General features: G+C 34.3%; 14 protein-coding genes and 2 long non-coding RNA genes across 21 annotated transcripts in view; 3 read left to right on the plus strand and 13 right to left on the minus strand.

Moving 5' to 3' along the window:
* The window catches only part of LOC108226074 (probable galacturonosyltransferase-like 4), a 1,564-nt gene extending 1,134 nt beyond the window's left edge, over positions 1–430 (plus strand). The window contains exon 1 of the mRNA XM_017401031.2: positions 1–430. This exon is cut by the window's left edge and continues 1,134 nt beyond it. Coding sequence (XP_017256520.1) covers positions 1–281 — 281 coding nt within the window. The 3' untranslated portion in view covers positions 282–430.
* A 1,515-nt stretch (positions 431–1,945) lies between these two features.
* On the plus strand, positions 1,946–2,894 carry LOC108226537 (peptide methionine sulfoxide reductase B5). The gene is made up of 3 exons (XM_017401511.2): positions 1,946–2,126; positions 2,222–2,378; positions 2,482–2,894. The coding sequence occupies exons 1-3, from the start codon at positions 1,978–1,980 to the stop codon at positions 2,638–2,640; spliced, it is 465 nt and encodes a 154-aa protein (XP_017257000.1). The 5' UTR covers positions 1,946–1,977; the 3' UTR covers positions 2,641–2,894.
* Positions 2,895–3,329: 435 nt separating this feature from the next.
* On the minus strand, positions 3,330–9,167 carry LOC135147811 (uncharacterized). The gene is made up of 2 exons (XR_010285634.1): positions 9,030–9,167; positions 3,330–5,043 (listed from the first exon to the last, which is right to left on the minus strand). It is a non-coding gene; the product is annotated as an uncharacterized LOC135147811 (long non-coding RNA).
* On the plus strand, positions 4,136–9,605 carry LOC108225802 (receptor-like cytosolic serine/threonine-protein kinase RBK2). Of its 3 annotated transcripts, none has more exons than XM_064081421.1 (10): positions 4,138–4,277; positions 4,953–5,028; positions 6,177–6,283; positions 6,391–6,843; positions 7,026–7,277; positions 7,370–7,524; positions 7,803–7,882; positions 8,011–8,146; positions 8,269–8,418; positions 8,966–9,605. In XM_064081421.1, the coding sequence occupies exons 3-10, from the start codon at positions 6,193–6,195 to the stop codon at positions 9,098–9,100; spliced, it is 1,452 nt and encodes a 483-aa protein (XP_063937491.1). In that variant the 5' UTR covers positions 4,138–4,277; positions 4,953–5,028; positions 6,177–6,192; the 3' UTR covers positions 9,101–9,605. The 3 variants fall into 3 exon arrangements, with proteins under 3 accessions (XP_017256255.1, XP_063937491.1, XP_063937490.1); XM_064081420.1 differs by having other exon boundaries at positions 4,953–6,032; positions 8,966–9,535; XM_017400766.2 differs by lacking the exon at positions 4,953–5,028 and having other exon boundaries at positions 4,136–4,277; positions 8,966–9,535.
* A 2,281-nt stretch (positions 9,606–11,886) lies between these two features.
* Positions 11,887–15,538, minus strand: LOC108225821 (sugar transporter ERD6-like 16). Of its 2 annotated transcripts, none has more exons than XM_017400777.2 (17): positions 15,199–15,538; positions 14,928–14,990; positions 14,755–14,844; positions 14,507–14,566; positions 14,321–14,386; positions 14,164–14,229; positions 14,005–14,080; positions 13,833–13,897; positions 13,654–13,746; positions 13,481–13,561; positions 13,301–13,385; positions 13,169–13,212; positions 12,909–13,031; positions 12,724–12,777; positions 12,548–12,607; positions 12,316–12,430; positions 11,887–12,226 (listed from the first exon to the last, which is right to left on the minus strand). In XM_017400777.2, the coding sequence occupies exons 1-17, from the start codon at positions 15,364–15,366 to the stop codon at positions 12,102–12,104; spliced, it is 1,434 nt and encodes a 477-aa protein (XP_017256266.1). In that variant the 5' UTR covers positions 15,367–15,538; the 3' UTR covers positions 11,887–12,101. The 2 variants fall into 2 exon arrangements, with proteins under 2 accessions (XP_017256266.1, XP_017256270.1); XM_017400781.2 differs by having other exon boundaries at positions 14,928–15,082; positions 15,199–15,534.
* Positions 15,539–21,025: 5,487 nt separating this feature from the next.
* Positions 21,026–24,615, minus strand: LOC108225793 (sugar transporter ERD6-like 16). Its single transcript, XM_017400754.2, has 17 exons — positions 24,324–24,615; positions 24,035–24,097; positions 23,860–23,949; positions 23,655–23,714; positions 23,468–23,533; positions 23,321–23,386; positions 23,135–23,210; positions 22,988–23,052; positions 22,809–22,901; positions 22,626–22,706; positions 22,445–22,529; positions 22,312–22,355; positions 22,030–22,152; positions 21,870–21,923; positions 21,695–21,754; positions 21,437–21,551; positions 21,026–21,346 (listed from the first exon to the last, which is right to left on the minus strand). The coding sequence occupies exons 1-17, from the start codon at positions 24,519–24,521 to the stop codon at positions 21,231–21,233; spliced, it is 1,455 nt and encodes a 484-aa protein (XP_017256243.1). The 5' UTR covers positions 24,522–24,615; the 3' UTR covers positions 21,026–21,230.
* A 19,819-nt stretch (positions 24,616–44,434) lies between these two features.
* Positions 44,435–48,076, minus strand: LOC108226627 (NADH dehydrogenase [ubiquinone] 1 alpha subcomplex subunit 8-B). Its single transcript, XM_017401623.2, has 3 exons — positions 47,954–48,076; positions 47,635–47,830; positions 44,435–44,763 (listed from the first exon to the last, which is right to left on the minus strand). The coding sequence occupies exons 2-3, from the start codon at positions 47,820–47,822 to the stop codon at positions 44,634–44,636; spliced, it is 318 nt and encodes a 105-aa protein (XP_017257112.1). The 5' UTR covers positions 47,823–47,830; positions 47,954–48,076; the 3' UTR covers positions 44,435–44,633.
* A 1,555-nt stretch (positions 48,077–49,631) lies between these two features.
* LOC108221599 (peroxidase 24-like) lies at positions 49,632–52,208 on the minus strand. The gene is made up of 4 exons (XM_017395470.2): positions 51,937–52,208; positions 50,646–50,843; positions 50,375–50,540; positions 49,632–50,261 (listed from the first exon to the last, which is right to left on the minus strand). Exons 1-4 carry the CDS (start codon positions 52,150–52,152, stop codon positions 49,858–49,860), a joined length of 984 nt encoding a protein of 327 aa, XP_017250959.2. The 5' UTR covers positions 52,153–52,208; the 3' UTR covers positions 49,632–49,857.
* Positions 52,209–53,890: 1,682 nt separating this feature from the next.
* Positions 53,891–55,648, minus strand: LOC108221610 (peroxidase 24-like). Its single transcript, XM_017395480.2, has 4 exons — positions 55,375–55,648; positions 54,959–55,156; positions 54,688–54,853; positions 53,891–54,572 (listed from the first exon to the last, which is right to left on the minus strand). The coding sequence occupies exons 1-4, from the start codon at positions 55,588–55,590 to the stop codon at positions 54,169–54,171; spliced, it is 984 nt and encodes a 327-aa protein (XP_017250969.1). The 5' UTR covers positions 55,591–55,648; the 3' UTR covers positions 53,891–54,168.
* A 3,105-nt stretch (positions 55,649–58,753) lies between these two features.
* On the minus strand, positions 58,754–60,519 carry LOC108226140 (peroxidase 24-like). Its single transcript, XM_017401087.2, has 4 exons — positions 60,245–60,519; positions 59,799–59,996; positions 59,528–59,693; positions 58,754–59,412 (listed from the first exon to the last, which is right to left on the minus strand). Exons 1-4 carry the CDS (start codon positions 60,458–60,460, stop codon positions 59,009–59,011), a joined length of 984 nt encoding a protein of 327 aa, XP_017256576.1. The 5' UTR covers positions 60,461–60,519; the 3' UTR covers positions 58,754–59,008.
* Positions 60,520–63,116: 2,597 nt separating this feature from the next.
* Positions 63,117–64,693, minus strand: LOC108226132 (peroxidase 24-like). The gene is made up of 4 exons (XM_017401081.2): positions 64,379–64,693; positions 64,100–64,291; positions 63,847–64,012; positions 63,117–63,750 (listed from the first exon to the last, which is right to left on the minus strand). The coding sequence occupies exons 1-4, from the start codon at positions 64,583–64,585 to the stop codon at positions 63,344–63,346; spliced, it is 972 nt and encodes a 323-aa protein (XP_017256570.1). The 5' UTR covers positions 64,586–64,693; the 3' UTR covers positions 63,117–63,343.
* A 10,856-nt stretch (positions 64,694–75,549) lies between these two features.
* On the minus strand, positions 75,550–75,960 carry LOC108221629 (uncharacterized). The gene has a single exon (XM_017395496.1). It carries the CDS (start codon positions 75,958–75,960, stop codon positions 75,550–75,552), a length of 411 nt encoding a protein of 136 aa, XP_017250985.1.
* Positions 75,961–81,055: 5,095 nt separating this feature from the next.
* On the minus strand, positions 81,056–84,397 carry LOC108226548 (superoxide dismutase [Cu-Zn]). Of its 2 annotated transcripts, none has more exons than XM_017401518.2 (8): positions 84,259–84,397; positions 83,366–83,447; positions 83,150–83,251; positions 82,922–83,017; positions 82,600–82,631; positions 82,443–82,518; positions 81,611–81,664; positions 81,056–81,364 (listed from the first exon to the last, which is right to left on the minus strand). In XM_017401518.2, exons 2-8 carry the CDS (start codon positions 83,439–83,441, stop codon positions 81,342–81,344), a joined length of 459 nt encoding a protein of 152 aa, XP_017257007.1. In that variant the 5' UTR covers positions 83,442–83,447; positions 84,259–84,397; the 3' UTR covers positions 81,056–81,341. The 2 variants fall into 2 exon arrangements, with proteins under 2 accessions (XP_017257007.1, XP_017257017.1); XM_017401528.2 differs by having other exon boundaries at positions 84,221–84,328.
* Positions 84,398–87,455: 3,058 nt separating this feature from the next.
* LOC135147821 (uncharacterized) lies at positions 87,456–88,901 on the minus strand. Its single transcript, XR_010285643.1, has 3 exons — positions 88,762–88,901; positions 88,254–88,327; positions 87,456–87,592 (listed from the first exon to the last, which is right to left on the minus strand). It is a non-coding gene; the product is annotated as an uncharacterized LOC135147821 (long non-coding RNA).
* A 41-nt stretch (positions 88,902–88,942) lies between these two features.
* LOC108226572 (acyl carrier protein 1, chloroplastic) lies at positions 88,943–90,657 on the minus strand. The gene is made up of 4 exons (XM_017401547.2): positions 90,459–90,657; positions 89,900–89,998; positions 89,428–89,550; positions 88,943–89,310 (listed from the first exon to the last, which is right to left on the minus strand). The coding sequence occupies exons 1-4, from the start codon at positions 90,519–90,521 to the stop codon at positions 89,179–89,181; spliced, it is 417 nt and encodes a 138-aa protein (XP_017257036.1). The 5' UTR covers positions 90,522–90,657; the 3' UTR covers positions 88,943–89,178.
* Positions 90,658–91,215: 558 nt separating this feature from the next.
* Positions 91,216–97,626, minus strand: LOC108225772 (sodium/hydrogen exchanger 1). 2 transcript variants are annotated; one of them, XM_017400730.2, is made up of 15 exons: positions 97,347–97,626; positions 96,505–96,765; positions 96,272–96,390; positions 95,343–95,440; positions 94,746–94,805; positions 94,610–94,656; positions 94,336–94,530; positions 94,160–94,206; positions 93,952–94,018; positions 93,763–93,863; positions 93,534–93,635; positions 93,299–93,437; positions 93,147–93,209; positions 92,858–92,941; positions 91,216–92,246 (listed from the first exon to the last, which is right to left on the minus strand). In XM_017400730.2, exons 2-15 carry the CDS (start codon positions 96,682–96,684, stop codon positions 91,905–91,907), a joined length of 1,644 nt encoding a protein of 547 aa, XP_017256219.1. In that variant the 5' UTR covers positions 96,685–96,765; positions 97,347–97,626; the 3' UTR covers positions 91,216–91,904. The 2 variants fall into 2 exon arrangements, with proteins under 2 accessions (XP_017256219.1, XP_063937518.1); XM_064081448.1 differs by having other exon boundaries at positions 91,753–92,246; positions 97,383–97,523.
* Between the last annotated feature and the right edge of the window lie 9,005 nt (positions 97,627–106,631).

Raw genomic sequence — 106,631 nt, forward strand, 5'->3', positions numbered from 1 at the left:
AGAAGAGGAGAATTTATCAGCTAGGGTCTTTGCCACCAATTTTACTTGCTCTGGCTGGTGATATCAAAGCTGTTGATCATAGATGGAACCAACATGGCTTAGGTGGTGACAACTATGAAGGGAAATGCAGGTCACTTCATCCGGGGCCTATTAGCTTGTTGCATTGGAGTGGCAAGGGGAAACCATGGCTAAGGCTGGATTCTCAGAGACCATGTACCATTGATCATCTATGGGCGCCGTATGATCTGTATCGTTCTTCCAGAGTTGCTTTGGAAGAGTAAGATATGTATTAGGCACAAGCAAGTTGAATCTTTTTTCTTAGGTAGGATCATACGTAGTTAAAGTTTTGTTTAGGAAATGGGAATGGTTAGGTTTTATGTGTACAATTCATAGGATTTTGATGTAAAACTATTGCATTAGTTGAATGTTAAATTTTATACATTAGTCAAGATTAGATGAGACTTGTGTGAATGGAATCCATTGAAGTTCATCTAACACAAACATAAACTATGCCACCTGAGGGGCTTTCTAACATGGAATTAGCAATGAACACCCTTCTCTAGTCCACTTTGAGACAGGCAAATCAGTGAATATACGTCCTGTTTGGAGGTGCTTTGGTAAGCATGGAAATAAATACAAGTTTCCCACAAAAAAATATCAGAGCAAGTCCGAGTGATGTATACGAGAGATGTATTATATAATGTTCTATGTTAAAATTTGAGGATACTGGATAAAAATGTTTATCCAAAATGGTCCCGAAGATGTTTCCCACAACATTTTTGGACCTTATTTTCAAGACATCTCTTTTTACCGTATCTTATATTTTATGATGAATTATTAACTATTACACATATTCTCTTTCTCTCTCGACTATATTGTCCTTTAATAATGAAGAACACTTTTATTAATAAAACACTATTAAATATATAGCGGGGATAAAGGCACATGGTTGAAATTTGAAATTAGTTAAATTTGTTATGTACATCATTTTTATTTATACAACCATGAAAACTCTTAACTAAAAAATGAGTTTGACACACCAAAAATAATAAGTATAGTTATAGACAACAGAAGAGTATAGGAGTATGATTGGAGTGTGATATTTTCACGAGATTATCTTTAATTTTTATTTTTGGTATGTTAGCTCATTTTTTAACTAAAGATTTTTTATGATTGGAGTTGCTCTAAGAAATCATTTTAATTTTTTTGACACTTAAAGAAATCATTTTAATTTTTTTGACACTTAAAGAGGTGTATTCGATTGAGATCCTAAAGGATTTTTTTGCATTCATATGAGGATATTCAGTTATATTGTTTTTTTTTTTTTGCAAGGCAATTAGGATTGTTTAAATCCATTAAAATCTTGGGATATCATTTGGGATTTATACTACAAAATTTGGTGATGTTCAATTAGGATTATAAATTATACTTAAAAAACCGATAGTATTCAATTGAGATTGTTTAAAATCCATTAAAATTTGATATATTCAAATGTTGATGGATTTTTTTGAATTTCATAAAATTATGGATTTTGTAGGATTAATCATTATATTTTAAGGTTTTGAAATCTATCAAAATCAATGAGATTTTAAAGTATTGTGTTTAAATCTTAAATAATCTATATCAATTCTGCATATTTTATTAAAAATCCATACAAAATCAAAATCACACACAATCCATAATATTACTAAACTAAAAATCATATATTAAAATTCCAGTCAAATACCCTTGTTTAATGAAATAAAACATAGTGTCCGTTTCATGCGTCAAAACCGAAATTTATGCACGTTACCAAATATAACATACAAATAAAAAACGGGCCCAGATTTTTTTCCCTTATCCTTAAAAAAAAGAATAGAATTCGGGTAAGAAAAATAAGATGTAACTGAAAAAGAAGTCCGAATGTAACACAAAATTGGGGTCATGTTCATCAGAGCTTTCAAATTCGAGTCCAGGTGCATCTGCCTCTTGATATATATGAACATTTCATCTCTGACCATTTCTCTGTGTTATTTGTATACTCTTGCTATGGCGACAAATGGGTTGTCAGTTCACAAATCCGAGGAAGAATGGCGAGCCATTCTCTCCCCAGAACAATTCCATATCCTACGGGACAAGGGAACCGAGTCAGTCTCATATTTTACACATGTTCTTTGTCTTGTCATAATATCGCGATTATTTTTGATGCAGAACAATTGTGCTAACCTGTTTGTATTCACAGGCCTCGCGGCACTGGCCACTATGACAAGTTTTATGATGAGGGGGTGTACAATTGTGCTGGTTGCGGAACACCTCTTTACAAATCTGGAACCAAGTTCAGCTCTGGCTGTGGCTGGCCTGCTTTCTTTGAAGGCCTCCCTGGAGCCATTAACCGCACTGTAAGCGTCTTCGTGTTTTGTTTCGTTAAGATTATTATTTTGTTTTATATGCCGAGAGCTTTGTGGAATTGAACAGTAACATAAAATTTGACAAAATCTGCAGCCGGATGCGGATGGAAGGAGGACTGAGATAACATGTGCAGCTTGTGGAGGACACCTGGGACACGTCTTCAAAGGCGAGGGATTCAAGACCCCAACTGATGAACGTCATTGTGTTAACAGTGTGTCCATCAAGTTTGTCCCTGAGAAAAGTGATTTATAAGTTTGATGTTTTAGATAGTGAATGTGGCCATTAATAAAGTGTGTACCGTTGAGGTTTTAGTTATTTGAACTGTAATCTCCGGACAAGTCTGTTTCCCATTCACATCTTCCTGCTTTATTTGGAATATTTGTTATCGTTACATGAACTTGATACCCATATGCTTTGTTCTGAATATCTTAAATGGCTCATTCTTGCCAAAATGTAACATGGGATGATTACAATTATCTCACAGAAGATCACCATTTTGGTTTTTTTACCATAGTTCTGCATACATTGTGTCTAGATCATTTAAGCTCTGGTTTATTATATGTAAGAGGGACGAAGATGACACCATTGATGATGCTTAAAGATCATCCTGCAGAATGCAGAGCGGATCAAAGTCACCCGATCCATGTATCTCCATACATCCAAGGCGGCTTTCATCCTTGAAAATGTGCACATCCAGAAACTCCTGATCACCATTCTTGTTTTAGCTTTATTCCACAGTGATAAAAAACAATTATGTTAAGGGTGAATGATTTCAGAACGAATGGAATGAAAAATGAACTATCTATGAAATTTTATTCCTTCCTTCATTCGATTTCTTATATTACGTGTTAAAGATCACATCTGGAATTCTCTATTGTCTCCTGCCTCTAATTTCTTCTCAAATCTTATTATTTCATTCCGTTTCATTTTCCTCAACCAAACACAATAGAAAGAGTATAAATGGCAGAAAAGAATGATATATTTAACCCCAAGCTCTTATGGTGCATGTAAAATTCATATCATATACAATGATAATTGATAGTACAAACTACACTTCTCACAGCATGTTGCCACAATATAACATAGATATTAATTCTTGTATTATGTGTGTGTGTGTGATTTTACAATGTTAGTAGAATATTAACAAGACAACATTTTCAGATACATATTTTCTCCCCACATTTATCAAAAAATTAAATATGGAAAGTTGTTTTAAATATATCTGAAAATATTAGTCGTTTTTATGATTCTACTTTGTTATTTCAATTTGAGTCCAATCGGAGCAATCGCCGCAAATCTTTCGTCGCCGAATCATCAACTAACTTCTGACCTCCACCGCCTTTTTTGAAAAACGACGGCACCGGTAAAGCTCTTGGCGACGGCGACATCGTCACCGCCGATCCGGCATATACGTCTGGTAACCCGACCCGAACCTGCTTCGTTACAGTTTCCGGATCTGGACCTAACCTTCCGGTTCCGTACACCGCCATTTCACCGCCGTTATCCTCATTCGCCGCCGTGATCGATACCAGCGATTCACCGCGCCGTAAAATTCTCACCTTTTCGGCGACGAGAAGGTTTTTATTGTTGTTACCGATCTGATTTTGTTTGTACGTCAAATCTCCGGCGCTCGCCGATCGTTTCGAGAAACTAATTGGCTCTGATGATCGCTTTTTCTCCGGCGAGCGTCTCAATTGTACCGGAGACCTCTTCCTTTGCTCCGGTGAGTTTCTCAATTGTACCGGCGATCTCTTCCTCTGCTCCGAGTTTCTCAATTGCACCGGACGATCCGACCTAATCACCGGCCTATTAACCTTCGGAATACCGCTCTTAAATCCATTAAAACTGGTGTTCCGGCGATGAAACGCCGGCGGAGGGACTCCGATCCGGTGAGTCAAACAATCCTGAGGTCTCAACACTTGCGTGCCCATAGTTCAATTACCAAAAACTAATTTTTAAACAAAACAACGACAACCTATACGTACAGATAATTGTATGTATAGAAGATGAAGAAGAAAGAGGGAAGAGAAAATGTATTCAATTGCCTGTTATTTCCTCTTCCTCTCTCTTCTGGAAAAAGAGGGATGAATCTCTCTACTTTCCTAAATTTATATAAGGAAACTGAAAAAAGATTGAAGATTAAAATGGAAATCTCGAGATTTAAACTGTGCTAATATGTTTTAATGGCTTGTGGTAGAGCTGGTTGTAAATGATAAGGAATTAGAGGAGAGGGTATATTTATACATAAATAGCACATAAACCAAACTCATAACAACCAATCAAAATTGGAAGATTAATTCTTAGGTTCATTTTTAAATCTCGATTTTTAAGACTTAGATTAGTTAATTAGTTTGTATTAAGTGGAAGAGTTTTGTATAGAAGGGTGGACATCTGACTAAAAATTTATACTACTATATTTCTTATTTCTTAATTTGAATATCATATGTAAGAAAAGAAAAACAGGGAGTGAAAAAATAGGAAAGGGTGGCAACCGTTGTTTCAAACTCTTTCTTCCCCTGAACTTTATCATTCAATAATCAACATTATCTCCCTCTGTTTGGTAGCTGAGGAATCTGATTCTGCATGCTTGTTGCATCTCTTCCAAACAACCAAAGGGAGATCCGTTGGTCTTGAATCTATGTATGACTATCGAACCTGTCAACATTAATCCTGATTAGTATTTTTTCGCAATTATGGTTTTATTTGTGAACATCATGATCTCTCTGACATCTATGTTTAATTTGCTTCTGGCATTGTTTAGCCTTTGCTGCATGCATTTTAATTTCTTGTTTCTGCTATAAAAAATCCATTTTTCCAGATTTTTGCCTGTTGAAAAACACAAGCATTGCATACATATTAAGCCCCTGTCTTTTAACAACCCATGTTCAGTTTTAGGAAGGAAAGATATATAATTTGTCCTATTTTGTAGGTTAGTATACATAACTTGCAGAGAGTGCCCTGCATTACAATGAAAGCTCAATCCAGTTAATTTCGAGTCTTCATATTTAGTTTATTCATTTCCATCACAAACTTGTCATGAGAATCTGAAGTCTCACGCATTTCTCATTATTGATCATGTTTACAATTTCATATAATTTCTTCTCCCTTGACACTTTCTAACCAAATGAAGCTTCTAAGCTTTTGGGAGACTTTAGGTGTAGTTCGACTTTGTTTTCTGTGTTCAGGAAACAACACCATCATGTTTTCTGTTTTCCGTTTTTAAACACTGTTTTCTAGTTCTATATTTTCAGAAAATTGTTTTTCTAAAAGGACTAAACACCACATCAGATTTATATGTTTTTTAGAAAATAAAATAGTTTTTTCGTTATGAAGCCAAACGACCACTTAATTGCTTTGCATGATTTACTCAATATTGCCTCAGATTGGCTCCTAGTGATCCACCCTTAATTTCAAAAATAAGTTTCTAGTGAGAGGCTCATTCTCTCATTAACGCATAAGCATGATTTGTATTCACTCCGTGTCCTAAGAGCTCGAGGCTTTAAGTGAGTTGGTAACTTAACTATACCTAGCAATCATGAGGTTTCATGTGGAAAAAAAAATAGTAACCATCTTGCCCCACCATTTTTTGGAAACCACATGCTGCAGGAAGAGAAGATGTCCACTCGTCTCTGAATTCTTTCTGTGTATGTAGATACTAATTTCATCTCCATATGTACAAACTATACAAGATGTGTTATGTGTATGTGTAGAAGATTATATTTGTTAATTTTTACTACTGTAATTAGTTTTGACCAGTTAAAATGACGAAACTTGCTATATCTTGCCAGTGATAGTCCTTGTAATATGGGTGAAGGAGTCCTTACAGATGGGGACATTATTGTGGTTGGAAACAAAATCATATTTTCCGCATCATCCATCTCACTTTCTCCTGAAGGTAAAATCTTTCTTCCACAAACTGTGAATATTTTTCCAGTTTAGTAATATATTCTCAATTTTTTGTCCCGTCGAAGAACTTATGTATCTTATATTACATTTATTCAGAATTAGGTATTAAGGAGGATGAGGAGGATAGCATAGGTGAATCGCCTGAAATTGAATCAGAAGATGCAACAGAATCCTCCAATGACAGCACTCCGACCCATCATAAACATGGTTCCCAGTTGCGAGGTCTACACTTTCTTACTAGATTAAAAAAAGGACCAGTCAAGGGTATACATCACCTCCAAAATAATATTCATAAACCCAATATACATAAACCTAATATACACAAACCTAACATACATAAACCTAATATGCACAACATACATAAACCCAATATTCCTAAACCAAGTATACCTAGCATCAAGAAGCTCTCCAAAAAGAAAAGCAGACATTTGAGGAACAGTGTGCCTGAATTACCTTCCACAATGGACTCTGAGTTTTACTGTTTTGAGTCTTCCTGGTTGAATTTTTCGCTTTCTGATATCAAGAATGCGACCAATGATTTTAATCGTGGTTAGTGTACCTTGCAGGCATCAAACTATTATGCAATTCAGTTTTGTTTTTGTCATAATAATAGTATAATACACTGACATACTTTATAGCTGATATACTTGATGGATACCAGTCTTGCAGAGGAAAATTATCTTAATATAAAGTAATAAACTTTATTTAATTTTTAATTTGTTTATATTCAGATAATTTAATTGGAGAGGGAGGTTATTCTGAAGTTTTCAAAGGAGTTCTGGAAGATGGGACACTTGTAGCTATAAAAAGGCTGATCAGGGGATCAGTCGAAGAGATGACTACAGATTTTTTGTCCGAGCTTGGGATTTTAGTCCATGTTGATCATCCTAATATTTCCAATGTTATTGGTTACGGAGTTGAGGGTGGAATGCACCTTGTTCTTCCTCTATCGCCTCATGGGAGCTTAGCCTCACTATTGACTGGTCTGTTCCCTGGTCCAGTTCTGTAAATTTATATTATTCTGAATTTTTATAAACCATGTTATAGGCTTGTTACCTCTTTCTAATGTTATCAGGTGATAAGGAGAAACTAAAGTGGGATTCTAGGTTCAACATCGCTTTAGGCATTGCATCAGGTCTTTCATATCTTCATGAGGGTTGTCAGCGACGAATTATTCATAGAGATATAAAGGCTGCCAATGTTTTGCTCACTGAAGATTTTGAGCCCCAGGTAAGCTCAAAATATGAAAAAGACCAACTTAGAACTAGAGAAGCTCAAAATACTAATAGAAGATTTCTACAACTGCAAGGCAAACTAAAATTACAAGATTTTAGTGATGTGTTGTTATGTTACTAACTCGCCGTCCTCCGTAAAATGAGTGGTTTACACATGCTGTTACAGTTGCCTAAATAAAATTGCTGCAAGATTCCTATATCATACCCAGTTAAGATTTGAAAGTTTTAAACTCACTTTTTATGTCAAACTTTAACTTTTTTAATTGCATGTAGATATCTGATTTTGGGCTAGCGAAGTGGCTCCCAGATGAATGGTCACACATTACCACCTCACAATATGAAGGCACATTTGGGTGAGTAAGAGATACTTAATCTTGTCCTTCCTAAAATATAAGCGATACTTTATCTTATCTTTCCTAAAATATTTAAGAGTTTAGGTAACCCAGGTATTTAATTTGTACTTGACATTCGATTGTGGCAGCTATCTTCCTCCTGAGTTTTTCTTGAATGGGGTAGTAGATGAAAAAACTGATGTTTATGCTTATGGGGTACTTGTTTTGGAGCTTATAACTGGACGCCCTGCACTGGATAAGTCTCAAAAAAGTCTTGTGATGTGGGTATGTTGGATACTTCTATCTGTCTATCTTCAATTACAATACTGCAGAGTTAGTTTATACATGATAAACACCCGAAGTTACATCGAATTTTAAAAAAATAATTGTGTATTAATGTCTTGTAGGCTAAACCTTTCATCACAAATGAAAGTGTTGAAGATCTAGTTGATCCGTTGCTTGGCAGTGTCTATGATAAAGAGCAGTTGAGTAGTCTGATTTCAGTTATTTCAATGTGCATAGAGGAGTCACCAACTGAAAGGCCTCGAATGAGCCAGGTATGTTTTCTGTTTAAAGATATCAATTGATATTAAACTATAAATTTATTATGGACTTTACCTAAAGAGTGTTGTGCAAGGAGAGTTCGAATAATTTAAAGAGAAGGTAGTAGTTGGTTGTTTTTTTTCATTGTAGTTTCTAGCGAAGAGTTCCTAATTAACAAAGACTGCATGGAAACAGTTCTTAGGGATTTTTAGTATCTGCACTCCAATTTTTGCCTTTAAAACAGAATTGGTTCGAGCCTGTATAGCATATAATGATGTTGAGAAAAAGGTGAAATAAAATGAATATCAAGTACTAATGACTCGGGTATTCAACCCTTAGATGCTACTTGTACAAGGTAGCATTGATTTTAAATTGATAGTTTGACATGCTGCATAATATAACCTATAAGAAAAACTCTTTTTCTATTTTTATATTCTGATGTACTGTTGTAGATGTATAACAATCAGAATTTCTTGACTTAGAACTTAGAAGTAGGGGGGATATTAGAACTATGAACGATTGAAGTTCACTGAATATTTTATTTATGATATTGTACTCCAGGTGGTTAAAATCTTGAATGAAGGTAAAGGAGGGCTCAGTAGATGGAAAAAGTTTCAGAAGATACCTGCATTAAGACGAGGAAGTTCAGTGGATGTTTCTGCTGAAGACGATATTGACTCTAGTGTACATGATTAAGTAATGTAAGCTCAACACAACTGGTTGCGTCATAGATCTGGGGTCTGTACTTGGTGAGAACTGCTGCCAAAACTTGATCATAATTTTAGAGGACGAGCTGAAATGGATGGACGGAAAAATGTGAAGTACCAGAAAACTGCAATACTGGCCAGCCCAATCAACAAAAAGTCACTAGTTTTACATGCCCAAGTGCTTTACTGATGAAGACCAGATTACCAATCCTTGCTCATATGTATTTTATATATGAAGGAAGGTGGTACCATGAGCAAATTGTATAATACTTCTATGGAAAACGAGAGTAACTCCATCTTTTTCCTAGGAAGCAGAAATATGGATGTGGCTATGATGGAAATTGGTCTCAATCCTTTTCTTTGCCTGCTTAGTTCTCAGCCTCCGGATAGACAAAGGCTTGATACAGCTTTGTTCTTTCGGGTCTATGACTTCTCTGGTCTTTTTTTAGATATTTTTGAAACAATCAGTGAGTGGAGCAGTTGTTTTCTTTTAATCTCTTTCCTGGATTAAAAAAATCGGGAATCAGACGTAATCAGTTAATATACCGATTTCACTTAATCATAAATCAGGGATTAATTAATCGAACCGAAGTCAGATGTATTTTAATATTAAAATATTATTTAATGTTTAGTTATTATTATATTAGTTATTTATTAACAAATATATATTTACTATATCATAACTAACATAATTGTTCATACTATAAAACTCTGTTCTAAAAGTCGCTGATTAATCACGATTAATCACCGATTAATCCCTGTTCCGTAGCTCGTCGAACTGATTAAATCTCCGATCAATTCAATTAATCCCCGATTAATCCTTGTTCCGTGACTTCATCGATTAAGTCCGATTCCCGCTTTTCACAACACTGCAGTATAAAGTAATATAGTATTTTATGACAACAAAATTAATATAGTATTTTAATAAATTATTAAATATATTTTGATTAAGAAAAATTTATAACGATTGATCGAATTTCAAAATTAAATTGATTGGTTACAAAAAATTATTCGAAACTAATCGATTAGATTGGTAATTTTCAGAACACTGCTTTCTAGTAAAAACAAGAAACATCTCTTCTCCGTAATAAGATGGAGGGAGGTGTAGGCATATGTTCAAATTTATGTAATCAGAACATCACCAGATAAAAAAAAACAGTTTATAATAATTAAGGTCATTAAAGTGGCTTCGATATATCAAGCTGGTCATCGAATTCAAAACGATTTCAAATCAGTCACTCAAGTCAGTTACACATACGTTAAAATATGAGTTCAAGCAAAAAAACATCTAATATACTTTCACACATTTTTAATATGTTATGTTTCGCTGAAATGAATGATATTCATGATGAGTTGTATTCATACATTTCATTTATTCCTCCATTTTATTAAGAGAAATGTTACATATCCCAAAATTCTCCTCCAAATGCCATCAATACATAAATGACAGCTTTCTTAATAATAATATGATACCCAAGTATATATATATATATATATATATATATATATATATATATATTGAGAAATTTATCTAGAGTATCTAACAGTATTGATACACTCAAATCCAGTAATTAAAGGCCCAGTGACGTGACAAAAACATGTGCAGAAAATATCATAGTGGCTAAAAAAGTAATGTAGAGAAAGTTATCTACTGTAAGTAACAAATACTCCCTCCGTCCCAAAATAGTTGTCACATTTGGTTTTGTGCCGGTCAAATTGACTAAAATTTGACTGAAAAATATATTAATATTTTATCAATTGACAAAATAAAAAAAATATATCAACGGAAATAGCTTTTAATCTATTTTAAGATGTAATTTTCAGTATTTTAAAATAATGAGCGAGTGGCTTATAATTCTTGGTCAAAACTTAGTCAATTTGACCAACAAAAATAGAAATGTGACAACTAAAATTTGACGGAGGGAGTAGTAAACCATTAGCAAGTTAACAAGTCACTAAGTGCTTGTTTGGTTGCATTGGGGAATTAACTTACCTAAGAAAGTTATACTTCCCTTCCACTGAAACATCCTGGGAAGTCCAGCAAACTTGTTTGGTTGAAAGAAAGAGAATTTTGTACTTCCTCCATGATATTGTTTAACTAAATTGAAAATTTATTGCTTAATACATTTTAAATAATTACTGTAACTTTTTATTTATCACAAAAATAAATTGAATAATATTTTCTCTATATTCCTTTTTTTTTTCATTATAATATTGTTCTACGATTTATTTTATATGAAAATTCATATATAAAATTATTAAACTAAAAGAACATATTCAATATTTTTATAGGGTGAAGAAGTATAATTCAACAAAAATATTCTCAGTTAAACATAATAATAATAAAAAATTAAATCTAGTTAACTAACTATTATTATTATTATGCATACACATAATAATTTATTAGGATAAAATAAATAATAATAATAATTTATTAGGATATAATAATAAATATAATAGTTAAAAATTAAGTAATTATAATTATTTAATATATTATTTTATTATTTTGATATAGGTTATGTATTTTTACTTGTATATTACATATAAATAAAATCTAAATTGATCCAGGAAGTGTGACTTACCAAGGGGGAGTGGGTAAGTTACTTCCTGTATAATGTAGGTATTAGAACTTCCAGGTGAATTATATTTCACATGTATTTGGTAAACCAAACAACTGGGTAGGTCATCACTTCCCAGGTACTTTGAATAGCCGGATAAATTCCTGTCAACCAAACGACCTTTAATAGAATAGTTACACTGATGGAAATGCCAGGGTACCAAAGATTAGTAGCATTCGGATTTCTTGTTCACAATTAACAGTTTTCGCTCAGACAGTTGATACATGACAGTTGCTTAAGCCTTAAGGTCTAAAAATCTAGACTCTCTCTAACTATACTTCCGCTACATTACAAAGAAAATAACATGTGAATAGATGCACTCGCTGAGTGAATCTACTTCATTAAGAATTTAGATTATGGAACATATAATTTTCACTTGAGCTGAGAGTTGATTGAAGCCTGAATTTCCTCCAGTGTTTTCCCTTTTGTTTCCGGTACTACCTTGGCCACAAACAGTACTGTAAGAGCACAGGATCCGGAGAAAACAAAAAAAGTACCTGGAAAAATAAGGTATCAGTTAAACACTGTTTTTATGTGTAAAGAGCATCTTTCAACTGATTTATGGGCTTCAAATGACTTCTTTTACCAGGGCAACTCCAGCTCATTAGAAAATTAAAAGTGTATGACACAGCCCAGGCACCAAGCCAGTTAGTAAGCACCGCCAGGCTACCAGCCAGACCCTTTATGTGTAATGGGAATATCTGCAACATATCAAAAATATCCGGAAACTTAAAAAACAAAGAACTTCCTAATATTTGCAACTGAAATAGATCTAGGAATCCTTATCAAAGTGGATGTTAGATATAAGATGATTTTACCTCTGACATTATCACCCAAGGGACTGGTCCCAATCCGATTGAATATGATGCTATGTAAGTCTGATAATGTTAACAGATGAGTTCAAAATAAATACTGTTGTAGACATGAATTCCTGAACAGAAACTGAATGTAACAAAACAAAATAAACTGAGCCCTGTAAGATTTATGACTATACCAGAACACCAGAGACTGCTAGAATAGGTACCCACTGAAGCAACAATTGTTGACCCTATTCACCACGATTGAAAAAGAAAAATCAAAGTCAAAAAGGATTCAATCACGCAGAAGCACAAAACGTGAAAAACACTCTAATCATACGTGAGTAATAAACAGTTTAAAGTTGTCGTTCCTTTAATATACCTCCAGAAGGAAAGCAGTTCCAGTTAGCAAACAACCAAGGAATGTCCCTGTTGCCGATACCAAAAGAAGTGGTCTTCTTCCAGATTTGTCCATTAGTACTGCTCCGATTATAGTTACCGGAACCTGTGAACGATTTTCGTGTGATGAAGCAAGAAGATTGGATTAAGAACATAGACTCTCCTTTAGCCACATCGAACTATATAACCTCTGATTCTATTCACTTAATCTTATAACTACAAAAACTTGCTACTGCTATGAACCTGAATTAATGCATACGCTAAAGTTCCAACATTGCCAGTAATACCTGCATGTAACAAATTTATCTCTATTAGAAGGGATCCAGATTATATAAGCGCGTGACGTTTCAGAAAACATTTAGAACTCGTCCTCACCAGCTGCTACAAAGGTCTGACTAGCATAAAAACTTATTCCATTTATTCCTCCAATTTGCTGAAATAGCATCAACCCAACAGCAATCTGAACAACATTAACATTTAGGACGTTGTACAAAATACATAACCTTCATCGTCTGAACAAACATTTGAACTGAAATACTAAAAACGATTACTTACTATCACAGAACGTATGTATTTGGCCTCAAGCAGGTCAGTCAATTTAGCTTTAGAGAGTTTTCTCAAGCTTTGAACACTAATCTATTCATTTATAAGAATATATCAGGATCAGTTAGCTCATAAGCAAGTGCACCCACCGATGGGAATATGTATTTAAAGATCAATGAAATTACTTGAATTTCATCAGCTTCAGCAGTAATTTCAGCATTTTTGCCACGAAGTCTACGCAGTGAGACCTCAGATTCTTTCTCCAGCCCAACTTTTGCCTGTCAATATTTTTAGTTAAAGCTCAGTAGGTTTTCATATATGAAATAATGATATGAAATTTTGTTGCATGTTTTGCAATCCTCACCAGCCATCTAGGGGATTCCGGAATAAAGAATAAACCCACGAGCAGGGCAAAGCAAGGCGCAACCCCTGCATAAAAAAATTAACAAACTAGTTTTCATCTGTTGACCATGAGAGCAATTTTTGTTATTTTGGCTAAATCATGAGAGAGAAAATTTTGTGTTAGTATATTTTACCTGTTAGAGCTAGGTTTCGCCATGTTATAATAGTTCCTATCACAAACGCAATTGATGAGCCAGTACAAATCATGAGCTGCAGGCATATTTGATGTCAGTTTTGAAACTCATGTAAACAAGCAAACTACTGGAAATCAGAAACCATCTATCTGACAAGACCTGATTGAGCGTAGTGAGCCCCCCACGGAGATTTGAAGGAGCTATTTCTGCTATGTAAACTGGCACCTGAAGAAAACCAATTGGTCATAGTTAACAATTTAATGAATACTAAAGTTTGAAATCAGAAACTCAGATTTCTGAATAACAATATAATTACCACATAAGAAATGATCCCTATGCCGTATCCTGTCAAAAATCTACCAATATCAAGTGACAGAGCTCCCTATACAAGAACAAAAGAAATATTTAGAAGCTGAATTCTCTCAAGCCTGATTGTTTTTCATCATAGAAGATATGAATCTATGGAACATATTTAATTGAAAGCCAAACAACACCAACATACCACAGATAAGTAGATAGCAAGCCATCCTGCAATGCAGAAAGCAGCTGACATTCTCATAGCCTAAATTAATCATCAAACAGCAGAAAATCATTACTCAATCAACACTAATATGAGCAGAGATAACACATTACTTCAAAAAAAAATATTGAACTGATATGAAATTAACACTAATAAGAACACAGGACTGCAAACCCAAAATGGTCACCCCTACATAAAGCCAGGCCAGTAAATTCACAAATTTCACATACCCCTTTTCGCCCTATGAAGTCCGCAATTCTGCCACTCGTGAATGCAGCAATCATAGCTCCAATTGTTACCAATGATCCAAACATAGAATACTACAAATTGATAACATTAAAAAATTAACAACATCAACAATAGAACAAACATTAAAAAAATCGAGTAACAAAACTTTAGCAACCTGGGCCAGTGTTAAATTTAAATCTTCCCTAATACCAGATTGAGTTGGAGCCGAGTATCCCACCTGCAAAATAATTAGCTTAAGCTAAACAAACCCTCCTATCCTTTTTCCTATATCATATAGTATTTTCTATTGGGATTGTAATTAGGACCTTCCTGATAAGAAAATAAGAAGAAAAAGAAAAAAAAAATGAAATCGTCAAAAATCTTTCTCAGAAAAATAAAACCAAACAGACATCATCAAAATAAAACAAGACACAAAGATCACTTACACATGATCCAAACTCAAAAGATCCACAGACAGCAACGAATGTACTAAACAAAACCACCCCAAGTGATCCACTACTTCCCTCTCTCCACTCAAGAAATGGCTGCTCCAAATCTCCCACCCCTTTGTTATAATCACCATTTTCAATATCTTTAACATGCTCAATTGCCATTTTTCTCACTGTATAATTATATGTGATGTGCTCAACGAGGCATAAGGAGGGAATGAGTGAAATTTAGAGTAGGGATGCTAGAAAATGGTGTATTGAGGAGTATATATAGGCATGCAGAGAGGTCTAGATGGTGGTAGATATTTTGGTATTGGACCAATCATAGAAAAAATGGGGGGAGATATTTTCTTTATTTGTTTGGAATGGAATGAATGGGCCAAAAGGACCGTGTAAATGGTTTTAGAAATATCTGTAATAAATGATTATGGTAAGATGATTACGTTAGGGGAAATTGATAAGACACAACAGCTGGAACCAACGGTTATCAGATTGTTATCGATTGTCAAATTTGAGGTTCTTGTGGTTTTATGTTCCATCGTAGTATTTCCGGGAACAAGTGACTCAGAAGTGACTCAGACCATTTCCGATAAATTTTTCAAATGAAATTTTAAATTTAGAAAAATATGAAAATTTAGTACTCTTTTTTTTTTTTGATAAAAAGGAATCAATTCATTAATTAAAAGCCATACGGCATCTACAAATATAATCGAAATTGGACAGACGCCGAATAATATCGCTGTTGAATCCTTTCTTCTTGAAGAGGCAACTAAGCGATTTGAAGATGATTTGAATATACACACTTGTTTCCATCTGATTGGTTTTCACCTGAATGTTCTGAACAATCGACCATAGATGTGATCCCATAATAACCTTCAAACCTGAATCAAACCCATGAAAATCATGCCGATCTATAACCTCGGTCATGAAAAACATAAAAACACACCAAAACAAAACAAACCAACTCTCACAAGAAGGAGAGACTAACAAAGCCCAAATAAATTGGGAACTTATTGAATAGAAAATAAGATTTCAAAATAAGAAAGTAGAAGAAAAGAAATCGGGGCTTTCCACCGCTGGAAACCGATAGAAGCCCCTTCAAAAATATGTGATGGAGGCTAGGGTTTTGAGAGAGAGTGGGAGAAAAAGAACGGAGAGATATTTCTTCTATTTCTGTACCATTTAAAAAAATTCAGAGAAAATTTAGTACTCTAATAGACTTTAGTAGTTTTTTTTTAAAATTTAAGAATCTTCTATTTCTTTTCTCTTTTTTAATAATATCTAGGTACTCCAAAATTTTTATTACTGAAAGAATTTCACTTTCCTTTCCGACAATTCAATTCTCTATCTAATATTTTTCTTTCAATAATAATAAAATATAAATAGAGAGTAAATATAAAAAAATAAATTGGAATTGTCACGATATTCAATATATTAACTTGTTAGGAGTCATATATTATATTATTTTTTTAAAAATGATTTAGGAGCCCATTGGAGATGTTGGTGGAGCATAGCCAACCATATTTATCTAAAAATAGTTAATACATATTATAAACAAAAATTTTGTTAAAATTACGTCGATAATTATGTTATATATCCGGTACAAACTCTTATGGTACAAACATACAAACATGTGATTATGATAATAATATTTACGGATTAGCAGTTTTTAGCAATCACTAAAATATACTCGTGGTTAAACTATAATGATTCCGTTCAAAAATTTTTGTGATCAATATATTATTATTAAATCAATGTTCATGATCAAATACTGCATTTAATATTAGTTATTTAATTTGATTGTAGGTAATTAATGAATGCATTAAATGCGATAATTATATGTATTAAAATTTAATATTAACTTCTAATCAAATTGCTTGTTATATTAGTTAATATCATACTTTCAATATTCTACAATAGTATCTTTTTTTTTTTGAAAAAAAGAAATTAATTCAATAATGGAAAGCCATACGGCATCTATAAGAACAATCGAGTCGAACAAACATAAAACAGATCATATCGCTGTTTAATCTAGTCTTTATAAAGACACAATCATGCGATTTGTTGAAATTGATATATACATATATAGCCTTCATCAAAACTTCATCAAAACCCGTTTGAGCTATCGATCGTAACTGCAATCCCATATAAATCTTCACCTCTGAATCAATCCCTTGAAAATCTGGCAGATCTAACGTCCTGGACATTGAATCACACCAAAACACACCAAAAAACACACTAAGCTCTCACAAAGAGAGAATAAACAAAACCCAAATAAATTGGGAACAAAACTCACCCAAAAAAAGATTTTATCAAACAAAGATACAATCTTGAAAGATAGAAATCCTTACTCGGGGAGGAGTATTATTGAAAAACAAGAGCAAAACAAAGAAAATAATTGATTTGGGGCTTTCCACCGGTGAAAACCGAGGGAAGCCCCTCACGACGGCTAGGAAAAAGGAAGAAGCTTGAGAGGTTTTTTATTAGGGTTTGGAGGAGAGGCTATCTAGGAGCACTAAACTTTTTATCGTGTAATATTCTACAATAGTATCTGTATAATTATTAAATAATATTACTGTATAATATTTAACATACTATAACAGTATTTGTATTTTCCTAAAAAATATTGTATTATAAATCATTTTCTGTTACATTAATATATGTTCCATAACAATATGACATAGTAATTTGTATTTAAGATATTTATACATATATTCTACAGTAGTACAAGCCTACAATATGGTTGAATTATATAATTTTAGAAAGTTTCAAAAAAATCATGGTATTAAATTTAATAATATTATTGTATCTATATCTATATATATACTTCTTAAAGCATGAGTTTTAAGGCCGATATAGTAGTTTAGTATGCTCTTGGATCAACCCTTTAAGCTTCCAGTTCAACCCGGTTTCTTTCCTCTACAAATTAACACTATCATTTTAAATTTCAGATCTTTATGTAACCCAACCTGGAATAAGTTGGATCTCCAGCATCTTCCAACCATATCAGAGTTTTAAAAGATATCGACATATTATAGAAAACTTTTTTCAAATTCAAACATTATAGTTAATTATAACAAATCCATGCTTAATTATCTCAATCAACCTCTTCCACCTCCATTATGCTCACTGCTATTTTTTTTATTTGAAATTCTTATAATTTATTTGCATCTGTAATTATTTGATCATTTTTTTCTCTCTCGATTTGCAAAATGTTTGGTAGTAACATTTGTTTTATATTGCAATGATAACGGTGGTCGTGTTTTTTTAGCATGGAGACGAATTCAACGTCGTCAACAGGTTTTGCAGTCCTTTGTATGGTATGTTATGTTGCGGTATCGAAATCCTTGATTATAATAATAAAATTTTCTTTCTACAGGTGCCAACAGGAAGGGACGTGGTCCGAGTGTTGAGACAATTTTCAAGAATCAATAGAAAGTACATGCACCAGGTATTTGATGGTTTTTTCAGCGACATCCACGGTTTGGTATGTTCGAAACTTTGTACCAAAACATATTGATAGATATGCTTTGTATTTTCCGGTTGTTATAGTGTGAATGGAGACTGATAGTGTTCGTGTTAATGACTCTAATAATGGAGGGAATAGAGAGAATGTGATCGTCCAAATGTTACATCTGTTAACTCTATCTTAAGACGCCTGCCGCATAGTATATTGTGGAGATTTACGCGCACACCCTTTGATTGTGGAAGGAAACCAAATTGCTAAAAAAAAAGGTAGTGTTCTTACTGATTCTATCAAGAATGAACACAAATCCATTTTTAACGCCTTTGATCACAACATTAGTTTAAAAAGCCTGGTCTTCAAACTAAAAGAGCGGTATCTGCTGTTCTTTGTTCTTTGTGACATTTTTTTGAATCTTATGGTTTCTACTGGTTCCAACCGCGTCTTATGGCTTTTCAACCGCGTCTCCAATCTCGGACGGATTCTGAAGCAGTTTTATTTTTCTTGGCTCCAATATCGAACGGAGTTTGAAGTTTGTTATTTGAACACTGCAGATATCATGATCAGTACATGACTTTGTATTTAACATATTTGAAAATGTGCTACAGATAAAAGTTGAGAGATCCGTCCTCACGAAATCTATTGATTTCATGTTCGAGGAATTTGAGAAAAGGTTCGAACACTTTTGTGTAAATCAAAAATTTGTGTTGTGATATACAATTTGAGATTATTTTCTGAACATCATTTTTAACTCTCCGTGCTTGGATTTGTGTGTGCAATAAATAATCCATGGGGCTTAACTTTGCAAGGCAATTCGTTTGTTGCCTGAGCCAATACTGGAATTGTATAAATAGGCATTGGGCACTCATATTCCTCATGTTGGCTTGGGCATTTGTTCTCTATGTACTTGCTACTGTTGATGGCTGGCCTGATCTTGAATTTCTGAGCTGTCTTCTTCATATTCAAAGTGCTTTCTTTTGGCCCTTTGTATTGGTCTCCTGGTTCTCCTCTGAGGAAGCTTCTCCTTCAGCTCCTCCTGCTCCTTTTCAACTCTCTCTTGCTCTTCTCTAACCAGTCCATCTTCCTCATGTAGCTTGGAGAATGGATTACTCTGCACTCCTGTATGCCTACAGGGAAGACACACCTGCAAAGACTAACACTCCAATTTGACTCGAGATTGGAAACTAACATCAACGCTATCAAAACAAAATCGCAAGCCAACAAGCACATGACAAATAGAGCACCATAATACTCAATTTGCATGGATCATTGCATCGAAAAGCACTAGATTTGACCTGCAATTCCCACAGCACGTTGTACTGAATGCAATGGAATGGACCAACAAGCATACACTTTCAAAACTGATTTTGATCCCCAAAACAGCAACACCTCCACGAAATTGGTAAACTGCATATATAAAGGCCATCTGCAAAGGGACAGCCTCGCGATCACAAGCAACTGCCCCAGTACAATACTTCAAAACTATCCAGAAAACAGACATAAAGCAGATTAATTATAGTTCTTTTCCGAATAAACTGAGCAGAAACATCAGAGCTAGGTTTGAGACATCTGCAGACTGAATAATGTCTGGATGATTGCCATGATTACAATACCTCTCACCAGCAACAGTACCAGAAGAACCTCCGATACCAACAAGCAACTATAATCCAGAAGAAGTAACATTAACCTCAGTAAGTCAATGCCACAGCATTTCGCAGAAAGTGTTAACAGACCATGATGCCAAGATCGGTGATAGAACCTAATCCTATGAGAATCCAGAATGCCTAGAAAGCAAATTAAATACACTCCAAATTCTGCAAGCAACACTCCAGATATCTTCTACTCGACAAGACACTTTATGCACCCTTCCAGTGCTGTCGAATATACTAGAACAGAGTTCGTGAGGCATAGCAAACAAGCCCCAGCCACAAAGGTAAACTGGAACTACTCTTGAACTTTAAAATAGTAATCAGAGGAAATCAGCAGCAACCTTTCAAAACTGCAATAAGATACAAAGTTTCTAGTCTTTTCACCAGATATACCAAAGCATGTCGCGTATTCAGAAAATAAATTAAAATTTTGACTTTCTATGTTACTTCTTAGGGGAAACAAACAGGTTACTGAAACTTAATAACCTAGAGGCTAGAATATGATGTTAATTAACACAAAATTTTGGTAAAAGATTTAAGAATTTAGGAAAATGTTACCAACATGAATATGTAGAGGAAATAGCTGCATATTAATAAGCCCATGTTTGTGAAGACCAGCAAGCATGATACGCTACCAATGACTGATACCATAGTCTTTTGTCATTCTTGTTCACAAATCATAATTCAATAATTCTTGCTCAGACAATAAACATTAAGTTACTGGCAGATGACATCTTTCGTAAAAAATTATATTGCTCAAGGTAAAAAAATTTAAATATTCTCTCAACAGAACACTACAACAATACTGCTACTATATGCTAACAAACCATGACATTACAAATAATATAACATTAGTCATTGCATTTACTAAATTAAGCTTCGTGGGTTATGGATTCAGATCTTCGATGCCTGCTGAGCTAAGAGTTGATAATAGCCTGAATCTCTTCCAGTGTTTTTCCTTTTGTTTCTGGTACTAACTTGGCCACAAACAGTAACGTAAGAGCAGAAACTCCAGCAAAAACAAAAAATGTACCTAAAAACAATTAGGATTCAATTAAAAACTGTTTATATATGTAAAGAGCATCATAAAACTGACAGACTTCACAGATGCTTTGTTTCTTACCAGGGCAACTCCAGCTCATGAGAAAATTGAAAGTGTATGACACTAACCAGGCACCAAGCCACTTTATCAGCACTGACATGCTACCACCGAGACCCTTTATATGTAGTGGAAATATCTGCAACAAATCGTAAATATCCGAAAACCTAAGGAAAATGGAGAATTTCCTAAAAATTAAATTACAGCTCATGATCATAATCAAAGTGGATGTTAGATAGAATGTCTAGAGTTCAACATATTGTACAACATTTGGGTTATTACCTCAGACATCATCACCCAAGGAACTGCTCCCATTCCGATTGAATATGTCGCTACATAAATCTGATAATGTTATAAGAGGTAACTTAGAGACAAATAGCATCGTATATATAATTGATGAACAGAATGTGAAAGTCACACAGCAGAAAAGATTGAGCTCTACAAGTCATGACTATACCAGTACACCTGAGACTGCTAGTATAGGGACCCATTCAAGCAACATATTTTGACCCTATACACCATGATTACAAAAAAATATCATGAAGCGGAAAGTTGAGAAAGATTATAATCGTGAAGAAGTGATAAACACTACAAAAGTTGTACTTTCCATAAAATACCTCCAGAAGGAAAGCTGTTCCAGTTAGGAAACAACCAAAAAACGTCCCAGTCGCCGATACCAATAGAAGTGGCCTTCTTCCAGATTTGTCTATTAGTACTACTCCGATCATAGTTACTGGCACCTGTTAATAGTTCTTGTACAATGTTAGTTTTTAGCAAAATGATTGGACTCAACCTTTAGCCAAATCATGTCTGTGACATCTTCAAAAGTGCAATTCTTCTCACTTCATCCTGAACCTACAAATTATTAAAAAGATATTAAGGTACTACAGTTCACAAACCTGAATTACTGCATAAGTCAAGGTTCCACTATTGCCAGTAAGGCCTGCATATCACAAAGATTACTTCGATTTACAGGGGTTCACAAATCAAGCCCCTGACATAAAATTTAATAACTTTTAATTCCCTACCCACCAGATTCTACAAAGATATCACTGGCATAAAAACTTATACCATTTATTCCTCCAAATTGTTGGAATATCATCAATCCAACAGCAATCTGAAAAACAATAAAATTTAAGAAACTTGAGCAACGTACATAATCTTCATCATCTGAGAAAACACTTAAAATGAAAGATCAACAACAGTTACTTACTATGACAGAACGAATGTATTCGGCCTCAACCAAGTCAGATATTTTGGCTTTAGAAAGTTTTTTCAACCTTTGAACATTAGCCTGTTTGTTGATAAGAAGAAATCAGGATCAGCTGGCTTTCAAACAATAATATACATGCACTTACAGACAAAAAGATATAGATTGGGAGATCAAGGATAATACTCTAATTTCAGCAGCTTCAGCGGTAATATCAGAATTTTTTCCACGAAGTCTATGCAACGAAACCTCAAATTCTTTCTCTAGTCCTACTTTCGCCTGTCATATATGTTATTTAAGCTCAGTTAGGCTTTCATATATAAAATAAAGAGAAAAATGGTTGTTTCATATGTTGCAATCCTCACCAGCCATCTAGGGGATTCTGGAATAAAGAATAAGCCCACAAGCAGCACAATGCAAGGAACAAGCCCTTCAAGAAAAATCAAGAAATTAGTTTTATCTATTAACGACTGTTTTTATGACAGCAAATATATAAAATCAACATAATATACCGGTTAAAGCTAGGTTTCGCCATGTTATTATAGTTCCCAATATAAATGCTAGAGATGAGCCAATACAAATCATGAGCTGCAACATATACCGTTATAGTAAAACAATGGTTCAGTTGAAGTAATACTCAAATAAACAAGACTTAATACAAAACTCTTTGGAATCAGAAAACTTCTATCTTTTAAGACCTGATTGAGAGTAGTGAGCGCTCCGCGGATATTGGAAGGAGCTATTTCTGCTATGTAAACAGGCACCTGAGAAATCCCATTGTCACCATAAACAATTTGATGGATACAAATTTGAGACCAGAAAATCAGTCTTATTCAAATAATTACCGCATAACAAAAGATCCCTACGCTGTATCCTGTCAGGAATCTCCCAATATCAAGTGGTAAAGCTCCCTGTATAAACAATTACAAAACACTTAAGACTAATTCTTTCAATAAGCCTGGTATTTCGTTTATTTGAATATAAGAATTTTTATTCTACATATAAAAAAAAAGGAAAAGAAAGCAAACATGCCTTGGACAAGTAGATAACCAGCCATCCTGCAGCGCTGAAAGCAGCTGCCATTCTCATAGCCTGTTTTCATCAGCAAAAAGATATTTAAAACTCATAGCCCGTGCACAAGGTTTCCAAATAAGCAGGGTCTAGGAAAGGCGGAATTTTTTTCTTAGAAATGAAATGAGACATAAACCTGGCCAGTAAATTCACAAATTTTACATACCCCTTTTCGCCCTATAAAATCAGTAACAGCACCACATGTAAAGGAAGCAATCGTCGCACCAACGGTTACTAGTGATCCGAACATGGAAAACTACGAAATGATGACAGAAAATAAGCCACACATTCAAATAAACAAAACCAAGCAACAAAATAACATGAGGTATGTAATTCGAAACCTGGGCCAGTGTCAAATCCAAATCTTCTCTAATACCAGATTCAGTAGGTGCAGAGTATCCCACCTGCGCCAAAAAAAAATCCCCCAAAAAAAAAAAAGGGGTTTAAGCTAACCAACCTGGACTATTCCCTAAACCCTTCTCTAAAAAATTCAAAAATTCAAGAAATGTGAAGGGTTTAAGCTACCCAACCTGGACTATTCCATAAACCCTTCTCTTGAAAATTCAAGTATTAACATAATCAAAATCTAATGAAACAATTTATACCACACATTTCAAAGAAACTACTTACACATGAGCCAAACTCGAAAGATCCACAGACAGAAACAAGGGTACTAAACAAAACCACCCAAATAGCTCCACTAGCAGTCTTTTCATCATCAGAATGCACTGCTGTCTTGGCCTCAAGAAATGGCTGTTCTAAATCTTCCAAGCCATTGTTACCATCATTTTCGATATATTTAACCTGCTCAATAGCCTCAATCGCCATATTTCTCACTGTATATATAATATCTATGTTGTACACAGATAATTATATATACAGAGCACGAAATTTAGAAGAGGTTTGGTGAGTGATGCATTGTGGTTTGAGCAATGAATTTATATAGATTGAGAAGGGCATGCACAATAGTCTAGGCGGGGAGATATTTTTTTTTGTAATTTGGACCGGTTTAGTAAAAGGGCTGGGATGGCCCAGATTGTATGGAAGTGGCCTTGCACATTTGTTCTATTTAGTGTTTATTATTATGTAATAATAAATAATAAATGAGAAAAATCTTAGTTATGGTAAGAAACTAAAGTGATGGAATAATACACCGAGGCAAATAAATAATTTTGTATTTTGCCAAGCTGGAATTTTCTCTTCATTCGTTTTCCTTTCAAGAAAATGCCCGAAAAACGTTCTTCTTTTCGTGCTCATCAAGGAGGATAGAGAGTTTCCATTCTCATTTCATTTTCCTTTTTGATATATCTAAGTAATTGTTTTCAACCCGTGCTTTAATATATGTTCTTATGTGTAATAAACGTTAGAACATATAGAAAATACCAGAGATATAATCTGGAGGCTGAGTTTATAACATATATATAACTTAACGTGATTTGTGATTTATAATTTAATGTGATAAGTTTGGAACTTAAATGTTGGTTTAGATTTGTTAATGACTTATGAGTTATTAAAAATATAATAATAATAATAAATAAAAATGGTTTATGCGTAATATATGTCTTAAATGTAATTTTTATAACAAAAAGGTTTACAAAATTTAATTCATCGAAAAAGGTATCTCAAACTAGTTTCTGGTTTTAAATCAGTTTTTGACTTATTTTTAACTGTATGTCAATTTCAGACTTATTACATAAATAAGCATTTTTTTAAAAAATCGAAAATAACTTAAAATCATAGATTTAATTCTAGACAAACAGGCTCTTAGTAGTCCATTCGAGTTTTAGAATAGAAGTTTTTATCAAGTTTTAGTAAATTCAGCACCATCCTCAATGGGATTGGTTATAATGATCGGCTAAGTTGGATTTGTAAGATATTATATAAAATTTGATTTTGTAACATATTTTGTTTCAATGATATTGATTATATCTTAAAAATAGTAAGTCATTATTATTTCAAGTTGTTATAAATAAAATATATTACTTTAATTACTTTAATATGATAATAGATGATGTGGCATTTCCTACAGATCTGTAGCCATTCGACTATGGCCGTCTTGACTAAAATTATTGAAAGGGGAGTGTAGTGTACTAGTGTTGTAGTGTCCGTTTTTTAGGAGATTATATATAATTTTTATTTTTGATATGACAAATCATTTTTTAGTTAAGAACCAGATAGTGTTGAAGTTGTTATAAACTTGGAGTTTCAAAATGATTTAGCAACTCAAGCTGGAGTTATAATTAGAGATCAAAAACTTATTTTTTATGGAAAAGACCTTCTGTTGAGTGGGTGTCAAACCCAAACCCCGCATCATAAGAAGAAAAAAATCTGCAATATAAACCATCAACTAACTCTATTACGATATATGCTCAAACCACTTTAAATGTATAGTTCCTAAGCAATTACAATCATCTGATTCACTGAACCAAAAGAGCTCTCTCATTCTTAATTATGTTTCTTTGGTTGTTTCCGATTGTTCCCGATTCTGATAACTTTATTAATTTGGTTACATTTTATTGAATTCATTACAAATGAAAAATAGAGTTGGATATATGAAGTCCCCACAATTTTGAAATTCATGGAGATCACTCTAAGTTTAAGACCGAGACAAAAAACATAACAAATGCATGAGATTCAAATATTTATACTACGTATTTTATTTTTAAATAATAAAATATTAAATTTGATCTAAATATTAAATATCGTGAACATCAAACTCACCGATTTAGCAGTTAGAATCAATTAGTCAAAATCATCAAATGAATCATTCCGCAAAAGAAAAAGGAAGACTCGCCCTGTTCATAGTACATGGAGAGCAATTCGTTGCAGAACTTACTTTTTTTTAATCGACTAACAGTTTTGTTACAGAACACCACTCAGCCTACGTGATGTCATGAGATAAGATTAGGAGAATAATGAAAGTTTTTCATTTTTATTTGATTCATAAGTTAGAAACCGTCAAAGAAATTTTTTAGGGAAATAGCCCTTAAAATCATAGTTTCTTTTAGTGACTTTTTTTTTAACTTGACTTTACAATCGTTTTTTGTTTCTTAATCAGGTTGTAATTGACAGTTCGAGGGTTTGTCTCGGCTGGGTTTCAGTTATCTATTAAATTTTTTTGCTTTTCGTCAAAAAAAAAAATAAAAAATTACATAGGATCATTTTAATTATTTGGGCCGATTCAGAATTTAGAAAAAAAATTCACTATTTCATTTTTGTAGTTTCAAAAAAATATAATTTAGGCATTGGTATATATAATCAATTCCGGTTTGGAAAAAGACAAAAGAATATTATATAACGTATTATCAAAAAAATACAACAAAAACTTATGATTTCATTTTTAATATGTATATTCGATGGAATGGGAATGTCTAATAAGTATGTTCACGGGAAAGGGAACTTTCACAATTTATTTTGAAAATAACCCAATATAATTATTTGGGCCTAAGGATCCACAATGTGTTAGATCAAAGTAACATTTCATAACACATTGTTTAATTTATTTGGGCTTAAGGATCAAGAATTTATAATATTTTTTTGCTATTTCATTTTTTGGATTTCATAGAAAAATGACATTGGGACCTATAATCATTTCAAGTTTTAAAAGAAAATGTAATAGTAAAAATTATATTATATAATATATTTTCAAAAAAAACACCAAGCACTTATGATTTAGTTTTTAATAAGTATGATCAATAAATGTGTTGTCCAAAAAAAAATTGGACAAAAATTGAATTTTCGTTATGAATATGAACACCTTAATATACAAAATTATCTTAATAATTAGATTATTATATACTTCAATAATATTATTAAATGAAAAAATCATCGATTTCCCATGCGTAGCGGGTATAAAATACTAGTTCTATTAATAAATTTTAGAGTAATTTGCACTTTGCACCACATAAGTTTAAGTGCTTTTTCGATTTGATCTCAAACAAAATTTCTTGTCAATACGCACCCTAATGTTTAAAAAGCGCTTTGATATGCACCCTTTTGAGCATATTCGTCAAGTTGACTGTTAAAGTTAACGGCTGCAGGGGTAAAACAATAATTTTGTAGACTTCCTTCTATTGATTCTTTCCATACAAAGTTACTGTTTTACTCCTCCAACCGTTAATTTTAACAGTCAACTTGACGGAATATGATGAAAAAGGTGCATATTGAAATGCTTTTAAACATTAGGGTGTGTATTGATAATAAATATTGTTTGAGACCAATCTCTCCCTTTCTTTTCTCTCTCTCTCTCCCAGATTCATAACCATCTTTCCCATGCCTTAGCCTTCTTCATCCATCCCTTTTTAATCATTTTTGTGTGTGAGAACACAGTAGAGATCACTATATGTTCAAACTCTCCCGATTCTTATAATGGGATTGCGTCCGTATACTAGCTAGATGTCCAAGAAAGCTTTTGGAGTAAACTCCAATTCAACTGATCAATAAAAAAAACAAAGATGTATACTATTATATTTAATCATAGTGAGCAAAGATCGATTAGTCATCGTTTTGTATGGTGTTCGATTTTATCCATCATTCGCGAAATTCATATACTTTTTGAGACTGCCTCCCTCCGGTTGTCTCCGGCAGATAATCTTTGAAGGATATCTTTAAAGGACGGATCATATTTGAAAATGACTCATTTTGTGTGAACATACTCCACAAAATCAAGGTGTACTCTTTCTAATTCACCATTTTACTTGTTTATGTGATCTGTTGATAATTTAGATATGTGCATCTAATCTTAATATTGTTATTCATAATATAGATCTTGTGCATTTTGATATTGCTTGCATATTATTTAATTCTATGCAACCACAACCAGATATAGGTTTTGATTTAGTGTTAGCATGTTGTATTTTGGAGATGATGGTCGTCTAACGGTGGTCTGCAATAGTGGTTTGCGGCTGTAAAATTTTTGACTAAAATTATGGCATAGTTTATGATTTCAGTTTTGTATAATTGTATTTAATTTTCGGTTTTTAATTGTCTGCATTTAATGTTTTATTGATTTTGGTTGTCACATAAGGAATTCGTATTATGCGATATTTCCTTAAATAGTGATTGACTCATTTTTATATATATTTTAAATTTACATATCAACCTTTTTAGTAATTATTATATTCTCATTATTGATTGATGTTTTACTTAAATTTTATAAGGATTTTATATAAAAATTTTAATTTTCTTAATTAAAATTTCCTTTATCACTTTAAAGTTGATTCGTTTGTATTTATGAAAATTATTTGAATTTTTGAAATTGTCTTGATTATCATTTAATGAGTTCGTACGTTAATTGTGCATCTATTGATGGCTAATTTTGTACCATTTATGGGTGGTCATGATTGATGGCTTATTTTTGGCTTGTAAGAGGCATTTATGTGCCACTTTGTTGGCTGCAATTATGTGCCACTTTGTTGGCTTGTTAATAATTGTTATATTATATTTTCGGTATATTATCTTTTTCATTAGTGTCTCACCAAAGATCCATCTTTGGTTGAGACTTTTCTTAATTTCCTTTTTTACTAGTTGAATGATTATCACATGATGTTAATTTTTATTAGTTTTGGATATATTATCCTTTATTTTTTAATAATATATATATAATCAGTTATATATATATATATAGACTTATATTCTCCTTGTTTCCTTTGTTTATAATTTCAGGATGCTTGGAAGAAGACGGGTTTTTCTTTTCGGACATTAAAGTTTTATTATCTAAATTTCCCCGGTCATCTTGCATGTCCGATGGTTAGATGATAAGCTTTCTTGAATGAAAGAATTATCACGGTGAATTGCCAGATCATTTTTGTTGAGATTCATTCTCATTATCAAAAAAAAAAAAAAAAAAATATTGTTTGAGACCAAATCGAAAAAGCACTTAAACTTATGAGCTACAAAGTGTAAATTACTCTAAATTTTATATCTAATAAATTATAAATATCAAAACAGATATTCAGATAGATAGATTAAAAATTATTCTTCACTTTCAAATAAGTTCTAACTTATTTAAGCTTTTTCTTAAATTAAATCAATCGGTACAAAAGAACTTGAAGTCTTGATCCTAATAGAAATCGGTGAGAGTACAACACCGCCCCGTATAAGCTATATATAACCCCGCGTCATAACATAAGGCAGAAGATCGCTTCTTGATTTTTTCTCTCTAGCCCTCTCTCAAACATGGCACGCTATTCCCATCCCAGTCCCAACATTCTGAAACTAAGAAAATCAAACTTACTTGTTAACGTAACACCGATTCCTTACTATGATCATCGCCTTCCTTGCCCTTCAAGCTGCTCCGCTTCTCCCTTCCACATTACCTTCATCACTCACCTCACACACCGATTCTTGGACCCTCGTCGTCTCTCATTATCATCATCATTCCACTCATCTCCGCGCCTCATTGGAGAGTATCAACAAGTCGTTGGTAGAACCACTATTTGTCAAGATGGCACCCTCTTCTTCAATTCTCAAGAGAAGGCCAACTCTAGGCTCGCTGTCAAGACCGCTCTTCGTTCCTTGAATGTCAAGAAATCTCGACATGACAAGATTTTCAAGCAAGTAATGGCCTTTGGGAGACGGTACAACGACAAAAGGAATGATGGCAGAGGTTTTAAGAAACTGAGAGTGTTTGGGAGGGGATACAAGAATAGAAGCAATGACAAGGAGGTTTTGAAGGGTCTGGTTGTCGCGATCACCATTGAGCAGAGTTTTATCGGTGATAGAGAAGCGGTTAATGAGGTGATGCAGAAGTCGTGGGAGGAAAGTAAGTCTCAAGCTCGCGGAGATGGAGATACATTGTTCCTTGTTAATTGAAAGTTTGATTAACTCTCTAATTTTCTTATTGAGTTAAGTTGCATGTAAATTACAATCTTGATGTCCTAACTCTGTTTTTAATACTTGATACTTAGTGTTATATACGAAATTGTGAGGACTTATTAAATGGGCCGAGCCCACAGAAGAAAGACTATTTGGGTCAGGAAAGTCAAGGTCAGTCCGGTCTCAAAGTAACCCTGTCAAAAGATAGGGCGCGCCCTATCTTTAGGCGCGCCCACTTGCCGAGGAGAGTTTATTTTTATCATCATTCTGAAGGGCAGTGAGAGGTACTTTGTGTTTAGGGGGACGCCCTTGAGCACGAGTAGATCTCATTGTTATGTTACGAAGGCCCTACCTTGTAGTCTAGGGAGTTGTCCTCCTTGGGAGGTAGAGGAAAGAAAAGAAGACACCCTGGAGGGTCCTATCTCTGTAGTCCGGCGGGTTGTCCCTGTCGGGGAGTAGGAGAGTGTCCTTGCATTTGGGGTAAGCCCAAAGGGCTAGGCCTCATCGTATTGGACCCCTTTCGGGAGGAAGATTCTAGAAGGGGAGGCCCAGCCCACGTGGGTCTCTTAGGAGAAAGAACTACGTAACGGCTTGATCCCCTATAAATAGGGGTACGTAGGCAGATTGTAGGCATCGATCATTCTTGAGAGCTATTCCAGTTAGCAATCTAGAACCCTTTGCTTACAATTGCAGCCACCTCCATAACAAACAATCAACCATCTCCTACATTCTCGCCAACAGAAATCTTGATTCACGCCGCGAACCTCATCTTTGTTAACCTACCAGTTTTCTCCGTTAACAAATTGGCGCTAGAAGGAGGGGCTTCGTTCAAGATTTTCCATCGAGGAGAAAGATGTCGAATCACGGCGAGACAACGCCCGGCGGGAACCAACCCCCGGATCCTAGATCGGGGATAGGCGATAACCCTCCCGTCGACAACACGCCGGTCGGGAACGCCTCCCAAGATAGAGCAATCATCATAACAGACGGAGAGTCCGGCGTTATGAGACGCCCCATCTCCGGCTCGCCGCCGGTATTCATAAGCAACGAGGAGCTACTCAAGGAGTTGCACTACTTGAGAAACGAAGCGAGAGAACAGCAAGCGCTCAGAGAGCGAGTCGCTCAACTGGAATCCCTTGTCCCCGGAACACATCGTTCCGGGAAGCAGCCCTTTGAAGAGGAAAGTCAATCAGGCCATCGTGATGATAGAAGGCCTGTGATTGTTCCACGAAACTTATTCGCGTCAGGCGGCCAGACTACCGCCGGAGGAGAGGGCGCTAGGGACGGAGGAAGACCCCCGCAAGATAGACGAGCGACCGCACATCTGGAGGAAGCCAGTCGAGATGTTAACGCTCTGGCGGAAAGATACAGAGGAAGAGTCAGTAGGGCGGATCTTTTGGCCCTGATCAAAGATCTTGAAAGTAGACCTGAATATGCGAGTACCGGGTCAAGAACGGCAGGCACAGGTCGAGAAGGACATAGGAAGGAGATTCCACATGGATCAGGCTCAAGAAGCTATGACAGATCGCAAGAACAAGAACCCCGTGGTTTGGGAGGAAGATCGGAGCAAGACCCGATCGTGCTTGAAGGACGGCAGAGTCAGGGAGGAACGCGCGAGCAGGCGACGTCTCCGGGCAACGGAAAGACTCATCATCAGGTTCTTTTCTTGTCTCCTCTTTGTAAATTATCGTAAAAGTTATATTATATTTTGTTCTGGTAGTAGTAGGATATGTAATAATGAATGGTTAGGCAAATCTTGATCAGACCATTGCCGATCCGCATATTCAAGCCTCATCTCAGGCCAATGCTCATGCCAATCCGCATATTCAAACCTCCTCTCAGGCCAATGCACCCCCATCTGCTCAGACTCACGCTAATCAATCCAATTTTCTCGCCACGGCAAGTGATCTTATGGCTACCGGAACACTTCCATCCATGACTCTGTCGCAGCCAAACGTTCAGACCATTCCAGGCATCGGAGCTATTGATGTCAATAGCCTAAGGAAACTTCTGGCACATTTCGACGGAAGCCAAACGTCTCTTTCAAGCCAAGCCCTATCACCGTTCTCCGCTGAAGTGATAGAGGCTCCGTTGCCAGCCAATTACAGGAACACCACCTCCGATTTAAAGTTTCATGGCAACTCAGATGCTGTAGAGTTTCTTGGAAGGTTCAACGTGGAGATGGGTGTCTACCAGATACCGGATCCTGTCAGGTGTAGACTTCTTGCGGCCACATTCAGAGATAGTGCCTACCAATGGTTCCGGAAATTGGAACCAGCATCCATCACTTCTTGGACAAGCATGCAGACTATGTTCTTGACTCAGTTCCAGGCAACCGTCAAGTACGCTCCACCGGTCACCACTCTGGCAAATATCAAACAAAAGGAAGGAGAGACTCTTCATGCCTACTTCAAACGTTTCAATGCAGAGTCATCCAATGTTCGGGGGGCAACTGATGAGACATTGAAGAGCTTCTTGGTGGCCGGGCTTCGAGTAGGAACTGATTTTTGGAAGCATTTGCAAGGCAATGATCCCAAGTCTCTGGCAGATTTATATGCAAGGGCTGAGGCATACAAAAATGTTGAACAGTCACTGGCTGAGAGTCGAAAGAATGAGAGAAGCCCTGGTAAGGCCCGACAAAAGAGAAGGGACCGGTCTCCGAGTCCAGAACCAAGGGGGAGGCGTCGAAGCCCCAATCGAGTCAACACCATGTATAGAAGGAATTATACACCTCCTCGAGATCATGAAGACAGGGAAGATCGCTGGACACCACTTGCCGCGCCAATCGATCACATCTTTGAAGTTAATCGTGACAAGGGACTCTTCCGCAGGCCAGCTCCACTAAATTCTTGGCAAGCCAAGAATAAGGATAAGTATTGTGAATACCACGAATCAACCGGGCATGATACCCATGAATGTAGACAACTGAAAGAAGAGATTGAGTTGCTAATCAAAGAAGGCCAGCTTAATGAATGGATAGTACGAGAAGCCCGGTCCCGACGAGATATTCGAGCCAAAGACAGAAGGGGGCTTGGCTATACTGGCGATCAAGAGAGGGGAAAGCAAGAAGACATCCAGTTCGTTAAGGAAGGAAGCATTCATGTCATCTTTGGAGGACCACATGTGGCTGGTGAGGGGACCAGGGCTATGGAGAGATATGCAAAGGAAGCCAAAGGTAGGCCCCTTACTAATATACATAATTTGTCATCTAGACCGCCTAAGGTCTTTAGAGGCGAAGCCATTGACATTACCTTTTCAGAAGAAGATGCCAGATGGGTTCACCACCCGCACAACGATGCTCTGGTGATCGCTCTTCGTATTGGTCCAATGAATGTTCATCGTGTGCTTGTTGATAATGGAAGCTCTGTCAACATTCTTTATTATGGCACTTACCAGAAGCTTGGCCTCCCTGATAAGGATATGAAGGTTGAGGATGTCTATATTTATGGGTTTGGTGGGGAGGCTGTAAAGGTAAAAGGAACAATCCGGCTCCCGGTAACTCTAGGAGAAGGAACATGCTCAGTCACTCAGGTTATGGATTTTATGATTGTGGATCACGACTCATCACACAATGCCATTATTGGGCGACCTTTACTAAAAGAAATGAGGGTGGTCACATCAATATATCATTTGTCTATGAAATTCCCAACACCTGGAGGGATTGGAGTTGTGAGGGGGTGCCAATATGACTCCAGAGAGTGTTACCTGCAATCTCTTAAAGGTTTCAAGAAGAGTAGATCACTGAAAGAACCCCTTGTTGCCAACACTGGTGGGGAGATCAATATGACTTACTTCGTCCAATTTCCTGATGAAGGAGATAATCTCGGGCAATCAAAAGGGAAAGAACCAATGGAAGTAGATTCAGATGCCGAGCTTAAGCCCTGTTCTATATGGGAAAAAGGGGAGACATCTGGAACCAAAGAAGAATCTGATCTAGACCCAAGGCTGCCCCTAGAGTTAACCAGGACCGGTCCAGCTGAGGATACTGTTGATATCCAGGTTGGGGAAGCCAGTGAGGCCAAAACATTAAAGATAGGGTCTAAGCTGAAAGGAGAATTGAAGGTAGGCCTTATCCGTTTCTTAAGAAGCAACTTGGATGTTTTTGCTTGGTGTCATGCTGATATGGTAGGGATCGACCCAGAGGTAATGAGTCACCATTTAAACATTGACCCTAACAAGAAAGGGATAAGACAGAAGAGAAGGCCTGTTAGTGGAGAAAGGGCCCAAGCACTAAAGGAAGAGGTTGACCGGTTGTTAGGTGCTAGGTTGATTAAAGAGTCGTTCTACCCTACATGGCTGGCTAACCCGGTTCTTGTCAAGAAGCCGAATGGGAAGTGGAGAACTTGTGTTGATTTCACAGATCTGAACAAAGCATGCCCAAAGGATAGTTTTCCACTCCCAAGGATAGACCAGTTGGTGGACGCCACAGCAGGACACGCTCTGTTAAGTTTCATGGATGCCTATTCAGGATACAATCAGATACCCATGCATGAACCAGATCAAGAGCACACTTCATTTATAACTGACAGAGGATTATATTGCTATATAGGGATGCCATTTGGACTAATCAATGCTGGCGCAACTTACCAACGCCTTGTGAACATGATGTTTAAAGACCAGATCGGTAAGACTATGGAGGTTTATGTAGATGACATGTTGGTCAAGTCCAAGGAGGCGCAAGATCACATTCGGCACTTGTCTGAAATGTTTGACGTACTTAGGAAGTATCGAATGAAGTTGAATCCGCAGAAGTGTGTATTTGGGGTTGAGTCTGGTAAATTCTTGGGGTTCATGGTAAATCATCGAGGAATCGAAGCTAATCCTGCAAAAATCAAGGCATTACTTGATATGAAGTCTCCTCAGAATGTGAGGCAGGTTCAGAGCCTTACGGGAAGGATAGCAGCATTAAATAGATTTGTGTCTAAGTCCTCAGACAGATGCAAGGAGTTCTTTAAGGCTATCAAGGAGGCTGGGAAAACGTTTGTATGGACGGATGAATGTGAAGAGGCCTTCCAAAAAATAAAGGAACAATTGGGAAAGCCACCTCTCTTGGCCAAACCCGTAGAAGGGGAAACATTGATCTTATACCTGGCTGTTTCAAGATACTCGGTCAGCGCCGTTCTTGTAAAGGAGGAGAAGGATGTTCAGTTCCCGGTATATTATGTTAGCAAAAGGCTATTGGATGCTGAGACAAGATACACTAGCATGGAAAAGTTGGTATACTCTTTGATCTTAGCAGCAAGGAAACTTCGTCCATACTTTCAGGCACATAAGATTGAGGTAAGAACTTCATACCCTCTCCGTCAAATTATGCATAAGCCAGAGGCAACGGGAAGATTGATGAAATGGGCAGTAGAGCTAGGACAGTTTGATTTGGAGTATAAGCCTAGGGCTACTGTCAAGGGTCAAGCTCTGGCTGATTTCTTGCTAGAATTTGAAGATGATAACCAAGAATGGGCAATAGTGCCATATAGTCCCAACATTGAGCCTATCGACGGACTTTTGATAGAGGATGATGCATGGTGGAATTTGCATGTTGATGGAGCTGTCAACTCGGATGGAGCTGGTGTAGGGATAGTTCTGGTTAGTCCCGGGGGGTGTCGATTGTTAAGTGCCATCCACTTAGGGTTCCCTGCAACCAATAATGATGCAGAATATGAAGCTTTGATCAATGGTCTAGCCCTAGCAGTAGAAATGAAGGCTAGGAACCTTATTGTGTACAGTGATTCGATGTTGGTAGTCCACCAGGTAAATGGGGGGTTCTTGGCTCGGGGTTGGAGAACGAACTTATACATGATCCATACGCAAGAACTGATAAAGAAGTTCAGAGAGGTACATTTGGAAAAGGTTCCTCGCGAGAAAAATGAAGGTGCTGATGCCTTGGCAAAGGCCAGTTCTAGAAGGGACACCAAGTTATTGGGAACTATCCAATTCTGTGTTCAAGAGAAGCCCAGTGTGTCAGAAGCACAGAAGGTCACCCGGTTTAGAGGAGATCTAATGGAAGTGGAGAAGGAAGTCGTGGACACTTGGATGACTCCTATACTTAAGTTCATCCAGGAGGGTCAACTCCCAGAAAGTATAAAGGAAGCCAGAAGTCTCAGATACAAAGCAGCGAGATTTGTAATATATGATGGTATCTTGTACAAGAGAGGGTTCAACCAGCCGTTGCTGAAGTGCATTGCAGGGGAAGAGTGCAATTATATCTTAAGGGAAGTACATGAAGGAATATGCGGCAATCACTCGGGGGGTAGTTCACTTGCACTGAAGATCCTTAGGCAAGGATACTACTGGCCGACTATGAGGAGTGAGGCAAGCAAGTTCGTGCAAGCTTGTGACAAGTGCCAGCGATTTGCCACATATTCATCTCGTCCTGCAGCAAGTATGACTCCGTTACTCAGCCCATGGCCATTCGCTTTGTGGGGGATAGATCTCATTGGAGAGCTTCCAAAAGCCAAAGGAGGAGTCAGGTATGCAGTAGTGGCAGTAGATTACTTTACAAAATGGGCCGAGGCCGCGCCTCTAGCAACCATTACTGCTAAGAAGATAACAAGTTTTGTATTCAATTCAATCGTGTGTAGATTTGGTATCCCATACAAATTGATATCTGATAATGGGAAACAATTTGATAGCAGAGAATTGAAGAAGTTGTGTGATGACTTGAATATAAGGAGGAACTTTGCAGCTGTGTATCATCCACAGAGCAATGGGCAGACTGAAGCAATCAACAAGATCATCAAACACACGCTGAAGGCCAAGTTGGAAGAGAAGAAAGGTGATTGGCCGGAGGAGCTTCCAATGGTACTATGGTCATACAACACTACGCCAAGGACAACCACTGGGGAGTCGCCGTTCATGTTGACCTATGGTTGTGAAGCAATGGTTCCGGTAGAGGTCGGAGCAGGTTCCTTCAGGAGAGACCACTTCCAGGAAGAGGACAATGTTGTTAACCAGAGGCTACATCTAGATATGTTGGAGGAAGTCAGGAGGGAGTCGCAAGTTAGGTTGGCAGCATACCAACAAAGGACAGCTCGATTCTACAACAGTCGAGTCAAGCCTAGACCATTCAAGGTAGGGGACTTGGTGTTGCGCAGGATGATGCCAGGAATGAAGGTGCCAGGTCATGGAGTGTTTGGGGCAAATTGGGAAGGACCCTACCGCATTCGAGCTGAGATTTTTGGAGGTGCATATTACTTAGAAGACATGCAAGGAGAGCCCATCTCTAAGGCATGGAATGCTGAGCACCTAAAGAAATACTATCAGTAGAAGCAACCTGTAATTGTTGAGAGCAATAGAAGATGGAATGTTTTTGATGATCCCTTGATGAAATGATAATGCTAGTATAGTTTGCTTAATTCTGCCATCTGCAAACATACGGCGCGCCCAATCTTAAGGCGCGCCCCACCATTATTAACTTGGTCCCTTATCATTATCAAGCAAAAGAAATTAAAAGACAAGTCGACAGAAAAATTAATACTTCAAGTATCAGACAAGACCTGGCGCGCCTGATCCTCACAATATTAAGGAAAGACAAGTAGTGAAGAAAAATGTGCAGGAAAAATGATCTAATAAAATAGTCACCTCCTATCAAATAAATTGTTGTTTCAGGGTCACAAAGATGTCCAGATTAGGCGCGCCAGATCATACGGCGCGCCATCTTGTTACTTATAAATACTTTATAGCATAGCAAGAAGGACGCATCAACCCAGATGGCGCGCCCAACAGAATATAACTTGGAAGGAATGAGTAGAAAGTTCAAACATTTGCATAATAATATGATCATAGAAATAAAAAGAAGTCAACATACAACGAGAGGGCGCGCCCTCATATCAAATTCAAGATAATGTATCAAAACTATCAATTGCAAGGTTACAGGGACCTGCACCCAAGTGAACATTCTGACAGATAAATGTTAAATAAACTTAGACCTGATCCAGTGAAGAGTCAAGAATGTTAGGTTGTGACCCGGTCATCTCAGCCGTCTCAACAGTCAAGGGTTCCTGGAGAGTATCGCCACCAGATTGAATTCTAGGGATTTGATTCTCTGGAGATTCTTGGCCCAGTTGGCGCACCTCATCTTGAACATCTAGGCGCGCCTCTTGAGGAGAAGGTTGTTCCAGAAATTTCTTGGCAGAATCAGACGCAGCCTCCAATTCAATCTCCAACCTCCTCTCCTCAATAGCTTGGGCTTGTTCCACTTTGAACTCTTCAATCCATTTTCTGGTGGCAGGAACAAATTTGCCCCAGTCATAGTCAGGGTCTACAGCAAGAAAACCAGTAACATAACTCCTAAATCCTTCCGCATAAGCAAGGCGGTTAGTCTCAGCTTGCTTCTCCCCTAACTCTTCAACCCTCTTCTCCAAAGAGACAACTGTCTCACCAGCACTTGACAGGTCTTGGGCTGTCTTGTTTAGCTCCGTCCTAAGGTTATCTGCATCTGACTTCAGCCTGGAGATATCCTTAATGGCTTTAGTCTTAAACCTTTCCAGCTCAGCCTTATCCTTCTCAGCCTCAGCTAGCACTTGCTTCATCTTAGTATTTTCTTCTCTGGCAGCCTCGAGGCTCGCCCTGAGTTTCTCGGTATCTGATGGGTTGCAGGTCAAATGAAAGAACAATTCTGCGGCGGCGCGCCTACATGCATCGGCCGCCTGATCGCCATTTCTCTGCTGCCAGGTCGCGAACTTGGAAGGCTCAATGTAACCGTCTGCTACTTTAGCAAACCAGTCGCCAGCAGCTGTCACTGGAGCATCAAAAGGGAACCCCTCAGGAGATTCTTGCAGCTTCGATTTTTTTGAGGAATGAACCTCCAACTCTTGATTCCTCCTCTTCTCCTGGATCTTCTTCTTAGGAGAGGGAGGCTTTTTAGCCTGTTGGCTAACAGATACTTTTGGCATCTGTTTTGAACTGGACGCGCCCACATTAGTGGCGCGCCCTCCTTTCACGCCAAATCCCGAGGGGAGCGACATATCTGCAAATAAAACAGAACATGAGAAAAATGACAAATAACAAGGTAAAGTAAGATACAAATATCAGCATGACATGACAATAAGAGGTGTGAACAATAAAAAAGCAGACTAGAAGTATAATTAAAGAAATATAACCGTAGTCAGGCGCGCCATGATTGTCAGATTCGTCAGATTCCTCTTCTTCAATCTCAACCTCCTCAACTGCCTTGGCTTTTCTTTTTATAGGGCGACCCCCATAAAAATCTTGATATGGGCATATGTCTCCCACCACTTCGCTTAAAAATCCATATTCCTTCAGCCGTTCAGTAGTAACCAAGTGATTGATGATTTTAGCCTCATAAGGAAGGTTAATTATATTTTCTGCACGTCTCTTGGCGCGCCCTGATAAAGCAGATTGTTTCCTTTCAACTAAGTAAGAAGAAGGAAAGAAAAACATCTAAGTATGTCATTCTAAGAAAATAAGGATGAAAAAGAGATAGGAAGATATGGCGCGCCAAAGGATAGCTTACTAGGCGAAGTATTGAATTGAGTCCTAATCCGTTCTTCTGGCCAAGCATAGAAAAACGGTTCCTTCCATTTCTTCTCGTTGCTGGTTTTGCCTTCAGACCAACCCGTGGAATTATGAGATCTCCTTACCACTAAATAGAAGTAACCTAGACTAGACGCGCCCAGTCTAAAGAAGTAGCTTAAGTCTTCCATTGTAGGAGCACGTTGATTATGGTCTCGATACAACATATAAAGGGCGATAGCAAGCTTCCAGCTATTGGGAGAGAGTTGGATGGGGGCGATATCGAACCATTCAATAATGGATCTGAAGTAGGGATGTAGTGGAGGACCGATGCCTAACTTAACCAACTTTGGAGTAAGAACCATTCTGGGAATTCTTAACCTGGGATTATAATCAAATATATGGGGTCTCATCCATGGATGAGGGCGCGCCCAAATGCATCCTTTGTCATAATATTTTAAACACCATTTGATTTCGGCATTGGAAGCAGTAGAAGATAAACCTACGCAAGCCAGTTTACCAGCCTTCTTGCGAGCCTTGGCCTTTACGGTTTCTCGGATCTCCTTATCTTCATCCCAATCAAAATCCAATTCATGGTCAGAAATTCTAGGGTGGGCATAAGGATTAGGAGAAGGCTGAGGAGAAGGGGGGCGCGCCTCATCGTTCAACTCCTCATCGTTCAAATCATGGTAAAATGTTTCTGCTTCGGCCTCCGCCTCAATCTCTTCGGAGTCTTCCTCATCTATACTCGCCTCAGGACCACTGCCTTCGACATTATCTTGCTGATCTTCATCCGACTTAGTAACTTGGAAGGTTTTCCGATTAATAGGGACGCGGAGGTCGCGCTCATCTTGATTTAGGAGAACATCTATGTCTATGTGATGAGTTTCTTGGATTTCAGGGGAAGATGCTCCACTTTCAGACATAATTGTAGAAAATTGGGGAAGAAAGGATCGTAATGGAGTAGGAGAAAGTAAATTTGGCGCGCCCAGATTGGCCAGCTGCAAAAGAATAAAAAGAGGAATGATGAAACAACTGGGCGCGCCAAGACCAAAAGAAAAATGAAATAAAGACGGATACTTTAGAAAGCTGCAATGAAATTTCAGGCGAAAACCTAGTACTAATATGAGAATCTATATAAAGGTGTTAACTTAAGAAGAGCGAGGGCGCGCCTAATGGTAGGGCGCGCCCTGTCAGTAAAAAGAGGGTACAAACAACGCTAAGTAGCTGTCATTCTCCAACATACAAAAGGGAAAGTAAGGATTACGCGATATGGTTAGCAGACACGTCAAATCTCTAAATCATAACGCTTTGATATCATAAACACAAAAACACAATAAAGACAAAACAAAACAAGATCAAACATATATACACGCATATACATACAGAGGAAGTGTACGAAGAACAGTGAAGAAAGTGAAGGGTCATGTGCTTAAATACGAAGATTTACTCGGTAAAATGATAAAAAGAAGGCATGTACATGTACCTTGCGACGAGAGGAGTTATGGGATGGCCTTAAAATCACAAATGGAGCAGCAACGCGGATGATAAAGCTTGAAGAACGAGAACGGCGGCGTAAAGGGTTTTTAGAGTAAAAGACGGTGAAAATGAAGAAGTGAAAAGGGAGACCCGTATTTATACCTGGGAGAAAATAATGATTTAAAATAAAGGAAAAATGGCAAGTAGTGGAATACAGCTGTACACAATAAGGGCTTCAACGGTCATCAACATAGGGCGCGCCTAGATAAGTCAAAGACAGTTGTTGAAAGGAGATGAAGATTCCTGAAGATCTCGTCGACATTTTCAATATCACCAAGATCTGGGGGGTAGTTGTTATATACGAAATTGTGAGGACTTATTAAATGGGCCGAGCCCACAGAAGAAAGACTATTTGGGTCAGGAAAGTCAAGGTCAGTCCGGTCTCAAAGTAACCCTGTCAAAAGATAGGGCGCGCCCTATCTTTAGGCGCGCCCACTTGCCGAGGAGAGTTTATTTTTATCATCATTCTGAAGGGCAGTGAGAGGTACTTTGTGTTTAGGGGGACGCCCTTGAGCACGAGTAGATCTCATTGTTATGTTACGAAGGCCCTACCTTGTAGTCTAGGGAGTTGTCCTCCTTGGGAGGTAGAGGAAAGAAAAGAAGACACCCTGGAGGGTCCTATCTCTGTAGTCCGGCGGGTTGTCCCTGTCGGGGAGTAGGAGAGTGTCCTTGCATTTGGGGTAAGCCCAAAGGGCTAGGCCTCATCGTATTGGACCCCTTTCGGGAGGAAGATTCTAGAAGGGGAGGCCCAGCCCACGTGGGTCTCTTAGGAGAAAGAACTACGTAACGGCTTGATCCCCTATAAATAGGGGTACGTAGGCAGATTGTAGGCATCGATCATTCTTGAGAGCTATTCCAGTTAGCAATCTAGAACCCTTTGCTTACAATTGCAGCCACCTCCATAACAAACAATCAACCATCTCCTACATTCTCGCCAACAGAAATCTTGATTCACGCCGCGAACCTCATCTTTGTTAACCTACCAGTTTTCTCCGTTAACACTTAGCTTTCGAACGTGTTTCATTACGTGGTTGCTTACAATCTGACTCCTTAATTAGGCCTCCAATCAAAAATTCGAGCTGTCATTGGTTAGAACGAGACGTCGGAAAAGAATAGAACTAGTGAACTTCAACTAAGAGATTTGATTTAATCTTTCTGGTAACTTGATTGGGGAAGTGCAACGAAAATAACTTTTGAATTCGAGGATATTCTATTCAATTGAACGGAGACATTGTTGATATCTGATAATGGAGTAAATGTTTTTAGATGGATGGTCGGAAGAAAAACGAGGGTGCAGTTTAAGACAATTACTACTGCAGTAGAGGGTTAGTTGATCACTTGATCCTCCAAATTATTATCGTAAAGGATGGAATAGCACCAATCACATTCCTTACTCCCTTGGTCTGTTTACATGTAACATATATATATGATAGTATAAACTGCAAATATAATTATACAAATACTTTTAAAATAATTACATTAATACATCAAATTTTTTATATATAAACCAGTTAGAAAGATAATATTATATGAATAAATCTATTTAATTTTTATCTATAATGAAATGTACAGTACTATGAAAATATTTAACTCACAGGAAGACTCCTATACTTTTTACTTTGGAAAAATCTCTCTTCTCCTAAAATTATTCTACCTAAAATTTTACTATTTAAAAAAAAAAAACATTGGACCGTTTGGTTGAGCTTAAGATAAGTGCTTCTTGCTTAAAGTAAAGAAGTGGAGAAGAAATGAGAAGCAAGTTAAGACTTATAAGTGATTAAAGTGTTTGGAAAATAAGTAGAAGTCGTAAAACAAAAGCTGGCATTCCTATCTTTTTATAAGTGCTTCTTGACTTTTACATTGGGCAAATTTAAAAAAAAAAGTGATTCTTTGTTTAAGTAAAGAAGTGGATTAAAAGTGAGAAGTAAATAAGTTAATAAAGTGTTTGGAAAAGAAGCAGAAGCTCTGAGAGAGAAGCTAGCATTCTCAGCTTTTTAGAAGTACTTCTACTTATTTACACAAACGGGTCAAAAAAAATAAAGATCAGAAGCAGAAGCCGCTTCTGTTAAACAAACAGGGTCGGGTCTGTTTGGGAACCAGAAGCAGAAGTTGCTTCTGACTTCTGCTTTTCTTGACCTGTTTGTGTAAAGAAGTAGAAGCACTTTTAAGAAGCTGAGAATGCTAGCTTCCTTTTCGCACCTTCTACTTCTTTTCTAAACACTTTATTAACTTATTTACTTCTCATTTCTACTCCACTTCTTTAATTTAAGCAAGAAGTCACTTCTTTGAAGCTAATCCAAATGACCAAGTGTTTGTAACTTACAAATACACAAGCTGGGCGCTGGGCTTAAAAGCCCCGCCAAACACCCTCATTATGTTGGACTTACAGTGATAAAAGGTACTTTTAATAATAAATCAAATCCATCATAAACTGTATAATTGATGTGGCTACTGTATATAATTTTGATCCTTTTTTTTTTTAGATAAGCCAGTTCATAGATAAAGAAAGCCACTAGCCAGGAAACATCAAAGGGGGAGAACTGAGCCCTATTACTACTAAAACTAGACATGCAGCGCACTATTTTAGATCTGAAAACACAACTACAACTGCTACTGGGCATCAAACGAGTAACCTAAATGTCCCAATCCAGATTGCCAATGTCATCAGTACCCTGTATATAATTGATGTAGCTAATGTTTTGCAATACAAAAATACAAAAAACTCCATTAGAATTAACAAAATGATGATAGAGATGAGGACCCTAAAGACTAAAGAATGTTAATAATATACAGATGGGACTTCTAAGTATATCAAAGACAAACTTTTTGTTAAGATGCGTGCATTTCTATTGTTTGATTTCGCCAGGTGATATATTCAAATATTAACTTTTTGTCCCGGCATTTAAAACAATATAGACAACAAAAATAAACCTCAACATATCACTTAACAATATGTTGCAATCCAATAAAAAACGTTTGCCACACATTACAAATTATTCAACAAAATATAAAAATTCAAAGCTGTCTTAAACCATATCCGAGCAAATGTATGCAGAGAGATGGAACTGGTACAAATTATTTAATGAGCACATCACAGATGATAGTCCGTGATCATTACAGTGGGCATACTTTCTCAAACTCCTTCTGTTCTTTGCGGCATAACTCAAACTCATCTGTATTGTAGTACATACAACCAGCATAAGAATCCATCTCCTTTGTGCAACTCTGATGTAGATCTTTTAGTCTGCATTACAGAAGTCACAAAATTCAGATCAACTAACTTTTACTGTTTATATATTTTTAAAATGTGGAGCATACATTTGTATTAGATATTAAAATAATAGATACTCCCTCTGTCTCAACCATTTCTTTATTCTTTCCTTTTTGGATGTCCCTTCCAATTTTTTACATTTCAAAACTAACCAAAAACTATAAAATTTTATAATATAAAAATTAACTACATCCACTACTCTCCTCCACTATAATCACTTTATACATCCCACCTTTTACCCACTTTTCTTTCTCTTTCCCACTATTTTAAACATTTTTCTTAATCTCCGCACCCAATTCATTTGTAAACAAATGGGAGGAATGAAGAAAATATAGAAAGAGAAGAAAAAGCAACTAATATGTATATGCACAAGAATTAAAAAAACTAAACCATACACCATAAAAACAATAAGATATTGAATAAATTTGCATCCAACAGCACCACCACGACACAACATTACAAAAAATATATATATATTATAGAAATACTCCACTCATTAACTGAATTATGTAGTAAATAAAGTCCTTTGTTCGTTCAAATTTTTCCATCTTTACCAAAATTACGATATTCAAATTCTATAAAATTGGATTTGTAACTTTTTCATTTTTTTTTCCAAAAATTTTGAAATAGCCCCCCAGGCCCCACCTGTCCTTTCCTAGGTCTGGCCATCCGGCTTTACAATTAATGCATTGTACCATATTCACTATCCCATAAAAGCAAAAGATTACTTCTAGATCCTAACTAGAAGGCAATAAATTTTTCATCAAGGACAAGGAGTTGGTGCTAGTGCAGGTCAAGGACATCAAGGAGATATGGGGTAACTATAAGATATATGATAAAGCTAGAAAGAGCAGGCACGATCGACGTTATACCAGGAGAAGTGAAGGGAGAACTAAATAAGAATAAAAAATGGCTAAATCAAACTCCTATCGAGGTGACACAAAGTTGTATCAATTATCGCAATATAGAGCTACTCCGCAGTCAGCACCATCAAATTATTGGATACTTCTTGAGATTATGTTGCCACGAGAAATAGGATGACAAGAAACCACTTTGGTTTAATGCCAGGAGGTTGATAATTAAAACAATGCACCTCAAATGCCTCATGTAGAAGTGTTGTAAGCTTGGTAAGGACCTGAAAATACTGTTTATAGACCTAAGAAGGCATGATAGTGTACCACCTGAAGTCTTTGAGGAAGCTACAAGGATAGAAGGGTGTCATGTATGTAATTAGAGATATACAGAATATGTATGTACCACCTTTTATAAGAACCCCAATTAATGGAACATAATATCTACCAGAACTATAAGATGAGGCAAACTTGAAAATGGAACAGCGTACGCATTGTGTCTGCTGCAATATATAACTATACCCGTGAATCAAGATAAATTTACTTATAGACTTGCTCCTTTACAAATTTTATGTTCAAAAATTAGCATCATACACATATCTATATAACATCTTGTGTATGTTGAGTATATTGCTAGCAGATTGCTTTCTAGTGGTTTTCAAGTAGATCACTACTGTCTATATAAGAATTTCTTGGCTCTTTCTATTGAAATTATAGGCATAAATCATAATTTAGCCCAAAAGAGAAACTTGAGAAGACCTTTTCTCACTCATCACACAAGTTAAAACACATTTCAGAATATTTGTTTAAAAGAGCATTTGATTTAATCAGCCAATATTTTGCACCCGTCTTCGGCCCTAATATTTCATATATAACAAAGTTATGGTGAAGGAATGCAGAAAACTCTTAGAACATCAAAATTTCATGATGAAGGAACAAGGAAAACACTTAATATAGGCTTTTTGACTTTTTAATCATCTCATTTAAGACTGATGGAAGAGAACTTATAAATGGGCAGATAGACAAAGAGGTAACCGCAAAGAAAATAAAATAGAAGTAACTTATGCAGGAAATTGTATACATGTCCATAGCATGTTGGAGTCACCTGACAGAGTAGCTATTTATCCACTGCATAGTTTTTTTGTATATAGATAGAGTTCCACAGTTAGACAACATACACACAGCAGTAGATTAGCATAGCTCAACCGTTTTTCTCACCTATGTTACTTGTATATAAACACTTGGTTGTAAAATTTGTTCATTCATTCAATACAATACAAACACTTTACATTTTCTCTCATTTTCTCCACATTAGATAGATTGCTTGTGTATAAGTTCAAGTGTTCAACATAGCACCACAAGAATTCTCATGGAATACATGGAAATTGTATACACATATATTGCACTTGCTCTTGTGATATTAGTATGTTAATATTTCAATAATCAAGTAGAGTGATGTTAAAATTTTTCATGTTTTTCAAATGGAATCTAAAAAGGCAAAACCTAACTAAATAATTACCCATGACAGATTCATTCTTGGATTATGGATATTGCCTTGACAAAAAATACTTCAATTGCAGGATAACCAAAGACCGTAAGAAAGAAAGAACAAATGAGATATATGTGCTTCTAAGACACCAACTAAAATTTAAACCGCTGGTCAAAATCATTCATATGTCTAACCTGAAATACGCATACTAGTAAAAAAAAGGGAAAAACAGCATACCACAAACATTAAAACTCCAACCATCCCAAACAAAAGCATCTACAATTCAATACCTAATTAGTAATTATCCCATACTTCAATCACTGAAAATCAACAATAATCAGTGGCAGCAAGTATCATCCCAAATAACATTCATGTATTTAATTTCTCTAAGCATAATCGAATATTATTCTCAAATGCCACGAAAACACTAATCATACATCAATCCACCAGTCTAAACATAATATAACACACAAAAACAAAATGCAGAAAGACATATATACTTACAATCCAAGAACACATCGAGTAACTTGTTGACCTTTATCGAGACACTTCTCGGGATTAGCGTCGCTCTTTTTGCACTTAAGGAACGCTACATTAGCATCACGACACCTACTAGCTATATGTTTTGACGCCGCCATCAAAACAGCCGACGTCGGGATCGGATCTCCGGCAGCGTCCACTGTACTCGCCATAACAATTCCTAATCACAATCATCGATGACAATTTTTCATTAGAATGACGAGAAATTGACTCAATTGCAACGCTTATAAGTTGAATTGGAGCAATTTGCAGTTGAAAAAGTTGAAATATGAAGGAAGTGTACCTTTCTTATGCTCGCTGAGAGTGGATTCAACTTCTAGGGCTCTTTCCGATGGGAAGAAATGCGGGTAATTAACTTGCCTTGCCGAGTTGTTTTTGTTTTCTGTGTTTAGCTGATTTTATAAAAGTATAAAACAAATAAATCTCAAGCTGGATAATATTTAATTTTACTAAGTACAGTGAAAACTCTATAAATTAATAATTTTGGGACCGGAGAAATTTATTAATTTAGAGAGTTATTAATTTATCAATAAATTAATAATTATTAATTTAAAGAATTTTCAACCGATTATCCTGTACGTACTAAACAAAAAAGCATATTGTATATAGATTAATATACCAAACAAAAAGTCAAATTAGTTTATGCCTCTTGGAATTACATTGCAGTGAACTTTGAGACTCAATGTAAATTAGTAACTATCGTGTTCATATGTACTGGAAATCAATAACTTTTGAAGTACTGTACAACAAATGTAAACAAAAAGAATAAATGTGTTCAATATATTTTTAAACAAGTTTGGCATATAAAAATTAAATGAATATGTTAGAGTATTCAAATCATATTTCACAGGATGCCTTCTCCTCTAAAAGGTGTTGTGAAATCTAAATGAAAAACAGACAAATATTGAATCATATTTCAATAGAGTATAATATATATTTTTCAGTTTCTATGAATTATTAATTTATAATTTTCTTGGGACCGAAAATTGCAAAGGGAATTCCTAAAAAATTATTATCTTTATTATTTTATCGAGTTTTTCAATTTTTTACATTGGCCCAAGTCGGTACCGAACAAATTTATTATTTTAAAGAGTTTATTAATTTACCGAATATTAATTTAAAGAGTTTCTACTGTAGTTGGTGACTATTCTTATAAAATTATTTTGTTTCAAAGTATCACAAGTTTGAAGCAAACCCGTTAAAAATAAAATAAATGTCAACTACTTTTTATTACACCTCAGCCGCACAAAGAAGAGTTCGACTGAGTTTATGGCATATAATTTAACGTTATTCATGATTTAACGTGATTTATAGAGTTTAAAATATTTGTTTCAATAATTTTGACTTATTATTGATTTATGAATCATTAAAAATATAATAATGAAAAATAAAAGTCAATTATGAGTAACTTATGACTTAGAAGTAAATTTTATCATAAGGAAAAAATCAAAACAATTTAGTCACCGAAAAAAGTAACACAAACTAACTTTTGGCTTTAAGTTAGTTTCCAACTTATTTTTGACTTTAAGCCGTCTTCTGATTTATTACACAAACAAACATTTTTCAGTTTAAAATCAAATATGACTTAAAGCCCGGACAGGCAAACAGACTCAATCGCTACACATTTTAATTACTTGATGTTCCGTCTGAAATCGTTTCTATATAGTTTTCCATGAATAACGAGATTTTTATAAAATATGATTTCAGAAAATTATGTTTCAAACCTTTTTTAAATAAAATCTTAGCTAATATATTTTTATTTAAGAAAAAATTAAAATAAATTATTGAACTATATTTTATAGAGACACTTGCCGAGCCTCTCCGCCAAACATAAGCAAGCATGCATTCTAATTATTGAACAACAGATACATGCCATTAGCTCCCATTAATCAAATTTCGCAGAATCTATATATATTGCTTTTGAATAGTTTCTTTCGAAGTGAATAAATCTTGAGATCTTTTAAGTTTCCTTTAAGGTAATATGCTTGTGACAATATAATGTCTACGACATTATACTTCTGCTGGGAAACAATGCAATCCCAAGTCACCAAATATGATCTGTGCACAGACAGACTGTCACATGTTTGTTCTGAACATGTTCTGCCAAGAACTTAAATGGCTAAATGAATTATTATTCAAGAACAATTATCAACTACTGCTGAGAAAAAATTCAAATTATCACTTGCATTAGTTAACAACTCGGCAATTCTGCCTCACCTCGCCTTCACCTTCCGCAAGTGTTATTATTTCACTCATTTTTTTCATTGATTGGGCAAACCTGGCAAAGAACACCTTAGGATTCTCTAAATCTTTAGCCATCTGTGCTGACTGTTGGTTGGTGAGTAATGCTGCATCTGACAAAAATACGCCTTTATGTTCGTTTAGGATTTTAAAGTAATGACTGTCGAAAGAACCTGAACTTTCAGGATCCATTTCTACAGGTGTTGCAGGAATTAAAGGATTTGGGCAGATATTTCGCAAGCTTTCTGCGTATTCTGGATCAAGTGAAGGGTCTGTATCGCCGCGCCCTGTGAAATTGTACAGTCTTCTGGATAACAAAGCACATCTCGTCGTTCCAATTGTATGTGCTCCTGAAATGTACGCGACTAATGGCTCAGTATAGTTTTTTGCTCTATGTATCTTAAAGTTGTGCAGTATTATTTGAGTAACTATACTTTGCACAAGTGTATAATGTTGATTCTACCTGAAAGTGTTACAAGGTCCATCATGTCGAGGCCGTGACTTTGAAATTGGCTAAGAAGAGTTGTAAAATTAGAAAATGGCGAGGGCATGTCTGTTGTAGCTTCAGAGGAAAGGGAAACTCTTCCATCTTTCCTACCTGTGAAAACATTCCACATTGGCCTACGAAACTGCATTTTTAGTTCATCAATGTTATCAGGCATATCATATAAAAACATGTAAAATGTGATTGCTCGTGATTTTGAATTAACTGTCACAGGCATCTGATTTCTTACTTGGAAAGAGATGGCATCTCGTGCAGCTAATGCAAGAATATCTGCACATGACACAACTCCAGGGCACTCTTCTTCAAGTTTTGCCTTTATAGCGTCAATTAATTCATAACCAGATAAAGATCTGTTCGGTAATGCAGCCTTCTCATTGTCTTTCTTATTCACGTCAGTTGAATCCAACAGTATTGATCCATCACAACCCTACACATGCATGCAAATACAATTGATCATCATAATTAAATTATGAGCCGCAAATATTAATTGTTGCAGAATATGATCCCCGTGAGCCTGAGTTCTCATGTCATGTTAAATGACCAATTCTCCCAAAACCTCAGGATGTTGGGAGTGTTGAGTGGGTTCAACCCAAGTCCCACATCGGAAACATAAAGAAGATTTATCTTGAATATAAGCAGCCAAAGAACTCCATTAGTATGAGGCCTTTTGGGAGGAGCCCGAAAGCAAATCCGTGCGGGCTTGGCCACGGCCCAGAGCGGACAATATCATACTAATGCGGAGTTAATGGGTGTTGCGCGGCCCAACAAGTGGTATCAGAGCGAGGTTAAGAAGTTGATCCCGGGTTGCGGGCTGTAGTTGTGTGATGTGTGGGAGGCTCTCCAGCGAGGTTAAGAAGTTGATCCCGGGTTGCGGGCTGTAGTTGTGTGATGTGTGGGAGGCTCTCCAGCGAGGTTAAGAAGTTGATCCCGGGTTGCGGGCTGTAGTTGTGTGATGTGTGGGAGGCTCTACAGAACTGCGATTGGAGGTCTTGGACGGCTTGTGTCGAAAGTCTTTCCGACAAAGGTGGTCGGACGGCGTGTCCCGCAAGATGAGGAACCAGAACTGCGATTGGAGGTCTTGGACGGCTTGTGTCGAAAGTCTTTCCGACAAAGGTGGACGGCGTGTCCCGCAAGATGAGGAACCGATGAGGAGCGGCGGTATAAGGGCCGCAAGATGAGGAACCGATGAGGAGCGGCGGTATAAGGGTCACAAGATTGGTGGTTCTTGGATTGTGGGGAGATTGTTGAGTGGGTTCAACCCAAGTCCCACATCGGAAAGATAAAGAAGATTTATCTTGAATATAAGCAGCCAAAGAACTCCATTAGTATGAGGCCTTTTGGGAGGAGCCCGAAAGCAAATCCGTGCGGGCTTGGCCACGGCCCAGAGCGGATAATATCATACTAATGCGGAGTTAATGGGTGTTGCGCGACCCAACAGGGAGAAGGCTTACCAGGATCGTATTATATTCTAACAGTATATGTAGAGATGCGTATTAGTATTTAAAAGTATATAAACATACCCTGACAAAGCAATCATGGTAATGAAGCCTCAACAGCTTAGCTGCAAAACTTGGGTCTTCTGCCACTTTCCTCCATGTAATATCTCTCACAATATCATCAACCGAATCGCAAGCCTTCTGATAGTACTTCATTTTCAGTAGCTTATTTCCATTGCAGACTATAACAGCATTGACTATTACAAGAGCAAGAAGCAAAAACAAGAAACTTGGCCTCATTTTGTTCTTATGATTAACCAGTAAAGACTCTTCAAACAGAGAATGCTGCTGTGTATAAGCTAATTCGATGAATGAATTCAGACTTCATGCAAATTGCTTATATAGGCATCTCATGCACAGTGCAATCATCAAGTTAAATAATTAGGGGTTTAGACTTTTTATAAATTAATATTTCTTTGTTCTTTTGAATTATTGAAATTTTGTTGTTGTTCCCTACTAATTTCATTATTAAACAGAACAAATGTAAACATTCATGTATGGAATGAAACAAAGTGAAAAATGTGAGACATTCAGCTGGTCCTTCCAATCATTAAATTATTTAATTAGTAAAGTCAAACTATTTTCTTGGTGATTAATGTAAGCTGAAGACCTTGGGCCAATATATAACTTGGTGCATACCCATAAATCAAGTATTAGTGCTCACGGTGTAATAATGTCTGCATTTGGAATCTAGAATTTAAATTGAATGAATAAATAATAACTTTACAAGAATAACGGTTATTTTTGATCATTTTCTCAATTTTAATTGAATACAGTCAATAGTTAATAGACGATCTCTATTGTTGAAATAAAGAGCATTCGAAAATAAACGATTGAAATAAAAGATATTTTTGACCGTGTATCGGCCAATCGATTATAGCTGATCAAAAATAATAGGATTAGTGACGGCTCCTTTTGCGATCAAAATTATTCTCTCCTAAAAATTTTGGATTCTTTTCTTATCAAGGATGCTAGTCAAAAATACCGTCGATCGAAAATAATTTCAGGACATGAAATTTTTCCACCCTTTTAGTTAAAAAGCGCTAGACGAGTTAAAAATCTGTTATAATCTTATTCATCCACCGGCCCAAAATCTGTATGTTATTCAACATGTACCTGACAGTCATATGTCAGGCGCGAGGACCAAAACAAATAAATCCCAAAACTGGATAATATATATTACAGTATACAATTTTAAATTAATAATTTTTAATAAGAATTATTATTATTATCTAATTTTGCTAAGTAGTTCTTGACAATTTGATGAAATTATTTTCTTTTAAAATATAGTTATAAATTAAACACGAATTACAAGTCACAAAAGATAAGTGGTTAAAAATAAAATAAATACTTTTTATTATATCCACGTGTGTGTCATTGGAGCAGCACAAAATCACCGCACATTATTATTTCTCTATTTTCGGCACTGAATCATTTCTATATAATTTTATTAATTCCCAACACATCAGGCTTATAAAGTATAATTATATAATTTATAAATTCAAAAATCTTATCTTTAAACAAAAATTTAAACAATATATTTTTATTCATGAACAAATTAAAATAAATTATTGAACTATATTTTATAAAAAAATGTGCGGAACCTCTCTCCCAAACATATACGATTCATCGGCATAAACAAACATGCATTCTAATTATTGAACAACATATACATACGTGTCATGAGCTCCCATTTACTCTGTTAAAATTCGGAGAATCTAAAAGTTAGTGGTTTGAAAAAAAATTAGAGGTTTGGGGTCAGTTAGAAGTTTGACCATTTCAATCCGCTAGTGTTTGATAGTTAGCGGATTGAAATAGAGATTTGGGCTAAAAAAACAAATTTTCAAAAAGCTACCTTGAGGAGCTTTTTGAGTTAGCGGTTTTGATATCTGTCGTTTGCCAAACAGTTTTACATCTAACCGCTAATTCAATTGGCTAGTCAAAACATCTACGTATAGTCCAATCAGCTAACCGCTAATTCCCAAACAGGGCCATATGTATTGCTTTTGAATAGTTTGAGATCTTAAAGTTTCCTTTCAGGTAAAATACTTGTGACAATGAGAATGTCTACAACAATGTATACTTCTGCCGGGGAAAAAATGCAACCCCAAGTCACCAAATATGATCTGTGCACAGACAGACTGTCAGATGTTTGTTCTGAACATGTTCTGCCAAGAACTTAAATGGCTAAATGAATTATTATCCTAGAACAATTATCAACTACTGCTGAGGAAAAATTACAAATTATCACTTGCATTAGTTAACAACTCGGCAATTCTGCCTCACCTCGCCTTCACCTTCCGCAAGTGTTATTATTTCACTCATTTTTTTCATTGATTGGGCAAACCTGGCAAAGAACACCTTAGGATTCTCTAAATCTTTAGCCATCTGTGCTGACTGTTGGTTGGTGAGTAATGCAGCATCTGACAAAAATACGCCTTTATGTTCGTTTAGGATTTTAAAGTAATGACTGTCGAAAGAACCTGAACCTTCAGGATCCATTTCTACAGGTGTTGTTGGAATTAAAGGATTTGGGCAGATATTTCGCAAGCTTTCTGCATATTCTGGATCAAGTGAAGGATCTGTATCACCGAGCCCTGTAAAATTGTACAGTCTTCTGGATAACAAAGCACATCTTGTCGTTCCAATTGTATGTGCTCCTGAAATGTACGCGACTAATGGCTCAGTATACAGTTTTTTGCTCTATGTATCTTAAAGTTGTGCAGTATTATTTGAGTAACTATACTTTACACAAGTGTATAATGTTGATTCTACCTGAAAGTGTTACAAGGTCCATCATGTCGAGGCCGTGACTTTGAAATTGGCTAAGAAGAGTTGTAAAATTAGAAAATGGCGAGGGCATGTCTGTTGTAGCTTCAGAGGAAAGGGAAAATCTTCCATCTTTCCTACCCGTGAAAACATTCCACATTGGCCTACGAAACTGCATTTTTTGTTCATCAATGTTATCAGGCATATCATATAAAAACATGTAAAATGTGATTGCTCGTGATTTTGAATTAACTGTCAGAGGCATCTGATTTCTTACTTGGAAAGAGATAGCATCTCGCGCAGCTAATGCAAGAATATCTGCACATGACACAACTCCAGGGCACTCTTCTTCAAGTCTTGCCTTTATAGCGTCAATTAATTCATAACCAGATAAAGATCTGTTTGGCAATGCAGCCTTTTCATTGTCTTTCTTATCCACATCAGTTGAATCCAACAGTATTGATCCATCACAACCCTACACATGCTTGCAAGAACAATTGATTATTATAATTAAAGCCGCAAATATTAATTGTTGCAGAATATGATCTCTGTAAACCTCAGTTCTGATACCATGTTAAGTGAGCAATTCTCCCAAAATCTCAAGGTGTTGGGAGGAGGGCTTACCAGAATCATATTATATTCTAACAAAATATGCAGAGATGCGAATTAGTATTTGAAAGTATATAAACATACCCTGACAAAGCAATCATGGTAATGAAGCCTTAACAGCTTAGCTGCAAAACTAGGGTCTTCTGCAACTTTCCTCCATGTAATATCTCTCACAATATCATCAACCGAATCGCAAGACTTGTGATAGTACTTCATTTTCAGTAGCTTACTTCCATTGCAGACTATAACAGCATTGACTAGTACAAGAGCAAGAAGCAAAAACAAGAAACTTGGCTTCATTTTGTTCTTATAATTAACCAGTTAAGACTCTTCAAACAGAGAATGTTGCTGTGTATAAGCTAATTCGATGAATGAATCAGACTTCATGCAAATTGCTTAAATAGGCATCTCATGCAAAGTGCAATCATCAAGTTAAATAATTAGAGGTTTAGACTTTTCATAAATTAATATTTCTTTGTTCTTTTGAATTATTGAAATTTTGTTGTTGTTCCCTACTAATTTCAATATTAAACAGAACAAATGTAAACATTCATGTATGGAATGAAAACAAGTGAAAAATGTGAGACATTCAGCTGGTCCTTCCAATCATTAAATTAATTAATTAGTAAAGTCAAACTATTTTCTTGGTGATTAATGTAAGCTGAAGACCTTTGGCCAATATATAACTTGGTGCATACCCTTGAATCAAGTATTAGTGCTCACGGTGTCATACTGTCTGCATTTGGAATCTGGAATTTAAAATGAATGAATAAATAATAACATTAGAAGAAAAACAGTTATTTTCGATCATTTTCTCAATTTCAATCGAATACAGTCAATTCTGTCAAAAAAAAATCAAATACACTCAATAGTTAATAGTCGACCTCTATTGTTGAAATAAAGAGCAGTCGAAAATAAACGGTTGAAATAAAAGATATTTTTGACTTATATCGGCCAATCGAATATAGCTAATCAAAATAATAGGATTAGCGACTGCCCCCTTTGCGATCAAAATTATTCTCTCCTAAAAAATTTGGATTCCTTTCCTATTAAGGATACTAATCAACGTCTATCGAATATAATTTTAGGACATGAAATTTTTCCACCCTTTTAGTTAAAAAGCGTTAAACGAGTTAAAAATCTATTATAATTCTATTCATCTACCGGCCCAAAATCTGTATGTTATTTAACACGTATCTGACAATCATATGTCAGGGGAGGACCCAAACAAATAAATCCCAACACTGGATAATATTTATTACAGTATACAATTTTAAAATAATAATTTTTAATAAGAATTATTATTATTTTTTAATTTTGCTAAGTTGTTCTTGACAATTTTATGAAATTATTTTCTTTTTTTTTTTTTTTGAAACTAATGGAATTTTCATTAAATTTGCAAAGAATCAGACAATAACGTCTCCAACAAAAACGGTGGAGGAGACATGATAATATCGAAGCTATTTCGCGCACAAGGTAATCTAGCCAGTTTATGGGCTATCTTGTTTGCTTGCTTCCTAATAAAAACAACCGAGACATAAACTCTATTTGCTAGAAAATGTTGGCATTGCTCGATGATACTACCTAGCTCCAGCAGATTCTGTACAGCCCTGTTAATTGCATTCACACATAACAATGAATCACTTTCAATGACAATAGGTTGGTTACGCAGGTCTTTTGTCCATCTAAGAGCTTCCAACACCCCCACTGACTCTGCTTCCATCACAGATACACATCCTTCAAATTTCATTACCTTTCCACGGATAAAGTGACCTTGATGATTCCTCGCCACCATGCCTATCGAGAAAAATTTGTTCCCGGATATGACTGATGCATCCACATTTATTTTGAGAGTTCCTAGAGCGGGAGGAGACCAACTACGATCTTGCTGAGCTGAAACAACAATTGCACCCGAAGCATGCGTAGATCGCTTTTTCTGAGCTGCTCTCCACTCTGAAATTTGCTTGAGGCTCCAGCTAACAACTCCTTCAAGTGTCAAGCGTTTATTCTCCCAGATAAGCTTATTCCTCGCAAACCAAACGCCCCAGAGCACCGTAGCTATTTTAATTAAATTTTCATGTGTCTCGGTGCACATCTTCTCTAATAACCACTCTGGTGCAGATTCCACCTCCCACATGTCATATGTCAGGTCTACTTTCTGCCAGCATTCCATTGCAAAAGGACAGTCGAAAAATAAGTGCAGCAGATGCTCTACGTCCCTCTCACACATCTGGCACTCGATTGTTATTGCAACTCCTTTCCCCCGTAAGAGATTTCGAATAGGGACAGCGTTTCGACAAAACCTCCATAGAAATACCTTGATTTTATGAGGAATGCTTAGACGCCATAGCTTTCCCCACCCATCTGATTGCTTAACATCCATGTTCCCCAGATGATTCGAATGCCAATACTGATAACCCGTCTTCACTGAGTACTGTCTTTTAAAGTATAGTTATAAATCAAACACGAATTGCGAAAGATAAGTGGTTAAAAATAAAATAAATGCCAATTACTTTTTATTATATCTACGTGTGTGTCATTGGAGCAGCACAAAATCGCCACACATTATTATTTCTCTAGTTTCGGTACTGAATCATTCTATATAATTTTATTAATTCCCAACACACCAGACTTATAAAGTATAATTATATAATTTATTAATTCAAAAATCTTATCTTTAAACAAAAATTTAGACAATATATTTTTATCCACGAACAAATTAAAATAAATCATTGAACTATATTTTATAAAAATATGGGCGGAACCTCTCTGCCAAACATATACTCTCTGTCCCCCTCATTTCTTTACGTTACTTTTCGGCACATTTTTTCACGCTTATTTAAAATGTAGTTTAATAATATATTTTTTTATTTTTTTCTCTGAATAAAAGTTTGATGTTTAAACTTTTATTCAGAATCAAACTTTTATTCAGAAAAAAGAAAATTTTAAAAAAAAAATTATGAAATCATACTTAATAGAAGTCTCAAAATATGTGCAAAAACTAACAGGGCACGGAGGGAGTACACAACATATACAACTCACCGGCATAAACAAACATGCATTCTAATTATTGAACAACATATACATACGTGTCATGAGCTCCCATTTATCAGAGAATCTATGGCCGTGTTTGAAAAAATTAAAGGTGTGGGGTTAGTTAGAGGTTTGACCATTCCAATCCGTTAATGATAGTATTTATAGTTAGCGGATTAAAATAGAGGTTTGCGCTCAAAAAGCTAATTTTCAAAAAGCTATTTTGACGAGGTTTTTGGGTTAGCGGTTTTAATGTCTATCATAAAATGCTAACGAAACAGCTGCTTGCCAAACAGTTTTACATCAAACCGCTAATTCAATCCGCTAATCAAAACATCTATTTCAATCAGCTAGTCACAATATCTAATCCAATCCGCTAACCGCTAATTCCAAAACAGGGTCATATGTATTGCTTTTGAATAGTTCTTTTCGAAGTAAATAAATCTTGAGATCTTAAAGTTTCTTTTCAGGTAAAATACTTGTGACAATTACAATGTCTACAACAATGTATACTTCTGCCGGGAAAAGATGCAACCCCAAGTCACCAAATATGATCTGTGCACAGACAGAGTGTCAGATGTTTACTCTGAACATGTACTGCCAAGAACTTAAATGGCTAAATGAATTATTATTCAAGAAAAAATATCAACTACTGCTGAGAAAAAATTACAAATTATCACTTGCATTAGTTAACAACTCGGCAATTCTGCCTCACCTCTCCTTCACCTTCTGCAAGTGTTATTATTTCACTCATTTTCTTCATTGATTGGGCGAACCTGGCAAAGAACACTTTAGGATTCTCTAAATCTTTAGCCATCTGTGCTGACTGTTGGTTGGTCAGTAATGCTGCATCTGATAAAAATACGCCTTTATGTTCGTTAAGGATTTTAAAATAATGACTGTCGAAAGAACCTGAACTTTCAGGATCCATTTCTACAGGTGTTGATGGAATTAAAGGATTTGGGCAGATATTTCGCAAGCTTTCTGCGTATTCTGGATCAAGTGAAGGATCTGTATCACCGCGCCCTGTAAAATTGTACAGTCTTCTGGATAACAAAGCACATCTTGTGGTTCCAATTGTATGTGCTCCTGAAATGTACGCGACTAATGGCTCAGTATACAGTTTTTTGCTCTATGTCTCTTAAATTTGTGCAGTATTATTTGAGAAACTATACTTTACACAAGTGTATAATGTTGATTCTACCTGAAAGTGTTACAAGGTCCATCATGTCGAGGCCGTGACTTTGAAATTGGCCAAGAAGAGTTGTAAAATTAGAAAATGGCGAGGGCATGTCTGTTGTAGCTTCAGAGGAAAGGGAAACTCTTCCATCTTTCCTACCGGTGAAAACATTCCACATTGGCCTACGAAACTGCAATTTTTGTTCATCAATGTTATCAGGCATATCATATGAAAACATGTAAAATGTGATTGCTCGTGATTTTGAAATAACTGTCAGAGGCATCTGATTTCTTACTTGGAAAGAGATAGCATCTCGCGCAGTTAATGCAAGAATATCTGCACATGACACAACTCCAGGGCACTCTTCTTCAAGTTTTGCCTTTATAGCGTCAATTAATTCATAACCAGATAAAGATCTGTTCGGTAATGCAGCCTTTTCATTGTCTTTCTTATTCACATCAGTTGAATCCAACAGTATTGATCCATCACAACCCTACACATGCATGCAAGAATAATTGATCATCATAATTAAATTATGAGCCGCAAATATTAATTGTTGCAGAATATGATCCCTGTGAACCTCAATTCTGATACCATGTTAAGTGAGCAATTCTCCCAAAATCCCAAGGTTTTGGGAGGAGGGCTTACCAAGACTATATTATATTTTAACAGTATATGCAGATTATATTCTAACAGTATATGCAGAGATGCGTATTAGTATTTGAAAGTATATAAACATACCCTGACAAAGCAATCATGGTAATGAAGCCTTAACAGCTTGGCTGCAAAACTTGGGTCTTCTGCCACTTTCCTCCATGTAATATCTCTCACAATATCTTCAACCGAATCGCAAGACTTGTGATAGTACTTCATTTTCAGTAGCTTATTTCCATTGCAGACTATAACAGCATTGACTAGTACAAGAGCAAGAAGCAAAAACAAGAAACTTGGCCTCATTTTGTTCTTATGATTAACCAGTTAAGACTCTTCAAACAGAGAATGCTGCTGTATATATATAAGCTAATTCGATGAATGAATTCAGAGTTCATGCAAATTGCTTATATAGGCATCTCATGCAAAGTGCAATCATCAAGTTAAATAATTAGGGGTTTAGACTTTTCACAAATTAATATTTCTTTGTTCGTTTGAATTATTGAAATTTTGTTGTTGTTCCCTACTAATTTCATTATTAAACAGAACAAATGTAAACATACATGTATGGAATGAAACAAAGTGAAAAATGTGAGACATTCAGCTGGTCCTTCCAATCATTAAATTAATTAATTAGTAAAGTCAAACTATTTTCTTGGTGATTAATGTAAACTGGAAGACCTTTGGCTTATAGTATATATATAACTTGGTGCATACCCCTTAAATCATGTATTAGTGCTCACGGTGTAATAATGGCTGTATTTAGACTCTGGGATTTTAAATAAATGAATAAATAACAAATGATCATACCTAAAGCTGATTTTTATATTAAGCAGATTTCTATATACTTATTCAAACTATAATTACGAGCACTATATATGAGTCATGTTCAATAGGGCATCAGTACTGTCTGCAGAGAAGAATCGAAAATTTGTAACTTAGCTAGTACTTCAAAGTTAAATTATGGAATTCAACCCATTTCCTGGATTTTAATGTTGTTGAGCTTTTGAAATTTCATGCTTGCATGTCCCCGATATTGCCGGTAGGCATGGGTTTTATTTTTTATTTTTTTTTTTGAAACCAAGGCATGGGTTTTATTTAATAAATATTTTCACTCAACAGAATAAAAGTCACATATATAAATGAAATAGAAGATTCATGAACGATAAAATAAAGGGAAGGAGCTTAAAATATATGTATCAAAACGGGTAAATGATCAAACCAGAAATGCTGAAGTGAATGGTTGATTACTTGATTGAAACGATGTACTTATTTGATAGGATGTTAGATTATTTTTTTTCTGAAACGAACCCGTCGTCTACTGTATTCTTCTAGGGCCGTTTGATTGGAAGGGTACGGGAGTCGGCAATCGGGATAAGGTGCATGGTATGGGATTAGATATCATTTTTGATATCACGTGGTTGATTGTTGGAATGAACGTGTTTGAATTAAAATATTTATAAATAATTAATGGTAATATTTTAAAATATAATTAAATTAATATTTATATATATTATTGAGTCATTAATTTCATTTTGTATTAATAATTTACATGAAATAATATAAATATAGCAATGAAAAAAAAAAATCTCGAACTCATGTTTCAAATCCACCTCCTCCATTGGGTATAAAATTCTTATAGATTTGAGGAATGAGTTTCATGAAAGAAAAAATTTCAATCAAACATGAGGACTGGCTAAAGAATAAAGAATAAAGGGAAATTTGAATTTTATTAAAATTGTAGCGGGAAATTTGAATTTAACGAAGAAGTTGGAGACAAAAAATTAGAATTAAAAATAACTGATTAAAGTCAAATTAGGAGTTCAAATTTAAACAGGCATATTTAACCAGTCATATTTAATTAAATATGACTGGAAATACCCTGACAAAAAAAATATGACTGATACTAAATTCCACTAAGTTATGACTAACCCACAATTTCTGGTCATATTTAACTAAATTTGACGTCGTTTTTGTACTAGTGCAAAGAAGCCAGAACCAAAAAAATCCTTAATACTTTCCAAATATAAATTTTATAATGCTATTGAAACTACTTTTCCTAAAAAATATTCGCAGACACTCTTTTACTTGTAATCTAACATATTGGTTTTATTGTTTATGATGTATTATGTGATTCATCACTAAAATATCATATACAACTTTTTTTTTTTTTATAATTTAATCCGCTGATTTCTATAATTTTTATTGTTTATAATGTATCATATGATTCATATAACAATAATTTTATGATCGTTACAATATTATTTTGTTATTTTTTATTAAATAATTATATAACATCAATTTTACGGTCATTTCATTGGTAGAACAAACTGGATTACTTTTAAAATATTAATAATAAGATATATTTTTCACCTCATGAATTATGTATAGACAATTGTTCAAATGAAAATCATTAAAATAGAAATTAAAATACACATCAAGGAAAAATATACCTAAACGACTAACACACCCCTACATGTCATCACTTACCTAAGATTCACTTTCGCCCCTACTCAATCCAACTCGGCCTGCTACAGCCTCGTCAAGACTATGCACAAACTCAGAGCCAAAACTTGACAACGCAATGGTCCCACTAGACCCTATCTCAACCCTACTTCTAGGCCTGGGATCCATTCTCGGTCCAAAAAACCTTACCGATCTACTTAATGGTATTTGTTTGTATTTAGTTTATATTTTAGTAATTTGTATCTGCTTAATGATATTTGTTTGTATTTAGTTTATATTTTAGTATTGGAGTAGAATCCTATATGTGTGAGAGAATATTTAGTTTTTGATTGATTAAATATCTATTTATTTATAATGATTTTAATATATTTATATATTTTAATATTTATTTAAGATAAAACAATTATTTCATATAAATCTATAAATTATTCAATAATTATATTTAAATCTATATATGCAACCATCACGATGATTTTGATGAAAATTAGTAATAATCTTTTGAATAGATAAATAATTATCTTTTGAGTATAAATTTATTTTGCTAACATAATTGAAAAATACATACAGTTCATTAACTACATATACATAAACATCATTTTACAATTTATTTGCACATTATTGCGACGTCTACTTGAAAGTTCCGTAGGTGTACAATTTATTCGAACAACAATTCAACAATTATTCATATAAGAATAACAAATACTCTTATCTAAATAGATAAAATCATGCATTTACTATGCGACAATTCTTCCTTATCTCCCCAGCATTTCCAATAAGCACTTCAATTTCTCCCATATTCTTCATTGATTTCCCAAACTGAGAGAAGAAAGTGTTGGCTTTTTGTAGTGAATCCACTATTTTTGAGGAAGCAGTATTTGTGAGAAGCGCTGCATCAGATTGAAATAAACCCTTGTTTTGTTTAACTGCAGTGAAATAGTGAGTATCGAATGATTCAGAGCTTTGAGGATCCATCTCAACAGTTATAGTAGAACTAGCTGGGTTTGGGCACTGCGACTTCAAAGTTTCAGCATAAGCTTGATTCAGAGAAGGATCTGTGTCGCCGTTACCACTGAAATTATATAATCTTCGCGAAAATGCTCCACAGTGAGCTACTCCAATGGTATGAGCACCTACGAATGTATTGCAGAATAAAAATAATTAGTAGATGTACTCATGTGGCTTAATTGATTTGAATAACGTACATTCTCTGTTTGCACGCAATTTACCTGATAATGCTACAAGATCAGTGACAGAGAGACTTTTGTTGGCAAATAAATTCTTGAGTGTGGCGAAATTTGAGTTGGCTCCAGGTATATTTCCAGTGACCTCAGATGAAAGGGAGATCCTTCCGTCTCTTCTACCGGTATAGACCTCCCACATATCCTTCTTGAACTACATGTATCAATGGGAGGAAGCTATTTAATATTACATGCATATATTTAAATTAAGTTCTTAAATTCCGTTTGATCAAAAGCTTACTGGGAAAGAGACTGCATCGCGAGCAGCCAAGGCCAGAATGTCAGCACAAGAAACAACTTGAGGGCATACTTTCTCAATTTCGGACTTGATTTCATCAATTACTTCGAAACCTAGCAGTGAGAGGTTTGGCCTTGCACTCTTTTCTGCCGCATCTGTTCCCACTGTGTCCAGTAGTATAGATGCATCACATCCCTGTCATGCATGCATCAAAATATGTTACTAAAAATATAATAGTGACAAAAAATAACAGATGTTAAGATATATGTGTGTTTACTATACCCTAACAAAGCAATCATGGTAGTGAACCCTAAGTATTTTAGCACCCAATTTAGAATCATTTGCAGCTCTACTCCAAGTAATGTTCCTCACAAGGGTCTCAGCTTGTCGACAGCTATTCTTGTAGAAGTTCTTTTTCAGTTTATCTGCACCAGAAGCCCTTGAAACTCCCAACACAAACAACAAGAGAATAACAATGTGGAACTTCATATTTGTTTTTCTAAGTAAATATGTTAAATGAAGAAAATAGAGACTCAATTGCAGGCAATATATTATTAATGAACAATGAGCAAGCTGATGAGCAATGGTACGAACTAAAGAAGGGAAACTCATCCTTTTATAGGCAACCAATGATTAATTAATTATCAAGTAAACAAAGCTTCCACCAACCACATCAAAAAAATAATATTTATCAAGAGTTGAGGATATGGAATGCTCGGCTTGCATGGAGATTATTATTAAAATTCACATCGTGATCTTCATAATTTGTTAATAACTCACCTAAAAAAAAGTTGACCTAAAAAGTCAAACGGCCGAATATTAAGGTACTATTATATATATGTACTTTAGGTTCATGATACATATCTACACATATACTTCTTTTTTAGTAAATGTTCAAAAATTAAGGTATAGTTGCACCGGAGGTCTGTGATACATATCCACAATTCCACATGTATATTTTTGTTTTTTGGCCAACTTGCCGCGTCCATTTTAGTTTTGCATGTAATTTGATACTGTATATGTGAACCAACATTTATATTTTAAATTCAAGGAAGACGTTATTAGCAAGGACGCGGATGATTCCTTTATTTAATTTGGAACACAATCTTAACTAGAATACGTTAAACAACTAAGTAGATCGTGAAATGGAAGGAATTAGGGTGAACAAGAACAAGTCCCACGGAATTAAACATGGTCTTTGACCAAAGAGTAAACTTTGACCAAATGATAATTTTAAAACGAAAAACTTGATTTGACAAAAATTAATAAAGAGGGTAACTTATAATTAAAGAGGGTAATTCTAGATATTTGCATAAAAACACTTTTCTCAAAATTCTAAAGAAAATCTTTGAGTTTTTTCTTTTTTCCTGATCGTTGTTGTTGGTGGCTTTCATCGATGTTCACCGGTGAAAAATCATAAATCGATTATTTTCTTTGCTCAGTTCTTATTTTTTTGAATAATACTCGTCTAGGTAAGGATTTCTATCTTTCGAGATTGTATTGTTTGTTTGATAAAAAAATTTACTGTAAATTGTTGTTCTCAATTTATTTGAATTTTGTTTATTATTCTCTCCTTGTGAGAACGTGGTGTGTCTTTTGTGTGATTTGGGGTGATTCAATTTTGACAAACAATATTTCTTCTTTTTTTTGTTCACTTTTTCTTTTGCATTGAAAGAATAGATTCTTACAAAATTATATGATTCAACCCCGGACCCTTTTGAATATAGCGGATTTGATTCATTGACAAAGATTTATATGAGATTGTAATTATAATCGATAACTCGGGTGTGATGAAACCGGAACATGTACATATATCAACTTTATTAAATCGCTTGAATGTAATTTCACAAAAACTAGTTTGATCACTGATTAATATTATGTTTGTTCGACTCAATTATGTTTTTATATGTTATATGTATTGAATTAGTTTCTTTTTTTCAAAAAAGGAGGATAATTCTCGTATATCATATATTTATTGAAGTGGATAGTTTTCTAAACACTGCCTCAATTAATCAACGGCCTAATTTTACAATCTTACTGTCAATATAAAAAGTAATAATTTAACTAAATAAATGATAAATGAAGATATTGAAAAGGAATCTCATAGTAATTATTATAATTAGCTAAACCGCCAAAAATATATAGATTTCCAGTTCCACCATATTACCTTTTTGTTTGAAATTAGTATCTCAATTTAATTCTGATATCGTTCTCGTTTTTATTTCATTTCTACAGAAATTGTTGAATTCATATATTTATTAATGTTGATCTTAATTGAAAGTTTAACAAATTTAGACAACCATTTTATACCTACCTATAATTTACTATAACCCTGGACAGTTCCATTATTATGGGCATTAACAGTTGTTTAAAATACATAATAACATGAAGAACGTCTCCAACGCTAAAAAAATTTAATAAAAAATTTATGTCGCGTATTCAAAAATATAGATATGTGTAAAAAAAATGGATGGACCAATTTCCCTTAACAAAGAAATATTCTTGATCATTTCATATTGGTTATATATAGTCAAAGCATGGATATCTATAATAATATTTTACATCATTTTGAATTATATTAAAATAATATATTTTATTTATAAATAATTTGAAATTATTATTATTAATTTTATTATATCCTTTTAATTATTATATTATTAATCTGATCACATGGTTCCACAAATTTTACATAATTAATAATTTTATATAAGTTGGGCGATTATTTTTAACTAGGAAATGCTTTCAGTACTACTTATCTTACAAAATTACGAGGTTAAGAGCATCTCCAACGCCGTTGGCTATAATCGTTGGTTAAATGGAACCTGTAAAATATTATATAAAATTTGCTGAACCTGTAAGACATTTTGCTTCAATGGTATTGGCTATATTGATTGGCTATAATTTAAAAATAATATGTTATTAATATTTTAGATTGTTAAAATAGAATATATCAGTTCAATATGGTAATAAATGAGGTGCAATCTTCCCGCAGATAGACAACAGCTCAGCATTGTTGGAGTTGAGTTTTTTGAGCGGTTGACTAAATTATTTTATTTTCAAGTATGTCAATTCACCGCCAAGGTTAGTCAAGAGATTATGGTTGGAGATGCTCTCAAACCTCTTAGACGAGCACATATCTATACTATACTATAATAAGCCAACATGGGTATAATTTGTAGTACTAGGTTTTAGTTATATTTTTTGGTTTGGTACTCTCCTTTTGGTACTACAAGTCTACAAATGTGGAGTCTATTAGTCTTACATTGTTAAACAGTTTCAAATACTAAAAACACTCCTAACAATACCTTATCATATAATATTTCATTAAAAAATTATAATGATGTTATAAATAAAATTATAAATAATAATTTTGAATATCTTTTTTTAACAAGAAGATTTATATAACTCTTTTTAACTTTAATGTGTTCTATTTCAATATAAATACCAAACATTACATAACCCTTTCTAACTCTAATATTAAAAGTTTCTGTTGTCAAAAAAATCAAGATTACAGAATAATGTTGAAATTCGATTGATTAGATTACTGAATATTTCAAATGTATTACAAGATCGTCTATGTTTGGAAAAGATTTAAATTTTCTGATCTTTTTTAATTTTTAAATCTACATGTACTAAAATCAGATTAAATGTATTATATGTGTATATATATATATATTATATATATATATATATTATATATATATATTTGTTAGGGTTTGTCCATTTTCAAATAATCGGGAGAAAATATAGTCAGTCGAATAATATAATTTAATTAAATTCAATCTATTAATATTATAATACTAATAAAATAATGTTAAAATTTAAATTATAAATAATAAACTACGAACTATATACCCGCCCGTGCTTCGCACGGGTTAAAGGCTAGTAGTAATTATACAACATCTACTATATATGGTGAAGAACATATATGGTATTATATATACAGCTGGGATCGTTTACCTTGTCGCGGAACTAAGGACGTGCGAAGTGAGGGATCGAGGAATAAAAACTTGCGGAAAGATTGAGTCGAACATACTTTAAGCACCATTTCGGGTGTATCTGTTTAGGTGAGTTTCTTTATATGTCTTCCTGGCTGTCACAATTTTGTTCAAAGATACGTAATTTGTGTTCATACTGTAGTGACAATAATAATTAATAATTTCAATTGTCGAATCGCTAACTTTTTTTATAATAATAGATGATTAATTCTACTATTATTTCGATTTCTCAAAACTCTTCTCAGAATAAATTCAAATACATAATAATTAAAAGGTTATTGACTTCACATAATTAAAATGGATTTTGTGTACATGAGCAACATATATGATTAAAATAGAATGTATTAATATCTTTATAGGGTCATGTTCCAGAGAATCATTAGGGAGGGAACTCTTAGAACCATTATCTTATAGTTAGGGTTAATGTCTTAATTATGTATTATATTTTAAAATTATTTTTGAACTCAAACAACGATGAAAAAAACATGTATTTACATTTAGATCCTGAAAATTTATAAAAAAATATAGGATTCCGCAGCAGAACCTTAGTGGTTCTATGGTTCTATTTTAAGCATTGGTTCTCTCCTGAGCGCGACCCTATCTTTATAATTCATTTTGATGATATCTTAGCTCGTTTATTCAAAAGGAATATAATCTGGAATAATTACATCATTTTAGTTACATTATTTTTTATAAATTAAAAAAATTAGAATGATATGAGATGGAATGTAAATAACGTTTTATTAATTTCTAAGGATTATAATATCTTCTCTCACAAGATATTATATTCTCATGAAAATAAAATAAATTAAAATAAAGATTAGAATATAAAGTAAAACAATTATAATACTTTGTATTTATGATAATTAAAATAATAATCTAAAAATTATAATTTTTTGGGACAAATAATTTATATAGGGGAGTGTCTTAAAGATTTCATCTTTTCAGAGGCAAAGACAAGATACGTAAAAGTGAGATATTCAGTTATACGAATAAGGAAAAGGATAGAACATAAGAATTCTTTGAGATGTCAATTTATCATTTCTGGGTTCAATGAAATTCATAGATATAGGAAGAAATCGATACTGACGACAATTTATTATTTTGATAAATCATTGTTTCGGATCAAAGAATATTATGCAAATATTTACTCGAAATCTTGCATATCAGATTCTATTGTTGAAAACCCAATTTTTTCTTAAAAATTCGTCACAATATATCTAATACATACATAATATCATGAAACATAAATATAATTTTTTCACTGCTACCTGATATTGACGATCAGTGTATCGGCAATAGGCATGAAAAAGGATCCGAAAATATTCAATTTAGATATTTGTGTCCTGTCAAAATAAGGAACTATGGTATACTCTCTTGGTCCCAGCAGTTTGTTTACATTCGCTATTAATTTGTACGTATTTTGAAACCCCTATAAAACATAATTTCATAATCTTTTCTTAAATTTATTTTTTTTGATTTAAGATTTAAACGTCAAATTTTTATTTAGGAAAAAAAATTAAAAAAAATTATTGAACTGTATTTCATAGGAGTCTCAAAATGCGTCCCAAAAAGGTAACGTAAAAAATTTGGTGAGACGCAAGGGTTTAGGGTTCTATCCGGCTTTCCTTTCTAAGCATATTCTTTAGAAAAAGATTCTGATTTTTCTTCTATTCAGATGGTAAATATTTGTCAGAACATAGAGTGTTAATTAAACTCATATTTGAATTGAAGTTGAGATACTAATTTGAATTCTTCCCTTCTGAATCAGATAATATATATATATATATATATATGAGTTACAGCTTGAATTCAATTGCACAGATAATATATGTAAAATTTGTTTAATCTGTAAGATATTTTGATTCGATAATACTGATTATATTTGTTGAATATATTCTAAAAATCCCTGAATATAATCACAATTACATGGTTGGCGACAAGGCTGTAAAAATCAAAAATCGGATCAACTCAATTTTGTTCTGGCAAAAAAAAAAAAAGAATACTCGGAAATTAGAGAGTACTCGGAATGAGTACTCAGACAAATACTCGGATATTAATATTTTTTTCAATTTTTAAATTCATTTTCAATCAAATTTAAGTATACAAATTACAAGTGTTTAAACTTGAAATTCAAGTATAACAGTTCTTTGTTATTAATATATAAGAATATGTTCTGTATTAATAGTAATTATCTAATATTATCAATACTTTATTAATAAATAAATAATACTATTGACAATACATTAACAATAATTGAATTCACAATTCAAGTATATATTGTTCTCTTGATACTATCTCACAATGTAATAAAATAAAGTTTTAATAGTTGCTACATGTATATTTTTAAATCTTGTTATTGTCCATATTTTATGGAAAAAGCTAAAACCAAGTTTGACTCTGAGTATTCGGAGTCAAACCGAGTTTTGACTAATTTCCTACGAACTCATTTTTGGGTGTGAGTACTCGAAATTCGGATTGAGCAAGTGGTTAAAAACGACTAGTCGGACGAGTACTCGACCGAGTTAACCGATTTTTAGAACACTGGTTCGCGATGATATTTGAGGTAGATAAGTTGGTTCCGATCCTTTTTTTCTTGCCGCATCTCGGAATACTTTTTCTCTATGGTTAAGATATTGATAGTTTTATTTTGGCTTTCAAGACCATGGATGGTCATTGTGGCATGTTATGATATGTAAATGTATCGCAAAAATAAAAACCCTAATACTAAATAGTAATTGAATTATAAGTATATAATTCAAAAGCTGGCTCTATGGATATATGCTTTTATGAAGTTGACAATCAAAGCCTTGGTGGGTATTTTCTTATATATTTTTGTCGATCAACCTAACCTCTGGTTCCTTCAACCATACATATGCTGGTAGATTAGCGTGATCCGCAAAAATCATTAGCTTGAAAGAAGTCAAGATCATATACATAGTCGTATATGATAAATATTCTTGATGACAATACTTAATGAGATTGTCATGGATAAATAACAGTGACGGTGGCAATTCCTTTTCTTTTATATTCAGCCAATACAACTGTGATGTTTGAACTTTGACCAATTTCGAACCTAGTCTGTAACCTTAATTCACAAGACAAATTGTTTTTTTACTGGTCATCCTGGATTTGTAGTTTTAAGAGCATCTCTGACCATTGAAAGTCCTGGGCTAAAAAGTGAGGTGGCATATTTAAAATAAAAAAAAAGTTAGCCACCAGCTCGAAAAACTCAACTCCAACCATGCTCAGCTGTTGTCTATAAATTTAGCCAACCTCCAATGAATGGCTAAATTTGTCGAACCTCTACAGGTCTGTAAGAAATCTGTAGGAAGATTGTACATCATTTATTACCATATTGAACTGATATATTCTATTTTAACAATCTAAAATATTAATAACATATTATTTTTAAATTATAACCAATACCATTGAACCAAAATGTCTTACAGGTTCAGCAAATTTTATATAATGTATTACAGGTCCAATTTAGCCGACGATTATAGCATACATCATTAGAGATGCTCTAAGAGTAGATTTCCAAAATTAGAGTTCTAACCACTATTTCTCCGCTCTTCAATTTTATCTTCTTCATTAATATATCAAACATTTTCGCTCTTTTATCCTCTCTCATATTTATTAGTTTTTTACACTTTTTTTTAATAACCTTTTTGGTAGGTTCTTGTTAGTACCTTATCAAGGTCGTTGGGTGATCCGCAAGATTGACATCAAATATGGCACGCTGATGAATATGACAATACGACAAAAAATTGTTCATATTTTGGGGACAAATGTTTCTCCAATATCAGTTATGTAAGTGATAGTGATAGTGATAGTTCTGAACATTATGCTATTTATGCGAATGTCAATTATGATACTTCTATGGGCACGTTTGGCTAAAAAAAATTTAAGGACTTATTTTTCTTAAAAAAAATGCATATTTATATAGTTTTTTGGATATAAGTGTTAAGGATGTACTTAATATTCATTACGTGAAAAAAAAATGGTTTCTTTCAGAAAAAATTAGAGTTTCATGCGTTTTTTTCCAAAAATAAGCTTTTAATTCTGAAAAATAAGTTTTGTCAAACAGTCATGTTTACGGTTGATGTAGTTTAGATTACTCGAGATATGATTGTAATATTTTTTAGATTAAAAAATTTAAACATTCAATGCGTTAAACGATTTGAAAACAAAATGACTATATATTTAATTCGTTTTTTGTTTCACAATCAAGTTATAATTGACAGTTCGAAAATTTGTCCAGGATGGGTTTCAGTATTTTATTGAATTTATCGCTTTTCGTCAAAAAAAATCATAACAATAAAATTCTCTTTTATAAAAGTTCATAATTGTATAGTAATTAAAATCCAAATTCTACTAATTTGTCCATAGAGAATAAATTTTATAATTACCTGTAAAAACAAGTCTAATTGTTTAAATTTAAAGCTACTAGTTTAAAATTACTTTTAATTTTAAATTTAAAAAATAAAATTTATATAACAAGTCTAATAATGATTTAAAATACAAATAAAGTATCTCCAAAGTTGATAGAGAATACTTTTTTAAATAACTGATTTTATTGTTGAGATTTTATATGATAAAAGTTAAGAGTAATATTGCGTACATCAAATTTTGTCCCTGATGATATGGCAGACATATGGCAAATTTTAATTGGATGTTTGATGTGTATAGACATATGACACAATTATGAGACATATTGTTGGAAGGTAAAATACACAATTCATGTCTTCAATCACGAGTACACTATATTTTATTATATTTATAAGAAATTTGGTAGGACATTGTTGGGTTTGCTCTTAGTAATGGATCCTGAATATTAAATACTTTATTCGTGTCATTTTTTTTCAACATATTTTAAAATGTTAAAAAAATCACATCTACACATAATTATTTTTTATAAAATTTATATCAAATAAAAGTTTAGAATCTAAACTTTTATTTGATATAAAAATTGAATTTTTTATCGAATATAAATACTGTTTTTTTACACCTCAATATACATGTCAAAAAGTCAAACATCAGCGTGAGGCAGAGAGCACCCTATTAGATTTATGAATGATGATCGATTGGAGGTGGGTTGCTAAATTACAAGTTACAAAAAATGTCACAATTTTTGAGAGAAATATGATAAAGCGTCTTAAGTTTTACTTGATGAGCCCCACAAACTAATTATTTTAATAGCCTAAATAATGACGTATCGTTCGTGGTAATATATATGACGGAAACTTTCGTCATATGTTTTTCTCAATTTTCTTAATATATGTGAATTAAAATATATGCATTTATTATATATATTTAATATATAATTTTATATTAGAAATATTTTTATATTGAAATAAAATATATCTTTTATTAAATATATTACATATATTCTTAATAGTTAACTTTATCAAAATACTAAGATTCGATCAACCAATGAAAAGTTCAAATAGATTTCTATTATTTAAATTATTTAAATATCTCATTAAGACACACATGTGTTTGGATGAGATATTTAAATATATTTTAATTATTATTGAGAATTCAATAAATCAAATATATCAACTAATTAAAAGTTTACTTAAAATGAGAAAACTAAAAATTTTTTAACAAGTTACATTCATTCACCAGCCGAAACCCGAAAACGATGAAAAGTTAAAATAAACTTGGGATACGAACACAAGATTATGCGTGGGAATACACCGAAATCTATACTATACACGTGGTATAATTTATAGTCAAAAATTTTTAGTTATATTTTTTGTTTTGGTACTCTCCTTCTAAAAATAATAATCTATAACATGTGGATGATTATTACTCTTTCATTCTTAAAAAGTTTTAAATACTAAAAACACTCATGACAGTACAATATCATATAAAACTTTATAAAAAATTTATAATGGTGTTAAAAATAAAATTATAAATATTTAATTTTGAATATTTTTTTTTAACAAAACTTTCATATAATTGTTTTTTTAACTCGAACGTGTTCTATTTCAATAAAAACACTCTAACAGCTAAATTTTTGTGAGAACATATACTCAATTGATTAATATAATTTAACTAAAATTCAATTCATTAATACTAAAATATTAATAAATTTATGTAAAATTTAAATAGTAAATTACGAATTACATAACTGTCCATACTTCGCACGGGTTAAAAGTTAGTATATATAATAAAGGTTTTCTTTTTTTGAAAAGTATACTCACTTTTCCAATTTTTTGCAAAAAATACTTTTATTTCTAAAAAAATGTGAAAACATTGTCTTTTAAAATTATTTTCTTTACATATTTACTATGTTGCTACTACATACAACAAAAATCTAACATATAATGCAATCAAAAACAATTCTAATTTCTTTCAAAACATAATTGCTTTAAATTATATTGAGTTACATTGAGTATAAAAAGAGGTTTTGTTTTTAATTATAAACATTATCTTCGCAAATACTTTTAAAAATAAATATAATATCTTCGTGCATGTTTGACAAATCCAGTTTATGACTTTTTTTGTCAAGAAGCCGATTTTTACTTATCTTGACCCGTTTAGCAATAAGCACTTTTATTAAGATTACTTAAAACATCCTTTGCATAAATTTCTTATGATAAAAGACATCGGTGTGAAAGATCATTTCCGGAAAATATAGGTGTATTTTGGTGAGATGATATCCTCACCCCTGAGAAAAACATAGAAAAAATATAGGTGTATCTTAGTGAGATGGTATCCTGACACCCGGGGGTGGAGGGTTTTGCAGATCAAAGCAATCTGGTGAGATGGTATCTTGGCACCTGAGAGTGGAGGGTTTTGGGGATCAAAGCAATCAAGGACCTCTAATTGCCCTTCGACTATGCAACTCCACTCCAGCCATCACTTTCAAACATTTACATGTACATTTAATCTATATATCTATATAAAGGAGGTTCCAGGAGAATGAAGTACCATGCTTCAGAATCCTTCCTTTCTAATTCTCTAATTTTATTATATCTAAAACCAAGGATCAATTATAATTAGATCTGAAATCATCAAACAAGAATTCTGGAACATCATCCCAGCATACAAGAGTAGGCTGCTCACAGCATTTGAAGACAAGTACTTACAAAGATTCACACATGATGTAACTTTAGACAATTGTTAACAATTATACTGAAATATGAATGGTCACTCGATCACACAAGTACATGAAACTCTAAAGCTTAAGAAAAAAACAGATGATCAATATGCATGCACTATCGCCCTTTGTGCTGAACTTTTAACTTCTGGCAAATTATATGAGACATAATACACAAAAGCTTGCCCTCGTCAACCAAGAATCCAAAAAAAAAAACCCACAAAGAATCGAACCAACAGATTGAGGAGCAGCAGCAGTGGTATTAAAGTAATAGCACTCGGTAGATTAGTAGTGTGTGCAAGTTTAGAATCACAGAAAATATAAGAACAGCAACTGATCAAGACTCAAGGGTATCCCACTTCTAAACAAGTCTCCCAAAATATTCTATTCTTTTCCGTTTCATCCACCATTAATATATCAACATGTATGTTACCAGCAGGTTTAGATTCTACTTCTCCTTCCTCTTCACCAGCCGTGGGCGACACCATCATTTGACCACACCATTGATGCTCACCACTACCGAGCTCAGCATCATGATCAGTGTCATCACTAAAATCATCAATGCCGCACTCATTTTCCTCCTGAAAATCCACCAACTGATGATCATCAGAGTCAGAACTACAAGATTCAGCATCATCACTATCTTGGATGTTTCCCATATTGATGTCGGAGTCTTTAGCTAGCTCAGAGTCTCCAGTAGCCTCATAGAATAAGAAACCATCATAAAAAGTTTCATTACTATTTCTCCAAGACATCGATCACCTACTGTAATATATGCATGCAGGCTTAAACGCAGAGGAAAAATGAATGTGCATATATGTATGTTCTACCTATTGCTTAATGAATGGAGAAGTTAATTAAGGAGGTGTGTTATATAGGTGTTAACCTCCGATTTCTTAGTCAACATGATAATGACCTTGTTCATTCATCGTATCTCACCATTAGTCCTAAGTTGATGATAAGTCTAATTAAAACCATTTGGGACCTGATTGTTCTGTTTCCAATGAATGCCAACAAGAAATATATCCCCACTTATGCGCAGCCCTACATCAACTATCAAGTGTAAGACTTTCTTTTCTAATCATTATTGCAACACAAAGCTTATTGCAGAAGACATTTACCACTTGTTTATCACTACGTGCACAAAAAATGTGCATACACATCATATTATCGTCCACCTACAATTGCACTTTTGGCTGTGAGATAAACAAGCACTATATCAGATTGTTGGTAAAATGAATAGATATTGCCGTCAAAGGATTCTATACTGTACCATATATCCTCTATCAAGTTAAGAAAATACAAGTGCATACCGGGGCAGATTCGATGGTGGAGTGGGGTTACAGCCTACAGTTTCGAATTTGCTAGACTTTCAAATGCTAATATGTTCGAGACTTGCTAAAAATTGTATTTATACTTAAAATGTAGTTGTAACTAATTCATATCAAAACTTTATTTACCTTTTACTATTTTCCCCACTAGACCATTATTCCGCTCATCTGCATTATAATTGCAAAAACATAGTGAGCATCATGATATATGAAGTGTACAATGGTTGACTAACACAGGACAAGATAAGCATAAGGTAAATAGTTTTTCCATAATCTGCAAGCTCAAGAAAAATATTTATAGACACTTTAAGGATTCCTGCATACTTGCCAACTTAGATGGAGCGAAAAACAAGCCACGATCTAATAGGATCTATCATATCAAATCATAATGATATATACAAAGGGAAATCTAGAAAGTTTGAAAAGAATAACCTGGAACAAGCTGCTTCTTTCTAACAAATTGGCAATGTCTCTTGACAAAAGTCGAATCATCAAAGCCACATTCTTGGAAGTTCGGAATATAAACAACTGAACCATTGGTTGAAGTGAAAGAAATTTTACTCAGCTGTGTGTCCAGCTACTGTAACCATATGACACCACTGACTAAAGAACTTCGTAAAAATAATTATGAGAAACATCGAATTATCTTGACGTTTAACTGAAGCTTTTTAGAAACAGAGGGGAATTTTTCTGATAGCACTTTAGACTACTTGGAAAGTTGTCATAATTCTAGTCCCACCATCAAACATTTTCTCTATTACAACACACATACATCACCATTTCGGTAAAGGACTTCTGCTAAAACAACCTCCATATTGTGTAAGCTATGAACTCTTTCCTAAGGAGGCATCAAGATGTCTCCAAGGATTAAGAGCTTCTCTCCTAGCTTGAGCTTCCTGGGAATTTTCCCAAACTCTCTTCTCGGCCTCAAATTCAGTTACTTTGTCATCTGCACAGTTTAAAAGATATCAAGCAACAGAGAACAAAAATATAGAAAAACACAAAATGAGGTCATGTTACTGCTGACAAGATTTTGATGTTTCATGGTTGGTTACAATCAAGATCCAACTCTATTCACATTAATTTACAAGATTTTAAGAAGCAAGCAGAAATTTTTGGCGGACAATTATAACACTCTAATATCTAACCAATACATATCATAAGAAGCAGCAGAGCTCGGTCGACAAGTTTGGGGAACCATATGAGTATCTTCAAATTTTATGGGGACTATCTATGCGTGCATAGAGAAGCTATCTAGTAATTTTTTTAAGGGATGGCCATCACAGGGCATGAAAGCTCTGCCATTGCACATCCCCACTGTATGACGCAATGTTCAATACTCAATATCCTGGCTAACATCATATAAAAACCCTCTTAATAGTCCTAATTCAAAATGTTTTTGTGCCTGAGTCCAACCAGTCTTTCATCGCATTAATAGAAGCTAGCGAAGTGATTGTACTGTAGTCATATAACCACAAATTATGCATACAGATCCAGTTTAGTAAAAAACAATGACCTATCAACTCATTCACTTGATCTACACACCAATATCAGAAATAATTCTGCTCTACAAGATTTTAAAGAAAGAAATTGTGCCTGCAAAATAACAATAATTAGAAAGTCTTGCACAGCTGTTAGTAGTAAATTCTCCTACCACGCTTAAAATTAGCTAGATGAATCAGTTTTTCTACTGTTTTCTATCAACAGACTTCAATTTATTAGGGAGAAAACATTACTTCAAAGCTCCTTACTCCTTCGATGGAGGCTATTTAACAAGGTATTGGTCAAAACCTTACTAAAATTTGTATAAAATTGCAGACTCCAAGGTCATTTTGCAGTATGCATTAAGTCTGTGACTTGCGCTCCAGGTATTGGCATGATCCATAGCAGCCAGTGGGCAAAATAATTCAATGAAGGGTATTGTGACTAACATGTGGATATGAGACATGTAAACCTCAAAACAATAACTAATGAACAAGGAAAAGGATTTCACAGTAATTTCCATAACCTAAATTCATCAGGAGCATAATATACATCAAATTAATCCTCTAATGCACTGCCAGAAAGGTATATCAGAAACCGTTGAAACGACGACTGTCAGATGAGGAAAAATTAAAAGGAAAGATCTCGCTGCAAAAAAAAGATCTGCTAAATATAGGTGTGGTGTTAAATAGTACCAAAATTCACTATTTACTTCTATTAAAGAATAAGTATTTTTTATCAAGTTCTATGCTTTTATTGAACAACTATGCCAAGGACTTGAGTCTAAAAGATGAAGACATATATCTTCATTTAATCTTTCTGCACGTCGCAAGACAAGTTGTAAATATTTATATACATGGCACCCAGTATCAGCACCAGCTGTAAGATAAAAACGAGAATTACTATGTAACTACGACTAATTCCTACACATGTGGATAGGGATGTGATTTGAGTCAAATGGGGTTTTTCCAGCTCAACCCTCGAGCTTTTTTTAACAAGTCAATACGAGCCTAACTTTTCGGATACACAATGCCTAGTGTTTGAGCTTGAGCTCGAGTCATAAGGACATACTAGACAAATCCCGAACCTACTTAACTCTACCTTATACAGTTATGATCATGTATCTCTTTCTATTTGTATATTATATGATATACAGTGAAAAATGCAGATCATTGCTAACATGGATAATTGACGAAGAAAAATTTCAATTGAATCTGATACATCAATTGAAAGCAAAATCACAGAATGAGTCAAAGGTGCAGAAATGTCATTTTTAAAGAAGGGTGGTACAGGTACAAGTTGGACCGATTGATTTAAGAAATGGAACGTTGCTATAGGAATCACAATACAAGGATGCAGGTCATAACTGGGTCAGTCATCATATGTAGGTAGTATATCTTAAAGTATCTTTACCAAACCAAATTTATGTGCACGTTTGTTTTCAAGAAGCTGGAGTTGCTTTTGTCTTCAGTTTTTCTTGACTCGTTACGTGTAAATAAGTAGAAGCACTTTTAAGAAGTTGGGAATGCTAACTTCTCTGTCAAAACTTCTACTTCTCTTCCAAACACTTTATTAACTTATTTACTTCTCACTTCTAATCCATTTCTTAATTTTAAGGAAGAAATCACTTTTTTTAAGCTTACCCAAACGGCCCCTATATTTTTAAGTGCAACTTAGTTATCATATCTCAAAAAAATTATCCCTTTTCTATCTGGGTTTTTTGCTCCCCAAACTAAAATAAATCTAAATTAACAATTTCAATAAAAAATTGTACTGGAGCATGAAATTTCTACATTATTATACATCTCAATCATAATTATTAGGCAAGATGCTAGGTCGTTTCTCGCCTAATATCAGGTTGAGAATCAGTCTATCTAAAATCATAAGATATCAGAAGAAGGTCTAAATGGATCTTATGTTATACTTCAAGAGGTCCATGGTTACAAATGGATGCAATCGGTAAATCCTTGGCATACTTATCAATATGGAATCTATACAGCTATTAGGACTTTGAGATAATAAATTGTTCTTCAAAGCTCCCCTAATAATTTATGTCGTGTTTGGTCAGAGAGATCGGAAAGGAAATAATAAAGTTAGGAGGAAAATGAAAAATAACAAGCACGCACAGGCACAGTTTTGATGATGAGACATTAGCGACTGAATATATGTAGGAAAGGAGATGTCATACAGAAACCAGTTTTGAGTTTTGATGATGAAAAGCTCCATGCAACCACCCACAAGGGCTGCGCGGGCCTGCGGTACCAATCTTTATATACCAATCCACAAACTTTATTTTCATTTTCATTAATATGGATAGGCTTGTATCAGTAGATGCTTAGCGTAAATTAGGAGCTGCCGCCGTATGTTTCATTATGCTTAATTTCTGATTCTATTTCTTCACGCAAGTCTCAAAACACACAAGACGAATCCCTTAAAAATGGAAACAAAATATCTAAGATAATGACATTATTTACATTAACATTTTTATTTCATTTCTTTTTTAGCAAAACATATGTACAGTCAAAATATATAGGATATGATATTTGTTGCAAGTGGATCAAAACTATTCATGTTGGGAAAAAAAAGATACAAAATTGTTTCATATCTAATTCGAATTCTAATTAGCGCCATTTTCCTAAAGTTTCTAGTATATATAAGAAAATACAAATAGTATTATTGTAACATGATGATTCAAGTGAGAACAGTTTGGTTACGAGAACAATAAAAACAGTTGTTCAGAATTATTTTGCAGTAATTTTATTTTTTTTAATGTTACATTGTTCTGCTGCAGAATAATGTTGTTCTCAGTGTTCTCACACTAAAACGTGTTGTTCATGAAACACGACTTAATATTGTAATACAATAATCACCATTTAACACAATTAAAGGGAAAAAAAATATTTATATGTAGTATTTCTCTTCTCTTGAGAGTTGAGAGTAATGAGACAGCGGCTGTCGGTCATAAACCGTGACTGCTGAATTTTACTTCCCTTGCTAGAAGTAACAACTACACGCAAACTAACAAATAAGCCAGAAATCATGTAAAGGATAATTTCCAGATTATATTCTTTAGGTATTCGTATTACAGATTCAGGTGTTGAATATTAGTTGAAACTTCTGTGCTTTCTCAGAATATTCAAGTGACGATGGCAAAATGATAGAACTGAGAAGGGACCAATTGCAACCAAGTTACAGAGGCCATGAATTTCATTAACGTCACACACTTCCTTTATTCAGAAAACAGTTGTTGCTAACAATAAGATTTGAAGTGTTTTTAACTCGAGAAAACAGAGAGCAGCCTGATTTTTGCCAGGAGCAGCAAATCAACCCTGGAGGCCAATAATACCTGCAACACAACAGTGATACCCAATCATAAATTAATATCACAACACAGAAATAAGGTGGCCTTATATGTGCTGATATAGATTTCAATAACTAGCTACCCTAAGTTGATTTCATCTGTGTTCAAGGAAACCAACGACGAAATAGTGATCATTACATATATAATAATATCCTAGCAAGATTCTTCGATTTTAACATATAGTAGATAAATCACAGTTTAGCTTCCTTTTTTGTCAAACTAGAGACTTACCGCAGGCAACCCTTCCACCGGCATTTCCAGTGCTTTTGCTAAGTTCATGACCACCTGAACATATAAAGGAGTGCAAGTCATTCGACAAAGATTACAATTGTAACATACTTGCGCTACAAACACATCCAATTTTTACTAGGGTACATGCTTCGTACATTATGACCAACAACTTTCAGTATATACAGTGTTAATCAGAGTGCAAAGAAACTTGTAAAGCCAAACTACTCAAAAATAATTTAGTGTACATAGTTCATTTTGTTCTACAACTTAAAACAAATCTTATTCTTAAAACAAGTCATATAAAGGATAAAAATAGAAATTTATTCGAAAATCCAACTATGCGCTTCGGATAACTGTACAGATATAAGCATCTCTGGCTACAATTCTGCCCTGTATAAATTCAGTGTGTTTAAATCATCAGTTTATTAACACCTTTATTAACAAAGTGCTACATCTTGGATTAATATTAACCTCATGTACAATACAAACCAGTTATATCAGTACAATTGTGATATTTATTCATATTCCACTAGAAAAGAACATAGGCATGAGTAAAAATTGTGCCAATTTGTCCTCTCAGCAAGGTCCTTCCTATTATATGTTATAGTTCATTTAAAAGTAGTTTTAAATATGGACTCAACCATCAGCTTGTTTTTAATATTGATTGTAATAATCAAAAAATGCAAAGGCAGTATCAATTACAATAATGTTTCTACTATGATGATAACTTACAGCTACTCGTGTCAAGACAGACATAACAACTTTAATAACACTGGTTTAAAATGAAAACATAAGCAGGGTCCATAGAGGATGCAAAATAGATAACGCTTACCCTTTCCCAAGTCATCAGGGTCAGCATGGACAACAACCGCCCTTCCAATGATGGAGCCTGCTCCAGTGAGAGGAATCTGCAGCAAATAACCCACATTTGAGAAATCTGGGCAACCAATATGTTATACAAGATGTACACAATCAGACGTTTTCAGTACCTGCTTGTCAACAATAGTAAAACTGGCAGTACCTGGATTTTCACAAAACAAATGAATGTCATTTCTTACAAAATTTGTAAATGCCTAATATTTTTTAAACATTAAACGATTTTTTAAACAAAATGCAGTTCATCTTCACAAACACCATAGAAAAAACACCAAGGTGGGAGACATGCTAAAAAGATAATTAAATACAAATATCAGTAGTTGGAATGTTGGATAATAGCAATGAATATCAATATCAGTAGTTGGATACTGGCAGTGAATAATCAATATCAGTAGTTGGATACTAGCAATGAATTATCATTCAAAGCATGCATACCATCTTCGCCAACTGTTACATTCCCGAGGTCACCAGCATGGCGGTTCTCATCTTCTGGGGCACCATGCTCTTTGCCAGCAGGGTTGTAATGGGGTCCTGCAGATTTAAATAACTGCGGTTAAAGAATTTGTAAGAGTATATAAACAAACTTAATTGTTTCTCTACTTTCAAATTCCCAAATTCATTGGGTAGAGGTACAAGATATAGGAAACAAGGAGTGAGATTTACCAGTTGACATGCAACCGTTTGTTGTATCACCAAGGGCATGAACATGGAAACCATGAGGTCCAGGTGCAAGTCCGGAGACATTTCCGGTCACTGTAGTTGGACCTGAGGAACAAAAATAAAACAATCTCGTATTATACATCATTACATCTTATTTCATAATCTCAAAAACTTGTAGCATACAAACTACATGTAAACCAAAGAAAAACATTTTATCACCATCTCCTTCCTGGGTAAAGTAAATGGTGCCACTGACTCCGGTACTGCTGCTTAGAACTGCAACACCCTTTGCCATTGTGATCTAATCAAGACATCACAAATCTCGTCTTAGTCAATTGCAGTATCTAACCTCCATAATACAAGACTCTTGCAATAAAACACAACGTATATATAAATTCAATCTCGATGAATATAACTTTGAGGTCTACAGAATTAAAGAGATTAAATATCAAACATCCATATTCCAGTGATAACACACCCAAGCAATTCAACACAAACTCCTCAAAGGACCTGAGGAAAATTTAAAACCCCGAGAAATTCATCCAAAATGCTCCAGTCAATTCCACTCAGCATTCAATTACCACCATTACCAGGTCCCCACTCCTATGCTTCTCGGTTGATATAACTCGCATAAATTACAATAACTAACTGAAATCTGGCCAAATACTAATCCACAGCATAATCTCATCGTATCACTTAATAATGCTTCATTTCTATCACTTACAATTTCGAAAGTCTTTTCTCCTATGGGATCAAATATGCTATTAACAACTAATACAACTAATTAACTGGTGTAAACACTTTATATAATTTACAAGATGAAACGATATTAATTATACTCGGACAACGAATATACCTAACACGAAAATAAATACACAGTGCAAGAAAAGTCAATAACATACGAATCAGCTTAATAATCAAGCTAAAAAACAGTGAGAATCAAAGAAACAGTTACAATATCGAAAACAACACGTCTACAATTTACATGGATGATGAAAAAACAAAGAGATATGTGATCGAAATCATGTAAATTATATGTGAAGGGATATAAAAGAGAAGTTATGTATATCATACGTGTAGAGAAATTGAAGGATGGAGATCGAATTTGATACCTCAGAGCACCCCCGTGTAGATTGAGAGAGAGAGAGAGATGGGAGAGAGATTCAAGGAATAGCAGCTAGCTACTGGGGGAGTGGCCGCTACATGTTATTATTTGACCAATGGTGATCACCTACCGCTGATCAATTGATTATACACGCGCTGGATTTGGATGTGAGGTGTACGCGATAGGTTATGGTTTGATAAGCGGAATGGACGTTGACAGATGAGAGCGTGATTTGGACGCGCAAAAGAGTGGAGTGTGGTGGGGTGACAAGTCCTGAGCACGTCGATCACGTGATATAGTTGGGCCGGGCTTTAATTCGGATTGAAAACTTTAACGTCAGGCCTGTCTTCAGTATTAAAAGCCGGTCATGCGTTTAGCCTTTTACATTCTAACTGTATTTATGCCGGCTTCGCATGGTAATTTTATGATAATTTCTTATTTCTTATTTTTTGATTTTTTATTTTTATATACATCATTTATTTGAAAAAGAAATCTTGTTGACGGGCACATGAATTATAGTTAAATCTTTGAAAAGATGTTCTATGTCTAATTCTTTTAATTTAATATTGGTAATAGAAATATGTTTCCATATTTCAAAGTTTTTGTTTCATATGCGTAATGACTTTAAAGTTAAAAACAAATGTCTTCAGTATTAAAAGCCGGTCATGCATTTAGCCTTTTACATTGAAGCTTTCTCCTATAAAAAAACCCGTAGTGAGCACGATTGGATAGCTCTGGCTCATCCCGAAAATTATTTAGAACAGATGCTCATTTGTAAGGCATATAAGGCTGCATTGTCAAAAAAAAAATAAAAAAGACTCGTATTACTATAAAACTGACCAAAAAAAAAACACAGAATCGCATTCATTAAAATGGGAATCGGTTTTAAAATTTTCAATTTCGATCGACTCGATTTTATGCGATTCAGTTTTTATCGGTTTCAGTTTCAAGTTCGTTTTCGGTTTGGCGTTGAATTCGATTTTTTCTCACCCCTAATTGGCTAAATCTCATCATACGGGCTTGGGCAAATCACGCATATTAAGTAATGTTAGATGTGACTTGTTGTTATCATTGTCATACATTGATTGTAGAAAAATACTACTAAATTTGCATTCATATTGTTAAAAGTCAACATAGTTTACATTGTAGATCATGAAAAGTGGGTTAATAAATATAAATATTGAAACTTATATATAAAATTTGTATTGGACAAAGAAGATAAACAAATAATATGAAGAAAAAAATTGACAAACAAAATTATTATAACGGGAAGAAGGAATAAACGCATAATATACAGCTGCACTACAAAATACTACGGCTGACATGTACCTCAAATTCAAATGAATATTTTAACATGTATAATAAAGCTTGTGTGTTATAGGTCGTGCTCAAGAAAGAACTCACTCTTAAAACAAAATACTGAATTAGTAAGCTTCTGCGGCAGATTCTTAAATTTTAAATAGATTTTCAGAATCGAAATCTAAATGCATGTTTTTTCATATCGTTGTGTGTGTTCAAAAATAATACACAAACACGACACTTTTTGTATGTGCAGTTCAGTTATCTTATTAATATTGTAAGGTTCTAAGAATTCATAAACTAAGAATTCCAAGAGCAAACATGACTCTGTAGCATAACAAAGAGAAGTCTACCATTTTCGAATTAAAGTTGCAGTAGTAGTTCATTTCAAGGTCAATGTACACACACAAATAAGACTCTGAGATACGTTTGTACCAAAGTTTTCCAACTTTTATCACTACAAAAATAATTTGGATGACTTGCGTTTCAATTTTGAGACATTTGAATTTTAATCGAAGCACATGAATACATATTTACCCCAACTTCAATTTCAACTAACTACATAACTCAGTGTAAATTACTACTACTAATCAATAGTTAAGAAAATTTTAGACCATGTGCAATTAGAGGAAGTTAACTATTAGTTGTTAGCGGATTTAATTAGGATTTTGACTAATTGATTGAAGTAGTTGTTTCCCCTGACGGTTGCTTTTATTGTTTAGTATTAAATCACAGTTATTGATTGGTATTTGTATTTTAACTAGAAATATGTCAATCCGTTAATCCAAATGACTGGGTTTTGAAAAATTAGTTTTTTAATCAAATCTCAATTCCAAATTGTTCACCGCCAAACACCGATATTAACATATTTAGAGTATCTCCAACCCTCACAAGCCCTTAGCTAAAAAGTCCATGTGGCTTTCCAAAATTAAATTTTATAGTCAATATTCACAAAAAATAAAACTCCAACCACAGCAACCCCTTCCCTTGTGTATAATTATAGTCATCGCCCTGTGGATGGCTATATTTGTCGATCCGCTACAGATATGTAGCGAATTCCACGTCATCTCCCGCAATTTATTTTCCTCATTCCCACCGATTACATATCATTTATTACCATATTAAACTGATATATTCTATTTATAACAATCTAAATATTAATAACATACTGTTTTTAAATTATAGTCAACCAATATAGCCAGTACCATTGAAGCACAACTTCTTACAGGTTCGACAAATTTTACAAAATGTCTTACAGATCCAATTTAGCCAACAATTATAGTCAACGCCATTGGAGATGCTCTTACATAATCAAATCTCCGATATATCTCAAATCTCTAATTTTCTCGGATATGTTCCTTTCGAAAAGGACTTTCATAAATCCCGAATACTCGAGACTTCAGAGTTTGGACTCGACTTTTTATCACATATTGGTTTAAAACTGTTGAAACAACTCAACAAACCTTGTCTTCATCTCCAACATTGCCACCCTGTATCTTCTAATCAATCTCCCATAATCACCATCCACATGGTTTTATACCCCACCCATGAATCTTTTTCTGACCATAACTTTTTCATATTCTAAAATCAAAATCATAACTCTGGTCTCTGCCCCTTAAAAATCCCACTTTCTCACACCCCCTCCTCATTACACATTTATTGTAGTGTTTGTTGCACTTGGAAAAACATATCATTCTTTCTTTTTTTATAAATGGCATCTCTGGAGGCAATGCTTATGGTAGTAACACTCACTACCATGTCTTTTATGATCTCACCTTCATTTTCTTTAACTTCTCATCAGCTCAAAATAGATACAGTACCAGCAGCACCAGCATTGTTGCCTAATACTGTCCCTGTATCTCCATCTACTAAGATATCACCCGATATTTCGCCACTTCTGCCATCTTCTGGTGGCGTCATGCCTTCAACTGACTCTGCTTCTATCCCAATTATCCCTTCAACCCCGAGCCAGAACCCTGATGAAGTAGCCGCTTTTAGCCCGGATTCTGCAGTTTCACCATCCGGGCACTTAAGTGACTCGTCTGCAGTGACACAGAGCATGATCAGGTCTCTAAAGTTCGCAGTTTTTATGGTCTTGTTTTCATGTTGGACAATTCACAATTTTGCAGTTTAAGAAGGTTTCTGTTGGCTTATATGTTAGTTTATGCAAAAAATTATTCTATGTATAGTGGATATTACAATAATGCACTACAGTTCAAGGTGAGTGGCATGTTAAGTAGCAGTTGAGTTGATTACTTGATTGGGGTGGGGGAAATTCCAAAAGTAAATCTATCTGGTCAGAAGATTAATCATTTATATTACTTTTGTCATTGTTTTAATTTACAGATATATATATATATATATTTATTTAATCATTGTAATTTGCATATGATCAGTTTGTCCTGATTGTATTACAAGTTCCAAATATTTTGGCCACAGATTGTTATCACTGGATTTCAGAACTTCTCATATTTCTGAAACTTTTTTTGATCTGAAATCTGTGATAACCAACTTGGAAGTGTCCTATAAAAAGTTTTACATAGCTAGCTAGTATATTGTTGCTTACAAGCATATTGGTGCTGATACAATGTCTACCAGGCAGTTATCAATACAGAAGCTCTGAGATTTCGACTGCTATTGATTTCATATACTAATTGTAGAGGCTGAAGTTATATATAACTGCTCTTGCTATTCTACTTTTACCTGCTATGATTGTGAAGTAGGGACAACATAAACGAGGAGAACACGTCCAATTAGAAAAGCACTCGCCCTTGGTCCTACGAAGGTTTAGACAAGCTAGAAAAATTCAATGCATAATTATTCACAGAACAAACCATCAAGGATGTTGCATAATGCTACATTTACTTTACCTCGCCGATCAAATCAAAAAAACGCACGAAGATGTCCATGTTTGTTTTTTCAAATCTAAGATTGTTACTTTGCAATGACTAAGCATCATCTTAATCATCATTGTGATGTTACATGTCCCTGCTTGTTCCATGACTCCTATAGTCATATATGATTAACACTTTGAATTACCCAAGCACTGCCCTAATTACCTCGTACAAGTGTATAGACCCTTTCACGTAGAAAGATTACATCAAGGATATATATTTGTCGAAGAACTAGATGCGAGGATTTGCAGAAAATCAACATTTTAGGACTACAAGTTAATATCAGAATCAAGAGCAAAAAAGAATAGACAGAATACCAATGTACGGAATAGCAGCAATTGACTTATCCTCCTACCAGTAATGTATCTCGTATTCCTGCTCATCTAATATAGCATAGGCTTACAGCAGAGTTACCTCTTGGCCCTCTTCACTGTGAATAAATAGTAAAGATAATAGCCACCACCTAAAGCATAATTAAACCATGAAGGAATCAGCAGATAAAGCAACAAGTCAATAAGATAATCTTTTGATCAACTCCAACTTGAAGTCTCAAAAGACAACCATAAAACATAACATCTTTTGATCAACTCCGACTAGAAGTCTCAAAAGACAACCATAAAACATAACAAACAAGAGAAGCTCAAAGCTCTCTGTGACCCTGACAACCAAGCCTAAATGTAAAGTTCATCTTTGATAGCTATTGCTACATTGCATACTAGGAAACTTAATTTTCTTTAAGCACTGCCCTTCTTCTCAACAAGATTCTCAATCAAATCAGCCGCATCCTGCACGGTAGCAATGGTCTGTGCACTTTCTTCCTCCACGCTGATTCCAAATTCCTCTTCTAGTCCCATCACAATTTCTACCTATAGAAGGAAGTTGTGTACATCTCAGTTAGCGAATAAAATGTATCAGGCAACTGATATATAGTATGGATGTAAAACATCAAAAGTTAAAACAAGTTGAAAGTTAGTGATACATACTGTGTCTAGAGAGTCAGCCCCAAGTGCTGCAAACTTTGAGTCTCCAGTAACTGCAACATCAGGTTGTATTGCCAGTTGCTTTCTCACGATTTCACAAACCTTATCCACTGTCTCAGGTTTGGCCTGCTCAAAGATATTACGATTTATGTTACTTTGCAAGGACAATAAAATTATAATTCGCTTAAAATCAAGTAGAACTGCCATTCCAAATTAAATTTTACTAACTACTATAACATAATCATCATCTACCTTGATGCTAGCAAGAATGAATAGTTACTTGTAATAATGATCACAAAACTGTCAGTAGAATTCAATTCAAATTTCAACTCATCATTGTATTTAGAACTAAAATGCAGCATTAACTAGAAGAATCAAGTAGATTACACAATAATGCAGGACTATATAATAGCATTTCAAAGTAGACGTATAATCAGAAAACTGAACCAAGAAACAAATGTTCATAGAATCATACTGCGCAAGACACCCTGAAACGACGCGAGGCTGCCTGCAACCTAAGTGAAGGGAAAGATTTGCCATTGATGGAGAGTGACACCGAATTCTTGGCAAGTCCCTGCACGAATTAACAACAGAAACGTCAGTGAAACCCATTCAAGCGTCAACACATCCGATTAAAATTAATCATCGAGTACTGTTTAGTACCAAATATTAAAAAAATCCCAAATTTATCAAGAAATTAGGCTATCAAAACACGAAATCACAAATCAATATAAGTTGAGGCTTCAAAATTGAAATAATCAACATTCAAACACCGTCAATTAACCACCAGTCCAAGTAATTAAGTATAAGCACAGCCATAACATGTAGAAAAACATCACAATCATATCTAAAACCCTAAAAACAAATTTAAAAAAAATCACACATTGATAACTAAAAAGATCCAAAATTTCCAAAAAGATACACACATACACACCAAAGATTCAATCTTTCACCAAAATCGAAGCAAAAATAACAAAAATCACATAAATGACGCGAAAAAATCGGGGGAGATGAAATGTAGTGCAGTAGAGTACCTTGTTGTTGAGAGTGAGAGAGGTGAATGAAATGGAAGAAGCTGCGATAGTTGAAGAAGCCATTTGGAGAGTAAAAGCAATTGCAGAAGCAGTAGATCTGGATGTACAGGAGGAGTATATAGAGGACAAATGGGCGGAGAGTTCCAAGGGTGTGAGACTTGTGTTGTGTTACAGCAGTACTTGAGTATTCAGTTTGGTTTGACATGTGTTGTAACGTTAGACTAGTTTTGGGCTGTTTGGCGACGTGGATGTGGGGCCCAGCCGCTGCTCAGCTCTTTGATTTAATTATTTTGTTAATTTTTGAAATTTATCGATTTTAGAAAAGAGCAGTGCATGATGTCAAATGTTTTAATTGGGATTGTTCACGTGAATATAGACGGCTCATTCTAATTAAACTTACCATATGTCATGAAATAGAAAATTTTGTACATACAATTATACGTACCAAGTATTTTTTAATATATATATATATTAAAATGATGTATTTTTAAATTTAGAGAGTTGATAATATTTATTGCTGTTTTGGAAAAATATGTATTGACGTAAAATTATTAATTTATCAAGATTTGATTATATTTATACAAAAAATGTCTTTTAGCTTCTTTATTTAGAATACTAGATGACTCGACTCACAATTATTATATTTGAATTATTTTGTGAATAATTTTTAAAAAAATAAATCAACTACATATAACTAAGCTCAAACTCAAAGAAACTTCAACAATCCTCAGGCTCAAACACATATTACCAACTACACTCATTGTCAAAATCCTAACTCTTTTTCTTATAGAGGTTCAAACCTTGTTAACAATTTTGTGATTCTGAAGTACACATGAAAGGTTCTCCGCTGAGAATACAATCCATTCTATTTCAAAGATACTTGATGAATTCTTTTCTGTAATCCAGGAAGTACAACGCGTAAAGGCCGAAGGCATCCCTTGGCCTATCAATGAACAACACTTATAATACTACAACAGAACTATATTACAATCCAATATGTTGATAACCATGCATTGAAGGATGGTTATCATGGTAGTATGTTACAATCTCTATTTGCTCTCTAACCAGACTATATAATCATTTCTTTCCCCCAAAAAAATTGATGTCAGATAGGAAGCGGCAATCTTGTAAAGATCTGTCGTGGGTTGCTGAGTGACTGACCGAGAATACAAGATTGGATGAAAAAGAAAACTACCAATATGAATACAATACTCAGACAAGCTCTGTGTGCTCCACCACCCGTAGAACACTCACTTGGAAAACAAATAAAAAAATACTTGCCGACTGCAAACAAGTCATTACCGTGCATATCTGATATATACAGTAGCACACTGTAAAGTTGGTGAATGTTACTCTGCTAGTAACATCAGCACCGGAGGACAAACCTCAAAACAAAGGGCATACTTCAATGCAAACCTGAAGAACAAAAATGCTGTTAATGTTTCGTCACTTGCTCGCGTCCATTTGCCATTGTGAATCATCTTGCTCAGTTGGTGAGCCTGGAACATACGGTACGAAACCTCGTCCGCCAAAAACAGGTCGCATGAAGGCGTTGTCAAATTTTCTCCAATAATGGTGGACAGAGCGAGAAGGTGCTGTCAGAAGCATCCTTAAGCTTGTCGGACGGGTCATAGTTGAGCATAGATCAGCCTCTGAATCTTGAGAATTTGCAAGCAGCGGTACAACGAAAGATTTAGGAGTGAGAGATTCAGATGAAATCATGCTGACCAAGTGTTTAGGAGAAGGTAGCAAGTGTCTAACTAGAGGCTTGGTGAGCAGTCCAAACACCTGCACAAATCCAATGAAGATCCAATCATTACCAATATTTAAGAAAATAACTATCTGCAGGTGTTACTCCTAAAAAATAAATTGAAAATTATATTGTTGTGCTATTTAGTTTTTTTTTATGAGTTTTTTACATAGTTGGAAAACCCTTGCGGCACATATGATGTATTATTCATCTCCTCTCAAGTCTCATGAATGAAAAGCACAAGTAACTGTCCCAAATCAAGTGACCTGTCTCTCTCTTGGTTAAATGTAATTAAATTCAGTACTTGGCAATATTATTGTTTTAAAAGTGTTCCGTCTGTTTCTGAAGGTTATATCATTCCACCCCCTACATTATCCTCACAACTTTAATCACATTTTCTCCTCTCTTTCGGGTCTTCTACTTAACAGCTTTAATTTCTTCCATTCGCTTGTAACTCTACTTTCCTTGAAAAATTATTCCCACCCCACCTCAGACCATAACAACCAACCAAATTATTACTTATTCCTAATTGTGTCTTTCCATTTTTTTCTCACTCTTGCATTTTCTGTTCCCTTTATTCCATCCCACACCATAGCATCGATGGACAGGCACAGTCATCATTTGGAATGTAAAAAGTAAGATTTCCTACCACTGTGCTGAAAAGAACTACTGTGATGGTACTAGTAATCATGATTGCATTCCCACGTAGTTGAGTGTGGCCTTCTCTTGTAAACTGCAAGAGGAAAATAAGAGCTCAATTAAGACATATTTCATGCACAACGCACTTTCATTTACGTATAGTCCATAAGCCACACTAACAATGAATTGGACTAAAAGTCTTAAAAGTACAAGGTTGAAGTTTCATACACTTCTATGGCCGTTAGATATTATATGATAAATCAAATTTCCACCAAAAAGTTTAAAGTAAAAACAATTGCCTGATTGTAAGCCAGGGCCATCGAAACAGCACCACGCATAAGACCAGCCCACCAAATTGTAACCTGTAAAATCAGGGGAAAACGTGTTTATTTACTTCACTTGCCAACTAGCTAATGGAAAATGAATCATACGAAAAGGATAAAGGCCATACTTGCTGTTTTAGCTCAATTTTATTTTCAGGAGACTTCTTGGTCAAGTTGGATAAGAATGATAAAGGGAACACAAAGGCTGCTCTGCCTGCTAAAATCAGTCCCAACAGAATAGAGCTTACGCCAATTGATGTTCCAGGGCTGGCGAAAAGAACAGTCAAAGTTACAACAGTCACCCATTTAAATTGATCATGTTTTGAAACTTAGCAAGCACGAAAAAATAACAGTAAACATTACCTGTCGCTTACATATCTCCACTTCTCAATATCCAAGGCATCCATACCAACATAAAGAAAGATAAATATCTCGGCAATGAATGACAATGTTGCAAATGTATGCCTGAAGAAGTGCAGAAAACAAATCACTGACAGAAAGACATGGGTGTGTCATTTTGTAAATAACAGAACTGTATGATAAGGGAAATATGCTAACAGCAGCTAACGGAATACTATTTCCAACGACATACTTGGTAGTGACTCTTGAACTTTCAGTTACATTATGCCAGGTATAATGAGACATCACAATTCCACAAAAGAACACTGTGAGGATAGCACTTAAATCAAGCAACTGCAAGACAAATTGGGGACCAGCATTTTGTAAAAAACAAATAACAAGTTGTATAACTTGAAGCCAAGTGATCTGCAACTTTTCTTACCTCAGCCAGCATGTAAGAAAGGTATGCCATAAGTATCATAATAGCAACCTCTCTATCAGTAGAGTGCCTGAAAGCCATAACAAAATAAACGTTAACATAGAAGTGATTAGCCAAATAACCTACCAAGTACCAAACTGGCACGAATTTGATCTCACGATGTTGAGAAAGTGCGGAGAAAATAGAGCAGATGTGAGACAAAATTACTAACCGTCCAAAGTAGAGCTTTTTGATGATAAATGCACTAAGCAATCCAGCCTGAAGAAGATGAAAGCAAAATGTAACATTCAGAAACCAGACGCATATTGATGCTATCACTAAAATATGGATACTGACGCTCGGGGGGAGAGCGAGCGGGGGTGTATATATAGAGAGAGAGAGACTCACGAAAACTCCCAGTAGAGTGCTCGAGATGAATAAATATATGAAATTGCCAATCAACTGCAATGCCGTAACTGCATCGATATGAGACAAGTCGAAGTTCTGGACTGCATTAAAGAGGACCACTGATGTGGCATCGTTTACGACACCTTCACCAAAAACTAGACTATATAGTAAGGGCGTCTCATCCTGATTAAGCACCTGCAGCATTTAATAGAGCATTAGAAAACAGAAATATATCACACTCCAGAAAGACTACAGGTTCAGAAGCCTTATACACCTGCAATGTACAAACAGAATCCGTCGCAGAGAAGATTGCACCAATTGCTGAGTAAAAAGTAATAAAATTAGTCAATTAGGTGATATGCAGAGAAAAATAAAATTGCAATATGATTTTGAAGAGAGAATTATCTTACCCAGAAAATCTCCTAACTCGAGAGAACCAATATTTATATTCTTGAAGAAGTGGATGGCTCCTGGTACATGAAACTTTGGATGTAAATACTATATGTACATTTTTTGAATTCTTCTTTTTTACCCAATTGATCCCAATTCGCACAATATATATCGACAGTGTTAAGCATCCTAACAAATGACTCTTAATGTTTTTTAGCTATGTCAGCATTATAAAAAAAGTTGAAGTTTTGACTTAGAATGTTTAAAGTTCACACAAACAGAATCCGAATACGACATAAAAGTGCACCTTAATCATAGTTGAAGCTATATATCTTCTTTATCTTTCGGGTTGAGAAAATTAAAGCAAGCACAAATAATTTTAAATCTGTAACAAATTAGGTTATTATTGCATGCTCTATAGTAGTTTAACTTGCTGAAAGAGTCCTGGTTTTTCTGAATATTGTCATGAGTACAAGTAAATGGACCGTACTGGAATTGGCTTTACAACACAAGAACATGAGACTCTACAGAACAGTCTTTCTTTTACAAAGATAATTAATTTATTAGCAGAATTATTAAAGAAAAGAAGAAGAGCTTATATGTGAGCTGTTACATACCCAATGATATTATGCTGAAAGATATCAAAGTTCCGACAGCACCAAAGAGAGTGATGGTCATAAAGTTTCGAAAAAATTGTTTCTTTTTCACCTGGAACCTGATTAAAACATTTGCCAAGAAAAATGTTGGTCATATTCTCAAAGTAAGCTTCCCCAGTATATAAGCAAATAGTAGCGTCATCAGCAAGACAAACACATTTGATATCTAGGGCTGCAGAACAAATATAAAAGAGATCCCTACAACAATCTATATTAGAGCATGAAAACCATGGCCACTATTAAACAATCATGCCAGGAGAAAAAAAGAGAGAGAGAATCCAGAAGAACTAATGGGTCTGCTTGTAAAGAAATTTTGGTATTTTCATGCTTTGCATATATCAAAAGTTACCATGCCTGTCAACACCTATCCCAATATCAAGTTGTGTGTAGGAAAACATATTATGTGGATGACATACATAGGTACAGATCAGGAGAAGGGCAGAAGAAAGAAAGTAATGCATATAAGTCACAAATTGGGGCATTGAAACTTTTCATTCCTTGCTAAAAAAAAAAATTGCTAATTAGTCCTTACTAAAATATAATAGTTAACAACTAATACTTCACGATTACTTGCGGAAGTATCACTGTGTAAAAATATAACCAGACACCACTGCTACATTAATACATGTAACTCTCCGACCCTCCTACCTCAGTGGTCATGAATCTGATTCTACTAGATAGTAGAGAATGGTTATACCTGTTTGTTTCTTTTTGGCCCTTAAGTTCAAAGTACTTAATATAAAGCTTATCTGGAGGTCACTTTGGTGCCTCCCTAATTTAAATTTGTTGCGGACAGATTCTATTGAATTACTAGCAAAAAAGTGAACGATAACCAAATAAGCAGACAAGCTCGCAGGGAAATACTGAAACAGGTGAAACTCACAACATACCCAGCATTAAAAATGATAGGCGGAAGAAGATAGATGAAGAAAAGATCTTCACTGAAAACCAAAAGATGTGAATTCTTCCCTCCACTAAATAATAGAATAACAACTCCAGTGCAAATCCCCTGAAAAAAGAACAAACAAACAAGAAACTCAATACAAAGTTCAACAAAGAGTGCAGGATAGATGCCCGTGCACACACACGGCTGTCAATTAAATGACTGATGTAAAAAACTTACAATAGCAAGGGCTGTGATGGATTCATTCATCCATCGGCTCTCCTCCAACAGGTGACCAACAACAATACATGCACAAAGAAGTGCAACAAACAAGTTCACGGACACAACTGATGAGTGATCAGATGTAGATAAATTATTCATCTTCGAAACTACAGCCCCAAAAGCAAAGCCCCCCATCATCTTAACTTCTAAGTACCCCTTCTGTACCGAAAATCAATCTCTCCAGCCACGTGTCAGCAAATATTACAGTGCTGACGAATACTGCCAATCAACATCAATATAGATCAATAAATCAAACAAGGTCCAAAACAATGTACACAAGATATCAAATTATCATCTTTCATATTCAGCACTGTAAGCTTAAAATCTGAAACTCTGGATTTGGCAAAAAGAAACCACCCCCCCCCCCCCCCCCCCCCCCACCCACCCACCCCTCTTCTTATGGTGTCTGTATAACCATAAAAATGTTAATCTCTGATCACATATTCACCATTTTTTTTTATGTAACTTGCAATTTTCAAACATAAAATATTACTTAATTTCATATACATCAAACTCATTTCCACCCCACTTACATCAATCTTAGAATTCACGTTAAAATCATATTTTAAAAAAAATTACAACAAAAAAGCATAAACAGCTCACACATAATACATCTCACATTCCTCAAAACCTTCAAGAAATCAAATAAAAAAAACTCAAATACTCATTGCTCTTGTACTAAATAATCAAATTACTCGAATAAAATTGACCTGCATTTCCAATAATTTAGCCCATATAAAACCTTATATACAACTTCACACAGACACACACACATAAGGCAGCAAAGGAGAGTAAATTACCTGAGAAAGATGAAATGAGTTGCATAAAAATCGAACCTTTAAGCAACAGAGAAAGCAACCCAATAAAAAGATCTCAGCTTTCAAGAACTTAAAATTGAAGCTACACAGAATAAATTCACTTGTTGGAGACAAGAAAATTCTTCGTGGGTATTGTGTAAAATGCAGAGATTTCACAAGAAAATTCCTGAGAGAGAAAGAGAGAAAACACGGAGAATGTGGACAAGTTGTATTCAGCTTAAATAGTATTATTCTCCCTCCTTTCCTCTTCTAATATCAAAATTAAAAAGTCTTCTTATTACTTTACAGTTGTTTATTCAACTGTTGTCTTTACAAAGCCTGGTCTCAATTTTTAGTTTACAAGAATCAAAGATCGAATTTGAATAGTTGATTCGATGAAAATATAATATGATAACTTTTCAAAGATTAATCTGATTAGTCAGAGATTATTCATAAGGTAATTAATTCAATGAATTTCGAAATATGATTTAATCGATAGATATTTGTAAGAATTTCACAATAATTATTGTTTATAAATTTTAAAAAATTAATTAAATTTTAATAAACTATACATAATCTCTATCAAATATAATCATATTTTCAAAAATAATCTGAATTCTGATTTTATACCCTAAATCCTCATGTACTTTTAAACTTAAATCATAATTCCTGAATTGCTTGAATAGAAAAAACTAATAAACCAAATGAACCAATAGAATCGTATTTTCCCCTTTGTTTTGAACCAAAATCCAGTTGTGTGTATAATCTGTTATTTTGATTTTTGATAAACAAAAATTAAAATGGACATGATTATGTAGAAAATAAAGGTCCACCAATTTTAAATTTACTAGAAATGGCAATAATTATGTCTGCGATGGAATCTAATCAATTACCAGATTGGTATCTCTATGAGGCTGTTTTAGTTCATTACTGATCTTTCATGAGTCGAAGATGTTAGTTAACTAAAAAACATCAACGATAATCATAAAATAACTTTTAACAATAATAAGAAAATGACCGTAAAATCTCAATTGTATCCTTAATTGTAATGTAATCACAAACATATCAATAATTAATATAATTATTATATTCTCAGTAATTAATGAACTATGTACACAATAAATATTTATATTGATTGCTCTCATTAATAAAAATATTATTGTAATTTATTCATTTGCATAAATTTAATAAATTTTGTGCACATAATTTGATATGACTCATAACCAAAATAATTGGTTTGACTAAACTGAATTTAATATTTCAATCAAAACCGAATAACGAAATAAAAAATCAAATTTTTGTAGAGAATATTACTAGCAAATTAGGGGGGAAATTTAAATAAATACTTTATTTATTAAAATTAGTATTTTGGTTTGTATTTTAGTAGTTTGTATTATAGTATATATAAATATAAATATATATATATATATATTAAAATTAAAATATATAATTTTAAAATAAATATTAAATTATGTATGCTAGTTACAAAATAAATAAGAAATTTAATTGAGTATTTGTATTTCTATTGATTAAGACCTAAAAATATGAGCAGTGAATACAGATCTTGACTTGCAAATAAACAAGTATTTTATATACTTAACCATGTTCAGGACACGTATACAATGTGCATTAACAGTATTGTAAGAAAGGAAAGGGCAGTTTATGTATAGATCAATCCAAACATGATTTTTACAATCGAATTATTCTTGCTGGGAACGTGGTCATCCCAGAATCACACACCATTTATTTTGTATGCATCGATATATACCATTTCAACTACAGGTAAATTCCAAATGAAACTGCATAATTTGCCCAGCTTATCAGATGGAGAGGTTATGCTTATCTCTTGCCAATTCAATGACCTTCCTTCACATGTTTTTTTAGCAGTGGTCCTGTATACACAAGTAAAAACCTCATTCTAATAGTTGCTAAACATATATGTGAAATAGTTAAAATGTTGTATTTGGTGCTAAATATATATGTGAAATAGTTAAAATGTTGTATTTGGTGCTAAACACGGAACCAATGTTATATACTATATAAGTTGGAAGATCAACGTTCAAAATAATATTGATAAATAATGTAGTATATTTAAAGATCGGGTGAGTGAAATATAGTTATATTTATATAATTTTGTGCTACTTTAAAGTTTGCATTAGAGTATATGTTCTGATTTAACATCAAAATTATTTTTAGTTTCATATTGTAACAATAATTATATGAATTCTAGTACCACAATTCGACTTGTCATTAACATTCGCGTGATAGTCATACCAGACACTCTCACCAATTCTTTCTTTAATTCTTTTGATCATTTTTTTAAATCCGATAATCAAGTTACTTTCTACAATCACGCAATCGTGAAAATTGAGATTTAGAATTAATTGGTTAATCTGCAAATTCAGGATTTATTGAATAATTTTTGATCAAATTCTAATATAATCGAACTGGTAAGATATTTTATAATTTTTAATTGAAGATATTCAGAATATTGCATTCATGTTAAATACAGTAAATTCAGTGCGAATCAATATATATATTACCCAAATAATTATTGGGACCGTTGATATACAGAGAATATAAGTAGGCAATGAGTTTGGGTAGATGCATACATATAAGCGAAGCTTCTTTTCTTGTATTCTTGTGTGTTTTGTGCACATGGATAAACAAGGTGTTCGAGCAGGACCACTGGATCTACTTGTTCATGTCCAGATAAATGCTGATCCACATAAATACTAGTACTATAAATTATGTGCATGAAATTAATGCTACTTGGTTTGTACTATAGTGATGGAAACTATTACCGGATTACAAGTTCTGATTCATACGACACTTCATCAATGTCTGTGTGTGAAATACTGAACTGTGAAGAGCAGAAATTTGTTGGGGTGAACATTGAGTCATGGGCAACAGCCTATTTGCCTTTGATTTAATGATCCAGCACTTCTACAATATTTAGAATTGTACTCTACACATATTTATTAAAATAAGTTGCAATTTTTATATGGGGACCATATAATCAATGATCATTGGAGTTTATTTTACAAAAAAAAATTGATAAAAATGATATGAAGAAGAGATAAAATAAAAACTAATATATATAACAACTATTTTGATAACCACTGTTGGAACCAGCAGAGGAAGATCTCATGTAAACACAACATCTCTCCCATCAAATTTCTGTAATACTAGTATTGAAGGGATTCAGAGTCACGGCCTCTCCAAACAGAGAGGTCAGGGGAGACTCTCTTTGCTCCTTTTGCGATATTTAGAGAGGAGACTTTAGCAATATTGTGTTGGTCATTCATCTAAAAAGTATTAGTCAGAAACATCAAGAGAGCTACCTGTCCTAAGTAGCAGTATATGGCCGGCAAGAAATATGATAAAGAACCCACTTTTCATTAAACAAAAGCTTGTGCACGAGGCCATGGCCTGATGTCCACCACGTATATTACTGTAGAAACTCCTGCAAACCTGTTGAAATCACATTATACATACATCTTACCAAGTACCATCCATGTCACATGATGTGCAAAACCTACACTTTGTAGTAAAACGGCTCTAACTTAGCTCATGATAATTGTAGTAATATATATACGATAATTTAGTAATTACAGATTTTCAGGTTTTTCTTAATATATTACGTGAAAATTAAGAGTACTTGCATTTGTTGTGTTCGGAAAAAATGCAGGTATAAAAAATGTTGTTGTAAAAATCAGTTAAACATCACAAAAACCATTTTTTTTTCTAAAATTAGTTTTTGAAATAAAAGCTATTGTTTAAAAAAAAAATTGGATTTACCAAGCTATTTTCAACTGTTTTTGTTAATGTCTCACGGTGCCTAAATTCTTCTAAACAGAGTTTGCACTTCGGTCAATCTTATTATACACTTGTAGTTTAAGACAGTGCAATCTTTTCCAACTTCTCCTCTGATCGCTTTCGTGTCAAGGAGTATTCCTAAACTAAGCCGACATCAGATGGAAAATTCTAAACTACAAAATAAGTAGCGCTAATCTCAGATTTATTCAACGCCTATGGTTGGATTATGTAAATACTAAGTTGTAATTGACCATGCGTCAATTTATAAATAGGATCAAGACATTAAATATGTGTAATCTTTTCTAGAATGTCAAATTCTGATATTATTTATCCCAGACAGAAACATGATCGCGTAAAATTAAGACGGTGACCGACCCAATATTAATTTTCAGATCTTTTTTAGCTATTGATTAGAAATAATATTTTTAAATAATATTGATCATATCATGCTTAGCCTAGAGACTTGGTGCTCTAGACGAATTTTGGAAATATTGCTCTTCACTCTTTCCGGGTTAAATTAATAAAATTCTGACTAACATTTCATATATTATATATTTGAAAAATATCCAAAAAAAAATATATTTTGTTAAGAATCATATGTAACTTTTCTAAAATATATTTTTATGTATTAAAATTAAATATGAAAATGTTTGATAAAAAATAAATCAATTTTTTTGCCAAATAAATATAGGAGATTTCATTAATCAGAATAAGAATAAAACCATGTTGGGACAACCCCAACTGGCGATACAACCAGGTGGAAAAACAAAATAATTTGTTTCCTGACTGTTTGACAAGTAGAATTATAAAAATTCTTGAATCTAAGAATAAAATCGAAAACAGCAGTATTACAATTGACCGTAACACATAAGAACCCTCGATAGCCTAGTGTCCAGAATTTCCAATTGTATAAATCGAGATTAAAGAAACTTCACCTCAGCTATCTACTTGCCGGATAGCAGCTATAGACATGCTGTAAATGGAATACTTCGAAAAATGAACAATATTCTGTTGTGAAAGGTAAGCTCTTGTAATAATCCCCAGCGCTCCAACTTTGATAAGGATTTTCCGAATCTCCCAAGACATCAATTGAACCACCCTCAAAGGACCAAAATAACATAACAAAACACACCAGAACATACTAAAACATGCAGCACACTCCAAAAGGAGAGACACAAACCACTCCAAAAGAAGAGACATAAAAACACCCAAAGGATGAATGCAAGATTCTCACCAAAAGTGAAGATTATTGAAGGAAAAATGAAAAAGAAAACAATAGGTAGGAGAAAATAGATCTCCCAATATGATTATGGTTATTTAGATGAGCAGAGGGGAAGGAGAAGAGGAGACGGTCGATGAAAGGAGAGAAGGGAGTGAAAAGGGGTCGACTCTCATTAAAAAAATCAATTTATTTATAAAAAGTCTAAAATAAATTATAAATTGAAATGTAGGGCATCATTGCACCAAAGTTCATACACAAAATCTTGTTACCAACCTTCCTCGCACACGGGTCTATTAAAATCCGGTAATTAATTAATTTAACCAGCATCCCCTAATCTCAAAATTGGTCAGAACTGGTGACAAAGATAGTTTACCCTTAATATTATTATGATAAAAGAAAAAAACATAATTAGTGGACCACATTTCCCACTAAACCATACACTAAACTCATTTGGTCAGTTCATTACATCATATGAGAAAAGCAATCCCAACATGAAACTGATCTTTCCCCCCACGCTTTGTACAGCCTTAACAATATTCCCCTGAAATGTGATATCAGAAACAAAGTTTAGTGGCATAAAGGGACAAATGTTGGTGGTTCATGGTCAAACAAACATAAACATGCACTTGTGGGAAGCATTGCTATCATTACCCAACACCACTGTGTGACTCTGTCATGTATGTGCTCCTGTGGGGATGCTTAATCACTCACTCTAATCCTGCTAATTAAGATTATAGTTGCACTTACAACTAATTAACACGCATGCAAAACCAAAGCCAAAATTTGTAGTTACAGATTACTGAGGTTTATGTTGCCAGTTCTGTTAACTAAAACTTTTTAATGAAAAAATTAAGTTACAGTAAGGTCGAGTTACGTTAATTAAAATTTATATAAAGTACTCGGGGGGAAAACATGTTCCTAAAGTGCCGAACAGATTTCTGACTTGAACTGGTTTAAGGAAACAATATTGGGCCGTGATGTCCACTTTGTATTAAAGGATTTCATTTATTCATATGCTATTCGATCGCTTGTTGGGCCGCGAGAGTCCATTGAAAAATAGAACATGTTACATGTTTTTTTTTCCTTTAAGTAGAACATGTTACATGTTAGTATTGTTTTAATATAAAATAATCGGTTTTCTTTTCTCTCTCGTTTTGAGAGTCAATTCCCGTACTCCCGTAATAGGATTTCAGCCGTTACTTCTCCGCCTTGCAGATCTTCATCTTCTCACCAATTAACCCATTCGCTCTCTCATCCCCTCTATTGTTTTACTAGTTTTCAATAAAACCAAGATCTGATCTTGTTTGAGTACCTTGTTATCAAGGTTGTGTGCCCATCGTTTTGGGATGTTAGTGTGTGCCCATCGTTTTGGGATGTTAGTATGTGCTCATCTTTTTGGGATGTCAGTATGTTATGTTTTCGTATTTTTATGTGTCTTGATGTGTCGTTCAATTATCAATCCGAAAAGGATTTATACGGTATTTTGGGAGATCGGCAAGACTCGCATCGGTTTCAGAACGATGATAGATACCGCAAGAGCTCACCTTTCACAACAAATAATTGTTCATGTTTTGGGGACGTTCTGTGCTCCAGGATCAGTTGATTTGATTGATAGTTCTGAACATTTGGGCTACAGATGATGCTTATGTGAAGGTCAACTGTGATACTACTAGTTTCATAACTGATGTAGGTTGGATTGTTCGAGATATCATTGTAACACTTTTTAGATCAAAGAATATGAATATTCTATTTGTTAAGCGATCTGAAAACAAAACGATTATTTGTTTAGTTCGTTCTTTGGTTCACAATCAGATTGTAATTTCCAGTTTGGGGTTTGTCCCGGCTGAGTTTGGGCTTCGTATTAATAGAATCCTTTGTTTGTCAAAAAAAATAAATATAAAATGCGCTGTCCTCGTTCTGAATTAATTATCTTTAAAAAAAATTAACTAAATTTTAATTTTGATTAGTATTATAGATGACATTTTTCAAAAAAATTATCATCAACATGAAATATATGTATTCTACACTATAGTATTATTTTTAATATTGAAACTTATAAAAGCAATATTTAATTGAAATATTAATTAATGTGGTCATAAATTTTTTTGCCACCAAGTGAAAATTGAATACAGTATATCGAATTTGTGATTTGAAAGCGTAGTACTTTTGGTGTTTGTTTAAAAATTCATTACCCGGTACTAGGCCTGTAAACGGATCGGATTTGGATCGGATATAGCTAAATCCAAATCCTAATCCATTTAAATTTATCGGATTCGGATCGGATCGGATCAGGGGTCGGATATTTTACAAGTCAATCCATATCCGGTCCATTCGGATAATGGATAATCGGATCGGAGCCCCAATCCGCTAAAAATTTTGAAATATTTTTTTCACCGTGAATAATGTTTTAACTTCCATACTAGAAAAAAGTGATATTTTCTAGCTATATTACTTCGTCAATTTTAACGTAATAGGTAAAAAAAAACTAATAAAGCTGTATTTAATAAAAACTTTGTTGGTTGTTCCGATAAAAACTTCAACACAGAATTTATCAAGTAAATAGAAAAATAATAAATAAGTTGCTTAATACTTTTGGAGGAAGCAAATTATGATGTGCTCTCCTCTATTAATAAGGATTAAAGTCGATAAATATGTCTTAAATACAGAATCAGGTGATTGAGGAGGTTTTAAGTGTAAAAGTTAGCTCCTGTGTTTATAATCACTCTACACAAAAAAAAAAGAGTGATTATTAGATTAATCGGATGACAAGAGTGAGAGTCATGTCAAGAATCAGGAGCGGCTGATCGGTTATAAGAAAATATGATTTAGGATTTCGTCTTGTATTTTTAAATTTTTTTATTTTCTATGTACTATATTAATTATAATATATTATATTATAATATAATATAATATAAAATATATTATATAGTTAAGTATGAATCGAATCGGATCGTTAACAGATCGGATTTGACTATATCCATATCCATTCTTTATCGGACCGGATTATTATCGGATCGGATTATTAGTAGATTGGATTTTTTTAATAAAGATCCATATCCATTTATTTAACCACGAATCGTATCGGGTCGGATCGGATATCCGATCCATTTACAGGCCTACGGCCGGTACGTGTTCTTGTAAAATTTAGGATTTTTGTTTTGATAAGCCACATTCATATAACATTGAAAATTACATATGTTACATCCAAGGCATTAACACTCCCAGTCTCCCATATACCCTGGGGAGATTAAAGTTGAGGCCATGGATAGCATCCAACCATGAAGAGCCTTGCTTGCATATCAAAAGTTATAAATATAGCTGATCTCTCAAAAGAATTGACACCATAAACACATTGGCCCTATTTGAGAATTAATAATTAGCGGTTAGCTATTAGTGGATGGAATTAGATATTTTGACTAGCTGATCAGATTTTTGACTAGCAGATTGAATTAGTTGTTTCTCATAAAACAGTATGGTAAATAGCTGATTGATTAACTTTTTTTGACACAAACCAAAATCTCTATCTCAAAAAACTTCTCAAAATAACTTTTTAGATCCAAAACTCTGTTTCAATCCGCTGACTACCAAACACTCATATTAGCGGATTTCAATGGTCAAATCTCTAATTTTTTCCCAAAACTCTAATTTTCAAAGAGGCCACTATCAATAATTATAGTCGGTCACCTATGGATCACTGTATTTGTCGACAGGGGCGGAACCAGGATTTAGAATTCACCTGGGTTGGGCGGAGCAGCGGAGGTCGGCGGGGTAGCAGCGATTTTAATTGTGCGATGGGGCTGTGAAGTGTGAAAAACAGAGATGACATCGTGTGTATACATTTAGTTTGGTGGATACGGAAAAAGCATAATTGTTTGAATTTTTAAGTTATCTGAGCTGAAACTATATTGAGCCAGCAGTTATGTATAAAAGTTTTATAATTTTTTTTTTGGACTGGGCTACAGCCCACCCCAAAATGGGCTGGTTCCACCCCTGTTTGTCGATCCATTAGCCTGTAAGAAAATTTGTAGGAATATCACACATTACTTATTAATTATTATCATATCATATTAAAGTGATATATTCTATTTATAATAATTTAAAATATTAATAATATACTAATTTTAAATTGCAATTAACTAATATAACCAACACCATCGAAGCAAAATATGATTCATAATAAAGTATCGGCTTACCTTCGAGGACGACATCATTTCTAACTGCCATATTATGATCCTCTTCCCCGGCCC

The sequence above is a fragment of the Daucus carota genome, chromosome 1 (genome assembly GCF_001625215.2).
Source record: "Daucus carota subsp. sativus chromosome 1, DH1 v3.0, whole genome shotgun sequence".
Taxonomy (NCBI): domain Eukaryota; kingdom Viridiplantae; phylum Streptophyta; class Magnoliopsida; order Apiales; family Apiaceae; genus Daucus; species Daucus carota.

What these genes read in the sequence shown, in the direction of transcription:
- LOC108226537 (XM_017401511.2), top strand. Translation starts at nt 1,978, where the DNA reads ATGAACATTTCATCTCTGACCATTTCTCTGTGTTATTTGTATACTCTT. An exon ending in CTACGGGACAAGGGAACCGA is followed by an intron (nt 2,127 to 2,221) that starts GTCAGTCTCATA and finishes TTGTATTCACAG; the next exon opens with GCCTCGCGGCACTGGCCACT. An exon ending in CTGGAGCCATTAACCGCACT is followed by an intron (nt 2,379 to 2,481) that starts GTAAGCGTCTTC and finishes CAAAATCTGCAG; the next exon opens with CCGGATGCGGATGGAAGGAG.
- LOC108225802 (XM_017400766.2), top strand. Translation starts at nt 6,193, where the DNA reads ATGGGTGAAGGAGTCCTTACAGATGGGGACATTATTGTGGTTGGAAAC. An exon ending in CTTAGCCTCACTATTGACTG is followed by an intron (nt 7,278 to 7,369) that starts GTCTGTTCCCTG and finishes TAATGTTATCAG; the next exon opens with GTGATAAGGAGAAACTAAAG. An exon ending in CAATATGAAGGCACATTTGG is followed by an intron (nt 7,883 to 8,010) that starts GTGAGTAAGAGA and finishes CGATTGTGGCAG; the next exon opens with CTATCTTCCTCCTGAGTTTT.
- LOC108225821 (XM_017400777.2), bottom strand. Translation starts at nt 15,366, where the DNA reads ATGGCAATTGAGCATGTTAAAGATATTGAAAATGGTGATTATAACAAA. An exon ending in GCGAAACCTAGCTCTAACAG is followed by an intron (nt 13,898 to 14,004) that starts GTAAAATATACT and finishes TTTTTTATGCAG; the next exon opens with GGGTTGCGCCTTGCTTTGCC. An exon ending in TAGCGTATGCATTAATTCAG is followed by an intron (nt 13,032 to 13,168) that starts GTTCATAGCAGT and finishes AATCGTTCACAG; the next exon opens with GTTCCGGTAACTATAATCGG.
- LOC108225793 (XM_017400754.2), bottom strand. Translation starts at nt 24,521, where the DNA reads ATGGCGATTGAGGCTATTGAGCAGGTTAAATATATCGAAAATGATGGT. An exon ending in TAGGGATCTTTTGTTATGCG is followed by an intron (nt 23,387 to 23,467) that starts GTAATTATTTGA and finishes GGGATTTCTCAG; the next exon opens with GTGCCTGTTTACATAGCAGA. An exon ending in CTGAAGCTGCTGAAATTAGA is followed by an intron (nt 22,707 to 22,808) that starts GTATTATCCTTG and finishes ATCAACAAACAG; the next exon opens with GCTAATGTTCAAAGGTTGAA.
- LOC108226627 (XM_017401623.2), bottom strand. Translation starts at nt 47,822, where the DNA reads ATGGCGAGTACAGTGGACGCTGCCGGAGATCCGATCCCGACGTCGGCT. An exon ending in ACTCGATGTGTTCTTGGATT is followed by an intron (nt 44,764 to 47,634) that starts GTAAGTATATAT and finishes TCTGTAATGCAG; the next exon opens with ACTAAAAGATCTACATCAGA.
- LOC108221599 (XM_017395470.2), bottom strand. Translation starts at nt 52,152, where the DNA reads ATGAGGCCAAGTTTCTTGTTTTTGCTTCTTGCTCTTGTAATAGTCAAT. An exon ending in ACCATGATTGCTTTGTCAGG is followed by an intron (nt 50,844 to 51,936) that starts GTATGTTTATAT and finishes ATGCATGTGTAG; the next exon opens with GGTTGTGATGGATCAATACT. An exon ending in GGACCTTGTAACACTTTCAG is followed by an intron (nt 50,262 to 50,374) that starts GTAGAATCAACA and finishes CGTACATTTCAG; the next exon opens with GAGCACATACAATTGGAACG.
- LOC108221610 (XM_017395480.2), bottom strand. Translation starts at nt 55,590, where the DNA reads ATGAAGCCAAGTTTCTTGTTTTTGCTTCTTGCTCTTGTACTAGTCAAT. An exon ending in ACCATGATTGCTTTGTCAGG is followed by an intron (nt 55,157 to 55,374) that starts GTATGTTTATAT and finishes AAGCATGTGTAG; the next exon opens with GGTTGTGATGGATCAATACT. An exon ending in GGACCTTGTAACACTTTCAG is followed by an intron (nt 54,573 to 54,687) that starts GTAGAATCAACA and finishes CGTACATTTCAG; the next exon opens with GAGCACATACAATTGGAACG.
- LOC108226140 (XM_017401087.2), bottom strand. Translation starts at nt 60,460, where the DNA reads ATGAGGCCAAGTTTCTTGTTTTTGCTTCTTGCTCTTGTACTAGTCAAT. An exon ending in ACCATGATTGCTTTGTCAGG is followed by an intron (nt 59,997 to 60,244) that starts GTATGTTTATAT and finishes ATGCATGTGTAG; the next exon opens with GGTTGTGATGGATCAATACT. An exon ending in GGACCTTGTAACACTTTCAG is followed by an intron (nt 59,413 to 59,527) that starts GTAGAATCAACA and finishes CGTACATTTCAG; the next exon opens with GAGCACATACAATTGGAACC.
- LOC108226132 (XM_017401081.2), bottom strand. Translation starts at nt 64,585, where the DNA reads ATGAAGTTCCACATTGTTATTCTCTTGTTGTTTGTGTTGGGAGTTTCA. An exon ending in GCGATGCAGTCTCTTTCCCA is followed by an intron (nt 64,013 to 64,099) that starts GTAAGCTTTTGA and finishes TGATACATGTAG; the next exon opens with TTCAAGAAGGATATGTGGGA. An exon ending in TGATCTTGTAGCATTATCAG is followed by an intron (nt 63,751 to 63,846) that starts GTAAATTGCGTG and finishes ATACATTCGTAG; the next exon opens with GTGCTCATACCATTGGAGTA.
- LOC108221629 (XM_017395496.1), bottom strand. Translation starts at nt 75,960, where the DNA reads ATGTCTTGGAGAAATAGTAATGAAACTTTTTATGATGGTTTCTTATTC.
- LOC108226548 (XM_017401518.2), bottom strand. Translation starts at nt 83,441, where the DNA reads ATGGCAAAGGGTGTTGCAGTTCTAAGCAGCAGTACCGGAGTCAGTGGC. An exon ending in TGTAACAGTTGGCGAAGATG is followed by an intron (nt 82,632 to 82,921) that starts GTATGCATGCTT and finishes GTGAAAATCCAG; the next exon opens with GTACTGCCAGTTTTACTATT. An exon ending in CCCTGATGACTTGGGAAAGG is followed by an intron (nt 81,665 to 82,442) that starts GTAAGCGTTATC and finishes TTATATGTTCAG; the next exon opens with GTGGTCATGAACTTAGCAAA.
- LOC108226572 (XM_017401547.2), bottom strand. Translation starts at nt 90,521, where the DNA reads ATGGCTTCTTCAACTATCGCAGCTTCTTCCATTTCATTCACCTCTCTC. An exon ending in CTCTCACTCTCAACAACAAG is followed by an intron (nt 89,999 to 90,458) that starts GTACTCTACTGC and finishes TAATTCGTGCAG; the next exon opens with GGACTTGCCAAGAATTCGGT. An exon ending in GGGCTGACTCTCTAGACACA is followed by an intron (nt 89,311 to 89,427) that starts GTATGTATCACT and finishes TTCCTTCTATAG; the next exon opens with GTAGAAATTGTGATGGGACT.
- LOC108225772 (XM_017400730.2), bottom strand. Translation starts at nt 96,684, where the DNA reads ATGATGGGGGGCTTTGCTTTTGGGGCTGTAGTTTCGAAGATGAATAAT. An exon ending in AAATTGAGCTAAAACAGCAA is followed by an intron (nt 93,210 to 93,298) that starts GTATGGCCTTTA and finishes CTGATTTTACAG; the next exon opens with GTTACAATTTGGTGGGCTGG. An exon ending in TAGTTCTTTTCAGCACAGTG is followed by an intron (nt 92,247 to 92,857) that starts GTAGGAAATCTT and finishes GGATTTGTGCAG; the next exon opens with GTGTTTGGACTGCTCACCAA.